Consider the following 144,179-nt stretch of genomic DNA (forward strand, 5'->3'; position numbering starts at 1 on the left):
AGAGGAAGGTGGATATATTATGTGTGCAAGAGACCAGATGGAAGGGGAGTATAGCTAGGTGTATCAGAGTCAGGTCACAATTGTGCTATCAGGGTGTGGATGGGAGGGGAAAGGGAGTAGGGGTTATCCTAATGGAACAGTATGCCAAGGGTGATTTTGGAGTAAGACATGAGTGTCTGATAGAGTGATGTTTATGAATATGGAAATGGATGGTGTAATGATGAATGTTGTTAGTGCATATGCTACACATGTTGCTTGTGCGGTGGGTGAGAAAGAGAAATGTGAAGTCACTTAGATGATGTGGTGATGACTGTACCTGAGGGTGAGAGAGTGGTGATTGCAGCAGTTTTCAATGGCCATTTTGGTGAAGGGAACAGAGGGGATGAGGAAGGGATGTGTATGTATGGTGTTAAGCAAAGGAATGCAAATGGTGAGATGGTAGTGGATTTTCCAAAAGGATGGACATGGCTGTGGTGAATACATATTATAACTAGAGGGAGGAGCATAAATTGACATACAAGACTGGAGGGAGATGCACACAGGTGAAATATATCCAATGTAGGAGGGCCAGTTTGAAGGAGATTGGAGACTGTAAAGTGGTGACAGGGTAAAATGTATTTAGGCAGCAGAGACTGTTGGTCTGTAAGATGATGTTGATGATCAAGAACAGGAGGAGTTTGAGGGCAGCACCAAGGATCACATGGTGAGAACTGAAAAAGTGTGAATGTGAGGTGGAGTTCAGGGAAGAGTTAAGACAGTCACTGGGTGGCAGCGAAGATTTACCAAATATCTGGGTAAGTACAGCAGAGCTAGTAGCTAGTAAACCAGTATGTGTTATGGATCCTTTTCTATCTGCCTGGGCATGCTGTTCCTGTTTTTCATGGTCTATCGGCTGTATTTGTTTGTAGGGGCAGACTGAGATATGTCCCATACCCCAGTCAAGCATCATAATACACTGTGAATTGGGCCAGTATATGTGGGGGTAGTGTGTGAGTGGCAAACATGATGAGATGTTTTTTTTCAGACAGTCTTTATACTGTACTGTTCCTTTGGCTTACTGGTATGTTACTGTGACTGTGGTGAAATTGGTTGTGGGTATGCACTTTCACACTGGTGTCTGTTTTTCAGTGCTGTGACATCCCTGTAGTGCCTGATATATTTGCCAAGACATGTGTAATTCCCGCTAGCAGATTTGGGTTAGTGTTGTGTTAGTCTGACTGTAGTTTGGATAATGCTTGGTGACATGCTTAGCAGCAGAGTGTAGTTTCCCTAATGTGATGTTATGTCCAGATATTTGTAGGAAGTAGTGTTGTCTAGCCCCCATAAGTGTTGTCTATTTCTGACATATCAGTGGGCTGATGTGAGGATTTCAGTCACTAACTAGTGGGAAGTTATTGAGTGTTGGATTTGTGCCATTTCAGTCAATATATGTTAGGACAGACATGAGGGTGTTACTGCAGCAAATGTGTCAGCCTATCTACTCCAGTATTTCAGATATGTCCCTATTTCCATGGCTTTCTCACCCCACTTTGTCAAGCCTGGTCCAGGTTTATTGCAGTAAGGGGTTCTTAGCCTACCTCAGGACTGTCTGGACTGCTGCAGTATATCCAGGTTTATTGCTCATATTTCTGGTCTGTTCCACAGATGCATTATTTTCATATCCCTGGTAAATCACTGTGAGGATCTGAGGATTTCTGACAGTAAATGATGACACACATTTCAGTTTCAGAACTTACATCCTTCAGAATATGTATGCTGAAACACACCCTGTCACTCTGGCAACATTCTACATTTATAAGAGAGTTATTTGAAATATGTCCCTAGTTTTGTCCCATTGTCCCTCCATTTGGACAGCCTTGGGCCAGATTTCTTGCAGTAAGGGGTTGGTAGGTATGGTTCTGAGGTATAACTCCACTACATGTGTTGAGTATATATATATATATATATATATATATATATATATATATATATATATATATGTGTGTGTGTGTGTGTGTGTGTATTTGTGACACATCAGTGGGATGATGTGGAGAATGAGGTCACTAAGTAATGAGAAGCAATTGAGTCCTGGAATTGTGATATTTCAGTCGAAATATGTCAGGACATACACTGTTACTGCATCAACGTTCTCAGCTTGTCTACTGACATATTTTGGATATGTCCCGATTTTCATGCCTTTGTCCCCCCACTTTGTCAGGCTTGGTCCAGATTCATTGCACTAAGGGGTTCTGAGCATACCTCTCCACTGCCAGGATTTTCACAGAGTGTCCGGATGCCTGGCCCATACTTTTGTTCAGTTCCACAATTTATTTGTATTTGTCTGGTAAATCATGGTAATGATCCAAGGATTTATGTCAGTAAATAATGACATGACATTTCAGTTTCCATCGTCATATCCTTCAGTAATTGTTTGCTGAAATGCTCCCTGTTGCTGTAGAAAATGTCTTCACTTGTAACAGCAATATTTGAAATATGTCCCTATATGTGGCCCATTCCCCCCTTTACAGCCTTTGTACAGGTTTCTTGCACTAACAGGTTGAGAGGGATGGTTCTGAGGTATAACTGCACTGCATGTTTCATATATATATATATATATATATATATATATATATATATATATTTTTTTTTTTTTCCTTTGTTTATATTTTTATATATCCATATCTATATTATGACTCTACTGTTTCATATATATGTTTCATCAGTCATACACACACACACACACACACACACACACACACACACACACACACACACACACACACACACACACACACACACACACACACACACACACACACACACACACACATATATATGTGTGTGTGTGTGTGTGTGTGTGTGTGTGTGTGTGTGTGTGTGTATATAGAAGCTCGAAATACAGAACTATTGAATTTCAGTATTTTGCGGCCATAAAGTCGAATCCCGTAAAGAACAAAAACTCATAAGAGCGAAATTCAAAATCTCGCATAGCGGAGATTTTGAATTTCACGGTTCTGCTACACACCTTACTCGCCACACACAAACATAAGCTCTGTCCTACATAAAAACAGGGGGGCAAGGGCTACACCTCCTATACCCCTTACTTATATATTCTAACTCCGAGGTCGCACTACATACAAAAACACACAAAACACCACCACACAAGCTACATTCCCCTCACACACACACATCACAGTAACAAAACATACTAACACACACCACAGCCCCTACCCAAAACCCTTAACACATAAGCACTTATCTGAATCCATAATCACAGCGAAAACTCAGAAGTGCGAAATTCAAAATCTCTGGTATGTGAGATTTTGAATTTCGCGCTTCTGAGTTTTCGTTCTTTCCGGGATTCGACTATATGGGTGCGAAATACTGAAATTCGATATTTCAGTATTTCGAGCTTCTAAAGTGAATCCATATATATATATATATATATATATATGTGTGTGTGTGTGTGTGTGTGTGTGTGTGTGTGTGTGTGTGTGTGTATCTATATACAACACGACTGGTTCCACAAAGCTTTCTCCCTAATATTGTATGCCTCTATTGCATGATCTGTTTGGAAAAGCAACACTAACTCCTGCAGCTTGGAAGGTGTAGTGGTACATTTCTCTGACTGTACTGCCCACGATCATGGGTTTGACACTTGGGAGTGTTGTTTTTTTTTCATTAATGTTAAATGACCAGAATGAATAATATGTTTGTTAAAGTATTGCACTTTCTCACAGCTCAGATGGTGTCGTGTCATATTGATGTGATTGTAGAGGACAGCATCCCAGGTTCAAATCTTGGCAGCGCTGATTATTTTGTTGCTGGAAAGAACAAGGTCTGATGAATACAGAGTGATTAAGGCACATTTAAGCATATTATACTTATAATTTTATATTATAAAATAATATTTATATACACATTATAATTTTACATTTACCTTCCATGACATCCCCCTATATGCTTTCATTAAATTGTATTCTTGTGTGACTATACTCTATGGGGCACTTGTGTTTATATGGGGGTTTCTCATATTTTCTACACTGACATCTCACTTTTGGAACTGTTATACTACCCTAGTTGACAAAAAATAAGTTGCTACATAATTTAAGTTTATTAAAATAATTTTAACACTACTTTCACATAGGAAAATAAATTGCCTGTGTTGAGACTTGAACTATGAACACCTGTATGTAAACCCACAGCTCTAACCACTACACTACATCAGCTTGGGAATTTCATTTGTCTATTTGCATTTAGCTCCTATGGGATGTTTAAGCTATGCTAAGCGGACGGCCATAACGTGCATGCCCACATAGCTACACTTAGACATTCCTTAGGCTGGTGGAAAAATAGTTATAATATTATTAGGTTATGTGGGTGTGTATTGTGGTGTTCCGACTACTTGGGACTGCAATCATGAAATACTGGCATTTATTTGGCTTTCAGGCTTCTATCCCTCAGGGACTCCTGCTAATACATATCCTGTTATCTATCAATTTTCTAAGTGTGTGAGGGCAATTTTTCAGGCGTGTGCCTAATGTAGTTTTATTCCCCCCATCATTTGTGCTCTTGTTAACATGAACTGTTGTGAGGGAATGCTGCCATACATTTGCTTTCAGACTTCTACCCTTATGTGATTCATGCTGCTGCATGACCTGGTCTCTATCAACTTTCTATGTTTGTGGGGCTATGCTTGTGCTTTTTCACTTTTGGGGGATTTATCCTCCGTTATGTGTACATTTGCACACATTTCCTGCTTTAGCAGGTTGCAAAAGTGCCATACAGCACTTTAGTGATGCAGGGGGTGTGTCACAGAACCTGTAACACACCCTCTGCATTGCTTTCTTATTGTCGTTTTTATTTCAGTGTCCGTAGACACTAAAATGATCATTTTATCATTTCAGTGTCTACGAACACTGAAATAATGGCATAATATTAGAGCAAAGCACTAATATTATGCCAGTTCAGCTTAGAAAGTGCCATATGGCACTTTCTGAGTGCAGGAGGCATGTTTAGTGTCAGTGCACTACTTGAACAAGCCCCCTACACTCGTTCATAGTTCATGTCCATGTAGATTAAACAACAGTGTGCCTTCATGCATATAGAAGGCACGCCGCTGTTCTAAATGGACAATAACCGCTCCATGCAAGAATAGTCTTATTCTTGCATGGACCTTCGTGAATCCCGGGGTATGTGTCTCTCTGTACTAAACAATAGAAAACTTAAGAAATGACAGTGTAAACTGATTTTTAGTTTATAGTAGCTATTTTAATACATATTATATTTTAATGTGTGATTTTATTATTTTCATGTGCATATTTGTGTGTTAGTTGTATAGCATAGAAAGTTAAATTGGTATTTAGTAAGTCATAGTAGTTGATTGGCTTGTAATTGCAAACTTAGTAATAATTAATTGATAGTTTAATAAGCAATGAAGTAATTAAATGTGTATTATTTAAATGTGCTGTAGTTTTCTAGTGGAATATGTTCTGAAGAAGCGATCTGTAAAGATTGCGAAAGTGCTCAACGTTCTTTAATAAAAGTTGTTTCTGCAATTTGGCTTGGCTTCGTCTGTGTATTTATTCCTTTGCTATGGATCTGTTCCAGGTATTTTTTTTTGTTCTTTCACTATTTTATGGTTTCCTGTGCATGGTTTGTCTTCAGGACAGCTTCTTTTTGCTTCTGAGTTATATTTCTGTGTTGTATTGACAGGCATGTAGTTGTCATGCAACAGACTGGACTGTGGGCCTGAAGTCTGGGTGTCCAGATGACAGACATGCTAGCAATGTAACAGATAGAGCTACTGAGTCATTATTATGGGAGGTGTAGTTGCAAGACATATGTGCATGCATACAGTGTGTTACACAGGATTGACATGAACATGTGTGTTTGGATGGTTATGATGTGTGAAACTGACCTGTCTGTCATGCTTTTGTAACCTCAATATGCACTGGCTTGCCAGTACTTCAACACACAGAGTAGGTTTGATGACAACCATGCCATACGTAGGTGACACAACTGTGGACATTCTGCAACACAGTCTATGCAGTTGTCAGCTGTAACTAATATCATAGGCCTCCCATCAATCCATCATCATGTCTTTGGCTGTGTACTGGTTCAGTGTCTGCATCACAGGCCCTAGAACACTGTCATTTATCACATTATATGCAGAAGTAGTGTCACTGGTAATCAGGATATCTTTGTAAAAACACCATTAATTCCCCAGACTTGATTTGGCCTACTGGTCTATTGCACTGAACTGTAGTTCAGAGTGTTCTGGTTTCAATATTTGGCAGCGGTGCATTTTTCCCTAATGTTACATCACTGTACTGCATGATATATTTACAGAAATAGCAGTAACTCACCAGAGCTGAGTTTGCCTACTAGTGTACTGTACTGAACTGTAGTTCAGAGGGTTCTGATTTCAATATTTGGCAGGGGTGTCTTTTTCCCTAAGTTACATCACTGTACTGCATGACATATTTAGAAAAAAAAGCAGTAATTCCCTAGAGCTGAGTTGGCCTAGTGGTGTGTTGCTCTGACCAATGCTTGCCAGGGCTGTCTTTTTTCCCCTAATGTTACATCACTGTGCTGCATGATATATTTAGAAAAAAAGGTGCAACTCCCCTGACTTGAGTTGGACTATTGGTCTGTTGCGCTGACTGCAGTTCTTAGGATGCTGGGTTCAATACTTGGCAGGTGTGTCTTTTTTTTCCCTAATGTTACATCACTGTACTGCATCATATATTTAGAAAAAAAGCAGCAGTTACCCACAGCTGAGCTGGCCTACTGGTGTGCTGCTCTGATTGTAGTTCAGAAGGTCCTTGTTGGCGACTTGGCAGAGCTGGTTATTTTATTGCGGGGCAGAACAGTGTCTGAATCAGATATGGTGATTAAAGCAGTTTTAAGCAGTTTTAAGTGGGTTTGCATGGGTTTGAGCGACACACCACAATGCCAAGTGGCACTTAGTCCCACTTAAACCAGCACTATTTCCAAAAAAAGAAAAGAAAAAAAGGGGTGATAGGAAAGTGGTTACATGGGGGCAAGCAGGGGGACAAAAACATTATGAAATGCAGCTACTGATGTGCAGGACAACTGTAGGAAAGGCCCATAGCTCTCCATTTCTTGTGCAGCAACAGCTGTGCATGATGTGGACATTTTGGAATTTGGAGTCTCACACCCAACAGGGAAGGGTGTGGGCGACATAACTTTGTTGATTAATGCATGGGAAAACTAATTATTGGCAAACCCGCTTAGCTCAACTGAGGAGTGCTTAAAGTGGCAAATGCTTAGCAATGCTCAAACCAGCTAAGTGGAGCTGAACATTGCTAAGTATTGCTAAGACAGGTGCTGCTTAAGCATTATTAGCTTGGCTTAGCAGTGCTTAGCAAAATTTAGCTAAGGGCAAACACATTTTTAAATAATAAAAATATATATATATTGACATTAATTACCATTATTGACACTTTATTATTATGTGCATGCATTTTACTTTACATTACCTCACCCTATGTACGTTAATTACATTACCTTGGGGTGTGACTGTATTGTATTGGACACTTGTGTTTAACTTGAGGTTTTCACCTCATATGTCCACTGACACTAGGATTCTGGACCAGTGCACTAACCTGGTTAACAAATATCAATAACTACGTCAATAAAACAAATAAAACTGTATATAGAAATGCTTTCCACTGTAAAACCTGAACGGCCTGTCCTGGTATTCAAACTGTGCACCTTACTGCACATGCAACCGTGACTATAGCCATTAAGCTAACTTGGATACAAAGATTTCAGCTACACATTTCTATATAGCTTTTCATTACGTTTAATCACTGCTGAGCAATGTACCATGCAAACGTGCTCAGCTATGCTTAAATGTGACCTTTTGTATAAAAATTAAAAGCTTCTGGTTTCTATTTTTAGGTGTCTGGCATGTGTTTATTGCTAAGCGCTGTGACACTCAAATACACACAAAAAAAAAATTAGACAAAACAAATTGAAAATCACATTTTATCATTTAATTTCAGTGCCTTACAGCACTATGACAGTACAGGGGGTGTGTTACAGACATCATAACACACCTCCTACATCTACATTCCCATACTGGCCAAGGATGCACTTTATGTAATATTTTAGTGCGGACACTGTAACACACCTCCTGTGTGAGATAAATACACATGAAGTATGAATAAGTGTCCAAGGACATGTTAATTAAATCTTTTAGAGCCACACGAAACTTTGACAGTGCAGGGGGTGTGTTACACATTTCTGAGCACTGTAACACACCCCCTAACACTGATACAGTAACTGTGTACACGGCTGTCCCTTAGTAGTACTCCTTCATGAATATGCAAGGTGCTCTGCCGAAGGGGGAGCTGCAGACATGGCCACGATACACTCCATGTAGGGCTTGCACTATTCCTACATGGAGTTTATTAAATCTGGGGGGCTGTCTCTGAAAGAAGCACTAAAAGAAATATATGTAATTTTATTTTCTGTAACCCCATAGTTTGCTGCAAGAAAACATTTTTGTCATTATTCCAATAAATAAACCTTATCTTGAAGTCAGTTATACAGACTGTTCTTTACTGGACTTATAATTTATATCTGGCATTCATTTTCTTTTGCTTACTTTTCACATATATTTTTTTTCTCTTTATAGTTCTTTTAAAGCCTTTTCTATACCCTTTTTGTTTAGAACAACGTACATCAGCTTTGAGGGACTGTATATTGACTATACCAATTTATGTCCGTTAATAGATTCCTTTAGTTGTAATTTGCAGTTATTGTTGTGCAATTGTTGATGTCTAATAATTTTATCACTTAGTGGCTTGTGTCCCAAGATGAAAATGTAGACATCATTTTATAAATGTTCAGAAACCATTTATTTAACTCACAATCATATTTAATCTCTTTTTATTTATACTTTATTCACACAGTCACTAAATATACCACTTTGATCAGCATCTTTTTTTCTCACTTTCTGCCATACAACATCCTCTTTCTACATTTTTTTGCTAATTTCTGCAGTTTAGCAAGCATAAATGGCTCTTACACACATGAAGCAGTCTTGACATTATATGTTGCATACTTTTGTAAAGTATGTACTCAAAAGTTGAACATTACTAAATAAATGGAAACTAGGGCTGCTACTCAATATGTCTTTACTCACAAAATTCTACTCCATAAATGTCCTGCCCTGTCAGTATGTGTATACACCAATGCAGATCTGTGAATTGTACTCACTCACTTCCTAGCTTATGAATAAAACAACAAAACATCAGAGTACCAATCCAGAGGGTTGTTTTATCATTCTAGAAACCACACTAGGTATGAAAACTGAGAAGTGTTGCTCTACTCATTCAATCAGATCTCTGGTAGTGAGTACTAGCAAGACAGCTAGTGACCCTCAGTGTAAGGAGACTGGTGAACAATAGATTATTCGACTGAATTCACAAATCTTTGAATGCAAAAGAACATGCAGAGCAGCAGAAGATATGATGGCAGATTTTGCCTCTCATAGTTCAACACGGATTACAGAGACTTCTTCCATCCCTGAATAACCCAGATATAGGTAGGAATATACTGCCCCTTCCCGGGTATAACCTGTACATGACATGACATGAAGTGCTAAGCATGATATATCACTGCAGAGAATACATATGTGTATGCGCTCACAAGTGCATGTGTGTGTGTGTGTGTGTGTGTGTGTGTGTGTGTGTGTGTGTGTGTGTGTGTGTGTGTGTGTGTGTGTGTGTGTGTTTGTGTGTATGTGTTTGTGTGTGAATATATATATATATATATATATATATATATATATATATATATATATATATATATATATGCATACACAGACACGCAAACACTAAAAAACTCAAGAGACTTGTACCAGAACAGCAAATTGGTACAGTACACGATTTTCATTTCTGATTTCTGTAGCACAGCCTTGATTCACAGACAGCCAGAAGGAAGGGGATGGATCACATACACCAGGACATCTTTTATTCCCCAGTCAGAGAAAACGGAACATGAAGACACCAAACATTTGTACTGGAACTGTATGTGCTCCATGTATTTTTAACCAAAATACCTACAGAATTATTGAAACACCATCTCTCATTGCAAACTCTGATTCTGTGAAAAAAATCCAAGCAATAACCACATGGACAAATCCATACCTACCTGGAGCTGCCCCGTGATACACTCTTTTGTTCATTTCACCACTGACTGCTAGCACTCTGAAAAAAACAGACAGCAACCTCATATGGGGGGCAATGATGGATCACAGATGGCTAACAATGATAAAGAATTAAAGTGTTAGTCTATTTTTCATATCTGTAAGTTAAGGAGCAGAGATGAAGATAAGTGAATAATAAAGAAATAAACAAACACACACATACATACACACACATTCACACATACTCACACAGGTACAAACACACACACATACATATACATTTAATCTCTGAGCTAAAGCCTGTTATGATCAGTGTAGCCTTTATCTTCAGCAGCCCTTTAAGATACTAGCATGATATGTCTCAAGCGTACTTCATTAGAAGGAGCAATCCTCAGTTTGAATCTTAAAATGTCCATGTTCTTAGCAGTTCTACCTTGAAAAGGTCTGTCACACATTCATAGTTAACAAAGTTTTAGTTGATATGCAGTGGTAAATGTTACTGACTCATAATAATTAATCAAAATGACTTTCTACAAGTATAATTTAACACATTCTAACCGTTGTGTGAGCTTCCTAGTTGAAGATGTTAGCTGTTAGCAAGTGTTCCACATTTTACCCATTTGCTCTACATTATGAGGGGCAGTGTTCCACATTTTGGAAATTTAAGGTTACATGTAGTAGAATTTTATTTCAGTTTATGTCCCTGACGACTCCAGTGCTGCCATTTGTTGTTCATTATTTTTCTTTCTGCTTAAAATATGTCTACATTTATCTCCCTGCAACTTATCAAGTAAATTATAATTGCTCCTTTTGGCTTACCTCCCTGTTCTGTATAAAAAAAAGAACTCTACAGAACAAACCATATCCCCTCGAGCCACATGCTCCAGGGATCTAAACCTCACCACAACAATAAATAGGATATGCTGGAGGGATAGATTCCTGTCCCAGAGACTTCCCATGCTCTGGAACAAGATTCCAATCTATATTAGGCAGAGCTCCTCGCTAACCCTCTTCAAGAGAAACCTTGACGAGTGGATGGGAAATAGAAAGTTTGCCCCAGGGATCACTTCAATGGCTCTGCTGGACAGAGGCACAGGGAACTAATCTAAGGGGGCGGCAAAAGCCAACACATTCTGGCTAGGCTTATAAATGCCTTCGGGCAGATAGCCTAGTACCTACCTATGAATGTATGTACAGGACATTACATTATATATCCACAAGAGGGCAGTAGGTACAGATGATTCAGTGAATATTTTGAAAGCACAATGCATATCAGTAAGGCTTATAAAACATGAACAGTTTTTACATTTCTATGAAATGATTTAAGCAAGTAAATGAGAAAGTCAGTGATTTGAATTTACAAATTCTCTATATAGTGATCATCTCCTTATACAAAGCCGATACTAGGCTAAAGATGTTCAGTTTGTTCATATTGCATTGTGATGTGTACATTTGTTTAGCTGTTGTAGCAAGATAACAAAGTCATTGGCAACTATAATACAGCATGAGCCATGATGACATCACCTGTATTTTACTGACAAAGAGGCTATAAATGTTTTTTGCAGATTATTTAGCATTTTACTTGGTAAATTACAACAGTCGCGGCTATTACATCAAAAAACAGAAACGTTTTTCATTTTATATTGCCACATAACTATATGATTCCTCAGCTTTTAGCTAATCATGGTCTATAAGTAATACCTACATGTCAGAAACACTCAGACATTTAACTATAGTGTCAGATAGCATCTAGAGCCAAAACCAAAATCAGACAACTTCAGAAGATCAGGACTTGATGTCTGAAGCTATCACTTTTTTGATGAGAACCATCATGCTCCATCTGTTGAATAGCATAAACGGCTGGTTCTAGCTTTAACAACAACCTTCCAGGTTCGCTTGATCATTATCTGTTACAGAGTTAACAATAAAATGACACCCCATGGGCATAGGTTTACAACATAATGAATGTGCATTTCATATCTCATGTTGCAACATATAAGTGTATCTCCCAACACTCAAAATTAGCTGAGTTCCAAGGCACTAGGATAAGGTCATATTGTGGAATGTCAGTGTACTTTTCTAAATATGCTCATTTCTTCAATAACCTTAAAAATTACAAGAATTCTTAACTCTTTTCAAAACCAGAAGGAGATTTTTTATCGTCCAGACTTTCACAAACAGCATCACCTTGCTCATCAATTCCTTAGAAGCATTCACAAGAATTTGGTGGCTTCTTACTCTGTGTCTACCCTATATCAAATGCTAAAACTACAAGCTTTATCCCTTTATGGCTAAAGACTGTTTAACAACAAAACGACTTAAGTCACATTGAAACTAATGAAGTTATTAGTGGAGGTGTCTCCTACAGCTGGCTGTTGTGGTTCACTCCACTGTTGCACTGGCATCTGACAACAGCTGGACACTCTGCCACGAGGCTCACTGATCTGGGTCACTTCAGTGGAGCCTGCTTCCAAGGTACTTACAGTGTTGGCCACTTGGACCACGTGGACTTTGTTAGTGGCTTTTTTCTGAAGAATGCAATTGAAAACCTTCTTGAAGCCCTTACGGAAATGTTTGGAAACCAGAGCATAGACAATGGGATTCAAGCAAGAATTGGCATAAGACAACAGATGTGAGAGGATCCGGAGTGAATATGTGATGTGGTTCAAGGGAAAGTAACCATACCAAAAGCACAGTATGAGCAAGTGATGAGGCAGCCAGCAGAGACAGAACAGGACAGCCACTATGATTATCATCTTGGTGACCTTTCTTTTGGCCTTCTTGGACTCTGACATATCTTCTATGGGGTCTACAGATGTCCATAAATACCGAATGGTCCTGGCATAAGTGAGACTCAAAATAAGCACTGGGATTATGTAACTGAAAACAAAGGTGCAAAGGTCCATGATCTGACGTTGCTTGTTCCCCCAAACTGGAAAGCAGACAGTTACATTTTCAGGATGTAGAATCTCCTGGTAGTAGCTCAGGTAAGGTCCAGCAAAAATGAAGGAAAGTCCCCAGATGAAACAGATGGCAGTAACAGCATTCTTCGGTGTTCGCAGTTCACGGGAACGCAGTGGGTATCTGATTGCCAAATATCTAAAATGCAAGTAAAATAAACTCTGAAATGAATTCTCTTCAGATATATACATTTTTGCAATGAACTTAATATGTGTGGCAATTTAAAGATACACTATAGCATGCGGTGGAACAGTTAAGGGACCCAGTAGCTATCAATAATGTATTATAGCTGAGGCACTAAGAAGTTATTACTTTATAATACATTCATTTTATTCAGACTAAAATTATTTTTTTCTGTCACTACCATAGTCTAAAGAAGGAGAAGGCAGACAACATTACCAACTGGACTGCTACTTGCTTCCTACTGTTGTTGCATTTTGCTTTCACAAAGTTCATATTACTGACAAGCATTTATATTCTGTCCTAGACTGTATATTTTTCAAAGATATATCAAATATAATAACAGCAGACTGTATAAACTACAAAAATGTATGAGAAAAGTACATACCACTTTAGTCATTTACAATTATAATATCCTGGATCTAATGTACATTTGGACTGATAAGACCAAAATCAATCGCGTGGAAACAGGTGTTTTCCCATGAATCATACATAACAAACTTTTAATACTGCATTTTGAGTATTGGCTTTGTGAATCCTCACTTTTGCAGCAGCCCATAAAATGCATCGTCTTTGTAGTAAGTACTTCACAGTATAAAAGGAAAAACATACATTACCCAGAAGAAGAGTACCATGTACATGTAAAAAGAGGGAAGTACCACAAACGTTTATACGTAATCACTAATACATACAGAAAATGAAAACAGAACTCAGAAGACAAGAAAAAAATGCAGATTATCCTAGCAGCTAAAGGTTTAAGAGACTCTTCCTCTCACAAAATGGTGTACAGTTAAACCTGTGATATGTTAAACTTTCATGATGGCAATTCCTGTTGGTATAAATGAATTGCAAATGCTGAGCACGATCATATTCTCTTTACTTCCGCATACAAATGCAGGACTAAAAGATGATCTCCAGTGAGAGGTACACAGATTAATTTACCCGATACAAAAACTGAGAAATTTTACATGAGTTTTACATTAGGACTATAAAACATTTCAATGCAGCCATTCTGAATAAACACAAAGTGTGCATAAATGCAAGGCTTCTATACATAGTTAGGACTGTCTCACTTCACATATACACAACACTTATTACATGCGGTTAGAACCATCTTTTCTCTTATTATATGCACAGCAGTGAACTCAAAAGACTAATCATCCTGAGTCTATACAAAATAGAAGTGAGTGATATCTGGTTGCTGCCTTTAAGGCTAGTAAGTACATCCAGTCTGAGGTTTTTACACTTTTAACTATCTAACTAGTTCTGCCCATAGCAGAGTAGCTCAGTGGCTGCAGCTTCTGCTTTCCACCTCCAAGGTCTTGCATTCATTTCCAATCTCTAGTCACTTTCTGTAAAAAGTATGCATGTTATCGCTGTATAGTTTTTTTGCAGGCACTCTAGTTTTCTCCCCCTCCTTGAAGATATGTTACCTGACCCAACATACACTAAATTGTCAATGTATACATACTGCATTTACTTTTGTCTTTGTGACCTGTGCCATCAATGAAAAGAGTCCAAGAAGGACAGCTTATATATGTTTGTTTTACCTTATATGAATGTGCTCTCAAACTTATTTTGCATTGGAATAATATTACACCTTCTGTTGTATTTTTTTTTTGTTCTGCCAATATTAGTAATCCTTCCTTTGTCATTTTAGTTCTATACATTCTTTTTATTCTAATGTTTGTAACAAGGTCATGTCTGAAAATGAGCCTGAGAGCTCTAGTTGACCTACTGTTTAAAATACCTTAACAGATACAAATGTATATATCTCTAGCTATCTATCTATCTATATATATATATATATATATATATATATATATATATATATAAAACATACAGATGCACGTTCACTCATACGTACATAAATAATTCACTTGTCAGGTTAACAAATAAATAAATAAATAAAAACAGTGGTGAAATTGCATTATGCTGTCATGGCTGTGATGTCACTAAATGAAGCCATATTTTTACCAATATTTAATAGCAGTATAAGCCTGAGAGCATGGAAATCTGGATTTTAATTTCATGTGTCTACTCATATAGTGTGTGATCTTCAGTGAGCCACTTAAACTTCTACAAAATTGTAAGTTATCCAGCAAAACATGATCTCTGATAACAACTAGCCTGTCAGATTACTAAAGGGTATATAGTTTTGCTATTACATTTATTTCGGTCCCACGCTTATTATGGAAAAATACATTGCAAATAGGTATAATTTGCATCAAATTGTGCATTAAAATTTATATTATTTTCACTAATCTGTATATAAATTATAAATAAACAATTTCTGTGTCAAAGCATGCTTAAATCTCTTTCCCTGAGACTTTAAATGCTGATGTCAAATTATTTTATTTATTTATTTATTTATTTACCAGGAAAGTCTGACTGGACAGGCTATCCTTTTTCAATGGAGACCTGGGGAGAAAGGCTCCTCATGAATACATATATAAATTATACAAGTTACATTAGTACATAGAGACAGTACATGTACAAACATGGATGGTTATGCACTATAATGTAGAGCATATAGTAGAGCTGATTATTACATTGAGACAATACAGCATGTTTACAGTTTGCAAAGGTTTAGACATAATTTTTTAACAGTAAATATTGCTAGAGCTCTACATGAGTCTGTTTAGAGATTACAGAAGCAGCAATAATAAATAGAGACAGTACAGGTATACCTACAAAAATTGGATCCTTTTGCACTATGATATAGGGCATATTGTAGAGCAGGATATTACACTGAGACAGTACAGCATTTTTACAATTTGCAGAGTGCATGGGCAGGGAGCTGACGTTTTGCTTTCTGAGTGATAGTTTAAAAGAAAATCAAGCCATCATATCTGGAATGAAATTACTGTGGACTGCAGACTGGGTTGATGAGGAAACAGCACCCTTTAGCCAGCCTCATTTCACCAAAAGTAGTAAACTGACTGCCATGTAAAATCTGAGCTGCAATAATTTTGAAAAGCACCATGTCAAACAGCAGGTTTCCCTGGATGTTGAAAACAACTACATGAGCTGAGTTTTTCTAAGTTTATCTGTTGATACTGTTAATCATCTTTGTTTTAACTCTTTCTAGAATATGTTTCAATATCTGTTAAAACTGCTTATGTTTAAGACAAACTTGATTTAAATAATGTATTATCCATGTATAAAATGATATATAGGCATAGGCAAATAATACTGAAAAATATTATTTTATAGTTTCTGTATTATGACAGTTAGTGTAGTATTTTATATCTAATATGTATTTTCAGGCTTAAAAATTAGATTTGCTTATTGCTTCCTGGTGGTAGATGGAGACAAATGAAGTCATACAATCTAAAGCAGTACGTTCTGCTCTATAATACCTAAAAGGATCCACAAAATTCTGGACGCACAGACAAGACTACATAGACAGATGAATAGGATACATTTGGAGGCTACATTTTGTGTGTGTGTGTGTGTGTGTGTGTGTGTGTGTGTGTGTGTGTGTGTGTGTGTGTGTGTGTGTGTGTGTGTGTGTGTGTGTGAGAGAGAGAGAGAGCTTCATGCAATCAGTTAAGATAATACATTTAGTAAAATAGTGTTGAGACCATTGATTAGTTTGTACTTTTGGAAAATATAGACAAGTCTCTGTGTTCAGTGGTGAATATATATGATGGCGGCAACACTGGGCATAAAATGATGCACAGTAAACTGCATTCAGCACTAGTAATGCTAATGTGCATTTTGTCTGCTTTTAGGGTCTAGCAGAACTGAAATAGATAGTTTAGATGAGAGAGAGGAGGTGTGTGTAACAGGGTTGGTAGTTTTTACCTGGGGCTAGTACAGGAGCAAGTCCATAAGTTGGATAAATGTAACTTAAGAAGTCTGTTAAGTCATGTGTGTTTTCTAGTGACCGGATGTCTAGAGGAAGTGTGCTCCATGGTTTTGTGACAGAAGTAGCACAGAGGGAGTCCCCAGAGTTATATTTGCTTTTAGTGATGTCAACCAGTGATTTGTTGGTACTTCTTAGTGAACAATTGCTGGCACAGTGGGGTTATAGTCCCCGTAGGGCTGGGTTTTGGGGGGTTATAGAGGATTTGGTGGGCTATAGTAAGTTGGTGGAAAGTTAGTAGGTTTGGTAATTCTAGCCAGGAGAGTTTTTTTAAGGGATTGGCAATGATGGGATTTATATGATGTCAGTGGTGAATTTTGCTATTTTGTTATGGCAGATAGTTTATTTAGATCACCTTTGTTTAGATTAATTAGTACTGGGGAGGCATAGAGTAGTATGGAGAATAGGTGGGTTTTTGCAATGGTGACTTTACTTTCAGAGGTTAGGTAATTTTTGCATCTATAGAGGGTGCCTAGCTTTTTGTGAACCTTTGTGATGTTTTGTGCTACATGTTTGTCGAATTTCATATTGTGATCTATAATTACTCTTAGTAGTTTAGTTTGGGTAATAGGTGCAGAGGGGGGATTGCTAGAGGATGTTATTTTGAATAATGGAATTCGGTCAGTAGTCTTAGTGGGATGGAATAACATTAGCTGGGTCTTTTAGGGTTAAGTATAAGTTGTGATTCAGAAAGCCGCTTTTCTATTGCTGAAAAGGATTCTTGAGTGATTTGTTGTAATCGTTGGAGTGATGAGGCAGAGCATATTAGGGTAGAATCATTGGAATATTGCACCAGGTTGGGATGGAGGGTAGCCTTGTGCAGGTTGTTGGTAAAATTAGTGAAGAGAAGAGGTCCAAAAATGGATCCCTGTGGAACACCTAAGCTTACAGGGAGGATAGGGTGTTTTCCCATTTTATGGCTTGCTGACGGTTTAGAGAGAGAATCCTTGAACCATGATAGTGTGGAGATGTGAAGTTTGAGTTCTGAGAGTGTGGCTAGTAGTTTGGAAAGGGAGACCATGTCAAAGGCTTTGGAGAAGTCTAAAAAGATGGAAGAAGCAAGATTCTCTTTGTTTCATTGTTGATTTACGATACTGGAGAAACTGATGAGGGCGGTAGTGGTACTATGATTTGGGCAGGATCCATGTTTTGTTTCAGCCAGGAGATTATTAGTAGGTAGTTTAGTATTTGGGAGTGAACATATTTCTCAAGGATTTTTGAAAGGGGAGATAGTATGGCAATTGGACGGTAGTTGGTTAACTCAGTAGAATTGGTGCCTTTGTGTATTGGAATTATGTGGGAGATTTTCCAGAGGGATGGTATATGCTGTTCAGCTAATGACGTGTGTATTAGTATGGATACTGGGTAAGAGAATGCTTTGGCAGCAATCTTGAGGAATTCACCTTGGAGTCTACCGGCCGCAAGGGTAGTGGGTTTTAGTTTCATCAGATATTTATATATTGTATTGGTTGGGACTGGTTGTAGGGAGTAACCATTTTGGTTAAAGATTGGTGTTTGAGAGGTACTTTGAGTTGTAGGAGAGCTATTATTAATCAGATTTTAAACGGTGTTGGTGAAGTATTCATTAAATTGTGTTATGACATTGCTAAAGGAGGTGTCAATATTAGGGGGAGGGGTAGCTGTTTCCTTGGCTTTAGTATTTTATGTCAGCCCACAATTATTGAGAGTTTGTTTTGTGTTTGGTCTGTACCTCAGAGTGGTGGTTTGGCTTGTCAATTCTTATTTGTTTTTGGACTTGTTTCTTAGCTCAAGTTAGTTTTGCCTATTTTGGTTGCGTTTGATTTGCCCAAGCCTTTTCTCTCTGTTTTAGGAGTTGCTGGGTAATTTTGGTAAGCCAGGGGGCATAGTTAGATTGTGTTCTTATTGTTCTAGTAGGGGCAAGCTGGTCAAGTATTTTTAGGAAAGTAGCGTTGAAGTAATCCACAGTTTTGTCAAGGGTGATGTTTAAGAGGGGTGACCAATTAGAATGATTTAAACCAGTTATGAAGTCCTGGGATTTGAAGTTTATTTGCATAGTGTATTTGTAGCAGAGGAGATTTTTGTGGGTTTAATGGGCTGCCTTATAGTGAAAGTAGGTTGGCATTCACTGAGACTGTCAGGTAGTGTCCCAGAGCTGTAAGGCTGAGTAGGTTGATTGGTGAGAATCCAGTCTAGGATGGATTCTTTCCTGGAGGATTTGTCAATTTTGGCAGGGGTTTGGATTAGTTGAGTAAAGCCATATAGGTTTATGTGAGTGGTGGGAAGGGGAGAGATAAGTGTGGACCAGTCGATATTAAAGTCTCCTAGTATGAGTGTTTCTAGGGGGAGGGCCTGGGATGACCAGTGGAGTATAGCTTCTAGTGTATCAGTGTTGTTGCCAAGGGGAATATACGCAATTCGTTTACTACTGAAATCTTGAAACTGCATTCACTGACCAGCCTCAATGTCAACTCAAAATGCAGAAAACCACAATATCAAACAACCAGCAAACTAGAAGCAGACTATATCGACACCCGTAGTTCAATATATGAGACATAGCAGCAGGTGAAGTCAGTCACCCATGATGGGTACCATAAAGTACCATGACACTACAGTCACTGGCACATGAATTTTACTATTTTGCAGGGGGGCTAGCCCCCCTGTGCTCCCCATGTGGAGGGCTGCACCCCCACACCCCCTGCAAATTATATATACCAACTCATTACAGTGAGGAAATGTGTTAATTCCCTGTCCTCATTGAACCACGATCTTCACTCAAAGGTTCGAACTTAAATACGCAAATTACAGTACCCCTTCAACGTTGCGTAGTCAATGTAGTTGAGTTCACAAAATTGCCTACTGGAAAACTACAATTCAACAATCTCACTCTTGACTGCCTGACATTCACTAACATGATAGTAATTGTAAGGTTGCTTTTGTATAATATGTCGATGCCACCACCCCATTTGGTTATTCTCTCTTTCCTAAGTAGATTATATCCTTGGGGAAGTAGCTCATTGTCATTAATATGTGACTTGAGCCAGGTTTCTGTGAGGAAGACTATATCAGGAGAATATAGGGACAAGGTTTCATGCAGTTCCTCTGTTTTGTTGACTATGTTTCTTATTAAGAATTAGAAGGTCTGTTGTATTCCACTTGGAGCTTACTACAATTGGAAATGGAATATGAGGGTTATGGGACTGATTGCTGGACCAGGATTTGGGTGAATATCACCACTGATTAGCAGCTGAGATGCAGTATGGACAATATCTTTTAAGTATTTAGTCATGCATAGGTGGAATTTTAGGGAGAGGCATTTTTTTGCTCTGTACTGGGGGAGGTTGAGTGGGACTAGCTGTATCTGAGGCAGTTTGGTGTTTTTTGGTGAGGCAGGTGAGAGTGTTTATTCCTGTTTTCAGAGGGTAAGATTGGTGGGTGATCAGATTCTTAAGTAGGATATAGTATTAGTATGGTATGAGATGATGCTGGTAGTAATACAGAGTATTACGATTATCAATATATGTAATGTTATTGCACTTTGCATCATTCAATTGTAGCCCTATTGTAGAAAAGTTGGTATATATGTAGTTACAATGTAGTTTTACCTCAATAAATGTATGGTTGTAGAATTGGTGGGGTTTGTTGTACTTGGTTGTAAGGTCTCCTTTAGTTTGGATTTAGGTGGAAATGTGGTTGGTGGGATAGGTATTTGCACTGATAATTGTATAGTTCGGGGTTGTAGGGGGTTGTGCTGGTTATTATAGTGGAGGAAGTGACATTGCTAGAGGAGGCTATGGAGGTGTGAATTGATTGGATGGGAGTAGGAAGGGGTGTGGCTTACTTAGGTATAAATGTAATGAAAGAGGGGTTGGGTGAGAATGGGGTTAAGGCAGGGAAGCAGAGAGAGCCCGAGTGTAGTGAGGGTGAATGGGGCAGGTAAGCGTGAGTCCCCAGCATGCACAAGAAAAATAAAACTTTCAGTTGTTTCTGATTTGAAAGCAGACAACTATATAAGGTACACTTTTACCCTCTAGTGCAGTAAGTATGTCAGTAGAATAGGGTAGTCACTCTTATCTTTACTCTAGTCACTATTACCTAAATGGAGTAAATAGTAAGTAGCTATTGACAAGGAAATTAGCTTAAAAATAGACTGGGTGAGAGAGTCTGTAAGTATACAGCTATATAGCCTTTTCTGTACAGTCTCCTGGGGAACCTTGCATATTTGCTGTGTTTATGCTCCTATTAATGGTCGATATTCCTTCTGCATCCAGTCTATTAGTCAGACAGTCACAAATGACTACTAGAAGAATGGATATTAATTCGTTAATAGACAGTGTCTCAAATAAAGGATGAGCTCCTTAGCAGTATCTGAACAATTTGGTGATGGCCAGCTGACATGCAAACATTTTGTTCTGCATTGTTCATTCTTGTTGTTTTAGATAGTTTAGTTCATTTCCATAATTTAGTCATAACCAGCATAGCAAGATTTAGAATGGATTGCTAAGGTTGCTGTAGCTTCTCCCCATCTGTGCTTAATGTTAAAATGTAATCAACAAACAAATCTTAAAACAAGATTTTCTATACTACGAACATGGAGACCATCACCCCTGTCCTGAACCTCAGGGCACTTAACCATGCTAACTACAACTAATCGGCTTCTAGTAAGATATACTATCAATTTCGCTCACTGTTTTCTCACTGGTATAAGGCAGAATGTATTCATTTTTTGAACAATAATTGTTTATAAGCAGAACTAAAATTGCAGTAAGTTAATGTATCAGCCCTCACAAAAGTTACAATTGTTAGCTCAACTTTTAATTATTTTTAATTTAAAAGGTAAAATTTCAATGTCAAACTACATTTAACTATTTACTACCTAATGTAGTAGGAGCTGATGAAGGAACGGCAGACAGGCTACCTTCCTATCTGCCCTGAAAGCGCCGGACATCTCAGAATCTTTCTCAGAACCAAGCTTGCTTTTAATGTTTTACAGATGGTAATGGCAAGTCTAAATTTAGAACTATAGTCAGTAACCCCAGAATATTGCCCAAGATCTCTGTTTTACAGTTTAATTTTAATTTTAAATTTAAATTTAATTTTAAATTTTATTTTAATTTTTATTATTTTTTTATTTTTTGGTTAAATTTAAGTTTTAGTACAGTTTTTTCAAACATAGGTATAATCGTGGCAAAGCAAAAGGCTCCAACGCATTGCTAGAGGTTAGGAATGGCACATATGAACAAGTAGCTGGATAATAAAAAAGGAACTAAATAAGAGGAATGAGATGCTTCCAACCAGGTCCTTCTTCACCTTGTAGGTCTACTAGGGCCACACCCCAACTAGTCACTTCTCATTGGACATCTCTCAACCACGCCCCCTCCACAGTAGTATAAAAGCAGCACAGCAATTCTGACCAGCGCTTGGGAGCGCACAAATAGTCCTTTTTAGGACTCACACATAGCAAAAGAACCGAAGATCTGTTCAAGAAGAAGGACAACAGAGATTGACACCACCGCGGAACACCGAAGGACACAACAGCAGCTCTTCCCAGAGCCCATTGTGTCCATACACAAAACAGCTCTTTTCAGAGCTCATGTGGATCTGCACCTTACACCAAACAGCTCTTCTCAGAGCTCACAGTACACCAAACAGCTCTTCTCAGAGCTCACAGAGATCTGTAAAAGCTCTGGTAAGAGCAACCAGAGACACATTGAAGAATAAAACTAAAAAGTTCTTATTAGATCTACCACCAACACCCGAACGGGCATTCAAAACACAAATCGGCCCTTCTCAGAGCTCACAGAAATCTGTATCAGCTTCGGTAAGACCAGCCGGAGGCACAGACACAGCTTCGGTGAACCAAACAAAACAGTTCTTTTTAGAACTACCGCATCTGCCCGAAAGGGCATTCAAAACACAAAACAGCTCTTCTCAGAGCTCATAGAGATCTGTAACAGCTCTATATAGAGCTCCAGCTGCCCACAGGGCTAAAACAGCTCTTTTTAGAGCTAGCTCCACCACCGCCTACACGTGGAAATCTGTTCACCGTTTAGGATCAAGAGTGAAAGGCTTTGTAAAATTGGTTATTCCTTCCCTCTGAGCAGACATCACTCAGGATCGAAAACCCAAGAGGCCCACACCTATTTTTCTGATTTCAGTACACTACACTTGGAATGAAGTTCTTTTGCCATTGTACACCTTTTTAATTGTGAAAGCAGTCAGTGCTGAGGTATGAAATTACACCACTATGGCGCTGTGATAATGAGCAGATAACAGACTGAAGCATTTGCAGTTTTGCTTCTGAGTAGATGGATTTGTAACAGTAAAATATGAAAATCTTCCAGAGCTGTTTTTAAAACTACTTAAATATAGTAATACATTTAACTCCAAAATATTACCATGTATATGCATGAATAAAATAAAAATAAAATTTTCACTTTAAAGAAAAAGTATACCAATGCTGTTTATTTTCACATTATTGTGTCAATGTATTATTAATTGTGCTACAGTAAAGAGGAATTACTCTCCATGATGCATAGTAGAAAGCCCAACCCAATGCCATCCTAATGTAAATAAATTAAATTATTCCCATCTGCTTGTCAAAAACAGCACACCTACACCTTACATTGCAAATGAAACCTCCAAATTAAAACTTTCATTACAAATAATAAAATACAAAAATGTACAATTTATTACCATGAAGTATCCACTCCACTGTTGTAATGTCCCTAAGGGGGGTGGTCAATTCCCTTAAACCCTGCCAATGCCATTTATGGAAATCAACATAAAGTCAGGATATAACATGATGAGAATTTGGCAGAAGTATGGGATTTATTCATTACTGACTCATTTCTGTAGCTGGTGAATCCTGTTTGTTACAGAATGAGTTCATATTCTTCGACACCTCAATGAAATAGAAGTTTGGATTACATAGAAGTTGGGGTTTAAGGGTGGCAGCAGCTCCCTTGTATGCATTCCGACACTGGTGTGGTACTATTGATGTTTTCAAAACAGTATTTATACTTATATAGCATACAATATGGTGTAACAGACTGCAGTACATTTTTTACTTAATTTTATGCAGCACACACAGCAGTTATTTCTCAGGTGGTAACATGGTGAGAATTTGTCAGGTATGGAACTGATTCCTTTGTCAGTAGACTTATTTTTATCTAGCAAATTCTTGCTGTATTACAGCCTGAGGACAGGGATTTTGTTGTGGTTAATTGTCACTGATTTTAATAATAGCAATAATAAAATGATACTGCAAGACTTCAAGTTTAGTTACAGCAGGGGGAATGCTATTGGGCATTTGAAGTCAGTCAGTCAGCAAGACCCCTCCCACCTCACAATGCTAGACTAAAAAAAACACACAAAGCTGCACAAACTAGATCAGTAGATACTATACATCAATATAACCGTTTACTCTTGTTTATGTATATGCTTAATATAATATAAGAAATTCAAAAACTATGTTATGTAATAACACTGAATAGATATTTTGTAGTTGAAACTGCTACTTGGTTGTTTACTCTTTTTCTGTTAAATCCTTGTTAATATAAAGATACCTCTGCATGAAAATAAATTTATATTTATATATTGTAATAATGGTTCAAGTAAGAAAGTGCTAGAATCCTCTAACTCATTTATGCATCTTCTATATTAAAGGTTGGTCATGTATTAAAATGATCTAGCTGTAATGGGCCCCTGCAGCTCATATGAGCTCATAACCCAGAACCGTGAGATATTAGGTCATGTTCCATTTTTGTATCCACTGTACATAGCATGAGGACAAAGGTGGGGTCTGCATTTCAATTTGCAACAAAACAATTACTCATGGAAAATGCCGCTGCTTTACAGTTATTAAAATAATGAAATTCCATTGTCATATGCTGAAATTGAGGGGTCTATATCAGTTCCGCGAAAATCCATTTCAGCGAATACCAAAAGAGTAACACATATTAATCGAACTGCGAATAGACCAAACACACTAAACAGTGAAATTTAAAACATCGAACGGTCAAAGTCTGCCAACCACGCCACCCACTACATACTACCTACTCAAACAAAATAAATAAACCACATACATACATACACTAAGCAAACCCTACTCCTAACCCTAAAGTAAAGCACCAAAACCCAACTTCTAACCCTACACTAAACCCAGATACGTAAAACTGAAAAACAAGCGAACTTAGAAAAACACAGAAGGATGCAAGGCTCCTTACGGACGCTCTTTAATGCTTTAAGTGCGGTAATTACGATACACTTTTCGTTGGTACCAAACCAACTTCTTCAGAAGATTAAAAATCAAACATCTGTTACACAGTAACTTGAGCAGTTTATACATGCTTGTGTTAAAACCTGAACACACCTACTTGATCCCATTGGGTAATTGGTGTGTTCGACAACAATTTACTAAAGACAATTGTCTAAAGCGTTAAAATCAATTTGCCTAAACAAGTTTCACAGCTAATGCCTAAAGTTACAAAAATGAGTATCTTTGTTGCAAATAGCCCACCTTAACACTTTTTAGTGTATTGTAGTGGGTGTGAAAAATAGAGTGCAAAGGGAATGAAAAAAAAAAAAAAAAAGGAGGAGTTATACATTGAGGGAAGGATTGATAGGGACACTTACATATACATGCAACAATTGGCACCCAGGACACCGAAACTATTCGGTATCCCTAAAATCCACAAGAGTATCAACAACCCACCAATGCGACCACTAGTGGATGGCAGAAACAGTATAACTTATACTTGTTCTAAAGTACTAGATAGAATTCTACAAAAACACATTAAAGGTGAGAAACAAATAACAAAAGATTCATGGTCCTTCTTAGAATCCATCAACAACGTGGGATTCCATCCAGATAGTCAATTAGTGACTATCGATGTAAAGGACCTTTACTCTTCAATTCCTCACAATATAGCCCTAGAGTGGGTGACCGGCTTGTTAAGATTACTGGGGGCACCACTTGATGAAGTACTACTGGTGGGAGAATTGATCGACACTGTCCTTTCCTACAATTACATCATGTTTCAGAATACCATATACCACCAAGATATAGGAGTAGCTATGGGCTCCCCATGTGGGGGCAGCATAGCCAACCTGGTCATGGCATCCTGAGAAAGGTCTTTTATATTTTCTAACAGGGGGTTAAACGACAAACTAATTTTTTACACGAGGTTCCTGGACGACATATTCTTGTTATTTAGTGGAACCGAGGTGGAAATTGAAAACATGATGGGGGAGTTCAACAACTCCACCAATTTTCTGGCCTTTACGTACAAATACAATACACACAGAATCGACTACCTGGACGTAGACTTGAGGAAGGATTATGAAAATGAAAAATGGGAATCTAAAATCCACAGGAAAGACACCTATTCCAACTCATTCCTACACTTTTCTAGCTGCCACCCGAAACACCAAAAGAAATCGGTGGTAAAGGGCCAAATGGTTAGGGCAGCTAGAATGGTCAGTAATGATACTGACTTTGTGGAGGAATGTGACCTGTTGACCCAATTCTTCCTAAAAAGAGGGTACCCGTTGAACTTTCTACAAGAAATTGTAGATGAAGTAAAAGACAAAAGGACCCTTAAAGTCTACGTCCCTATATTGGGTAGGAACAATGAGATATTGAATGACACGATGGGACAGAGTAGGAAGGTGGATGTCACGATAAATTTCTCATGGAGATTCTGTAGTACATTCAATATGGACTCACATGATTTATATAGAATCCTGTTAAAGAACTGGGATCTGTTGCTAAGTGACGGAAAATACCGACTGGTACTACCTGATAGGCCCTTAGTAACTTACAAACGAGGTAACAACTTAAAACAACTACTGGAAAACGACAGACAACAACATAGAAATAGGAAGGGTATGTTTAAGTGTAACATGTGCAAATACTGTCAATATGTGGATGAGGGTGGTGTTTTTCAGATAGGTGATTCGACACACAAAATAAACTTCAAGGCCAATTGTAACAGCACACAAGTGGTATACCTAGCTAAGTGTGTTCAATGCCCAGCTTTTTATATCGGTAAAACTGATAGGAAATTGAAAGAAAGGGTTTACGAACACTTATACAACATCAGGTCCAACAACTTAGTTAATGCTCTAGCCAGACACCACAACGACCACCCCGACCATGAGTTCAAATTTAAGGTAATAGATCAACAAATTAGGGACCCTAGGGGCGGCCACGATTCTTTAAAACTTGAGAGGAAGGAACTGGTTTGGCAGCTCAGAACTAATGCCAACCAGTGGCCTGGATTGAACGAATCATCCTCAATAGCCTGTATTTTGAGGTTAAAAAACCTTGAGAGATGACCCTCCAACATCCCCTTAACCCTTTAAATTGCCACAGTGCTTCACACATACACTACCCTTTTTATTTACACTTAGGTTTGACCTGACAGTACCGCACAAAACACCAAGTCTAGACATCAGGTAACATAAACACATGAAACATAGCCCACCTTAGGTCAACAGAGTTTACCATTTACCTTAAACCAGCTACAAAGGAAAATTTACTTACTAGATTACCCATTATTGGACAACAGGGGTCATTGTAGGGAATGGTAACCACTAAAGGAAGGTGGAGTTCTGAATTTAATTGGTACCGAGAGCGATATTTAACTTGAGTACCAAGGCTTCAGACAGGATATGTCACCATTGAAGGGTGGCTTCAATTTGTAAAAACGGTTTATTAAAACCTATGGTACATTTTTACTTATTATGTTTTATTCTATTTTTCATTTTTTTAATTCCCTTTGCACTCTATTTTTCACACCCACTACAATACACTAAAAAGTGTTAAGGTGGGCTATTTGCAACAAAGATACTCATTTTTGTAACTTTAGGCATTAGCTGTGAAACTTGTTTAGGTAAATTGATTTTAACGCTTTAGACAATTGTTTTTAGTAAATTGTTGTCGAACACACCAATTACCCAATGGGATCAAGTAGGTGTGTTCAGGTTTTAACACAAGCATGTATAAACTGCTCAAGTTACTGTGTAACAGATGTTTGATTTTTAATCTTCTGAAGAAGTTGGTTTGGTACCAACGAAAAGTGTATCGTAATTACCGCACTTAAAGCATTAAAGAGCGTCCGTAAGGAGCCTTGTATCCTTCTGTGTTTTCCTACACTAAACCCCACATACACAACTATCAATGCACTATCCTTAACCCTTCCCTAACCATAAGGTCCGTAACTACCACACACTTCCCCTAAGGAGATATACCAAAACAAAATAAATAATACACATAAATAAATTTAACAAAACCCTACTTCTAACACTACACTAAACCCCACATACACAACTATCTATGCACTATCCTTAACCCCTCCCTAACCCTAAGGTCTGTAACTACCGCACACTTCCCCTACGGAGATATAACCTAACAAAATAAATGATACACATAAATACATTTAACCAAACCCTACTTTTAACACTACACTAAGTCTTACATACATTACCTATTTATGCACTTACCTTAACCCGCACCCTACCCTAAGGTCCATAACTATCACACACTTACCTTACAGAGCTATACCGCAGACGGGCCAACCAAAATGCTTCGACATTTTGGATTTTGCTGTTTTGGACATTTGGCGTTTACGTAGTTCATGCAATACGTGTTAATCATTTCATATTCGCAGAAACGGCGTTTCGATTGTCTGATAGGGACCCAAAATTGAGTTATTCTGGTGATTGTTAGTTGAGTTTCCAGTCATCACAATGATTCCATTATAATATCTGTGGTTTATGAAAGAAAATCAAAGGTAGATTTTATGTGATGTTATATAAGAAGATTAAAGGCTGACTTTAAAAATAGAACTCCAAATAAAGGAAAGTGGCAGAAGAAATTAATTTTTTCAAAATGATCTTGAATTAGTTACCTAACCTGAAAAGCCAAATTCTATAAATTCCCCTGTTTGTACAAGAATTTAGCATTATTATGTTTGGCAGTTTGTTTAGAGGGTTAAGGAGCTGTTAGCAAGCTGTTTTCTATGGGCCAGTGTTACAAGGTTTGATTCCCTCAGCCTCCACTGTGCGGCTGTAAGTGAGTCACTTAATCAAGCAACACACCTGGGCCAAGTCTGAAAAAGGCCCATGGATATCAGTGCACTACCATGGAAAACTAATACTGCGGTGGTGGTGCTGCAGTAGCGTTGTCGCCTCACAGTACAACATTGTCCTGTTCGATTCTCAGCTAGAGCGTCTTCTGTGTGGAGACATGCGTGAATGGGCATACCTTCGTTGAAGGTTGTGCGTCAGAGCTGGCAACTCGGCACGTAAAAATCTACTGCCAATCATTAGCGGACCGGAGTTCTGCTGTGGCGACCCCTAACTGGGAAAAGCCAAAAGACACAACAACCATGGAAAACTAATAACATTTTAAAATTTTGCAGGAAATAGAAAAACATTGGCTCTGAACATGAATTCACCAGAATAAGACATTGCTTGAATCACCAGCCTGAGTTCATTTCCTGCACGCTGGCTGACAAAGTTCAACTTATTTTAAAGTCTGTTGTTCATTATGATTAATAAGAAGCAGAGGACATGCTGTGTACAAAACCCTCAGATAACAGTTAAACCAGAATGCTTAAGGTTAAGGTTGACTCTGCAGAAACAGCAAAAAAAAAAAAAAACAACTTATACCTGAGGCAGATTAACAAAGCCATAAATAGTACAGCCCTCCCCCAGGTGCAAGCTGTTAGGGGACACAAACAGCAGGTGCCAATAGAGCACAGCTTCTTTACAGGATATTTCAGCTTCGTGAATTAATAAATATACTGCATTCATACAACTACAGAGGTACAACATTTTTAGGGGTATCCCCAACTTTGAGTTGAGGGTGTTCCAGTCTGGGAAAGTTTCCAGAGCACTACATAACCTAGGTATGGTTCTATAAATTAATATGCCCAAGGATGTATAGATGAGCATATTCTTTGTATCAGGTCAATATATTTTCTGTGGATTTCTCAGAAACATTATGACAGACTGCGAGTGTTTAACCTAGTGTGTGCAACACATATTTTTTTTTTTTTATACCAACAACAAAAAAGTACCCAAAGGTAATAAACCAGTAAAACAAAATATCCACAAACTTATCAGACAAGTTTATGGATATTTTGTTTTACATAATTTTTTTATGTTATTTTGATTTTGTTTACCAGGTTGTCTAACTGGGTTTAGTCAAAATTTCTTTTCAGCAGAGGCCTGAGGAGACAAGCTCCAAAATACTGCAAACATTTTTAAACATACACTTAGTAATATGCATGAAGAGACATTAAAAAATATACATTAACAAGTGCAGATATATTTGCTAATTAGATTACATTCGTATGAAAGTAGAGGCAACTATGAGTCTATATCACATAGTCAAAGTTACGTAACTTCGAACACCTAATGGTCAAACCATTATGTTAGAATTTACATAACTTCGACTACCTAAAAAAAAAAAAAACACAACAGACAACAAAATAAACTGTTGTATGCAGAGGGCAAGCCCCCCTGTACCCCCCACATGAGGGGCTGTGCTCCCAACACCCTCCACTACTTAAATATACCAACTTCAAGATCACACCACATTGAAGTGAATGGAAACCTCTGCCTATGGAGATTTCCATTCACACGCTTGAAGTTTTACAAATTCGAACATATAATCTTGACCATATGTGGTTCAAACTTGTAAAAGTTCGATGATGTGATAGGAACCCGGCAACTATTATAGTATAAAAGATACTTATGTATTAGCAGAGTTGAACACTGAGAATTTGAAGAGATGTATTAGTGGGAGTGTCAGATAGATAATAGATCATGGTATGAGTGGTTAGAAATCCAAAGAATCTGAGGTGAAGGAAGGAGCTACATAGGGAAGAAAATGTTAATATTACAGTAAAGAGGTGGGGTGTAAAGCAGATTTCGAGACAATTATATATATGACTATCATAAGGTTTATATTATAAGTATAGAGGTGACTATCATAAGGTTTATAATATAAGTATAGAGGTGGTGGGTAAGCAGTAATACAAAGCAATATTTATATCTGGATGATTCTGGTAAAACTATAGAGGTATTGGTGAAGACAGATTGTTTGGTATAGGATTCTGAATGAAGAGAGATAGGTTGACAATATGGAAAGCTGAGCATAACAGTGGCATTTATCCTGGAGATATACAGGAGCAGATCCATTGATTTGATGGGTGAAGTTTTAGTTGTGTTTTAATTGAATTTGCATTCTGAATGGATTTAAGTGGTAGTGGGATGTGATTCCATAGTTTATCAACACTATTTGACTATACAGAGTCATCTGCACTATTTGATGATTTGGTGATACTGATTAGTCATTTTTGTCTAGACTGTAAAATTCTATTTGGTGAATAGTGTTGTATAAGTTTTTAAGGGCTAGGCAATCTTCTGGCATATAGAGAAGTCTATGTATTGTAGTTAGCTGAGAAATAAATAGTTCTAACCAGTTTAATTTTTCTTTTTTTTTTTATAATTTTTATTGATTTTTTTGATTAAAACAATTTTACAAACAATCATAGATATTCATCTGAAATTTGTCAAATAAAGGTTATAACATATATATGTCAAATAATTTATAAGCAAAATAAAATGGTTAGCTAAACTATTTACAAAGACATCCTGTAAATTCAATTTAACATAGCAGTTTCTACTGTTTTATGTTGTACATCAACAATAAACAAGAAATAAATCAGCATTAGATACTAAAACAAGTAATTGTTTTTCAATAAACTTTGTAAATTAACCCACATTTGAAGATCATGTGTCTTTCTAGTAGTTCTAGCGTTTATGGTATTTAATTGTAATTGGCAAACATCATTTAACAAATTAGTGAATTCAGAGAATGTAGGAGGAGATTCTAAAGTCCAATTTCTTTTTATTATTTTTCTAGCCACTGCTAGTATTGACCAGAGTAGAGAATATTTTATTTTTTGAAACAATGTGGAACAGGTGTATTAAAGATCACCAGAGATTTGGTAAGAGTAAAGTTATCTGAAAATAATATCTGTAGAAAATCATTTATGTTCTTCCAAAATAAAATAAGAGCAGGGCAATCATAGAACATGTGGACCCAGCCTATATCTGTATCTAATTTACATTTGTTGTATATGTTTCGCTTTTTGTTTATTTTATTCATTAATTGTGGAGTACAGTTTAATTTTCTGAGGGTTTGGCAGTGATGTGTTCTATTGTTATAGTTTCCTCTAAAATGGCTATTTTATTATAACATTGCTCAAGTAGGGATATTTTGAGACTTCAAGTTTTAAGAAGACTGTAGCAGCATAGAAGAGAGATGGCAATAAGAAAGTAGAGGCTATTTATCTTCTGACTTTGTCACTGAGGTAGTTTTTAGTCTGGATAATGTAACTAGTTTTTGATGAATTCTTTAACAACATGAAATATGGTGGTTGAATTTCAAGTGGTCATCTATGATGACACCCTGTAATCTTGCGTGTTCTTTTTTGTTCTATCATGGTGTTGTTGACAGATGATAGTGAATAGTGTCATTCTGGTACAGATGCATTTTGGGGTGAAGAGCAGTAATTTAGTTTTTTAGGGTTTAGCAGTAGTTTTATATTATTTAGCCATGTTTCAATCAATAAGAAGGATTATTCTGTAAAGTCTTGGAGTTTAGAGAGTGATTTGGCCAAGCAAATTGGGTCAAGTCTTCAGCAGTTTGAAGTAGGGTAGCATTTTTTGTAGCAGCGCAGAGGTCATTGATGAATACGTTGACAAGGATGAGGCCAAGTATAGATTCTTATGGGACACCAGTACTTACTGGCAAGAAGGCTGAGAAATAATGTTTCCATTCTACTGCTTGTGTGCTCTGTTTGAAAAGTAGCTATGGAACCATTGTAATGAAGAGTTGGTAAGCCCTAAGGAGGACAGTTCATGTAAAAGTGTCTGAATGAAGACAGATTCAAAAGGTTTTAATAAGTCTAGAAACATGGTGGAGACTAGGCTTCTGGCATTTCTGTGGGTGGTGACAATATTAACAAAATTCAATAAAGCAATAGTTCTGCTATGATGAGAACAGAAGCAGATTTGTGTTGAAGACCGAAGCTGGTTATCTATTTGATAGTCAATAAGTTGCCTTTGAATACAATTTTCTAATATTTCTGATAGAGGAGATAAAATTCTGATTGGCCTATAGTTTGAATCCTCTTTAGTGATTCCACCAGGGTGAAGTGGAATAATGATTTTTTTCATAGAGAGGGGACTTTATTTTCAGATATGGATTGGTATATTAGAATTGAAGCATCAGCTGCTATTTTAAGATATTCACGTGGTAGATTGTCAGGGGCACTTGCAGTAGGCTTTAATTTTTTGAGGTATTTTTTATGGTATCTGTGGGAACTAGTTGGAAGAAGAATGTTGAGGGAGGTTGTCTGATTGAGTAGAGACCCCAAGAGCTTGATTTGTCAACTGTTTGGTTAATGTCGGTGCTGTCTGTATAAAACAGGAATTTCATTTGCTGGTTATGGTTTCATTTTGTTTCCTAGTATTTCATAGCTGTTTGTGTAGCTTGTCCTGGATTTAACATTTTATTGATTTAGACACCAGAACAGTTTTGGATTAGTAATGTGTATGTCTAGATTGGTAGTAGATTTTCTTTATCTTTGGTGATACTTTGTTTTGCTAGATTTCTTAATTGTCTATAAGCTAGTAAAGACGGGGCTGTTTTATTTATTTTTATTTATTTATTTTTTGCCCAGACCTTCCATGCTTTGTCTCTTTGTGCAATGGAGAGCCATGAGGCAGGCTAGGCTTTTACTCTTTTTATTCTGAAGGGGGCCAATATGTTTAGAACACCTAGGAAGATTTTGTTGAACTCAGCGACAGCATATTCTATGGAGAGAATCTTCAGTGATTCCCAATTTAGGAGATAAAGTATATTAATAAAACTTAATTTCTTAGCAGGTTGCAATGATGTATTTTTCTCTAGTACCTTATGGCGTGGATTGGTAAGTGATTCTGCAGGCTGTCTGACAGAGGTCCACAGGACTGTAGAGGATAAGAGGATGTTAGGATCCAGTTGAGAGTTGATAGTCTGGCTGTGGCTTTGTTACAGCTAGTTGTTGCGGTTATAAGTCAGGTGAACTTGTACAGATGTATAGTATTGGTGGGATTTTCAGATGGTATGCTTTACCAATCTATAGTAACATCACACAATATTATGGTTTAATGAGGGACTTTTGAGGAGGTCTAGAAGGAAATATCTTCCAATGTTTGGCATTGTTACCTGGGGAGTATGTATATATCCACAATTATGACTGTCTTGTGAGTGTTTAGTTTTAGCTTGGTTAGTAGGATTTCTGAGTTAGAAAGACTTTGCAGGGTGTTGGAGAGGGAGATATTTAGTGTGCTTTTGTAGAAAATAGTGACACCACCCGCTTTTTGATTGGCTCTGTCTAATCTGATAATGTTATAGCTGTGGAGCAATTTCTTCATATTTTGTTTCTGTGGCAACCAAGATGTCTGGAGTGTGTAGTGCTGTCCATGCATACCCTTCAGGGATTCTGTTATAAATGCTTCATAAGTCAGTATGGTACATATGAAGGCCAGTACAGACTTGTGGGCAAAGTTTTAGAAATAAAGGAGATGATGGGGATATGCTGTTTGGTGCCTGTATATGCTGAGTCAGGCCTGGGTTTGGGTGAATGCCATTGATAAGTTTTATGGCTATGGAGGTATGATGGTTTAGTATTTTTGCTTGATTTTATGTATAATACCCAATTTGTGAGTAAATAACTGTTGCTTTGTATAATTGTATTTGTATAGTAGGATATACAGGTGATAATACAGATAGGCCGTGATTGTTAAATGCACTCTTAGAACAAGCAGAACCTTAATAACACATGACACATGCCTACATTGTGAAGGAAGATGGTAACCAAGGTGATGTAGAGACCTAAGTGAGGAAAGATTCAGAAGTACATTCCACTACAGTGACCCAGAGTGGAAGAGAGGGTGGATTTATGAAACTGCCCAGTATTCAGCTTCAGTCCTAGACTGCTTCGTATCCCACACTCAGGCCAATTATTACAGAAAGCAATCAGTTTTATAGCCAGTGCTAAGCAATTAGCAAGGAGAAAAAAAGCTGAGCAGGTTGTCTTACATTTACTAGATGCAGGTGCCAAAAAGCTATGGAGACAAAGTAACTACAGAAAGGGCAGTTGCCAACTTTGTAAGTGGTTCTTAGAGTGCAAGGATTACTCCATTGGATGAAATGTTGCAGCCACTTTCCTACACAGGGCAGGCACGTATCTGAGTAGTTAAATTCATACACAGCAAAGCTCTCCATGTTAGACTATCTTACATATTAATACACAGCAAAACTCTCCATGTTAAACTACCTTATATATTAATACACAACAAAGCTCTCCATGTTAGACTACCTTACATATTAATACACAGCAAAGCTCTCCATGTTAGACTACCTTACATATTAATACACAGCAAAGCTCTCCATGTTAGACTACCTTATATTGTACAATGGCAAAAAATCTCAGTGAAAACGTTTGCAGATGTGGGCCTTGTGGCAGAGCTCCTACTATTTAAGAGACAGGGACTACTGTAATATCCACAGATTATTGCACAATGACAAACATCTCAGTGAAAACTTTCACAGACAAGTGCCTTGTAATGAAACTCTAGCTATTTAAGGGACAGGGACTGATGTAATGTCCACAGGCTGTGCATAACTTGCTCAAAAATATGCTTGAATATTTAAGCATTTTTATAGCCACAGGGGAAAGCAGTTCAGAATGGTTAATACATTTGTAAAGAGCAGCACTTGAAGCTTTGTATAAATTCTCTAAATTCTATAAATGTGGGGTGCATGGAAAAGCAGTATTAAGGTGTGAATACAAAAGTGAAAATTCTGGCTTTAATTCTGATTGTATCAAGCAGTCTTTGAGTAGTAATAATGTGTTATGATCTCACCAGGGGATTGGGAATATGCACTAGCTAAAACAAAAATATTCTAGTACAACAGGGTGTAGGGTTTAATGTGACAGAAGTATCAGATAAGCAGATAATCAGCTTCAGAGTATATAAACAGTAGGGAAAGGGGTTAAAAATAACACAGGTGGCTGCTGCTGGTAATGGACAGAAGTACAAAGTGTTTGGGGATGGTGAAAGGGGACTGAATGAGAGAGACACTACCTTGCTTGCGCATACCTCTCAACTGTACAGATTTGTGAAGAATGTCCAGATTTGTGCCTTATATTTTTGGTCCATTTCTCATCAAATTGTGGTTTTCTGGCAAATCATTGACAACTCATTGAGGGTTAAAGTCAGACAATAATGGCACACATTCCAGTTTTAGACTTCATACCCTTCAGAAAAATTGAGGCTAATATAAAACCTGTATTTCTATTAGTTTTCTAAGTTTGTAAGAGCAATATTTAAAAAGTGCCCCTTTTCTTGGGCCTTTGTCCCCCATTACTGATGGCTTTTTCTAGATTTTTTGCTCTAAGAGGTTGAGAGGTATGCTTGCATGCTATTGATCAGAAGACATCCACACAAATCATACAAACCAGTTTGCACCCTGTGGTTGACATCCTTTCCGTGCATATAGCTGGAACGGCACTATCATTTTGTTCATAGGTTCATAGGTTGGTACTAGGCTATCGGTCCTAGGGCCTATACAAGCCTAGCCATAACAATTCCCTGGCTATTTCTTCCCACAGTACTTACTTCCCTGGACCCCTGTCTAGCAGGGTGACTGACGTGATCCCCGGAGTGAATTTCCTATCTCCCATCCAATCATCAAGGTTCCTTTTGAAGAGGTCCAAAGAGGCACTCTGCTTGACATGTATGGGCAGTCTATTCCAGAGTCTGGGGAGTCCCTGGGTCAGGAACCTATCCCTCCAGCATGTTTTGTTCATTGTGATGACAAGGTTTAAATCCCTGGAGCGTGTGTCTCTGAGGGATTGCGATTTCTTTAAGTGTAGCATGTCCAACAGCTCTGGGTTTGACATGGATTTGTATGTTAAGCAGAGTTCACCTCTGAGTAGACGATATGTGACAGAGTATAGGTGGAGTATTTTAGATGGTCAGCATAGGGCATCTGCTTAGGCCTGTGATTCTTTTAGTGAGGTATTTCTGTGGCCTTTCCAGTTGTTGCAGATGTCTTGAGAGGTACATACCAAACAGGGCATTGTATTCTATAATGGGTCTAATGAGGGATGAGTACAGTGGGACAATGACCTCATTTTTTCTGGATGAAAAGCCCTTAGTGATGAGGTATGCCACATAGAAGGATTTCCTGACTGTTGTGGCAATGTGGTTATCGAAGGTGAGACCACTGTCCACCTGTGTCCCTAAGTCTCTTATCACACTTTTGGTGTTTAGTGTACTGCCACCTATGTGGTAATTCCCAGGTGCATGTTTTTTCCCAAAGGGGATAACTATGCATTTCTTGGCATTGAGCTTGAGCCCATGGCTCTGGCACCAAGAATCTGTTTCTGTAAGGCCCTTTTGTAGAATATCCACATCATTTGAGGATTCAATAATGGCTCCCAGTTTCCAGTCATCTGCAAGCTTTGTTAGCCAGAGTCCCTTAGTGTTGGCCTGTACTTCAGAGAACTAGATGCCAAACAAGAGCAGTCCCAGGACTGAACCCTGAGGTATTCCACTTGTCACTTGTCTGGAGCTGGATTTGGAGTCAGCTACTTTTACAGTGTGGGTTCTGTCAGTAAGCCAGTTGGTAACCCATCGAGTGATGTAGGAATTAATGCCCAGCTTAATAAGTTTATCTATGATTCTAGAGTGGGGGATGGTGTCAAAGGCCTTGGTGAGTTCCAGTTAAGCTGTGTGGACCACCTTACCCTTGTCCATGGCTCTGGGCTGTGTAATCCTGGTGCATGACATAATACAATACTTTATTTTCACATCATGATTTAGTACAGTTTAACTTAGTATGGTGATGGTCACTTTATTTGGACAAAAGCAGTTAGATTCCTTAACCTACCTTTACTATTTTTAGTCTGTTTTTTTTTAAGAACAAACACAGAGTCATATCTGACTTAAGATACAAGCACTTGCTAAGCCAGAGTTTTGAAGTGTACCAGGATGAAGAACCATTTCAGATTCAGCTGTATAGTGCATGCAGGTTTGCAAAGATTTACACAGCTGCCTTCCAAAGTTGGCTACCTGATAATAATGCAAAATCTCCATAGTAAACTTACTTATCTTGGTACAATTCTAAAATGAAACAAAGACAAAGGGACTGCTATAGCTTGCGAGGAGGCATCTGTTTTTCAGTAAGAATTAGAAAAATTATAACACAATGACAGGGGCAGTACAGATAATGACACCAGCCAGCCATCTTCTGTAATAATAGCCTGCTGTTCATATGTCTTCCAGTCATTCCATTCTCTAGTCATGTACCTGAGGGGTTTGCATAGCTGGCCTTAGGCATAGGTAACTAGGCGGCTGCCTAGGCACTACTCTAGCAAGGGTGCTTTTCCAGTATTTATTTTCTTGCTTTTTGTAGTAAATAAATGGTTTCTTTAAAATGTGTTGAATGAATGTTGGAAAAAACTGAAGAGTAAGACATACTATAAGAAAAAGAAAGTAAAAAAGTAATATGGATGGTGTAGGGAGACCAGAATGGGGACATCGGGTGCTGTGGGTGGGCTGTACAGTCCTTTTGCCTAGGGCACCAGCTGACCAAAGGCTGGCCCTAGGGGTTTGTTTAATACTTTTAAGTTTTTTTTAGTATGGGAAGAGTCAGAATCTTTTTGTTTTCTTCATGAGTTAATTTACATGAGCATTTCACTATATTGGCCTATTTCTGAATGTTTTTACTGTTGCTGTGGCAGATGGGAATGGCATCTTCTGTAAGGATGTACACTTCCGAGAAATACGCCAAAGAAAGAAAGAACAATGTCATGAATGGTTTGTTCAACAGAATATGTCCACGATATCTGTAAGTCATAATAATTTGCTTTTAGAATAATTCCAAAATAGTGTGGGATGTTTATGGGTGGAAAAAGAGTTGTATTGAGGGTGAAGGTAACAGGTAGGCAATCACCTTATACAAGGGTGATAGAAACAAAAAGAGTGGAACAGGTAGCAGAATAGTCTGTAAGGCAAGGTCAAGGTGGTTTATCACCCCAGGTGGGAATGGGAAGATTTTACTAGGGAGATGGTATTCACAAAGTCAAGGAATCACTGGGTTTAGTTATCAAAGGTTGCATAAATTTGCCTGTTGACAGAGGTGCAACTAAAGTCTCCTATAAAATGGTAGTAGACTTGATGGGCAGCTTTTCCAGTTGATTTAGGCAGCCAGTATCTGTGTTGGTGACATGGTAGGGAGCATATAATTAGTAATGATGTAATAAGCAGCTTTTGACATGCGCAAGAACCTGTAATAATTCTAGGCTGGCGTTATGCACTATCTGCCACAAGATCATGGGGTGCTTAATATATACAGATACACCACCATGGTTTCCAGCTTCAAGCATTTAGCCGACCTATTCTGATATAGTTTGAATTGGAATTTGCTATGTATGTATGTTTGTATGCATGAGGTGAACATTGCTTAAAAAAGCACTTTGTAACAAACAAACAGTCTAACCAGTATGTAAAACACATAAATTGAGAGGTGCAAGGTCATCACTTGCAAAGCAGGAAGATCTCTTGACCATCCACTGTCAGACATACACACACACACACACACACACACACACACACACACACACACACACACACACACACACACACACACACACACACATATACACACAGGTCCCTCATTCCCCCTAGAATGACAACAGCTAACAAGCTAATTATTGTAGCTACTTATTTTATCTTTTCATTTAAGCATCATTTCTGGAAAGGGAAGAACAATGCTCAACAATCATGGTTTATCCTACTTAGAGATATCGGTGGCAAGATTATTTTGAGGGTGACAACAAGCTTGTACTCATATTTAGTACAGTGAATGGTTCTGAGGCCCCTTGCAACATTCTTGATGATAATGTCAGAGAAAAAACTTACAGTATTGCTCTTCTTATGCAGTCTGGTAAGTGTCTTTCAATATGTTTTATGGTGAATTCCCCTATAGCAGAGCTTGTGGGGTTAGTAGTAAGCTCATGTGACCTTAAGGGAGCAGAGTTTATAGGGTTAGTAGGAAGCTTATGTGACCTTAAGGGAGCAAAGCTTTTACGGTTAATAGTAAGCCTATGTGACCTTAAGGGAGCAGAGCTTGTAGGGTTAGTAGTGAACTTATGTGACCTTAAGGGAGCAGAGATTGCAAGGTTAGTAGTAAACCTATGTGACTTTAATGGAGCAGAGATTGTAGGGTTAGTAGTGAGCTTATGTGACCTTAAGGGAGCAGAGACTGTAAGGTTAATAGTAAGCCTCTGTGACCTTAAGGGAGCAGAGATTGTAGGGTTAGTAGTGAGTTTATGTAACCTTAAGGGAGCAGAGGTTGTAAGATTAGTAGTAAGTCTATGTGACCTTAAGGGAGCAGAGATTGTAGAGTTAGTAATAAGCGTATGTGACCTTAAGGAAGCGGAGATTGTAGGGTTAGTAGTAAGCCTATGTGACCTTAAGGGAGCAGAGCCTGTAGGGTTAATAGTAAGTCTGTGTGACCTTAAGGGAGCAGAGATTGCAGGGTTAGTAGTAAATCAATGTGACCTTAAGGGGGCAGAGATTGTAGGGCTAGTAGTAAGCCTATGTGACCTTAAGGGAGCAGAGCTTGTAGGGTTAGTAGTAAGCCTATGTGACCTTAAGGGAGCAGAGCTTGCAGGGTTACTAGTAAGCCTATGCATACCTCTCAACTTCTCAGTGTTAAGAAATCTGGACAAAGACTGACAAAATGGGGGGACAAAGCCCCCAAAATAGGGACATATTTTAAATATTACTCTTATAAGCTTTAAAAGTTGCTAGAGTAACAGGATTTGTTTTAACATACATTTTCTGAAGGATTTGAAGTCTGAAACTCAAATGTATGTCATTATTTAGTGACTTCAATTCTCAGATCATCCCAGTAATTTGTCAGAAAAACACAGATCTTATGAGGAACAGGCCAAAAATATGAGAAAGATCTGGAGATTCTATGAAAATCCGTACAGTTGAGAGGTAGGAGCCTATGTGACCTTTAGGGTTTGGCTTGCAGTCATTGTGATTCTCTGTGGTAGTATGTGAGGGTATAGACAGAGGTGTATCTCTAGATGCCTCAGTTCTTCTATGTAGATTCCTAGGAAGCTACTGCAAGGATTTCCTGATTACCTCATCACAAGTAAGTTTAATGGTGTGAGACTGTTTATGAAAGTGGTGGGAGCAGACAGGCATTTCTCCAGACCAAGTAAATAGATATATCTTTCAGAGTTGAAATAATCTAGAAGCAGTGGGTTATCAGTAGACAGACAGTTCCCAGACTATTTTAGAATAATTAGTGCCAACAGACCAGTCAGGATAGTGGGAAGATCAGCTCACAGCTCCACAATGAATGCATTTGCAGAGTTAGTTAAATTAGGGTCCTGATAAGTGCAGGGACAGGCCATGAGCATAGTATGCACATCTGTATGTCAAGCTGACATGGGCTAACAATACCGGGCTTTCATCAGTTTGTACTTAATATACAACCGATGTATCAAGAAAAGTGAGAAGAAGCAGTTCATGCTGGCATTGATTAAGGCTTGTTGCCCCAAATTGCTTTAGTAAATCCAGTCTGCATGGACTGGAATGAAGAATTTTGTTTACTTCATGTGCCTGGTTATGAGAAGGCCATGCAAGAACTCTTCAGACCCTCCTTTTTGATTAGGATTAATGACATAATTTGCTAATAATTGCAACTATTTTATAGTTGGTTGTCTTTAGTTATCTGTTTATAAAAAATGCTATAATTTCCTGCTTTTAGAGAGAAAGAGAATCAGTATACAACCTGCCTGCTTGTCATCTAGATAGAATGCTACATCTCTGCACAAATAAACTTACTGCTACTACTCAAGAATCTTCTGAATTTACGATGTTGATAAGTCCACAAAAGTGAGCCAGCCAGGAGTCAAACCTAGAATCTTCTGATTAGCACAGACCTAATCTTTTATTTGGCTACTACTGTAAACTAAAAACTGTTGGGCAATTGTTGTCATCCTAGCAATGTAACAGGTTGTCTTGGTGTACTAATTCAAAGATGAACTTTTTCCATAAATAGCAAAAATAAACATGTCCTCTGTTTTTCTCAGTTGCTGATAGCTTGCATATATAAAACTTTGATTCAGCTAAAATGTTATATTGTCTCTCAACTGATGGCAACTGTCTAGGTTTCACTGGCACCATGTCTCAGACTAATTCTCAGTCTGTCTTTGTTCTACCCAGAGGGTAGGTTTGGCACATTGTTACCGTTTATACAACACGGGAAACTAGGCATGTCTTTCAATGATTTATCTCTTTATCCTGTGAATACATTTCAAAAATAATAGTGCCTATCATTGTGCATACACAAGCAAACATGTCTTTCCACTGACTGATTTATTAAAGCTACCACTATTTCACTATTTCTAATTTAACTGGGACAATAATTCTTAGGACAGTAAGGAAAGAATCCAGATTTGTTTAACAATTACATTCTCTCTCTCTCTCTCTCTCTCTCTCTCTTGGCCCTTGAAACAAGGCTATTCCTTTTGTTTTTCCTTCAGTATGTTAGAGGTTCAAGACTGTTACAGCTTCATTTGAAGGTTGTTTACATCCAGTGTTTACATACTACTGTCTCATTATTAATAATGTTTATTTTCATCATCCTACTTCTAAATGTTCTGCTACAAAAGATTTCTCAGTGTAACCAGGGATAGAAGAGCAGGAAAATCTAATGACTTATTTTGTCAGTCAGTACCAGACTGTCCAAAAAGTGTTAGAGCTAAAATATTTCTTTTTGGCTGAAATGATGGTGCACTGGGATTTAGTTTTACTTTTATCTGTTTCAGTTTCTTTCAACTGGATTTAGTATCCGAATCAAATAAAATAATTCACTGCTTTCTTGAACTGTGTTCAAAGCAGTATGCATCACGTCTGTTCTTAGGAAATATTAGGTCTGGTTTGTAACACAGTTCTTCTCTGTACTCATAACTGCATTTTGCTATGCTTTGTTGCATTTTTCCCAGCCCAGTATTTAAACTTGGTCATATGTTCAAAGACTAATTTTGTCTTGTCTAATCCAAGGCAACTGGTTTAAGCACCTTGTCTATAACTATACAAAATAGAATATATGTATTTTCACAGTTAATTCCAAAGACTGTTGGCCTAATTTACAGAATAACCATAGTTAATGACATTGGATGTGGCTTTTGTCCACAAGACACTAGTCTTCTGAGTCAGCAATTGCAGTACCTGAATAATATTGAATTCCTCTGTGTCAGTTTTTGCTATTAATGGACATGCAATGGTTAATTCCAAAAATAATGTCTATTTTGTAAACATATGGGCTCTTAAATGCACACATACACACAAATGCATTAATTTATTTTATTACAGTTCCCATTAAACCAAAATAGCCAAAATAAATACTTGTATCAGTATCATATACATTTTCAAAGTACTGAAATATGTATGCTGAACTAATTTTATTTGTTCACCACATAAACCATCAGGTCAAATTTTCCCTTCTCTACAGAAACCCAGGAGCACTGCCTGATTAGATGACTTGTACACAGTCATATAACTGGTAAACAAAGGCAGAAGGAAACAAACCCTGCAGTTTGAAATACATGAAAAAATTATTAACATTTTTGAGCATTAATTCTCCTCACTAACTGCAGGTAAAATTGCTTTTTCTTTTAAATTATAAAATGTATAAGCCTTTTTTCTTTAGAATACTGAGCTTATAACCCATGAAAAGTTATGAAATCCATGTGCAACTTACTGGTACCGTTGGACATCTGAAGCATTAATATCTATTCATGTGGTCAATGTAAACAAGAGAAATTGATTCCTACACAAGCTTCACATATTCAAATTCTATTATTATTCATACCATGTAGTATATAATGACTGATGCAGTTCTATAACTCTGTTTTACTATCTGTTAGCCATTCTAAATGAGTGGGGTACCCTGAATCATGTCAATAACTATCTTCAAGTGTGAGACAGTCAAAATCAAATTCCCAAATTCATATGCATGGAAATACAATTTTCTGTCAATATGTTACAATACTATTCTGTAGAATCTATGTTGGACCATATACACATATTATGCATACTGTGGAGGCTTTCTGTTAATGTTCATAACAAAATATAAATATGACCTCTATAACTGCTTCATATTTTCTAGGTGACAATCTCTTTGGATGTGGAGGCATACAAATGTCATTTATATCACCCTAACTTTAAGTGATATATTCAATTTTTTAAGTAGTCATTTTTTCTTCTTGATTTAGTATCTCTTAATGGTAGTAGAAAAGTAACTCCACAATTCCCTTCATGCTTAAATCTACTTGTAACTAAGCCTGATCTGTGGCTAAACCATTCAAGTAATAGACATGTGATTTCTTTAATTATGATCTCAGTTTCCTTCTCCCTATAGGCAGGTGGCTCGAATTTTGTGTATTTTCTTAGTTCCTTTCAGTTTGACTCTCTTTGTTCTGTAACTGGATGAACATTTTACATCAACGTCCTTCTCATGTCACTAAACTAGTATCTAGAAACTTCTATTGTGGCATTCCCTCTCACTAGGATTTGGAAAAGTCATTATAAAATACATGTCTGCAAAGATAAGTGATTGAAGTGGTAGAGGTAAGATTTAGTCAGGCACTGAACATAATAATTAATTAAGGCTGATATGCTGATTGCTAGCGAAAAGGGTTAAGCTACACATATGTGTTAGCGATAGTGAGAAGGTTTGGTTTGTAAATAATGGTAATGAAATATGTTGCATATTAAGTTAATAATTTCAAAGGGATGATGAAGTTAGCTAATGCTAAATGTGAGTAATCTGTAAAAATGTAGCTATATATAACAATAGGTTGACACTGGGGAATTAAACAGAAACACACACTGTATATACTGGGCACACTGTGTCAACTGCATACACTGAATGCAGACTGTGCACATTGTACATGCTGCACACACTGTAAACACTGTACACACTGTAAACACTGTGCAGTTGCACAGACTGTACATACTGCACATATTTTACACACTGTACACACTGCACACTGTACACACTCTGCATGCTGCACAGACTGCACAGACTGCACAGTGACCACTGCACAGACTGTACACGCTGTACACACTGCACACACTGCATACACTGTGCATGCTGCACAGACTGTACACACTGTACACAATCCTACCTTGACTGGTCAATGCTTTTCACACAATCCCCCCTATGGCATAGTAGAAAAGCTTAAAAATAGGAGTAAACCTCTTAATCACCTGCTGAATTGCCAGTGGGCTCAGAGATAGGATGCAGGAGATTAAGACAGTGGAAGCTACTTCCACAAAAAAAAAAAAAAAACAGTCAACAGAGTAGTCCCTCAAGGCCTGTTCTGTTCCGCAGCTACTTCTCATAGTAAACGCCAATCCTAAAAGGTTCGGATAACTAAGTCTGCAGATGACTGCAAGCTAGGAATAGTGATTTATCCCATCCATCCTACAGGAAGGCCTATCCCAAATAAATAACTGGTGCCAGACTCATGGTCTAAAGCTAAATGCCAAACGATGGATTGTCATCTCCTTTAGAATGTTGACTCCCCTGAGGAATTATCTCATTGTCAACACGACCCTAAGAGTTGACCCAGTAGTACAGAATTTGGGAAATTATGTGGACAGTAACCTTTTTACCAGCATGGGTCCACTCGGCTAAGAAAGAGTTTCTACATATCATAGCTCATATACAAGGGGATTGCTTCTAGAGCCATTGATGTTGCTATCCCCCTTTACTGAACCTTCATTAGGCCAGTCATTGAGTATAATGCCCCTTTTGGCAAGTATCTGCCAGGAACATGCAGCAAGTGGAAAACCTTACAAAATGGAAACAAGGCCTAAACAGCTAGTCCTGCATGGATCACCTCAAAGCCCTATTATTATATTCAGTCTCTTACAGACTGCTAAGAGGTGAGCTGTTTGTAGCATACAAGGCATCCTCCAACCTAGTACTGATGGACTTACTTCACATCCACAAGTCAAGTTGTATCCATCCAGGGATCTAAACCTCACAGAACAGTTCATAGGTTCATAGGTTCATACTAGGCTATCTGCCCGAGGGCATTTACAAGCCTAGCCCATCGTTTTGTGGCTTACGCCACCCCTTTAGTATGGGGAACTATACCCATTATTTTGCTGTGCCTCTGTCGAGCAGTGACACTGAGGTAATCCCTGGGGTATATCTGCGATCTCCCATCCATTGGTCAAGATTTCTCTTGAACAAGGCCAGCGAGGTGCTCTGCCTCACATGTACCGGGATTTTGTTCCACAGCATAGGGAGTCTTTGGGTGATGAATCTATCCCTCCAGCACATCCTATTAATAGCCGTGTCGAGGTTTAAGTCTCCCGCCCTTGTGGCTCTGATGGATCTAGAGAAGCATATTCATCAAATCTGGGTTTGACATGGCCTTGTATGTTAGGCAAAGGTCACCTCTGAGCAAGCGGTAAGCGACTGAATAGAGCTGGAGTTCTTTCAGTCGGGCAGCATAGGACAGATTTTGAGACCCTTTATCCTTTTGGTGAGGAACTTTGTGGCCTCTCCAGCTGCTGCAAGTGTCGGGTCAGATACATCCCGAATGGGGCATTGTACTCAATCATTGGTCTGATGAGTGATGAGTAAAGGGAGACTATGACCTCCCTTGATCTAGATGAGAATCCCTTCATGATAAGGTGGGCAATGTAGAAGGTCTTCCTAACTACTTTAGCTACATGGGTGTCGAATGACAGACTACTATCAACCTGGGTCCCCAGGTCCCTGATAACTTCTTCTGTGCTCAGTGGATTGCCACCTATTTGGTAGCTAGGGGTAACCTTGTTTTTCCCAAAGGGTATGACTATGCATTTTTGGCATTTAACTTCAGGCCGTGGCTCTGGCACCAGTTATCCGTTTCTGTGAGACCCTTCTGAAGGATATCTGTGTCAGATGTGTTTTCTACTATGGCGCCCAGTTTGCAGTCATCTGCAAACTTTGTCAGCCATAACCCTCCTGTGTTTGCTTGTACTTGGAAAAGTAGATGCCAAACAAGAGTGGGCCCAGGACTGAGCCCTGTGGGACACCACTTGTGACAGGCTTTGAGTCTGACATGACGCCAGCAACTCTGACCCTGTGGGTTCTGTCACTCAGCCAGTTTGCAACCCATCTTGTGATGTATGGGTTAACATTTAAGCTGATGAGTTTTTCAATGATACCCGAGTGGGGTATTGTATCGAAGGCCTTAGCCAGATCGAGGTAGGCTGTATGGACTGCCTTTCCCTCGCCAATGGCTTTGGTGACTGTTTGAAGAAGTCAACCAAGTTTAAAAGGCATGATCTGCCTTTGACAAAGCCAAACTGGGTTGGATCCAAAGTCTGCAAATTTCCTATGTCTTTATTTATGAGGTCCATTATGATCCTCTCCATGGCTTTGCAGATAAGGCTTGTCAAGCTAATGGGCGGTAATTTCCAGGGTCGGTGGAGGCACCGCCTTTGTGAAGTGGGACCACAGTTGCAGTGCGCCACTCCTGGGTAGTATCCAGAGGTAAGACTTTGATTAAACAGCTGTCCTAGCTGTGGGTTTAATTCCTCATTGAGTTCGTGGAGCACACAGCCGGGGACACCATCAGGTCCCATGGATGCTGTGTTTTTGCTTTGGAGAGAGCAGTTCTCACTTGGGCGCTGGAGATGTTTGGGGGCTGCAATTGTTTGGTATAGATATCTCTCCTTTTGGGGGGAGAAGTTTGCACTGAACCTGTCAGCCAGTATGTTGGCAATGTCTGTAGGATCAGTAATCTTCACATCATTTTGAACTAGTTCTGAGCATATCTGGGAGTTTCCTCCTAGGTTTCTAACATAGCTAAAGAAGGCCTTATGATTGTCTTTTGAGTCTTTAGCTATTTTTCTCTCGAAATTTGCTTTGGATGATTTTATGAGAGCTCTTAGTTTTTACTTATAGTGATCAAGGGTGTCTTACCTTTTAAGGATTTTGCTCTATCTTGTAGTAGCTTCCTCCTTTTATTGTAGAGTTTGTTTATGGCTGGGGTCCACCAGACTGGACGCTTGCCTTTGGTACTAAGAGTCTTTGTTTTGTTTGGGATTGCCTTATCCATGCAGTCCTGCAGGTGCTGGTAGAAGGTGTTTGTAAGTGATTCAGCGGCTTGAGTACTGTTTTCCGCCCTGGGGCCTTAAAGGAGACCACACTAGTCTTTAGAAGTGTGAAGTCGGCTTTTGAGAAGTTCTTTACTGTGGTCTTTTTATTTCAGGTGGGGTGGGATGAGGACCTCCAGCGAGATTAGTTTGTGATCTGATCTCACCAGTGAGGGGTATACTTCCGGTGTTGAACATTGTGCTCCCATGTTCGTGATGATGAGATCAAGTATGTTATCTCCTCTTGTGGGGATGGTGACTAGTTGTTCCATGGCATTTGAGTTTATGAATTCCAGGAACTTTTGGGCTAGGGTGTTTGGGCTTGAGTAGTGTTCCCAGTCTATATTAGGGTAATTGAAGTCACCTAGTATGATGGTGTTTGGTGATACATTTATCCCCTCTATAAATATATCCCGCAGAGAAAAGCACTGCTCTGCAACAGACTCTCCATCCACGTAAAACAAAGCTCATCCCTGACCACATTCAATAGATGGGAAATGGGAAATGTAGCTCAGGACTCCACTCCCCATACTAGTAATGAACACAGGTAGGTCCTAAATGCTTTATCTCAGTGCATGGGTCCCCTTCAAAAATGTTTTGATTTTGTCATTATCAGATTTTGGAAAGGGTTGGGTGAATCAAAACTCCAAAGGGATATGTTAATTTTAAGCACCAAATGTGATAACTGGCTAGGCTTAAATGACACACAAGGTCAGTTGGCCTAATATTAACCCATGAACATATAAACCTATACATAGCAAAAATCTCAGCAGGATCAGAAAAGTAGAAAAAATAGTAAAGTATGCAAAAAGTACAACCATGTAAGCTGAACATACAATAACAGTAGATGTGTGAATGATGCAGTAGAATTAAATATATGAGTTATACCCTGGCAGGATGTATCAGCCAAAAGAAACATGTCCAAGAATAGAAACGCTTGGTTTATTAACACAGACAAAGCTTTCAGGAATCATCCTTCATCAATGTGTAACAATCGTTAAAATAATTTAATTTATACTAAAATAAACAAAAGCATGTGATACAGCCATCCAATGACATTCATCAACCAATCACACATTAAAATGATGCATGTTAAAATATTTTACAACACTTTTGTAAAAAGTATAATGAGAAAAAAAAACATTTAAAATTAACCGACAGGTATATCAATATTGCATTTGTTCCCTAGCTAGTATTGGTTTTATAGTCACAGCATTATTTAATCCAATCCATTTATATGATACTATCTCGAGTCTATTGTTAACATCGCCACCTCTAGGGTTCTTATGCATTATTCTATCACTTTAAATTTAAACTCATGGGTTGAATCTGTATCCATAATATGTTTAGCTAAGGCATTTGTCATTATGCTCCTATGAATATCTAATGTATGTTCTATGATTCGGTCTCTTAACATACGACTGCATTTTCCCACATAAAAACATTTTCATTTTGAACAAGTCCCTAGATAAACTATTGATGTTGTATTACATGTTGCCTGTTAACTGTAATTGAAATTTAAATAATTTCTTAGTTACTGGGTGTAAGAAGTCTACTATGTCACCAATGTCCCTGCAACAACTGCATCTGTGACAGGGGAAAGTTCCACACTTACCTGTGTTATTAATTTTGAAATCTTTGTAACACAGCTTCCTTTTCAGAGTCAAACAATTTCTGTATGTAAATCTAGGCTTCTTACCTACTGTAAGTATTAATTCTGGCATAGATGTCAGAATTCTCCAGTTCTTTATTATGACCCTTTCTACTTCTTTAGTTCTAAGATTGTATGTGGTAACATACCGAACATTGGTGCCATTTTGTGAGCCTGTGTTAGTTAACAAATTTGTATCATTCTGTTCACAAAAATAAGGGCAAACTACCTGCATCCTTTTACCCATTACATACCTCATAGCTTCCATAATAATCTCATAACTGTAACCTCTATCCTTAAATTCTTGGTCCATCTCTTCCAGTTGTTCCATGCACCTAACTTCACCAGTGTTTAATCTACTGACTCTTATAAATTGTCCCTTTACTATACCCTTAAAAACATGGCAAGCATGCATGCCCTTCATATGAATGTATCTATTAACCTGAGCCTCCTTGTTGTGCACACTTGTTTTTAATGAAGTCATACATTTATCTATCTGTTCCTCTAAGTTGATGATTGTATTATTCGAATAATTCATTTTAAATTTCAAGAATTCAGTTGTACCATTCAAATAATCAGCAAAACTCAGTAGAGTCTGTTCATCTCCCTTCTATATATATATATATATATATATATATATATATATATATATATATATATATATATTCACTTTTTCACTCTTCTCTGAGTCTAGCTGCTATGACAGGTGTGATTTTTCACATTCAGTGTTCCAGTGTTGGTCATCTAACCAGTGACAATAGGTCTCACAGCTTGCTATTCCAACCGAGCAGGGTAACAACCATAAGCTCGGTGTGAAAAATTCTGCAATGGGCAGACCACTAACTTGTTCTCTTTGCTTTGAACCTCCCCATTTATATCACTATCTGATCTTTGGATGGAGGTGGAATGCAACATTGTAAGTCATTCTAAGCAAGATTTTGTCTCTGGCTCGTTGCAATCTGCTGTGTGAGACAAATATGCTTGATTTTGAGTGGATGGTCCAGGCTTGTAAACAGGTTTTGATCTACACTCTTGATAACCTCATACCTCTTCTGGTTCAAATAATTTCCAATAGGCACTATATACTATTGTATATCAACCTCTGTACCTTATAGAATGATGTGCAAGGGTTGGAATTCCTGTGAAGAAACTTTCAATTTCTGAAAGAACTTCATGCCCCTTACTGTTCAAATGGCTCTCACAAAATGGCAATGCTTTGTTTTTATTCAATCTTCTGCACACTTTTGTGTGGTGAACAGATTGTAAAGACTAGCAATACTACTCAAAACAGACAAAGCCACGCACCAGGTATAAAAAGAGCAAAACTGAAATTCAAACAATGGGCTTAGATACAATGGACTATAATAACTAATATATATAATAACCATAAATAAATAACTATATATATATATATATATATATATATATATATATATATATATATATAATAACTATATTTATTATCACGTTACTTACCAACTCACTGCCGCCTACTCCCCACTGCCCATCTATACCCACTACATCTCCCCTAGACTAAGTTGAAAAGCTTTCCCTTAAAATATCATGAACCTCATATGAACTTGTCTATAGTCTCCTCCTTTGACAAACTGGCTAGTATTTTTAGTTTGTCCTTTCTTCTCTTATCTTCATTACATCTTCGAGATTACCTCTGCTAAACATACTGTATGAACAACAATCATATGTTACTACCTGCGATACTTTTAATTGTATGTCTAAACCACTATGATTATGTAAATATCTTATGCAATCATATGTTATTATCTGCTATATTTTATAGCTGTATGTGTAAACCACAATGCTCATGTAAATATCTTGTGTATAGTACGTTAATAATTGTTCTGGATCTTTTCTCCCGGGGCCATTTCACTGAAAATGGACAGCTCTGTCCAGTTGGACCTCCCGGTAAACAAATGTAAAAGAAAAGAAAATAAAATAATGGAGAGACTTTATTAGCTAAACAAGGGCAATTTACAGTATATCTTGGATCAGTAAATACCTGGTCAAAGACCAACACCTGGGCTCAACTCCTAATACTAATATTTCTTTATCTCAGTTGGATGCCTTGCCAATGTGTGTGCAGCATGGCTGTCCATTAAACAAAGTTAACTTTTTACTAACCAAGGTCCTAGCATACCATCACCTAGCATATCATAAAGAGATGACTGTCACATGGACAATCAGCATTGCTGGTTGGTTCATGCACACTGTATCAAGTCCATAACTTGACCTAGGCTATGGTTACATTTCTCAGTCAGTAAGTAAAAATTGCTATGTTGGTTAACCTGCAGATGTAATGATCCCATACAAGACTGCAGTAGCAAGGACAAGCTGCAAGCTCAGTATGCTAAATTCACTACTACATTGTACCTGGGATATACAGAGTCCTACAGTATAAAAATAAAAAATGAAACAAATACAGCAATCACACATTAATGAGAGATTATAATTATCTATACTGAAAATAGAATCTCAAAAACAATGCAGCTGTATTTATCCAACTATATGTTTATATATATAGTATATAGTTTATGCACTGGTTGGCTGGCTGATAGTATAATTCAGTAGTTAATAAACCATCCTTAACTTACATTGTATTAACTATAAAATACCACATAGTCTATATACATGCTGCCTGACATTGAGCAAGTTCATTAACCAGACCTAAGCTCTCAAGTCATCACTGAAAAAAAGGATTTGTATAGTGGCATACTTCAAATACCTCAGTAGTTTTACTGCAGCCCATGAAAATTGATTGAGGGATGGTTTCTGTTCACAAACCACCACTAACTTGGTTTTAGTGGACTATAGGGATACAGTATAACAGTATACAGTATACTTCTTTTGCTATAGGGATACAGTATACATCTTTTCTACTCTTTCGTACATACATATATATATATCTTTTCTTTATTATAAGGATACAGTATAACAAGATACATCTTTCGCTATATTATAGTAGTATACATTTATACATCTTTTGATACAGTGCAACATAATATATCTTATATCTTTTATAGGCTACAGTTTAACAGTATACATCTTTCGCTACAGGGATATGGTATAACACTATACATCTTTCAGCAGTCTTTCCCATTTACTCATTGCGCACTCCCCAAAATACATACCACTGAACAGTGATACTGGAGGTGCTCAGTGTCCCAGAGTCCAAATGTTCTACTGCCTCCTTTACAAATGCCAAATGCTCTGATGCCGTGTAGTATATTGTCCACTCCCACCCAAGACCAGACTTTTTCTCAGTGTCTTTTATAGTGACATTTTAGGATACTTGATCTCAGTCCAAGAGACAGTGAACACATTGGAGCTGCCCCTTTCTTCACTGCCAAGTACTCTTGAAAGTTCAGGTTTGCTTTCTAGAAAGAAATGAGCTCTCAACAGCTAGAATGGGCAGTGTTCCACTTTCATCTAAATTCCTTTACGATGCCACTAGGGACTGCAAGTATCTAACTTAGTAGTTCTATTAGGTATTCCCACATTCCAAAATTTCTTCAGTTACAAGAGTTAGAAAACATCCTGAGTTGCATCCAGATACTCACAAACACACTGCACATACATGCATGCACACACATGATTACACATGTAAACACTATGCATGCATGTACTCACATACATGCATACATGGGCATGCATATACAACACATATATAAACACAGCACATGCATGTATATACACAAAAAACACATAAATACTTAAAGTACATCCACTCGCATACATTGTATGCATACATTCACACACATCTACACACACGTATGGACAAATACAAATGCAGATACACACATACAAAAACACATGCGTGCGTGCACACACACACACACACACACACACACACACACACACACGCACACAAATACTGCTTGTGCATATAGTCATGTACGTTGTGTGAACACTCACACATGCATACACATATATACGCAAAAACACACATGCAGACTCACACATATGCCCAAATACATAAACAGACCCAAACACCCACACATACACACATATGCAAAAATGCACACACAGATACATAAAAAAACACTACACATGAATGCAGTCACATGCATGCATGAATACACTTACATACATACACATGCAAATAAAGTAAACAGCGCACATATATACATACATCTACTTAAATCCATACATGCTCACTCATATATACATATACAAATGCATGCAAAAAATACACAAATGCAAAAATAAACACACACATGCATAATCACTGCATGTGTATGAACCCATATACTTGCGTGTATAAACATAATACATTTATATATACATATGTACATAAACACGTACAAGAACACAGATGCAATACACACACAGATAAACATTGTACGTGCATGAATTTCAATATATGTATACACATACACAAACACATACTGTACAAACATATGAACAAAAACATGCATGTGCACACATACATATACAAACATACGCATAGATACACAAACTGCAAAAAAATCCATTGTCATATACGTGTGCTCATACACACACACACACACACACACACACACACACACACACACACACACACACGCACACACACACACAGTATTTCATAGTATTTTGTATTTATTTAGAAATTACTATGTTTGTGTCCTTTGCTTACTGCCTCTAGTTTTCTCACTTTATTAAGCACCCAGTTTCAACCACTATAACTGCACTAGAACTCTAGTACAAGTCAGTCTTTACAATTTGTTTATTTCATTTTGTTAACCAAGTAGATCCCACTAGCTCAGTTGTGTTTTAAAAGAAGAGAACAGGAATTAAAGCTCAAAGATAATAGAGTTGTACATTATGAAATTACTTGGTACAGCAGTAGTTCATTACTTCAGTTAGGATGGTACTAATTACGTAATAAGCTAGGCATTCAGCTGTACAAAGGTATGTTTATATAATCTTACACGCTGAAAAATCATATAGCCATTCTATATTCATACATAGCAAGAGGGGCACTAGTAACTGTTTCATTTTTCTAGCATGCCAGAAAGTTGCTTTGTCCCATTGATTTAGTGAATGCTATTTACAACTCAGATCCAACATTTTCTTATTGTCAGTTTCCTTAGTTTTGTTGTCTGTATTCAAGCTTCCCCGTCCTCTTGCTCCATTTTTTGACATTCACTTAATTATTACAATGTGTTCCTCTAACCCACTGTCTCTCTTGACATGCATAAAGACTAAAGACTCCTGTTTGTTGAATCATTCAGATCCTGTAACATGATGTTCTGTAAGCTATTGTCTCCCTCAGATTTAATAGCTTCTCAGATAATCCTACCTCCCTTTCTGCTGTCTTTAGCATACCCTTTCCCCTTCCTCATGTTGCCTATTCTTATTCAAATGATATCCTTTTGGTAGTAAATGCCAGGCTGACAGTTCTTTATCTGCTTGCTTGTTAATTGATTACATGGTAAATGCAGACAATAAGCTTAAACGAGAACCATACCCACAGACTGAAAAAAACATTTAGTTCTTCAAGTCTTGATGTTTCCTACATTTTAACACAACTTTTGGACTCTATACACTTTATATATATATATATATGGATCTAGGACTATTGAACGAAAGTTCAATAGTCCAAATCCACAATCACTGAACACACTTTAACAAAAGCGCTTTCACTGAAAAAGAGCTTTTGTTAAAGTGTGTTTAAAAAAAATATAAAACATTACTTTTACGTAATGCCCCCCTGCACCCCCCACACCCCCCACTTAAATATTCTCACTACGAGGTTGCACTACAGTGGGGAAAAGGGAATCTTCCCTTATCTCCACTGTAATGCAATCTCCGCAACAGGCATAGTTATGCGAAAGTGCCTTTCGGTAAAAAGCACTTGCGCACAAGTATGCCGGGCTGAATCTGTTTTGGTTATGTTGCCATTCGGTGATCCGTACGGATCTCATATTATATATATATATATATATATATATATATATATATATATATATATATATATATATATATATATGGTTCCCCTTCAGAAGATCGAATTACTGAAAGCTCGAAATTCACAAGCTCGAAGCCAGAATCTCAAGTTTTCAGTAACTCGAAATTCTACAGAGGAACACAAACAACCTAAACATAGTTTTCTTATGTTTTTGCAGGGCACCCCCCACATTCCCTACTTAAATATACCAACTCCGAGATCGCACTTCAGCAAAGAAAAGGGAATTCTCCTATTCCGCGCTATATGCATAAGCGCACAACGGGAGAACGTCCATTCCTCCGCTGAAGTCCGGTCACACAACTCGCATATTACACCAGGAATGATGCAGGGGGACCTAGCTCACTGTATACACATAAGTACATTTTTTTTTTTACTTTTACAGCTTCCCTTTACAATTTCAAGTTACTGAAAACTCAAGATTCTGAGCTCGAGCTTCTGAATTTCGAGCTTTCAGTAATTCGATCTTGTAAAGGGGAACTATATATATATATATATATATATATATATATATATATATATATATATATATGGATCCCCTTTAGTATATCGAACATTTATAAGTTTGAACCACATATGGCTGAGACCGTATTGTTCGAACTTGTAAAAGTCCGATCTGACTGAATGGAGATCTCCGTACAGAGCAGAAAGGGAAGATTTCCCATTTCCGCAATGTAGTGCGATCTCAGAGTCGGTATAGTTAAGTAAGGAGGGTGTGGGGGGTGCAGGAGGGGTGTAGCCCCCCCTGCTATAGATGTTTAGTTTTGTGTTTTTTGGTTTTATGTGGTTTTACGTCAGTGTTCGAACTTTTACGAGTTTGAGCATATGGTCTCAGCCATATGTGGATCGAACTAGTAAAAGTTCAATCTACTGAAGTAGATCCATATATATATATATATATATATATATATATATATATATATATATATATATATATATATATATATATATATATATATCTGTATATGGATCTAAACTCTATGCACGAATTTACATTTCAGCGAAACGTAAATCCGCGAATGCATTTACATGAAAGTGCATTTTAACGAAAACGCACTTTCATGTAAATCCATTCAAAAAAAAGAAACAAAAAATACTGAAAACACTTTTATGCAGGGGGGCAAGCCCCCCCTGCACTCCCCCACTTAAATATTCTCAATCCAAGATCGCACTACAGTGGGGAAAAGGGAATGTTCCCTCATCCCCACTGTACTACGAGCTCAGTAAAAGTCCCATTAGTTGTACATCAACACTAAATGTTGATGTACAACTAATATAACATGCAAACCACATGTTTTCAATCAGCAACCCCCTTACTACTCTATTTTGTAACCTTTATTACGCGAAAGTGTGTTTTCGATTAAACGCACTTTCGCGTAATTATATTAGCAGATTTACATTTCGGTAAAACGTAAATTTGCTAATATACTCTAGATCCATATATATATATATATATATATATATATATATATATATATATATATATATATTATATATAGTTTTTATGTAATTCCAGAGTCTGCCCACATGGGTCCTGCATCTTGATTTTTTAGTCTATCTCCAGGTATCCCCCAATGCAGTGTTTGGCTTTAAAATATTACATCATAGCCCATATTCTCCTGTCAATGCATTGATTTTTCATGTGTTTGCACATATACCCTGTTTTCTTTTAGCCAGTCCTGTTTAATTACAGTTTCTTGCTTTTTAATGACTACCTAAAAGACAAACAGAGATGATCACACAGAACAGTATTCTCAGCGCATGATCTTTGTCTCCTGTTATGATCTATCAGTCTCAGCAGCAAACAACTCAAATTTGCCACTTTGATAGATATGAAGGGGATGTATTTAGGAGGAAGGGATTATCTGTATATTTTTCTCTGCCCCATCTCTCCCGTATGTTTAAAGTCTGCTGATTTCATTTTTTTGTTAATTAATAACAAACAAAAAAAAAGCAATGGAGATCTTCTTTTCTCCGTTGCTTCCTTTACACAGCACTGATATATGGCATAAGCATGGGAATGTAAATCCTGTACGCATACGCAGTACATCAGGAAAGCCCCGGGATATTGGGGGAAAACCACAGAAGAGCCGCATGACGCCCTTATGCAAGGACATTATTTAAGAAAATGAAGTAACTTTTATCAAATAATGTCATTGTATAATAGCAATAACCCATGGCTGGGTTTGGTAATGCTGATTTACCCACGATTGGTTTTGTTTGGTCACTCGACCTTCACCCTCATGACCAAACCATGGTTAAATCCAGCATTACCCACACCCAGCCATGGGTTATTGGTATAATAAATAAAATAATATAATATCCTGCTCATCCTGTTTATGTGCAGTTTTTATTTTATTTAAGCAGCTGGAGATCTCATTTAGCTATTACTCTAGGTATCTAGTTATGAATTTCTTACTTATTGGCTTACTACCCCATTACTGAATTAACCCTATTCTAATCAATGCATTTGTCACACCTCCAGTGTTCTCTGTATTCTGTTTAATTCCTTACTATATTAGCCTTCTTTTGTAACTTTGCCTTTGGCTTGAGTTGTGATTGAAAATGGTCATGAATGGATCAGTTTTACCCTGTTAATAAATGTTGTGTCTTTCGGCTTTTCCCGGTTAGGGGTCGCCACAGCAGAACTCCGGTCCGCTAATGATTGGTAGTTGATTTTTACGTGCCAAGTTACCAGCCCTGATGCACAACCTTCAACGAAGGCACGCCCATTCACGCATGTCTCCACGCAGAAGACGCTCTAGCTGAGAATCGAACCGGACAGCATCTTACTGTGTTACCCTGTTAATAAATAAATGCATAAAAATAACAAAAAATTTTATCACTCCCATTGCTAGTACTGACATAACAGATCAATTTATATAATTTCTTATTGCATGTTAGGCATTGAAGGTTGCTTTTTTTTTGTAGTAATAAGGATGGACATATAAATTGCCCATGGTTTGATGATTTGCTACATGTTCTGTATTTCTGGGTTAAGGATTTCATCTCACCACTCCTGCTAAGCCAGCAAAATTCCTTCTGTCACTTATTCTGCTAACATTCTAAGATTTATTTTATGTAACAATAATAAAGCAATAAAAACATATTCTGAAAACTCAAATGTGATTATACTGAAATACAAGCAGCCTGCACATTTTTATTAAACATTTCTTTTTATAACCCCCCCCCCCCCCAGCATGATTCCCAACAGCAAATTACTCTAGATTTGCTTTCTGATCTCACAACTGAAAAATAAGAAAATGAGAAAAGATACACAGCTGCATATGGTTCTTATCATGTGCCAGAGACAGAATTTCTGCTGTTTCATGTGCTTGCAGGAGAAAAATGGAACATGTTCAGGAATTTAGAAGGGGTCAAATCTAAGTTTCAGCTACATTTTGAAGTAAATTATAATAATACTTATAGAGAAAAAAACTTTAATTTGATGGCAAACATCATAAACTGGCCAGATTAAGACTTGACTTTTAATTCTGAAAATGAAGAGAAAAGATATTGTACTGGTCAAAATGACTTACTGTCTTGCAGTACTTTGTAACAGATTTTGTCACTGCTCCTCATCTGGGACATAGCCCTCTTAACACCCTTCATTGGCCTTTCTTATACCTTCCTTTAAAGAATTAATTCCCTTAACCTGCTTATCCCCTTCTAATACCTCACATTATTTTACTTTTAAAACTACTATACCTACCTCTGATTAGCACAATCAAATTACTATTCCATCACTTCTTCTCTGTTAACACTCAGACTTGGTTATATCCTGTAATACCTCACTCTATTTTATTTCTTAAATTAGTCCTACCTATCTTATACACCACTCTTCTATCTGTAAAGTCTTAGTGCAAGGCTTGTAAACCTTAATGTTTGTGAATATCAATACAAATTTTATTAAACTGACTATTATGCCATGTATCCACTGAAACTGTTTTATAAAATTTGTTATTGTGAATACTGATTGCATTCAATAGGATACCTTGCAGCATTTCTCTCTAGGCATCTGCTGAAAAAGGACACCTGTGTCCAGCTGGACTTTTCCGGTAGACAAATGTCATAGAATACTTACATTAATTTTAATACACAAATGACATGAGCAGAACATTTCTCTTTGGCTTTACATTTGTATGATATTAGCTTACTGGTACAGCAAAAGAACAGAAAGCTCTTAGAAGAAAACGTGATAATATTTTAAAACTATTGTTTCATTTATGAAAAAACTCTGCATTCTTTAGACAGCTACCATTCTCTAGAGAATGTGACTCTTAGCTATGTCACATGCACCTGTGAAAGGCTATTAACAGGCAATTAAAACATCTGATGGCAATTTTATTTTTAAATATTACTCAAGAGTTCACAGTCTCAACCCTTTCTTGATTTTCTTTGGGGTGCATATATAACAAAGAACTCTGTTAAAAACACTTTTTGGTGGTATGTTCAGTCCCTTAGCAGCAAAGTTACAAAAATCACATGATCAGAATGCACACAGGGACACATTATTAATATACATACCCCACAATAAATCCACTTAAGCTTTGCTAAAGGTTCTTCCAGCACAATTTTCACTAAAGCTGAACTTTCCAAATGTTTGTTGTCATAAGAACACCCAATAAATGCAACACCCAAAGTAAGTTATCTGTCACTTCAGATAATGAGTATTAGTAATATCTAAACTATTTTATAAAAAATAATGGGTACAGCTTGTAGGAACCTCTAAAAGCAGTTATTGACAGACTATTGTAGCAATGATCACTAAATCAAGCAATGCATGAGGAAATAAAAAGAGGAGATAGGTGTCTCATATCTATGTAGTTTCCAAATGAAAGGACCTACACTGTAGGAATATATGAAAGAGACACTGAAATATCAGAGTAGCTCAAAAAATGCTAGACTGCATATCATCTCCCCTTCAGAGTGGTGACTATAACGGCAAAAAATGAAGTATGATCAACTTCAAAAAGAGTGAATTCTGACATTTCCTGTAATAAAATATATGCATTTTTGCAGGAAGGCTTCACCCTCTATACTGCCTGCTGTGGGCGAGGCTGTGCTCCCCCCACCACACACACACACACACACACACACACACACACACACACACACACACACACACACACACACACACACAAACACACACACACACTTGCTAAAGTAATGTACGAACGTAGGAACCATATCATCAGTCTTAGTACACAGCTGGGGATAAGATTTATGGTCCTCAAATTTACAGCAGGTTCCAGCTACAAAGAAAGGCATTTTCAATTCTTATAATCTCAGCATTTTTGCCATGGGTTGCACTGATGTCATGTGCTTTAATAGTACTGACTACATCTGATGGAAGGAATTAAGCAAATAGCCTAGCACAATGCAGTTGTGTACATTCTGCCATCCCACTTGTGACTTTATTCTTATCATTGTTGGAAAAGACAGATAAAAAGCACACTTCTTATTGGCGAGCTCTATCTTCTAGAAATAAAAAGGAGTCTTTAATGGGATCCTAACTTTACAAAAGTGAAGACAGTGTTTATCTACACCCTATAGCACTGCGATAGAAGCTCTTACACCTTAAAAGCAAAGCTTTATAATTTTTTGGTAAATGATGTTTAACATTATGTTAAATATCATGGTGTCATGGTATCAGTGGGAAATATTTTTGCTAGCCTTTTGTCAGTCAGGAATTTTCAAACTGTTTATTTTCTTTAGGAGTTTGCAGACTCATCTTGGAAATTGCTCTCCCAGGACACTTGAACTGATAGACAAAGTTTCATTTTCATTAAGGTCCTGCTAAACATAATCAAGTGAGAATTATAACACATCTAGGTAGGGAAATTATAAAATAAAGTCACGTGTAAGTAAAAAAAAAAGAAAGAAAAAGAAAACATGACGTATCATGGATCAAATGATTTTAATATTCAACTCAAGGGCAAACTAAGGTATCAAGCCAATGCTCAAGTGTACATATAATCCTGAGAAGTGCATGAAGTACATTATAATATTTAATACTTACCTTGGTGTAGTTTGTTACACATAAACAATGGTTATATTCTTTTTTTTTTCTTTTTTTAACAACAAAATGAAGCCTGACCATGTATGTGTAGCAATTTACTTCACTGTCTTGTACTGCCTTCAGCCAGGATGATCATTTGATTTATTTTTTGTCTGTCATTCAATAAACTGGGTTAGTAGCTGTAGTATGATTTAGTCTGAATCAGGCTGTTTCAAAGAAAGGACCCTAGTGAGAAAAATAAACTGCATATTTAAGTAATTTGCAATGTTACTTCACTTCTATGTCTTACCTGTCAAGGGAGACAGCTGCCAGAGTAAAACTGCTTGCATACATTGTAAGGTAAATAAAAAAATGCACTGCTTTACACATGAACGGACCAAACACCCACCCCTCCAAAGTGTAGATGGTGGCTTGGAAGGGGACACAGAAGATGATAAAGCAGAGGTCAGCAACACCCAGGTTCAGGATAAACAGATTGGTTGTGTTGTTGTTCATCTGCCCATTTCGCAGGAGAACAGCTAAGACCAGGCTGTTCCCTATCGTCCCAACAAGGAAAATAAGAGAGAAGATAAGAGGGATTAACACTGATTCAGGTTTCCAGTTTGTTGTCAGGTTCAGCTGAGCAGACTGATTCATGGTTCTCAGCTAGGCAGAATGTGAAATAAACAATAAGGACTTTTATCTACTGTTTGCAAAAACTGGTTTCCTTTCAGAAACGTGCTTGAGTTCTCTGCTTTCTGGTTAAAGTACTCTTCATCATCGTCATCATCAATCTTGAATTTAAGTTTTAATGAGTTTTTGGTTTCTTCTGGCTAGTATAACTACTTTCATCAGTCATTTATACCATGTCACTCAACCAGCTCCTCTCTCTAACCTAATTATTATAATCTGGCATCCTCAAAAATGTAAGCTAATATATATTTGAGACATATGGTGTAAACTTGATTTATTTTAGCTAGTGAATGTCAGTTCAAACTTTCAATCTACCCATTTGCAACATGCCCACTTGGTAGTTCCAGCTTGTAACCTGGTGAATAGAATTGTACCCTTAATCATTTCAGAATGTATAAACAAAGTGCCTGCACTGATTCCAGTGTTTTTCTTTTTGTGGTTTAATAAAATTCAGTCTGATATCCCAGATCTGTCTTATTCCATGATATCCCAAATTTGTTTTATTCCATATACAGTCTCAGGAGATGCATGACACTTCTTCAGATTTGTATTATTTCTAGATTTATCCAGATCACCTTCATGTCTCTAGTTAGATGACAGGCATAATAAATATTCATATGCAAATACTACTGAAATTGTAATGGTCTCCTAAACGATAGAGAAAAAAATATAATCCTTTTTCTTTCAGTGAAGTAAACTGTTAAATATTGCAGTTCGTAATTCCTTTCTCTCTTTTCCTGTCTTTTTCTGTCTGTTTCTTTCTCTCTGGAAGAGCCAGTAGTTCAAAACTTACATAAAGGTGCACTAAGCTCATAATGCTTCTCTATTGGTCTTGATGTGATTTGTTGAATGTGTAATACTAGGTGAAATGCATCATCTGAACAGCTTCTCGTTTCTAGGGAGACAAAAAGCTCAAATAAAAAAATAATGGTATCCATAGTAACCAAGCCCCTGATCTGTCCATTCTTTTGCCAGCGTCATTTTAATTTCATAGAATGAAAATATGCCACAGAGTTTTATGCTTGAAAATGAAAATAAACCAATGCATTACAGTCATATGTACATTACAAAGCATTCCATCATAGACAAGTCATAAATACTTATTAACCTTTAGTCAATAACCAGGTTACATTTATTTTACTGAAAAAGATACAAAACACAAAACTTTTTGTTTCTGCATAGCAGAGAAGACATAGCTTCTGTACAGATACGGAAAGTAATGCTGCCAAAAAAGTCTCTGATCTAGAAAATATCCTTGACAGTTTGCATCCTAAATGATTTTACAAAGGAACGTTTTAGACTTCTGCAGTATAAGTGCGGTGACCATAAATTAAGACATTTTATTCTGTATTTCTATGCATTACATAACATGGCACATCTGCAACAGAAGAAAAACACAAGTTGTCTATTTAGTCTGCCCTGTTTGTACAGCTAGCATCTTTCTGCTGCCCCTTTTACACCCCTTAACCTAGTTCACCATCCATCTGTCCATCTTCAAGGACTCTGGGTTCCACTACCATGTTACTTAACTTGAAGTTGCCTTTCTTATCCTGAAACTGACAAACCTGGAACTCAAAAGTGCATAGTCACCATATCAAATTAGTCAAAAATGAAAAAGAAGTGCACTGAAAACATTTGGTCTTCTGCTCTGAATTAGAAAAAAGAAAGCAAAGTTCCTGTTCATGCATATCTATTTCTTCTTCTTCAAGTCTGTTTTGGACAGGAACAGAGAACTACAGTAATATAAATGTGTAAGTCTTTCTGATGGGGGGGCAAGTCCTCCTGCTCTCCTGATGAGGGAGGATTTGCCCAATGCACCAGACCAACTTTAATACTGCAGATTCTAGGTTGCACAGCCTTGAGGTGGACAAAACAAAGCTGTGTTACAAGAACATCCTATTACCAGGTACCAGCTTTGTTGGAAAACTGGGATAAAGCCCTAACTTTGGCTTAGGTGACCCAAGATCAAGTAGGGAGACTGAGTGCTGGAAAAGCTAGCTTGAGTGTGGGAAATAAACTAATTATCAGTATGCCCACATCGGGGGGGGTCAATAGTCAGCTCCATCACTGGACTGGACAACCATAATTGCATGGTAGATTGCCCACAGACCAAGAATAGCAGATGTGGTAGCACACATGCTTTCAGGCCTATGAGCAAACAATAGTGGAAGTTATGATTATTGCAAAAGGAGGAATGTAGGTACATGGGGTCCTGCACTCCTGTGTCCATGCTTTCAATACTTTATTTTGACTAAGAACAAGTTTCCTGCTTGCCAGGATTTTATTAAAGCCTTGCATATTGTAAATTTCAATCATTTCAGTCTGGTCATTTTCAGAATTATAGGTTTCAGATTTAAACAATAAACCCAGTTACCTTCTCCATTTAAACATTGCCGCTTTGAATGTAAAGAGGTATTTTCTAAAGTTTAGGTTAACATTTTCACCACATATCTGATGGGTAGGCCTCATTAGCCCTCCTGTGCCTTTCCCTTTAGGCTATATCCATTCACATGGTCACAATGTGCTTTGTGGGAATATATCACACCTCTACTTTTCCATCTGTTCACAAATAAGAATAGATTTCTGGTCCCCTAACCTCTACCCATACTGCTCCATTTACTACGGCAGCCGGATATGTAGCTTACCAACTAGCTTGATGTCCTATTTCTTGACCTGGTAACAGAACTGAGCTCTGAATGCCAGCTGTGACTAGACATAATGTATTCTAAAATGCCTCACAAAACACTGCCTGAATCGCTCATAATCCACTGCTTGCAGTGTTGAACAATATACTTATGCAACATTTTCATGCCCACTGAATATAAAAAGTGTGCTCTGCTCAGCAGTGAGTTACATATTTGCCATGCAGTGCATTTAGTATGATATCAAATCCACTGTCACCTCAGTTATAATCAGTTCAACAAAGCCTGTTCAGTCAGCTTTTGAGTTAGTTATGATAAAGGAAATGTGCAGGGGGGGTGCCTTCCTTCATAAAGGGTATGGAGGAGGAATTCTGTTGTTGCAAAAAAAAAGAGGTTTAAAAACTCATTTTGGCCTGTTGACTGTGACTGAACAGGATTCACAGAGATGTTCATAAGTATCATGTTGATGGAAAAGACCAACAGTAATGATATCCTTCACTCAGTCTACAGTACAATAAATTGTAAGTCACATGCTACCATATTTCTTTCTAAATAAGACCTAACCAGAGAGTAAAGCCTAGCATGGTTTTTCCAGGGTGTTCATGATGTAAGCCCTACCCCAAAAATAAGCCCCACTTAATATCGTCAACAACACACGACAGATGTGTTGAATTATAAAATAATATTATTAACACCCGTTGACTGAGGTTATCATACTCTGCTCACCTTTTTCGGACCATTCGGACACCCAACTTCTTCTCTTTGGAGAAAGTCGTAAGACTCTTTCACTGGGAGTCCTCCACGATAGTTACTGTAACCATAATTATCACCCACACTCGATGGTTGAGATCCTTGGCCCATAAACCTACGCAGGTGTACTTTGATCAGTCAAAGTACAGACAACATGTGTAAAGCGCGCACTCAAGATAACGAGCAGGTGTGGTAGTGTCTTCTCTTCATAACCGGCGCTATTTTGTGTTGCCACTCTGGTCGCATAAGTCTTCAGTTAACCCCCTACAGACAAGATGAGTGCAAAAAGAAAGAGCTATTCCATCGAGTACAAGAAAGGAATCATGGAGGACTCCTGGGGAAAGAATCTGACGACTTTCTGTAAAGAGAAGAAGTTAAATCTCCGAATGGTCCGAAAATAACGAGCAGCGTACATTAACCTCAGTCAACAGGCCGACAAGGGAAATGCTAAGAAGTGTAATTGTGGATCAGGTTGGCAACCATTATTTCCTGAGCTTGAAGACATCATCTGTGAGTGGATTGCTAACAGGAGAGCAAAGGCTTTGGTTGTGCGCAGGGCTGATATTCAAGCATTTGCCCTTGCAATGGCACCACAGTTAGAAATATCCCCAGAAGACTTCAAAGCATCACAACATTGGCTGGATGGCTTCCTTCAGCGATATGAACTGTCTCTAAGAAGATCAACAACACTATTCAAGCTGGAAGATACTGAAGTTATTAAACGTGCACTTGCATTCAAGTCCTTTGTTGATGGCATTGACTTTTCTAAATACCAACTCTCCAACATGATTGCTATGGATGAAACTGCAATATTTATGGACCAGGAATCTCAAACAACAATTGATCAGAGGGGTGCCTTGTCAATCTACATTCCATCCTCTGGTTACAAGAGTGCACGTGTTACCTGTATTTTGGCACTTCATCTAGATGGAAAGAAAAAAACCACCTCTAATCATTATTAAGGGAAAGAAAGATAAGATTGAGCGTGCTTCAGGCATTTAAATTCTTGAAACCGAAAAAGCCTGGTGCACGCAAGCAGTTATAAGGAAGTGGGTCGATGTAATGCTGCCACTTGTTTTGTGAGGTGGCAAAAGATGTCTGCTATTCTGGGATTCAGCCAGAACTCACCTCGCTAAAGAAATGAAGAAATTCCTAGCACGGAGGAGAACAGATCAAATAATGATTCCCGCAGGAATGACTGCCTATCTCCAAACTCTTGATATTGAAATAAACAAGCCATTCAAGGACCATTTGCGCATGGAACTCAATGACTACATTGAAAATAGAATGAAGAGAAATCATCATGTAAACTTTGTGAAGCCTAGCCTGAAAGACGTCGTGACTTGGGTGAAAAATTCATGGGATAAAATCACTGACAGCTGTGTTGCCAATGCAGTATGAGCAGGCTACTTGGACAAGCAGTGCTCATTTAAGGAGAGCTCTATTGCTACGCATGACAGACTGGGGCCAATGGTGCTACAGAAAATGGAGTCACAAGAAATTCAGGCCAAAATTTGGGGGTTGGACACTTATGACAATGTTTCAGAAGAAGATGACATGACTGTATTTGAATAACTGTGAAAGCCAAGATGCAGATATTCTAAAGTTGAAATGTTTGTTGCACTGTTTATGTAGAATTCTCACACAACTCTCAACCCATTATTAGAACTGTTGTCCAATAATAGAAAAGTACGAAATAAATGTCAATTTGTGTACATGAATAAATGAATAAAGGTAGATTGTTGTACGGTGCGGGTAAATAAGGCATCCCCTGATAATAAGCCCTAATGCGCATTCCGCCGGAAGAAAGAATATAAGACCCGGTCTTATTTTCGGGGAACTACAGTAGTAATTTAAAAACTAATAGTTAAGGGATATTCAGCATGCAGTGAGTGATTATGGGTTTGTGAGTACTACAGAAAAACTGATAATTAATTAAGAGTGTATGTCCATTGGGTTACTGGTTTTAGATGTTCACTTACTGTAGGGTACCACTGTAATCCAGTGTAGTTAGGACAGCCAACATAACAGCGGGAGGACAGAAGTGACAACATTTCAAAATACTGAATTTTAAGCCATAGACATGCACACTTACAACACCAACAACTAGCTCTTTCCAAAACTTAAAAACTATTTACTTGCCCTCTTAAAAGAAACCAGATGATATAAAACCAAACTGGGCTGCCCCCCAACTATATATACTAACTCCAGGATTGCACTACAGTGGATTAAGGACATATATACCTTTTACTTACCGTATAGCACTGTCCACATTGCCACTACTGCAGGGAGCACAGAAAATGTCTGCCATATAAGTTCATAGGTGTGTACAAGGCTAATGACCCTGGAGCCTTTAAAAGCCTAGCCCATAGAAGTGCACTGGCATCATGCTGCCTGACCTTAGTTCCCAGTGCCTCTATCAAGTACAGCCATTGGAGTGATCTCCGGGGTGAACTTTCTATTGCCCATCCACACATCAAGACTTCTCTTGAAGAAGGAAAGCTAGGTGCTCTACTTGATATGTATGGGAACTCTATTCCAGAGCATGGGCAGTCTCTGGGTGAGGAACCTGTACCTCCAGCATGTTCTGTTGATTGTGGTAATGAGGTTGAGGTATTAGTTTATATACTTCCCATAAAAATGTAAAGAGACATACCCACATTTAGAAGCACTACAACACTACTTTCTACTATCGGTATTCTGACAGCTGGCATTTTAAGTTACAGTAATGTTTTTTATCACAAGCAAGTTACAGGTGAAGGGAAGCACACATCACGTCTATGGCTTAAAATTCAGCATTTTGAAATTCAGCATTGTAAGCTTTCAATATAATGAGACTCAGTCAAATGAGTTTTCAGTATTTTGAAAATTAAGTATTGTGGTCTCAGTCAAATGAAATTATATATATATATATATATATATATATATATATGTGTGTGTGTGTGTGTGTGTGTGTGTGTGTGTAGGGTCTATATCAGTTCATCGAAACAGCTGAAGTTTGAACACCATATGTTCGAACTTCTAACCATGAAGTACAAAAACATCGAAGTCTTACAACAGCGATTTTTTTTCACAGGGAAAAAAAATCACTGTTCCAAGAAACACACACACAACACAAGTACACCAATAAAACAGCAATCCTCACACAAACACTTAAAATCCTACATCTAACCCTACACTAAACTGGACATACACTACTATCTATCCACTTACCTTAACCCAAACCCTAACCCTAAGGTCCATCACTATCGCACACTCACCTGACCTGCGCCCTAACCCTAACTCACCTATCCCACCCTAACCCTAAAGTCTGTCATTATCGCACACCCACCTCACCCATGCCCTAACCCTAACTCACCTAACCTGCGCCCTAACCCTAACGTCCACACAATCGCACACTTACCTGAACCCGACCCGTAACTTCCCACCACAGTCCTGATAATCATAAAGCTGCAGAAACGGCCCACCAAATTCTTTCCCTGGGAAAGAATTCGGTGTTCTGCAGCTTTGCGATAATCAGTGTTCGAACTTCACAGTTCGAACATCTGGTGTTCGATCGTCAGCTGTTTCGATGGACTGATATAGACCCATATATATATATATATATATATATATATATAGATATATTTGTGTATATGTATATATATATATATATATATATATATATATATATATATATATATACAGTGAATATGCAGAGTGTGTGTAATGGTGACATGGTGACAGCTGTCTAGCTGACTGCATATGGTTGATTAGGCAGTTGATCAACAAGTGTGCAAGATCAATAATCCCTGGGTAGAGGAATATTCCCTCTCCCAATGGATTGTGCAATCTCAGAGTTAGTATCTAGACAGATAGATTAGATAGACAGATAGATAGATAGATAGATAGATAGATAGATAGATAGATAGATAGATAGATAGATATAATTAGCAGAGGGTGTGGTGGGTGCAGAGGACTTGCTCCTCTGACAAAAAATGATGTTTTACTTTATGCTTTTTAAAGTTGGAAATTGCATGCGCCAATGATGTTTCTTGGTACATGTGTAGTTCATTGTTGACTTTCATGTTTTTAACCCTGTGCAGCCGATATTTAGGCAGTTGACTTTGCTAATGTGTAGTACACCCATATATATATATATATATATATATATATATATATATATATATATATATATATATATATATATATATAAAATGTACTTATATATCTAGCTCCTTATTTCCTTCTCAATGTAACCTGGCAGTCTGTCAACCTAGCTTGATGTCTAGCTTGAATCAGAGGTGCTGCAGCCATCTGGCGCAAAGTGCTGTGACTATAAGGGCAATAAACCAGCATGCTTTTTGGAAGGTGAAGGAAGCTGCAAAAGGTGGAAAAAACCCAAGCAAATTACAAGAACATGCACCCTCCACATAGTGATTCTATATCAAGCCTGAACCTTAGAATTGTGAGTAAGGAATCTTAGCCATTAAGTTGACTTGCTGCCTTAATACTAGGCATAGAAAACAAACCTTGGAATAGTGCAGTCATGTTTTTAAGTGTTCTTCATCATCATCATCAATCCAGTTTCTTATTTTCTGCACGTGGTCAGGGAGTTATGTAAAATCTCACCACATCTTCTGTTTCAGAGTCAGATTTCTACCTTCTTTGATGGTCATACCTCACTATCGCAGGTCTTATCTCACACAATTCATCCATTTCTTTGACATTCTCATCTCCTGTTGCCATATTCCTGTTTCTCTTGAATCTTCTTTATCAAATCATTTTCTGCTATCCCCTCACATGTAACCAAAACAATAGTGTTTATGTTTGCCTTGTCCTTCTCTGCAATTGGTGCTTCTTTTCTGATGCCCTCATTTTTTTCGTCTCTCACATAATATGCATGCTACAACTTATATCAGGCATTTTTCTCCATCGCTTCAAGCTTTCTCAGCTGCTGTGCCTTCACTGACGTTATTTCTGTGTCATACAGCAATACTGGTCACACCATTTTTGTACACGTTTCTTTTAGCTTCTCTGACATTCTTCTGCTATACAGGACTCGACACTTTCTACCAGTTGTCTGCAGCCCCTCTGATTCTAGCTTTGACCTCTTCATTCAAACTTCCCCTGTCCTCATCCACCTCTCCCAGATACTTGAAGCTGTTAACCTGTTCCACTATCTTTCTTCTTTCTCAATTTGCATCTTTTTCTAATGCTCTCCATTGGCTGCTATGCCAAGTTTTAATGCTATTTCAAAGATTCTGAAGATGGTGTTATGAGCATATCAGAGCCAGTGTCTCATGACTTGCCCACTGTATACCTTCTGGATAACATTTATTTGTGAACAGCAATGAGCTTAGCAGGGCTTTCTAAAACCATCATAAAAATGCATGAAGTATATAGCATTTCAATTAAAATATTTAAAATATATATGCTTTGTGACATCACTCCATTGCTTAATAAAGGGATATTTTATTGTTAGCTAAATGAAGAAAAACAACTCATCTGAAAGGCTAGTACAAACTATTGAATAATTTACTATTCACTGCACATACTTTACAAAGTTATTTTACCAATCTAATTTGCTATATCTGCCTCTCATTAAACGTTGATTCTGGTTCTTCATTAAATATTCAACAATACATTGCATTTTTCTGAATAATATGCTCTGTCATTTGTAGTTTAATTCTTTTAAAGAAGGCTAATACTCATTTCTTTTCTTGGATACAGAATGCAAGGTGTTCACAGCTGCTTTTCTTTGTGCCAGGGATGTCATGAGTTAGCATGTCAAACCACCATGCTGATATTGCAGAGGATGAACAGTACAGGGTTGTCCTGACGTTTTTGTGTATACTTCTATACCAAGGAAGCTAGTACTACAACAAATCGTCTGTGTAGAATGTAGGTCCCAGTGGTAGTGAACAAACAGTTCTTGCTTGCAGCCGTTAGTGGTCATACTCTAGTAAGATGGCAGTCTATTTTTAATGAGCAATTAGCTGGAAGTTACCCACAGGGAGCTCGGAAAGTATGTCAAAAAAGGTCTGATTATATATTTTTTGGAAGATTCGCGGAAGGTTATAAAAAGTTTAAAAATCATCGATTGCTTCTGATGTGTGATTCCCTAATTCTTTGCCCGTGGCTTGAACAACTTTGATTAGGTACATATATGGGTACAACTAATAAAAATAGTGAGCTGTGTTTCGTTCAGTATTAAAATAAGCTCTCATGTACTTTAACATTTAGTTCCTGCAGTTTCATCTTTCATGTATTTTTTTATCATTATTATTTGTTAAGAGCACAGCTGCATCAAAACAGATTACTCTCTTACTAAAATATAATAAAACAATACAAATCTCTTGTACGGAGCACTCTAAAATCACTGTTTTGTTACTTTGTCAGGCTGGATCACAAATAACCCCCATACACAAAACGCTAAAGATTGGCAAATGTAAACAATAGGGGTATAACATCATAAGGCTTAAATAACAAATAAAACTTCCTAAACCTAAAATGTAGCTGGATTAAAAGGGGGTCTAACTTAGTAAGAACAGCCGCACAGATGCAAGGCTGACAGCACTAGTGCTAAAAGCCAAAATGATAACATTTGAAACTTTCATTTTACACTTCTTAAGTCTGAGTCACAAAATATAGAAAGAGAAATATGTTGATGACTGACAGTATATTACTGTCACACCTATTCACTGACATTTCTGAAAAAGTCTACTTCCTGGATTTTGGACAGATCAATCAGCAGCTCATGCTTGATACATCTGACGAATCATTGTATTGCAAGTTGATCATGTGGACAAAACCAGACTTCTAACAGCAGTAATGAGCTGCCTTATGAACAGCAGTCGCAGTAAGGTGCAGGGCTTGTGGGCAGCAATCACACCTATAAACTGACAGATCACTGAAACCATATGTTCATGTCTATTTTTGTGCAAGTCAGCTTAACATTAAAAAAAAGTGTATTAGAGAAAGATACCAGTCATTAATTACAAATACACTGATATATTTCAAGAACTTCATTCTCATGAAACTTTAAAAATTGGCAACATTTCAAAGAGGTGCCTCTCTGTTTATTTTCTCAAGCATTGTGCTTAAATATTACAAACAACTTTTTCAACCATTTTTCAACTTTAAACCAAATTGAAATTGTCCATTGCATTCCAAATGTTTAAAACAATGTACATTTATAGTTATGAACAGTTATTTACAGTATTCATATATTTTTGAATTTCATATTGCACAGTGTTTTCAAGCAATCAAAGTGCTGGATTTCTGTACACAGACACGTAATATTTTTAATTAGACTGGGCCTGCTACAAGTGCTCATGTGCTAGTAGCCCACAATATACGTAATCTAAACAGCAAGTTCCCTAACTACCACAAGCCCATTCCTACTTAATAAACCAGTCCTCAAACCATCCTAGCTTGGTGAACTAAATAGCCCTAACTCTGACCCTAAAACTCCCATCTGATCCATAATCCAACAGTACCACTTTCCTCCTGCTCCAAAACTCTAAAGTCCTCGATTGCACCCTAAATATAAAACTCACTGTCTCTATCCATAAACCTAAAGTCCCTGATTGTTCCCTAAATCTAGAATTCTTCTCCTGTTTCCAAACCCTAAATCCCTTTCCAGCTCCCTAAACCCAAAGTTTCTGATTGCTCTCTGACCCTAAATTTCTCTCCCACTCCTTAAACCTAAACTCCCCTCCCACACCCTAAACCTGAATCTCGATCCTGTTTGCTGCCTGAAACCCTAACCTGTATTCCTACCTCATTCCACTTTCTCCCAGTTTCTGACTCATTTACTTGCTCAAACTCTGCAACTGTGTTCGGGTGAAGGTCAAGAGTCAAGCTGCCACATCTAGCTCAAAAATGTAGACAAGTTCAAGTTTGAACAGCAAGCTATAAACTGCTCAAGTCCCTGGCTTCAAGACAATGATCTTTGAGTACCTGGGATCTGGCCGCTTGTAATTCCTCCTTTGCTGACATGTATAATGGGACCCTTAATGCCTTGTACAAATATGGTTAAGCTTACTGTGCTTCACAGTCTATACTAAAAGCTTCTGTTCCTTCTTGTTTGTGTGTTCCCACACTTGTGGGTTCAAATCACCATTTCTTTTCATGTTAGATTTTTGTTCATAGTTGCTTTTTCATGCAGTGATTAGTCATGAACCTAGGCTCATTCACTAATGAAATTTTATTTCAAAATTCATGTCTAAACATCAGACTGTCTGGTGCTCCCTCTGATAGGGTACGTGGAGCTTCTATACTTTCTCAGCATAAACTATTACTCTGCCTTCATGGTATGTTTACCATATCAGCAATTCTTAGGGTTTTTTTCTATGATGACCATACGTTTCTGTACCATGGCATTTGTCTGTGCTATATTGAAGTCACCCTTCTGTGTGTTTTTCTTTGCTTTTCACAAAACTGCATGACTGTGGGCTGGTACAGAGGGAGGAATCTTATCAGATTGTATGGTTTCTTATGTGTTTGATAGTTTCTAATATTCAGACATTGCGGTTAAATAACTGCACACTAGAAATTTGGAATTTTTAAAAAGTTGGTAAGGACCATATATATTATCTACAAATAAATTTTGTGATATAGTAGCTTTGAATGTATGTATTTGATATAAAAGAGGTAGTGGTTTAAATGACTAAGTCAGAAATGATTACAAAAAGCAGAAAAGGGAAGTTTCTTTGCAGTTATATAACAACAAAGGTAGTTTTCTTGAAGGAAGCTGCCCATGTCCTTTTATTGTTATATTATTTATTTATTTATTTATTTATTTATTTATTTCACATTTGTTAACTGGCTTAGTCCAACTGAGTTTGAAAACAAGCCTATTTTCAGTGGGGACCTGAGGGGAAAAACCCCAGCAAGCTTAAGTAAAGATAAAGTGACAATATACAAATATTAAATAACAATCACAATACAAAAATAATTGTAAAAAGAAAACGTTATTAGCTATTTGCATTGCACTGATAGTAAGCAACCCATTTTCTGTGGAGACCCAAGGGGAAAGAGCCCCAGCAAACATAAACAAAGGTAAACATACAAGACAAAAACTGTTAAAAACAACAATGCAAATACGAAATTAATTATAAAGAGAAAAACAAAAATAAAAATTATGAACATTAAGGGTTGCACTGATAGCAGTGGTTAAAATGTACTACATATGAGAGTAAAAACAAAACGTAATCGTTCAAAAGAAGGACAATGTATATACATTGATAGGAAGTGGGGGGATAAATAGTATGGAGAATGGGAGAGGGGAGAGAAAGGAGGGGCTACAATAGGGTTATAGTAGTAGAGCTGAGAGTTTAGGAGGTTAGTTTAAGTAGAAGTTACTAACAGAGAAAGAAAGGAGATGCAACAGGTTATACAGTAGGTCAGACTAAGACCATGTGTGGTCAAGCCAATGGCATAATTTCAAGTTTCCAAATACAAAATACACCTCACAGCCAAAGTCCTCCAATACGAAATACAGTTTATTCACAGAAAAAATAGTTAAGCGCTTTCATCAATAGACTTCATCAGAATCATACTTACATGCAAAACCCTCACTTAAATATAAAAACCTTAATCATAATTAGATAAACAGATGACCAATAATTGAAATAATCTGTCCTTAAAGTGGAAATTCCAAATGCAGAAAGTAGTAAAATGAATGATAACGATGATATACTGTATACATTACTTTACAAATACTGTCACGTAGATGCAATACAAAAAATATATAAAACCCTATGTTATACTAAGGATTTTTGTAATATCATTGAAACACATAAAAACATGACACATAAAAACATAAATAGGCTGAAATGAATGTAAATGGTACAACTACTATCCCACAATTCGAATGTTATTAATTGTAAGGGTGTTAGTATATAAACAAATGAATACAAATTCATTATAATTTATAAGCCCTAAATTTGAGCTCTGATTTAATGCTAACATGATCATTGAGCCCAGGTGGAACAGTGGCATTTAACTCTAACTGCCATCTAGCTTCAGCCCTAAGGAGTTGATTAGTCCAATTACCCCCTCTGATATCTTTACCTACTACTTCCAAGATACCAAACTGAAAAAAATGTTCAGGGAAAGATTTAATATGTTTAAATAATGCATTCTTTTCATCATGTTTAGAAATGTTATATAGGTGCTCATAAATTCTCCTACATAACTTCCTTTCCTACATAATTTCAAGTTTAGTAGGTGGGATTTAAGCTCCTTTTTAAAACAGGGAAAGAAAAGGTAATTTAACTGTATTAACGGCAAAAAGATGGATGTGTATATGTGTATCTGTTTTGCTGAGAGTTATTTATGTTCTGAGGTGTTCCTGTGACTTAGGATGGTATGCATTATCCCACACTTCACAGATGTGTAATTGAAAGCTGCAAAGGATGCCATTACCTTACATGAGCAAAACATGAAGATGCAGCACTGAGTTTTGAACTCCTGAGCCTTACAATGGAATGCCCACTGCAGTTTTGCACATCTGAAACAACATAAACTAACAAGAAACAAGTACTTCTGTAAAATCACAAATACTATCATTCATTTTCAGCATGAGGCTGCAAGCAAGAGGCTGTGAAGCTCTCTCGTGAATTTCCATGAGAACATGCTCTGAAATGAAGGATAAAGCAGCAAAATGGAGGAGCGGAACACAGCGGACTGGAACGAGATGTCCTCGTAATAAAAGTAAAACAGCTCAGTTTATGATAAAACGATGTCCAGCTACTCCAAGGATGGTTAAAAGATTTTATTTATAATAAAGACGAGCTAGCGCTTTCACCTATGCAGGCTTCTTCAGACTCAACATAGCTATACTAAACAGTCAATAGATATACACTCTAAACAGGCGGGAAAAAACAATGATGGATAATGACTAATTAGTTAATTAATCAATTAAACACAACTATCAACAAACATAATTCGCTAAGATGCACAGCCAATTGAAGCACAATAAATGACATATAAAACTGTATAAAAAGCTTGATAAAAGTTGATAAAAACTACATATATCAATTTATAAATATATAAAAATGTATATAAATATGTACTCTTGTGCTAAAAAGCAAAATATATGTAAATATAGAAATGGTAACAACAATAATACATAACTCTATATATTGCAACGCCATAACTAAAGTGTGGCATATATAGAGGAGTAAACTATGCACAATCTATATTATGTATAAACTTTTAATCTCCTCACTTTTAGAAATGGTTTGACTGATAGCTTAACATTCAAACTCGGTGGATTATCAGATCTAAATCTCATGATCCAAAAATTCTCTCTTCCCTCTGTATGTGTCCTTATGTCCCCTCCCCTACTGCTGAAGTGGACTGTCTCTAAAATCCTAAAACTAAAGACATGGAGGGGGCCGCATTCAAGTACATGTCTGGCTAAAGCATTACTTTTATGTGCCATCCTTATACTGTAAAGGTGTTCTCGTATGCGGTCTCTAAAGGTCCTATTGGTCTTCCCAACATAAAAGGAACAACAGATGGAACAATTAGCAAGATAGATGATGTGACTAGTCATGCAGTCCCCATATGCCTGCTCCACTTTGCGGGACACATAGTTGTGGACATTGCAATTTCTGCAATTACATTAATACCAGTACCACCTTCACACATCCTGTTACGAATCGCTCTTATTTTTTAAAGGCATATGGGGAGAATTTTTGTATCATGAGATTTAGATCTGATAATCCACCGGGTTTGAATGTTAAGCTATCAGTCAAACCATTTCTAAAAATGAGGAGATTAAAAGTTTATACATAATATAGATTGTGCATAGTTTACTCCTCTATACATGCCACACTTTAGTTATGGCGTTGCAATATATAGAGTTATGTATTATTGTTGTTACCATTTCTATATTTGCATATATTTTGCTTTTTAGCACAAGAGTACATATTTATATACATTTTTATATATTTATAAATTGATATATGTAGTTTTTATCAACTTTTATCAAGCTTTTTATACAGTTTTATATGTCATTTATTGTGCTTCAATTGGCTGTGCATCTTAGCGAATTATGTTTGTTGATAGTTGTGTTTAATTGATTAATTAACTAATTAGTCATTATCTATCATTGTTTTTTCCCGCCTGTTTAGAGTGTATATCTATTGACTGTTTAGTATAGCTATGTTGAGTCTGAAGAAGCCTGCATAGGTGAAAGCGCTAGCTCGTCTTTATTATAAATAAAATCTTTTAACCATCCTTGGAGTATCTGGACATCGTTTTATCATAAACTGAGCTGTTTTACTTTTATTACGAGGACATCTCGTTCCAGTCCGCTGTGTTCCGCTCCTCCATTTTGCTGCTTTATCCTTTATTTCACGTACTTTGTTTGGGGGAGTGGTTTACTCCACGTTCTCTTGTTTATCCTGTGATGCTCTGAAATGAGCTGAACTGAATGCTGCTGGCCCACAGCCAAACCAAACTATTTCAAGATTTATTTTAGTCACTGTAAACGATGTCCCTATAAGTATAACCTGGTTTGGCTTTTATATGTCTGAAAAGTGAGAAGATAGGAAAGCTGGAAATAGAGGAGAGAGAAGACAAGGTAAATACAAAACAAACACATTTGAAGATGGTGCTGCAGGAGCTGGGAGAGGATGAGCATTATGTTTCTTATGGGGACAGAACTTCATTTTTCAAGTTTTTTAATAAGGGAAATTGGAGAATGAAGAAGGGCTGTGTGTGTAAAGGACAACATTAGAGAAGAGTTAAGGAATATTTGGAGCAAAAACAATGAATGCAGACAAGACAGATAGGAACATTCTAGTTGTCTGACAGTGGGAGGGGCTACAAGGAATACATATTGCAGACAGACACAAAGGGTGGATGAGAAAATCCAGGAAGCAGCCCCCACTTTGTTCTGGAGGACTTCAAATATTACCCTTCCCTGCTCTAATGGACCTGGCCAGGTTGACCCTGATGCTGTGGGGATGGAGACCTGCAGTGGTTTGATGGTCACAGCTAACTGTGTCAGTTAGTCATTTACACACTACAGAAGAGATTTATGCAGGTGTCAGTGCCTCACTGAGCCCTGTCAAGCAACAACTTCTGAAGTCTAAAGACCTGGCTTACTAACCTGCCTCGTGCCGGAGGGGGCAGGAACGGGGCTCAGTGGGGTACAGCCATTTCCCTCACTCTGTGAAGCTGTCACTGAGCAGGCAGGCGGAGGTAGTGAGCAAGTGAGCAATCCATTACCTGGAAAGCTGCTGAGCTGTCCAAGGTAGTGCTGAAGCTGCAGAAAAAAAGGCCATAAAAGAAAAAAGAAAAAAAAAAAAGAAGAGAAGAAAGAGAGAGATGGTGAGAACAAACGGACTCATAGTTAAGTTAGAAATACCTGTACCTGAACCTGTACCTTTACTTCAATGGCATCAAATAAATATTTCCTTAATCTGAAAGTGCCATTAAGTAATGCAGCATATTTTGCAAATACTTACGCAATGAGTGAAATCTGACAAGCACATGTTGAGGGTCATTGCTAAAACTTTTTCTTGTGTAACAGAAATAAAAAAAATGCATTACGTTCCGCAACAAAACATCCTAAAGAATGTACAGTGAAGTTAACAGGCAGCACTGACCATCCCTGTGATGAAACATTCAGAGGTACCAAGTGTCTGTACTGGCAGGAGTAGTTATGATGTATTAATTTATCTATTGGTGAATGTTTTGCTGCCATAGCAAATTCAACAGTCAATTTCACGAAGGCCAGAGTCATGCAGGTGCTGTTTTGCCTGCAAAGAACTTTCAAATGTTCACTCTAAGCAACAAGGAATTATTGCCTTTAACATACCTCTCAACTGCTATGATTTCAGCATAGTGCTATGATTTTGGCCTCAGATTTAGCCTTGCTCCTCCTAGATTTAGGACGTTCTTCATAAAGTCAGACCTATTTATGAGAACATACGTTATTAAATACATACACTAACCATATACAACGATTCAGTGCCACTAACTATATAGGATCTGGTAATGTAATAAGATTCTAATGTAAAAAATGGGAAACTGCTCCATTTTCTGAACCATTGCTATGATTTTTAATGGCCAGTGCTATGATTTTTAATACTTGAAGGTTGAGAGGTATGGCCATTAATGTACTTCTGTTTTACAGAAAGGATATATTCATATGCTAAAAATGGGCTAACACTCATATCGGACTATCCCAGTTAACAAAAGTAAGTAAATAAAAAAAATAAATAAATAAGAAATATTATTTATTCAAGTCATTCATTATGGCATAGGGCATTGCAGTTTACAGGAATGCATGGTTAATCAGCATTATGTACTTCAACGGCTTTCTGCATAATCCTTACCCTCCCACCATGCTGGATATGGTGCTTGTGTAAGTAGCCATTGCTGAAGCTGAAGAAACACATGGAAACTCACAAATACATCATCAATAGCCATTTAAATGATGGTGCAACACAACAGTAATAAAGTTAACAACACATTTCTGCATAACAACTTGAAGATTACTGATACTCAATGAGCATAATACATCACTAGTAATATCATTAATGCAGCAGTCAAATTCAACTGTAACACATAACAAACACAGCAAGTGAGTATTTCATAACAAAGCAATTTAAATGTGAATGTGATAGATATGACAACAATATCATTTGTTTTACAACACCTATGACCCACTTCAGTTTTACTGCCTCATCTAACTTATACTGCATTAAACATGTAAGTGTGTGTGTGTGTGTGTCTGGGTTTGCATATGTATTTTATATATATATATATATATATATATATATATAGAGAGAGAGAGAGATTATATATATTCTATGTATTTATATACTTGCATATGTATGTGCATATATCTATCTATATATATATATATAAATATATATATATATATATATATATCTATATATAGATACACACATATAGCTTAGTATGTATATAGATATTACTATATATTAGTATAATATATAAGAAATACAGTACAATATTTACTACAGAACTCTGCCTTCAGTCACATAACTCCAAAACCAGCCCAATCCCTCCTCCGCCACTACAATTCATCATACTTATGATTACACAGCTCACCAGAGCAGTGGATGTTTGATAATGAAGACAGGTAATCTCTCAAATCTTCCAAGATATAATTTTTTGCAGCCCCCCCCCAAGGCAGCCTGCTCCAACTTGTGCAGATATAATACCTACAGCAGGTAGAATTTTGGTCTCTTTTTCAAATGAACTTGAGGAATGACCCTGGGGTTAACCAAGTGCATGACCTTGACTAACCAGTTTCAGAATGAGATATACAAGACTGAAGAAAGGAGTAATAGAGTGTGAACTGCAGCCACTGGGATGTGACATTGGTCTGCACATATAGTGTGGCTACCTATTCAACTCCTCAAAGTGCAAAGGTTTTCCATAATTACCAGGACAGGCCATACCCACAGCCACTGCAAAGGACTTAACCTTTTTTGACAGAAATAAATGGTAACCTTTGAAGAATTTGATATGCTTGTTCTGCTTCACATGTTTTTAAAGGTGTTCACATGCACAGAAATTATCTGTAGCAGTAACCCGGAGGTCACAGAACAACATCTCATGAAATCTAAGGGAATGTAACATTCTTCAGCTTGTGTAACATGATGCCACATCTCTTTGGCAGGGATCGTGCAGTGTGAACAAGGGAAGGTGGTAACTCTACAACCTAAGATGGTGAGGTCTGGGCACAGGTAGGCATAAGAATGCATACACTACATATACAAGGTATAGAAAGATTCAAATGGTGCATACACGAGTGCATGAGCAAAGTGCAGCCCGTCCATGGCAATACAAATGTAGCTACATCAATAAAAGCATTAACACATGTGTGTTCTTATGCACTCTACAGAGATAAGCATAGCTTTACTTCATTGGCATTAGAACTTCTTGAATCTCACTAAATTTATGCCAGCCTTTAGCAGTCCACCATTTTAATTACTACTGGGTACTGCATCTATGTGACAGTTGAGGAAAAGTGCAAACTACCTCAAGAGAGATAGAAATCGTAATACTACTATTATACTAATGTCTTTCAGTTTTTAGGTTAGGGGTCACCATAGCAGAACTCCGGTCCACTAATGATTGGCAGTGGATTTTTATGGTGCCGAGGTGCCAGACTGACGCCCAACCTTCAAAGAAGGCACGCCCATTCACGCACCTACCTGCATGTCTTTTAAATGTCACTCGACCACGGGGAGGACATGCAGACTCCACACAGAAGGCGCTCCAACCGAGAATCGAACCGGAGAACCTCTTGCTGTGAGGCAACAATGCTAACCGCTGTACCACCGTGGCAAAGGAAGCTAATGGTGCATTTCACCATGGCATCTTCAGGATTAGCATCTGATTTACTAATTAGACAGGAAATATTGCACCACTTGTGTACTTCTACCTGAAAGGCTTTGGAATGTGGAAGGAACCATTTTCAGTACTGTCTACATCTGACAAGTGGCTTACTGTAGACACTACTGGCTACCTTCATTTAACTAAGGAATGACATACATGGCAAATTAATCAATTAGCACTGAACCACACCCTTATAGCAAGTATTTATAGCCATACATTTTTGCTACTGCTGCACAGGAATGAATGACAGACACTTTTAGAAAGAAAATTCATACTCACAATTCATAATTAATGCTTTACTGTACCAGTGATACATGTTTTTTTTTAATTATGCAGTCACATGTATGATTTATAATTGCTTAATGTTACATACATGTCATGTCAGTGTAATTTTTGATTTATCAAATGTGCATTTAATACTTAAGTTTGTTACATTGTTTTACTTCGTATTTGTTTATGAAATAAGTAACCTATTTACATTCTTTTATCTGGTATTTATCTCTTTAATAAACAATTGCTGGGAAATCCATTTGATGAGCAGTTTTTTCGGTTTCAAGATTGTTCATGTGCATGCTTTTGCTGGAATGAGTTTGGCTTTATCTGCTACGTTAGTTTCCATCCATTCCCAGTTCAGTTTACCCCCCTAATTGCTGCCTGCATAAATCTATCATTGTGTGAATTTATTATTATTCCTAATGGCATTATCCCCCCACCCCCATTATAGCTTATTTAATTGTTTATGATACTTTTTAACTCCACCCATAATATACTAAATCACTTGGCATCTTATCCAATCCCCATCACCATGGAACGGTAGCCTGCTGTAACCCCTACCTTGGCTAGCACTTGGAGCATTGAGACAGCGTAGCAAAAGCCTTATGTTTACTGACAATACCTTGTACTTATCATGTATTTATACTGTCAATGACAAATGTAAACTTGTACTTTCAAACTAGAGCCAGATCTCTCTCTCCCTACTAATTACAGTCAGTAAACAGCTTTCCAATATTGCACCCAAGCATGCTGTGGTGGTAGTCAAATGAACGCTACTCAAGCCCTCAGGCAGCTACATAACAAACCTCAGTCACTTAATGATGTTAATAAAACTGTCTCTGTACCTACACCTTCCATTATATCCATCTCCAAGTTCCCCAAAGGCTGCAGCTGCCACTAATAAAGTCTTAGTTATAGGCAACTGCATAATTTAAGTATCTCTGTATAATGCCAAAATACTTAAATCCTCTCTCAAAATCAACACCCTGTGCACAATAGGTGTCAACATACCCCTGGTAAACATTAACACTGCTGAAGAATTTCTTTCCTGGACATCAACCAATATCTCTCAAGAAACCATAATATTAGGAGACCATAGATAATGAAAACCCTACAAATGCCCTTAACTTATATGGGTTTACTCAGCTCATCTCTGCTTCTGCAAGATACAACAAATCCACTAATGGGAATTTCACCTTAGACTGGATCCTTACAAATAAATCAGATAAATTAAACTATTGCAATACAATTCCCAATACTCTTACAGACCACATGCATTTTCTTGTAATAAGAGATCACATCCATAAAAAAAAACCAACTTTGCTATAACTTTACTGACAATCTCTTCACCTTCACAAAGACACCGTCATTACAAACTTATAAACAGTGAAGTGCTAAACACAATCAACTTTCACAAGGCAGTAACCCTATTTAACACAACCTCTCTAAAAATACTACACAGTGATAAATCATGGAGAACCTGGAAAGAATCCAGTACTGACGCCAACAAACAAAAATAGGATTAACTTAGAAATATTACTAAAACTAAAATCAAGTCTGACAAAAAAAAACTTATTATAAAAAATTTCAAACAGCAAATCAGAAAAACCCTACAATATTCTGGTCCACCACTATCAACAAACTCCTACATCTAGCTCACATGACTCAACCTAGCCCTAAAAAGATGCACCAGGAGAGTTCTTTGCTAACCAATTTAGCTCGTACTTTGTAAATTTTGTTGCCTCTCTCTCTCTTAAACCCACAATCTTCTACAGTTAGTGTAACACCTCCAGACCCTGAAGCTCATTCCCAAGCTTTCAATCTTCAGCCCATCCAAACCTCCACTATCAAAAACTACATAAAACTAGCCACCACCTTTACCCCAAACAAATTACTAGCTGAGCACATCAAAATAGCTTCAAATGCTCTGGCATACCCTATGTCCATCTTAATAAACCGGTCTGTAAAGGAAAGCTATGTTCCTCCTCCATGGAAAAATCCTACATACTTCCACTACATAGAGGAGAAAACTCCACTAACATGTACAATTACAGGTCCATAGCCATCCTATCCCCCCATCTAAACTACATTACTAAAAATGCATTACTTTCTCCTACTCTGCACGGTTTCTGTCCATATCACAGCACCACTATTACACTACTAAGCTTTGTTGCATCAGTAAATCAAAGCAGAAACAACAATAACTTGGTCTCTTCTATATTCCTTGATCTGTCCAAAGCCTTCAACATGGTATCACACCAAAAAATTGCTATGCAAGATATATTCTTTAGGCTTTGATAAAGTCTCACTATCCTTGTCTAACAGTTACCTCTCTCAAATAGACAATAAGCTGTAAAGTATCGAAACAACATCTCTTCTTTTCTGCAAGGAACCATAGGAGACCCAATGACCTGCCTTTAGCAGCCATCATCCAATATGTAGATTATTTGAGAATCATCTGCTCTGCCGAAATCATGGTTAAACTACAACAGTAGACCCAAGAAGCTCTCTCACATACTGAGACTTGGCTAACTGACTCAGAGCTCTTTCAAACCCCCCAAAAATCCAAACTTTTCTTATTCATCCCTAAATGACTATCTGACCAAAAACATTTCTTCTCAATTCTATCATCAAGCAATACCAAGGTAGAAATGATAATACTTGCCAATGTACTAGGGGTTATCGTTGATGAAAAAGTAAAATTTGGCCATCACATAAAACATGCTTTAAAGAATACCCATCAAAAACTTGAAGGCCTCACTAGAGTCAAACTGTACCTAACAGAGCAGGCTAGGATAAGCATTGCCTCATTTCTCCTCATCAAAAAACTTCCACATGAAACCCCCATATACGTCAATTTACAATTCAAATAACTCTCCTCACTTTGCCAGTGCTATGATAAAATTGCAAAATTTGCTGCCTGTCACCATCATTATATAACATATCACTATCTCACAGTAAAGCAACTTCAGTGGTTGGAATTAAGTCACTATTTAACCTGCTCACAGCTTGCCATGGCACATAAGCTCATATATGACCCAGATAAATACCCAAGTCTAAACAATATTCTCCATCTCTACAGTCCCAAAAGATCACTACGCTCTTCTAACAAAATGTTGAAAATGTAACAAAATAAAGAAATACTCCTGGAGACTCCCTATACTCCTCTCTCTTTCTCTCTGTCTCTCTCTAAAACCTGGAATTCCATAACTACACTTGCATGATCATCTTAAAAATACTTGGCTATGCTCTTGCACCTCTCCTGTGTTAACATAAACTGGGTCTCTCTCTCTCAACCTCTCTACTCTCAGTAGAGCCTCGCTAACCTCTCTACTCACTACTCCTAGTATGACCACAGTCTGGCCTGCTCTTTGTACTTCAAAGAAGCTCCGATATTGTTAACCTCATAATTTACAAAAAAATAATTGCTCCAACAAAGCTTAGTAATGCATTACATTATATGTCATTCATAAACAATCTGTTTGCATTTTTTGTCCTCATATGTAACAATGAATGGCACTTTTATTCTACTGTGTACCATTTTCTATATATTCCATAAAAAATCTTTACCAAACTGTGACTAAAGTATATTGACCCAAAATGTAGTTCTACTTAATATCTAAAGTATATTAACTTATTTTTCACTGTTTACTCATTTTATTGTGAAGCTTTTCTCCCTGGACCTCCATTGAAAATGGGCAGCTTGTCTATCCAGTTGGACCATCCAGGTAAACAAATGTAATAAATAAATAAATGAATAAATAACTAATTAAATACATACATACATACATACCTGCATGCATACATACAGAAATAGTCAGGCATACTCATTCTTTACTCTCTAGGCCTGATGAGGCTGGATAAGGGTATAGTAACAATAAGCAGTCTCTCTGATGCCAGGATTCACAATGTCTCCTCTGGTGTAAATATGATTATGTCCATTACTCAGGTGGAAATGTAGAAAGATATGACTGAGTTCTCCATAATCCATGCCTTTGTCTGTGACAGGTAAGATCCTAGTTTTAAACAGCTTTATACCATCTTTCAGAATGATGCTTAAATCCAGGAACAAAGTAGCAGGCTTCAGCAACTGGCTGGCTAATTTGTGTCATTCCTAGGTTGTCCACTATGTGACAGCAGGAGAGACATAAGTGATTGACAGGACCACCTGTTAGCTAGTAGCAGTCTATACTTCTCCTATCGTGGCTTCTACTGTCACATACTGTCTTTTTTAGACAATGTTCAACTTCTGGACATTCCTATATAACAAATTCTAACTTGTCCAACATGAAGGTAGCTTGACCAATACAATGCCAGAAACTGAAGCCTTTCTAATTCTTAAAACTAATTCAGATTTTTGTAATACAGTTCAAAGCAGTACTTCCATATGAAGTTCACAAGCTATCATGGGTTTAGCTCTTTCAGGAGCTATGTGAGGAACAGCTATATTGATCTGTAATTTCATCACCTTGCATCAGATTCCACATGAGAAAAATCTGGAACTTCCTGAGGTGACACTAAATAAAACTGGCTATCAAACAACTGCTAATCACTAGACCCCTTACATGTCCCTTAGTCCCATACTATGCATGAATAATACTTAACCAGGCCAAATAAATAAATAAATAAATATCAAACCTAACACAATATGCATGGATGACATTAACTACCCATTCATTAACTAGTAGCTTTATAGAATTAATGACAAATATGCACAATGAATATGCACAGCAACTTCTACAATTAATTACTTGTTGATTTTGTAAATGCCAGCTCCCTGAAGCAAATGGTTGCCCACCCCAGTAGAGGTACACTTCTTGAACTTGTCTTTACCAATAAAGTCCCTACATATACCCCACTAAGTGTATCTGCTTCTTGTGAAGTCTGTCCATCAGGCTGTTATCTTTTCCCCTTACAACTGACACTTTAGCCCCCTACCCAATAATTCAACTGTATTTGAGGACTACTGTAAACTCACTTGCATATCATTTACTCACATTATATATAAGAGACTAGAAATGGCAATATGCACAACATGACACTTCATTCCATTGCCACTGTATATACTTGCAAAGTCTACTCCTGTCTGTATAGCTGCATTCAAGCATCCATTTCCATCCATTATAAGTGCAATGATAAAGTCAAAAACAAGCCATACGGAGGAATTCTCAAATCAACAAACTTTATAAGAAGAAGATTGATCTACTAAGTACTTATGATAGATCCTGTGGTCTCCCCAACACACACACACACACACACACACACACACACACACACACACACACACACACACACACACACACACACACACACACACACACACACACACACACACACACACACACACACACACACACACACACACACACACACACACACACACACACATAAAAGACTTCAACTTGGCCTTGGCAAATTAAAGCCTTAATTAAGTATGCTATCAAAAAGGGAGAGCTACCTTTGGACTTAAAGTTACCTCTACTGTCAAAGACAATAACAAGGCATTCTTTAGTTCTGCTAGGAGACTCAGATATAATATCCTGCACTATTCCAAGGTGATATCAAAGGGTGCCGCATATTCGGATCCTAAAGCCATTGTTAATATTCCCACTGAAAATTCAGCTCTGATATCTGTTCACCTACTCCTCCACCATCCTTGCTATCCCCCTCCCCATTTAGCTGTTCTACCATTATCACCCAGGAATGGGTCCTATCTACACTGCCCAAAACTAAGAACTCTGGATCCATTTCTCATAATAATATCTCAGACTGCCACCTGATAAGTACAAAATATAGCTCAGTCCCTTTCAAATCTTTTCATCCTAAGCTTCTCCATTAGTTATATTCCAGATGCTGTAAGAGCTGCCATAGCAGTACCAATATATAAGGTAAGGCCTGCCTCAACCACAGGTTCTAGTAATTATAGACCTATAATCCAGCATCAGCTGTAAGGGCAAGCACAGCATTTTTGTTGAACTCTTTAGCAACATATGTGACCTATAATCTCCTGATCCAAATAAGTATGGTTTTCTGAAAGACAGATCATGTCTGTTTAAGTTAATCGATTTCTTTGAAAGGGTTAATGAGGCTTTGGACAAAAGTCATTCCATCCTCACAGCTTATCTTTCGCAGACCAGTACCACTGAAATCTTTCCTCATAACAGGTACTATTGATAATCTCAGTCAACTAAGCATTAACCCCAGTGCTGTCCACCAGAAAGCTAACAGACTTACAGATAGAGCTCATAGAGTAAAGGATAGAGAGGTACTACCTTTATATAAAAAACTTCACAAGTGATGTCCCACAAAGCTCAGTCCTAGCCCCCTTCCTCTTTGGCAACAGCTTCTCCATTGTGAAAACAGAAGTCAAGGAGCTATGCTTAACTAAATTTGCTATTGCAAACGGTCCTACAAATACGCATATATACTTCAGCAAGGGCTTGACCATAGTAGTGCCTGGTGCATTGACTGTGGGCTTAAATGCAATGTAAAAATGGGTAATGCAGTTATATTCAGTAAGTCAGACCTCCCAAATCATACTATATTTATTTTATTTTATTTTGTTTTATTTAAATTTGTATAGTATGGATAGGCATTGTTCAACAGTTGACCAAGTTCTGGCTCAGCTTGAGTTAGAGGATACATCAATCAACAAGTAGAGAAAAAAAATCATCATTAGCAAATCCAAGCAGTAATATTTAAGAATTAACCCGATTACAGAATAATGACTAAAGATGGAAAACAGAGAGGTTTAGAGTGACAACATAGAGATAACAATTAGAGGTAAGAGCCATGAACATGTGCAGTATTAGGTGTCAGGGTTTAGAGATGTTTTATATGAGTGAGTAGAATTACTCCATAGAAGTAAAAGTTAGATGAAGAGTTATGTGAATGTCTATAGGTTTTAGCCACCAAACGGGAGGCGGACAGTTGTAAAGTGATCGGCAGGGTTTTAAAAGATCACTTATGTAATGGGGTTGGAGTTGGGACCTTTGCACTGACTCTTATTCTGTAGGAATGTTTTAAGACATGATCTGAAGATTTTGGAGGCTCCCCCACAAAGCCAAGACAGTCATTAGAGAATGGGTTCATATGACAATGGGTTGACCTTTGATCATCACATATTAATTGTAGCTTGGAAATCATTCTACCTAGCATAGCTAATTTCCAAGGGCATCTCCTCTAGGACCAGGGAAGTTTTAGCTCCTGTCTATGTATCCTTCTTTAGACATATCATTTAATACAATATCACCCTCAATGTATATCTCTCCAAACACCTTGCTCAACTAGAGAGACCTCAGAGATTGCTAACTCAGAAAATTACTGGACTAGATTCCTTAAGTTACCCATGTTCATAGGATCATAGGAGGTTACTAGGCTAATAACCCTAGTGCCTTTATAAGCCTAGCCAAGTTTTACCCTTATTTCCACAATCAGAACCTTTCACCCTTGTCCAAAAGGGACATAACTGGAATTCCTGTGATGAATTCATGGTTACCCATCCAATCGTCCAGATTGCAATTTTTCTTTTATGGTCATTGATCACATCAAGGACCCATGTTCTACATGATAAGCTCACTTATAAAGAGAAAATGTGGATCATCAGACTAGGGGCTTTATCTTCCCCTGGCTTGAATGATCATTTTGAGGCATCCAATTCATATAGTTGTTGTTATATTTTTGTTGTTATATTTGGGTTTATATACTCATTTAAATAATTGGGACAACTGGGTTCATTTGTAACACATTTCATGTATTTGTGAACTAGTGCACTATTTTATTGATGCACTAGAGGGTGCTCCATGCTTCCTATATGAAGTTTATATACATTGCAAGACAGGAAGCTAGTGTTTGTCTTTATTTTGTACATCATGTTTGGTTGCTGATGAAGGATTTACCGAAACCGGTACAACCATGTTGGTGTACGGTTATGTTATGTTGCTGTCTTGAATTTGGACATTAAATGAAGATTGCCTGATTCCAGGAGTTTAGTGCTGGCTTTTCGTTTTCAAGTAGAGAGACCTCAGAGATTGCTAACTCAGAAAATTACTGGACTAGATTCCTTAAGTTACCCATGTTCATAGAATCATAGGAGGTTACTAGGCTAATAACCCTAGTGCCTTTATAAGCCTAGCCAAGTTTTACCGTTATTTCCACAATCAGAACCTTTCACCCTTTTCCAAAAGGGACATAACTGGAATTCCTGTGATGAATTCATGGTTACCCATCCAATCGTCCAGATTGCATAAGAAGAGGACCAATGAGGTGCTCTGCTTGACATGAAGCAGGAGTCTGTTCCAAAGGTGTCTCTGGGAGACAAATCTGTCCCTCCAGCAGGTTCTATTAATGTCACATACCAGGTTAAGGCCTTTAGAGCGAGTAACCTGTGTACCATTTGACTTGTGGACATGCATCATTTCCAATAAAGCAGGGTCAAAGATCGCCTCATATGCAAGGCAGAGATCACCTCTGAGTAGTCTGTATGAAACAGAATGAAGTGACAGTGATTTCAGGTGATCCACATAGGACAGATGCTGAAGACCTTGAATTTTCCTTGTGAGGAACTTTTGTGGTCTCTCCAATTGCTGCAGGTGCTTGGAAAGGTGCATACCAAAAGGGGTCTTGTACTCAGTTATTGGCCTGATGAGGGAAGAGTACAGGGAGGTTATAACTTATTTTTTTCTGGAGGCAATGCCTTTACTTATGAGATGAGCAATATAGAATGCCCTTCTTATCATTGTGGAGACATGGTGATCAAAGATAAAGTTTCTATCAACCCGTGTGCCCAGGTCTTTCACCATTGAGTATGTACTTGGGTGTTGTTATTGATGTGGTAGTTAGCAGGAACATCACTCTCACTGAAAGGGATGATAATACATGTTTTTGCATTGCGTTTAAGGCCATGACTTTGGCACTAGTCATTTGTTTGTGTAAGACCCACTTGTAGGATGTTGACATCATTTGGAGATTCTAAGACTGCTCCCAGTTTGCAGTCATCAGCAAACTTTGTCAGCCACAGATCTTTAGTTTTAGTTTGTACTTCTGAGAAATAGATTCCAAACAGTAGAGGTCCCAGGACTGATCCCTGTGGAACATTGCTGGTTACAGGTCTACTGTTTGAGGTGGATTCCCCTATTTTAACTATATGGGTTCTATCTGTGAGCCAGTTAGTGACCCATCTAATGATATACGTGCTGATACCTGGCTGGGTGAGTTTGTCAATTATGCCTGAATGGGAGATAGTGTCAAAGGCCTTGGCTAAGTCTGGGTAGGCTGTATGCACAGATTTCCCCTCATCAAAATATCTCATTATCCTTCATGTTGTATACTGCATGGTGATGTTTGCCTGATACTTTGCACTATAAAGTACTTCATTCTTTTGGATCTCCTCCACCTCAACAAAGGCAGTGGCACCATGAATACCAACAACAAACAAAAACCTCAGCCTTCATCAGCACATAAACAAGAGCTTTATAGATCTCTAACCCAATATCTTCCCGTACTTTGCAGCAAACTTCCGGTACATAGATAGCAAAGTAGTCTGAGCTACCTTTAAATACAGACTCAATGACTAGTAGAGAAATCTCAAAAAGTATTTATTAGCTACTTTTAAATACAGACTATGAGTGGAAGGGAGCTCTCCCAGTGCATGTGGGGTAACTCCTCCTTGATCAGAGTAGTTAATACATCACAATTCAATTTGTTTGTATGGCTAGACATCTCGCTGTAAGCCTGGTATCTTCCAGTGACCCTGCCAGAGAGACAAGGCTGAAATGAGCACTGATGTTTTTTGGTAACCTTCATACAGAATCTCAGGTTATGCACCCAATAATAGCAGCGACATCAATGCTGATCTTAGCAACTGCTCATAAAGTTGTGATAACCATAGTAACCAACAAAAGAATGTAGATTTTTAGGTCACAGACATGAAAGCAAGTAGTGCCACAGTTCTAATAGTGCATAATTTTACATTTTTAGTTAATGCTCATTCATCACAGTTACCCCATCAGCCACTTATTAAGTGCATCTCTGCCCTCCAGTACAACGACTCAAGAAATTACGTGACAGGAGGCCAGCCTAGCAGGCTCTGCTTTTTCTAGGTTGGAATACTGGCAGGTGCCTAGCTCACCAGAGTCTAGTCTTTGCAACAAAGAAAACTGATCTCCTGACCAAGCTGTGAGGGTGGTTTGAACTACTCGGCAGAAACCATTTTGTATCCTCTCACTGCGATGCAGTGATGCTACCTGAAATAAATAAGACGGACTATGTGAGGGTCCTGCAAGTAAAGACTGAAATTCTAATTTTTAAAAAAAAGTATCGCCACCTCCACTGTGTTGTTTTGTATCCTTATTGCAGTAGATTATGTCATCTGCATCAATTCCAGATCAGCTCTATCACTATGACGAAGACGATAAGCACATGCAGGCATCAGGGGATGTGGATGGTCCGAATATTACACTTTAAAAATTATATAAAAAGGTCAAAAGCTCAAATTAATGCCTGGAAAATTTCTCATTCCTTGACCACAGAAGGTAGAACAGTAGTTAGAAAAGGGGCCCTACAGGCACAGCTTGAGTACAGCCTTTCCCTTCTGCTGCCTCACAGAAAAAAATCCTTCCTGCAGATAACTTTTAACAAAATGTTTTGGTTCTTAACTCTTTCATGTCATCAAAACCACCACTGCCAGGTTTTTAAAAAAAGCCAAATGGCTTATTAACCAGCATAAAGGTAGGTGTATGAAGGATCCAGGTAATAAGTCTCACTTCAATTTCTGGCAATATCATTGAAAAATCCTAAAGGGCAGAATGAATATAAAATTTCTAGCTGGAGGTAAACAGTAAGACATCACAGTAAAAGTCTTGCAGTCTGCCTAGATTCAGCTGTAAGACTGAGTCTCCAGATGACTAAGGGTAGAGGGCACAGTCTAGATTTTTGGAACTTAATACCAGCTTGTAACCCAGTCTCCAGAACGTAGTCTTCCAAAAGCGTAGCCTCCTCCCACCATGGTCAGTAGATGTAGAAAACATCCTGAAGTTATAGTCTTAAGCAAGAAAGTATATAGTTAACCACATATTCTAAAAAAAACTATAATTTAAAACTATGGCAAATGTATCTAGATTTTTTTAAATTTAAATTCTACCACACTCATTGTAAAAAATAAATTATATTAAAAGCACATTCCCTGACTACATGCATGACAAAAGGCATCTGACAGTGTGCTATAAAATGGGCAGTGGAATAAAAAAAACTAAAGTGGATTGAAATATGGCTGATAGAGGAGAGCTATCATGAGAAGAATCACTGTACAACAGACTGCCATTTGGTTCAGGGCTAGGATCAATCCAGTTTTTCTGTACTTGTGTCAGATACCACACTGGGTTTGAAGAAAAAGACCAATTTGTATGTTGATGATACAAGGGCTGGTACAGTAAGTACAGAGTGGGGAAGGTGCTGGTCTTCATCAAGATCCATAGCAACTCGCATTACAGGCAGATGACTGGCTATGGGATTTAATGTAAAGATGCATAAAGTTATGCTCATTGAAGGGGGGCCCACAGAACATAAAGTCTTGGTGGGGGTCACCTTAAGCTAAACAGAAAAGAAAAACAAAATCATTTAAAGTTAGGAAGTAGCCCTAAGCTAAATCACACTACACAGTTTGAAAAAGCATCAGCAAAGGCCAGTATGTAACTAGGGTGAAGAATGCACACATTGGGGTGGAGAGATGCTGAGGTCATCTTTCCATTGTAAATGGCACTACTTAGACCATATCTGGGGCAGGAGTGGTTGGAATAAGAGGAGACACATAAAAAGCTATGCATATGTACATTAAAAGAGAGAAGAGAAAGAGAGCACTATGATAGCAACATGCCGCATTGTTTGGACACTAGCAAGAGTGTGAAATTAAAAAAAAACAAAGGAGAATGTGGAGTGGGGGGCAGCTGGAAGAGGCACTTCAATACAGAACTGGGAAAGTACAGTTTCAAAGAGAGGGTGGTAGGGTCCTGAAATATACTGCCTGAGGCTTTGACAGTATAACTTAGTACAAAGGTTCACAGTTGCTTTGGGCAAAGCAAGGACTAGCTACACAACAGTATGGAGTATACCATTGTAGACGTTCACTGCAATTCTCAGGTAGACTCAGCAAAGCATGGATGGTTTCAGACAGAGTCAGTAAAACATAAATGGTGTTCCTTCATAATCTTCATACAGAAAAAGTTGCAGTTTAGTATTCAAATTACTACATCAAACTCCATCAAACCTGACAGCTCTGTTTCAGTCTTTGGCTGATATTGTAGCTGATTTTTGAAGTTTTAGTGTGGAAAATGTCTCATTTTGGACAGCATCTGTATTTTCAGCCATAAAGATCCTTGCTCCTAGTGAAATGATCCCTCTCTATAACTAGTAATGTACTACAGCACGTAATGTTCTTGTTCTTATTGTTATTTAATAAACTGGAGAAAAAGAGCAAAGTAAGATCATGTGACACACCTAGGTATTATTCACTTTGAAAAAAAAAACAGGATAGTAAGAAAATGTATTTTTTGAAAAATAGTACTAAAAGTAATTCCTCTGTCACTGTTTTGTCAAAGTACAACAACAGGCAACTGCACTGGCAGACATTTCAAAGAAAAAATGGATGCCAGACATTCAGTAATCAAAGTTAGTGACAAAATAATTATACTTACCATATGTAGGGCAGTTTGCTGACAGGATAACAACTAGCTATCTGAGTGACAAATGAACCTTATAAAATTGAATTATGTATAATCAAATCCACAGTATTAAAATAAAACAAAACCAAATATTCAAAGTAAGTTATGAAACATAATAATTGACTGTCTTATAAGTATTTAAGTGTATTTACTGAAATCTTCATCCTCTTTTATCCTCACTGCTGAGAAAGGATTGTATCCACCCAACTCTCATACCAAATACAGTGACTCTGAGGTCACTCTAGTTCAGATATAAAGGGCATATTTAATTTTTTTAAGGGAAAACTAGAAGTTATGCACTTACCATAACATTCCATGTTTGTAGTCCATCTCACCTATATTCTTGCTGGTTGGGTTTGGAGCCGACTCGGCCGAATACTAAAGCTTGAGAGATAGGGATTAGGTGCTAGGGACGCTGTCCCAACCAGCAAGAATTACGGCGAGATAGGACTACATAACATGTAGAAGTTATGTACTTACCATAACGTTCCATGTTTGTAGTCCATCTCGCCTATATTCTTGCATCCCACCCTCCTTCCCCCTCCCATTCCTGGAGGAACTGGTGGACAAAATTATCTGCCTGCAGAGATACGATGACTTTCAGTCTCTTCCTTGACTGAATTATAGTGATTTGTAAATATGTATATATATTTTATGTATATATGTTTATATACATATAGCAGATAAGGTGCTTCTTGTTTGCTTGCAAACAAGATCTGGGGATGTAGCCTGGGGCATCATGGGATAGGGATTAGCCTCGAGCCACAGAAAGCTCTCAAGCTTTAGTATTCGGCCGAGTCCGAGCCGAGGATTGGCTCCGAACCCAACCAGCAAGAATTACAGTGAGATAGGACTACATAACATCCAATGATTTCCTTCACTCTGACGTAGACCAGCTCTGGGGTTAATATATTTTGTATTTAGGGTACTGGGACTTTGCATCAACATGAAGGGTACAGGAAAAACAGCTCCCTTCCAAAAAAGCATTGAACATTTTTTTGTTTTACTTCACAACTTTCTTTCATTCTATACCTTGTTCTATTCACTATGTATTTTGATCATTGCCATAATTAAATGAAATTGTGTTTATTTTGAAACAGACTTTTCTGCACTACAAATATTAAAATCCAGTTTAGTTTTAAATCAATCTTTTCATTAGATTTGGTTGATTTGACCTACAGTCCTTATTTCTGCTTCACATACACTTACATTAGAAGTCAACAAGCTGTTTCAGGAGTGGCTCATATAAAAACAAGTGGTATGCAAGTTTCTTGCCATAATTGTTTGTACACTGCAGAATAAGAAATTTACTGCAGCAAAATTATCTATGCATCATCTGTTATTCATCTGTAGGTTAACAACACAGAGCCATCAGGATCAGCTGTTGCTGTCTTTCCTCCATCATTAATAACTTTGCTGTGCTGAATTGTGACATAGTTAATTTGTATGGGTTTAAAAATGTTCATGGCTGCAGACAGAGTTGTTAACATTTTGGAGTTTAGCAAATTCACTGCAACATGATGTCCTTAAAACACCTTAGCAATCCTTCTTTCCACCTTTTTATATTTTATAATTACTTTTTTAGTATATTTAGAGTCCTTTTCAAAATGTTGTATGGTAGTCATTCAGTGGGCAATCTTAGTAACTGAATAATTAATAATACTTATAATGAGAAGTGCAGGCTTCTAAGAGGACAGGGGTATCTGAGTGAAAAAAAAATGCACCTTGTAAATTCAAATGACTTACAGTCAAATTCAAACTAATAAAAATATTTTTTTCTTTTTCGTGGTACTTTTTGGCCCATGCCATGGGACCACCAATATTCCTCCAATCAGATTCAGCCCAGTCCTCATGGTAAAAGGGGCTTGCCCAGTACATTGCAAGGTCAGCCTTCCAGTGAGGCCATTATCCAGGCAGCCATGAAGGTTTTTTGTGTCCCTATTTGCATCCCTGTTTTCCAGTCAGTATCTTCATCCCCTGTCCTGAGCCAGGTAAATCTTGCTTCCCCCAGACTGAGCCCTACGACAACCATCCTGGCTTGTCCTTGAACCAGGAGCTACTGAATGTATGCCCGTCAAATAGCTTCTTTTCATCTAGAATGTGAGCTATGCTGGTATTTCTAGTATTGTTCTAACCACCTCCCTCGACAGTGATGTGAACACCCATATCACCACAGGGACGACCTATGTCCCTCAATCCTACATATGTGTGCTCCTTCACATATGCAGACATGGGTTACCATCACCAGCTTGGGTGACAACAGTACCTGTTCTTCCCTCTGTTGAAAATGTTTTCCATGCAAAGGCCTCCTCCTAGCAATTGTAGCAGCAGGTGAGCCAGTATGGAACATAGCATCCTCCTCTTTGGATAGGTGAGCCAATAGGGAACCATAGCACCCTCCTCCTTTCTCATCTGCCTGTGCTTGCATCTTCCTCTGCATGAGCCAATATTTGAACACGGATCATCAGAGATACAATCAGAGCTTTATTCCTGTATGACACAGAGCCAGGTTCAAGCTACATGCAATCTTTGATTATGCATTCTTATCTATGGGGAACTCAGTGTCACTTTAATTATATGCTTTGGAGGTAAGTACCCCTTTTAAGAAATAGACAACATATTAGTGCATAAATGATTCATTGACCATCTCCAAGCAGACAGGTGTAATGCATAATCAAATACTCAAAACAGCAGCAAATATAGTAAAGATAATTAAAAAAGGCACTTATATACATTTCAACAGATAATTAACATATTACATACTTCTAGACTAGAAATTGCAACAGATGAATATTTAAATACAAAGAAGTAACTGTACATCTTATTACTGTTTTGAGTAAATGTTTTTCTTAGAAAAAAGAACTGTGGAAGTATGTAACATATATACTGGTTTAGAAACAACCGATTGACTTTATCATAGTCTGCTAAATAATGTACATTTGTTAGAAAATGTTCTGTCTGTATCACAGGGGCGGCCCATGCTATTGGACTGCCGGACTGCAGCCCCCTCAACTTCAAACAAAAAAAAATAAAAATAAATAAACAGAAAAAAATAGAAAAAAAATATTTTAAAATTTCGCACATGCGCACTGCTGCTGAGACAGTCTGGAGCATGCGCAGATTGTCTCAGCAGCAGTCCTGATTGAGAAACATGGACAGGAGCGCTCCCACAAGTCCATGCAGTTTTAAACTGCATAGACTGCCTGGGAACTCACTGGGGAAACACATCGGGGTCGGACTGCAACATCAGCAGTTCGTCAGGGGAAGGATCTCGGGTCTGGATTGGAGTTTACTGCAGGGGAAGATCTCACGACGGGCAGGGTCGGATTTGCACGGGTTTTCAGCTGCAGTCTCATCAGGGGAAGATGTGTTTAGGATTTATGGTGGTTTTGCAGACAGGGATTTGGATTTACTACAGGACCAGGTAAGTGGATGTACAAGGGGGGGTGAAAATGCCCCAGGTGCAATATACTGGTGGTTAGACTCATGGTGGTGTGGTAGGGAATACCTCAGGCTTGAACCCTGTACCTTGTATGCAGGTGTTAAAGACCTGAATTCCCTACCCACCACCATTTGTAAAAAATTGCAGATTTTTGCCTCATATTTGATCTGATCTATTCCTCATAATATCTGTGGTTTGTAAATATCGCAATGCTTGATATTTGATGGTGCAGTGGTAGCATTGTTGCCTCCCAGCTGCAGGTTTTTGGGTTTGATTCTTGGCTGGGGTGCCTTCTTTGTGGGGGTCTGTATCTTCTCCCTGTGTTTGTGTGGGTTTGCTTTTGTGTCCTCCCATGTTACAAAGACATGTCTGCATTATTTCTTCCTGGGCCTCTGCTGAGAATTGTTTTTTTTGTTCCAAGTCAGACTGTCCTGATTAACAAATGTTAAATAAAATTGACAGGCATTTGAATTTCAGACTTCAGGTTTCTGAATGTTTACTTCCTTACATATTTGATGGTGCAGTGGCAGTATTGTTGCCTCACAGCTGTAGGTTTTCTGGTTTGATTCTTGGCTGGGGTGCCTTCTGTGTGGAGTCTGCATCTTATCCCTGTGTTTGTGTGGATTTGCTCTGGTGTCCTGCCATTTTACAAAGACATGTGTCTACAGTATTTCTCCCTGGGCCTCTGCTAAAAATTGTTTTTGTTCCGTCAGAAGTAAAATTGACAGGCATTTGAATTTCAGACTTCATATTCTTCAGAAAATACATAGTAAAACAACTTTGTATTCTAGCAATAAATATGTAGCAACACAACCTTTTATTATAGCAATTTTTTTAAGTTTATAAGATGGCTATTTGAAATTTGTCCTTATTTTTGGGACTGTAATACCCTGTTAGTGGCTTTGTCCAGGTTTTTTGTGCTAAGGTTGACAGCTATGGCAAGAACTGAATTCACTGAATATGTTTGAGGGCTGTATTCCCTCATTACTGGGTTTGTCCAGGTGTTTTGTGCTAAGAGGTTGACAGCTATGGTGAGAAATTAATTCATTAAATGATAGCCATTTAAGTTTCAGTCTTCCTCTCTTTCACAAAGCAGCTGATTTGGCGTAGTGGTATGTTGCTCTTGACTGTTTTGCACAGGGACCTTGGCAGTAAAATGTACAGTGGTAACACAGCATTTTTCTTTCACAAAGCAGGTGATTTGGCATAGTGGTATGTTGTTCTGACTCTTTTGCACAGGGATCTTGGCAGTAAAATGTATGGTGGTAGCACAGCATTTTATTCTAGCAGCTTTCCAAGATTATACAAGCAATGTTTAATGTGTCCCTGGTTTTTGCCCTTTTGACCCGCCCCAATAAATTTGGCTTTTTCCAGACTTCTTGTGCTGTGAAGTTGAGATGCAGTTGAGTATTGAGTAGATTTTACAAGGAGCTGAGAGCTGCAGGGGAAGAGAAGTTTAGTGCTGATTATGCTAAGTCAGCTCACATTGCTAATAGCACAACAGGTTGTGTACTTGCTTTTGATGCAGAAGGTTGTTGGTTCTACTCCCATAAGGGGTGAATGCTGCCGTACTGAAAGTTAAGATACTAACTATGAGCCTGTTATCAGTTTGCCATCCATTTCCTATTGCAATATTACTAGCTTATTTTAATGTAATTTAAGCAATTTATTCCTCAGGGGCATCAGACACTTTATTTTTCGATGAAACCATGAAATATAAAGGTGATTGCTAGCAGCAACCTCTTCATTACAGATTTATTTAACGTGGAATTATTTAGATTACTTTTTTACTTCTTCAGAGATTGTGCATATTTACTGATAATGGTGGACTGTAGAATTGTGCATATTTACTGATAATAGTGGACTGTAGAAGTTTGAGTAGACTTTTATGATGGAAATGTTCTGAATTGGGCAGTTTTGTTTCATTGTTTACTGGAAAAATGTTCAAAGCAATAGGAAGGTGTATCAAAGAGCACATGTATGTTTCATATGCAAGGGGCCTATGATTTGAAAACAGCCCAGAATAAATTTTTATCTGCCACGGGTAAAATGTATTTTCTTTGAATGTGGGTTTTAATGTTGTTTCAATGAATGCGAGTTTCAAGGGCAGAGAAGTTTTAATGCCAAGTTTGTTTAGCAGATGTCTTAGTGTTTGTGCTGTAAAATGCAAAATAAAACTTTCAAATAAAGTTCAAATCATCATAGAAGTAAATCAGTATGCACATTAGTGTTTATGGTAAATGGAGTGAAATAGCAAAGTAATGGATCATTGGAATGGCTGCAGGGGGAGGCTCCATTCGACCATGGTTTTGTGAGGGGGAAGGGTGGCAAACTTAGACAGCCCCAGCTGAACTATACCTCCCAACTGTCCAGATTTTCAAAGAATGAATAGATTTTTTGCTTCTTATTTTTGGTTTGTTCCTCATAAAATTTGTGGTTTTCTGGCAAATCATTTAAGAATTAAGTCACTAAATAATGACACACTAGTTTCAGACTTCATAACCTTCAGAAAAATGCATGCTAAAGTAAGACCTGTTCTATCAACTGTCCCAATTTATACAAGAGCAATTTTTAGTACTGTTTATATGTTCCCCCAATATATTTGGCCTTGTCCAGATTTATGTCCCAGTTTATACAAGAGCAATTTTTAGTACTGTTTATATGTTCCCCCAATATATTTGGCCTTGTCCAGATTTATTGCATTAACAGGTTGAGAGTTACATGCAAATAAATTGCTTTATAGAATTAGGCATAGCCAAACCTCTGAACTGTCCCTGATTTTGGCTAAAAATGTTGCTCTTCCCCTAATGATCCCTCCGCAAAATAGCAATTTTGGAAGAAAACATGGAGGGTTTATAATTAAGAAATAACTGTAATAATCAGATTACTTTTATTTCAGAAATGCATGTAGATTATTTTATTTTGTCAACTGCTCAAGTTAGCAGTACTAATATTAAAGTGTCCCTTCTTTGACAGGTTCCCAGCTGTATTGTGTTGCTATTTTATATTTTTACATCACATTTTTGGTCCATTTTTCATAAAATTGTGTTTTTTTGGCAAATTAGTGACAAATAATCAAAGACTGAAGTTAGAAAATAATGACAGACATTTGAGTTTCAGATTTCATACGATTCAGAATATTCATACTAATGCAAGACCTCTATTAGCTTTCTAAGTTTATAAGAGCAATATTTTAAAAATTGTCCTTATTTTTGGGCCTTTGTCCCATTTCTTTGTATGGCTTTGTCCAGATTTCTTGCTCTGAGGTTGAGAGGTATGACAAGTGTGTCAGGGCCATCACAAGTCAGCCAGAGACATTTCAAACTGTGACATACTTGTTACACCCCACTCCACCATGTAGTGACTCTGGATGTGTCCAAGCAAGGCAAGGAGTAGTTATGCAGTGTAAATGTGCAGTGTGTCCCCCCCATCCAAGTTAGACACAAGTACTACAGTGGCTTTTCATCTGTCCTTGATTTTGCAGAACAGTCTGGTTTCTGTCATATTTTTGTACTGTTGATTTATGCTTATTACTCAAAGTGCCTGTTGCTCTGTGTTTAAGTAGCAATGCTTTAATGACCATAAGCTAAGCTTGTCTGAGATTGTAAGATGCAAGTAAGCTTTAATAAGCATACTGTTAAAGAATTGCCAACATTGAAAGCCTTTCTGTTGTTGCCATGCAGAGAATACTTGACTAGATAATGTATAAGCCTTGGGTATTAAAGGACAGGATTCCATTATTTTAAAAAGCGCATTACACTTGTTGAAGACTTCTAGTCATCTCTACAGACTTTACCTGTAAACTAAACAGAATTCCAATCATGTGTGGTCCATAACCTGTACAGTAATCCTTTAAGCAATGTATCTTGAGCTTGTTTCTTGTTTGCTTTTCATTTTTTACTTTCATGTTTTCCCCATGAAACAAGTAGATAGTTGTCAGGCAGCAGGTCTTTTTTGGATAAGAAACATTTTTACAAGTGGGGGCATCACAGAGATTTCTACTTTCAGCATGTTAGTTGGTACTTTAATAAAGCTGAATATAAATTATAATTAGAACTGCAGTGCAAGGAGAAGTGGTTTGAGTTGAGTGCTTCTGGTTTTTCTTATACTTGATTTTGACTGGCATTCCAGTAATGTATTTAAAAAGTAATTTCTTTTTTCATGCCTCACAACCTTTTGTTTCCATCTAGATATTAAGTAAGCTGTCATGCAGCCAATGCATTGAAATATTTTTATTCTTCTGCACTTATTTTTGTCTTGATTGGACTCTCATAATGATGGTTTGCCACCCAGGGCAGCGTATTTAATTAAAGTTAGTTTTTGTGGTTTTGAGCATAGCTCCTCCCCTTTCTAGTTGACCACACCCCTTCCCCTTGACCCCACCCATTCAGCTGTCTCCTGCAGCCCCCCTTTGATTTGAAGTCACCAGCCGCCACTGCTGTATCATATGCAATACACCTTAAACTTCAAGACAAACACTTTTAATCCTTTAGCTGTTCAATTTAACCTGTTTAAAACTTGTAGATGTCTTCATAGATGCCAGTGCTTATTCTAGTACAGACATTTTTTTAAAATCAATATCTTTGTAAAGAAAACAACATTTGAATATATGCACCTAGCTCATAATGTAAGAGCAATCTTCTACCATTTAGTCAATACAATTTAATTTTCTCAAGTAAGACATAGCTTTCCTAATGAAATCAGATTCCTAGAATGATGATTTCCTACTTTGCAGCCACATCAATTACTCATTAACATGCATGATTGAACAACAAACTAGAAGCATTTATTCTAGAGAAGCTAAATCTGTGATTGGCACTGATTCAGATTTTGCACAAATGGTGTTTAGGCTTGATAGGAGTTGACCTTCTTTGATCTATCTTAGACTAAGTAGATAGACAAGACCAAATAATTCATGTCTTTATTACTGAACATTTTCCAGACATCTGACAATATTATTGAGAATTTGAGGCTATATTACCGTATTTCCCTGAAAATAAGACCAGGTCTTATACTTTTTCCCCTGCCGAAATGCACATTAGGGCTTATTATCAGGGGATGCCTTATTTACCCCCCCCCCCGCCATACAACAATCTACATTCACTCATTTATTCATGTACAAAAATCGACATTTATTCATGTACACAAATTTACATTTATTTGGTACTTTTCCATTATTGGGCAACAGTTCTAGGTAATGCGTTAACAGTTGTGTGAGAATCCTACATAAACAGTGCAACAAACATTTCACCTTCAGAATATCTGCACCTTGACTTTCACATTGCAATATTTCATGCTTAACAGAAAGTGCAGAAAAATCTCATGTGTATTGGAGGAGAGGAATAAAACAGGTGAATGCCACTTTATTCCTTACCCAAGCTGTAAGAGAAGAATGATGGAAAGTCATAAAAATGAAGTCTGGGAACTAGTGGCCTTACTTTGTAATTACCCCTTGATAATGAAACACTACCTTAATACAATAAAGTCAAAAAACTGACAAGAGCTTGCTGGCAGCTGAAAGCAGAAGCAATCTATTCTGCTGCCCCGATAATGGAAAAATTATTCAAATACAGTCATGTCATCTTCTTCTGGAACATTGTCATAAGTCTCCAACCCCTGAATTCCGGCCTGGATTTCTTGCAACTTCATTTCCTGTAGAACCATTGGCCCCAATCTGTCATGCCTAGCAATAGAGCTCTCCTTAAATGAATACTGCTTGTCCATGTAGCCTGCTCATAGTGCATTGGCAATACAGCTGTCAGTGATTTTATCCCATGAATTCTTCACCCAAGTCACGACGTCTTGCAGGCTAGGCTTCACAAAGTTTCCATGCTGATTTTTCTCCATTCTATTTTCAATATAGTCATTGAGTTCCATGTGCAAATAGTCCTTGAATGGCTTGTTTATTGCAACATCAAGAGTCTGGAGATAGGTAGTCATTCCTGCGGGAATCATTATTTGATCTATTCCTCTCTGTGCAAGGAATTTCTTCATGTCTTTAGCTCGGTGAGTGCTGGCTGAATCCCAGACTAGCAAACCTCTTTCGCCACCTTGCAAAATAAGTGGCAGCATTACATCGACCCACTTCCTTATAACTACTTGTCTGCACCAGACCTTTTTGGTTTCAGGAATGTAAATGCCTGAAACACATTCAATCTTATCTTTCTTGCCCTTACTAATGATTAGAGGTGGGGTTTTCTTTCCATCTAGATGAATTGCCAAAATACAGTTAACACGTGCACTTTCGTAACCAGTGGAGGGAATGTAGATTGACAAGGCACCCCTCTGATCAATTGGTGTTTGAGATCCTTGGCCCATAAACACTGCAGTTTCATCCATAGCAATCATGTTGGAGAAGTTGGTATTTAGAAAAGTCGATGCCATCAACAAAGGACTTGAATGCAAGTGCACGTTTAATAACTTCAGTATCTTCCAGCTTGAACAGCGTTGTTGATCTTCTTAGAGACAGTTCATATCACTGAAAGAAGCCATCCAGCCAATATTGTGATGCTTTGAATTCTTCTTGGGATATTTCTAACTGTGGTGCCATTGCAAGGGCAAATGCTTGAATATGAGCCCTGCGCACAACCAAAGCCTTTGCTCTCCTGTTAGCAATCCATTCACAGATGATGTCTTCCAGCTAAGGAAATAATGGTTGCCAACCTGATCCACACTTGCACTTCTTAGCATTTCCCTCGTCGGCCTGTTGACTGTGGTTATTATACCCTGCTCACAATTTTCAGACCATTCGGAGATCCAACTTCTTCTCTTTGCAGAAAGCCATCAGATTCTTTCCCCAGGAGTCCTCCATGATTCCTTTCTTATACTCGACAGAATAGCTCTTTCTTTTTGCACTCATCTTGTCTGGGGGAGCAGTTAATTGAAGACTTACAAGACAGGAATGGCAACACAAAATGGCAACAGTTAGGAAGACACAACCACACCTGTTTGTTATCAAGTGCACACGTTCTATGTACGTTGTCTGTACTTTGACCAATCAAAGTACACTTGCCAGTTTTTATGGGCCAAGGATCTCAACCAAGTGTGAGTGAGGATTAGGGTTACATTAAGAATCGTGGAGGACTCCTGGGGAAAGAGTCTTACAACTTTCTGCAAAGAGAAGAAATTGGGTGTCCGAATGGTGTGAAAATGGCAAGCAGAGTACGATAACCTCAGTCAACAGATGTCAATAATATTATTATTTTATAATTCAACATGTCCGTTGTGTGTTGTTGACGATCTTAACTGAGGCTTATTTTTGGGGTAGGACTTATATCATGACCACCCTGGAAAACCATGCTAGGCCTTGTTCTCTGGTTAGGTCTTATTTAGGGAGAAATACGGTAGCTTTCTGTATATAAAAGGTTATATCTTCAAAAGGATATAACCTATACTAATGAAATGTTCATGGAATGTTACTAGGAGACAGCTATAAAATATTCTTAGACTGCTGTCATTGTCTAAAATCAGTGGAGTAGATGCATCTATGATTTTAATGGGATTTTTCATATTTTTTAATTTTCTGCCATGGCATTTAAACAGATTGAAAACGTCACTTCTATGCCAAAAAATATTGTGTTTTAAATCAGGTGTTGCAACACCACAATGCATGTATGTTTCTATAACTTTTATTTTTTCCACTTAGAGTAAAACTGATACCTCTGTTTTTGATCTGTACTGAATCCTGTAGAAATGTTGCAGTCTGGGATGCGTAATGTGCAAAAGAATCTTCACGTCCTCCCTTTGTCTATGTGAGTTTTTGATGGGTAGTCCAGTTTCCTTCCACATTCCAAAGATGTGCAATAGGGTGAATTGTCAGTCTTCTACATTTTTGGGAGGTGCACATGCTGTGTGTGACACAGAAAGCAGGTGTGTGTATTATGTAATGGTTTGGCATCCCATTCTTAATGAGATTCAATGCCTTATGCCCAAAGAGTACTGTAACAGGTTCCCCTACCGCAAACCTGTATTGGAATCTGTGAGTAACTGGCGAATGAATGTGGCAGTTTGTGAAATTTAAATGGCACTTCTGAACTGGATCTGGCCAGACAAACATGAGGATGCAGTTCTTTAATGGTATGAGGTTTTCTTTTATCCACTTTCAAACTGGACACTTGGATAATCAATACCACACACAACAAATATTACAAATTTTAAATTTAAAGAAATGCATGCATCCTACATTTGTATATGTAATTTGCTCTTGTCACAACGGTATTTTGCTCTAAGAATCAAAAATAGGAGAAAAATATCTCTATTTTGACAAATAAATATTTTTATTCTCATGCCATAGCAACATAATACTGATATTTGTTCATATTCACTACATGAGCCAAAATATATCATAGGCGAAATTGAGTCGAAAACACTTGCCTTGTTAGCTTTATGGCAATATAGGCCTACTGTTTGCCCCTGCCAGTATATTGATGTATCTCTGAAACAGACTGACTTTTTGATATTTGTGAGGCCAGGGGTAATGCCAGGCTAAATGACCAGGTAACTTTTTCTTTTCTCTGGTTCATCTACAACCAGACTGTTGTTCTCATTGCTAGAGAAATGTGTTGCCTTTTGTCTTTATGAATACTAAAGAACAGGGAATGTATTTTGAAGTTGGATCTTGTTGAATCTCCAGCAGTGCTGTCTCCTCTTGTTGAACTAATGAACAAAGATGAAAGATCAGGAACTGTCCTTCTGCCTGGATGTAATTGCTATAACCTCTAATATGCTTAATGCTTTCATATCATTATGACATCAGGGTGAACTCAAAGCAAAGAAATGTGTGCAGATGTGGATGTATATTAGCAATTGCTGCTATGATGAGTATAATAACTGGTTTTATTACTTGTTTTTCCAGTGACAACATGATAATATCATGGACATTGAGGGAACTGGGGAATAAGCATTTGTATGTAACTATGTATGCTATCAAAATATGCTACATACTAATGCTGTCTTGTTTGTGTGGAACCATTTGTGAGTACTAATTATTAATTTACAGTTAAGACATGTATTTCTATAGTACAGTCTAGACATGGAACTTAGATATCTGGAGTGTTTCTTTTTGTCTGTATGCATCCTATATATTTTATTACCTTTTCTTTTATTTCTATGTGTGTACCAACCTGTGTATATTTTACTCTGTCAGGCATTGTGGTTGGCATTTATTTATTTATAAGAATATTTATACACTGTTATTTATCAGAGAAGAGGGTATTCATTATTTACATTAGTGGCTAACAAGCTACGTGGCACACATCTCTCATTTGGCTACTTATTTGTATTCTTTTAACACCAGCAGGTAACAGGAAGTCTCTGGGTTTTCGAGGGCAGTGGCAGTGCTGCAATGTCAGGAAGAAAACTTTGGAGAATTGAAGAATTCTTCCAGCCTTCCAAGGGAGGTTTGTGTGTGTGTGTGTGTGTGTGTGTGTGTGTGTGTGTGTGTGTGTGTGTGTGTGTGTGTGTGTGTGTGTGTGTGTGTGCGTGTGTGTGTGCGCGCGCTCGCAAGTAACACCTTCTGTGAAGGGCAGTTACTATGGATAACAATTGATGGGAAGACACTGGTTCAAAGACATGTTAGTGAGACAAGGACTTGGGAAGGTCTTGCCCAAGACTCAGCTCTATATGTAAATTGTTTGCAGTCCAAACTGTGTGTGGTGGTTTGCCACTCATATCCAGGACAGCAGTGCATATTCCTTTTATGTTCCTAGGGCCAGGTTGTATTTTGCAAATTAGTTGTTGAAACAGATTTGTGTACTTTCTTGCTATTACTTCATCCTTGGCTGGCAGTGGTGGGATTCAAGCCCCAACTGTGCCAGCCATCTTGATGTCGGTGGGTGGTATCCTTCCATCTGGGTATCAAATTTCTGGCAGTGGTGCATCTGTACCATCATATTTAGAGGCAGGGGTGCCAGTCCACACATACGTTTGATGGCAGGGTTGGAATACTGGAACTGTAGTTATTCAGCCTAAAATTTTTTTTTTTTTTTTTTACCAAGGGTGTGTCTGTTAATCCTCATAGCCACAAGATAAAATATACAGGGGCCTGTTTGTGCACAGGTATTGTTTTTCTTCAAATGTCTTAATTTAGGGTCTGATGGAAAATGAGCTCTTCTGACAAGTATGCTAAAATGTCAGTGGCACAGCTGACAAAGTTATGCCACATAAGTGGAATCCAGCAGGCTAATATATCCAGAGAGGAGAAGGTGGCAGCTTTGTGCACAATGGAGCACGAAGAATATGTCAAAGGACAAACAAGGACAGTCATTTCCATCGAAAAAGGATTTTTGCAGCCCAGTTAGAACTGCAGAGACTGGCCCTTAAAGTGAAGTGCATGTAACTTAAAGTAGCTGAGTGGCTGCAGCAGCTTGAGGCAAGTGGAGAGAGTGAGTACATGTAAATAAGAGAAAAAAGGTATGCTAGCATGAAAGGGAGATGATCATCCTATGCCAGAGGTGTGTGAATCATGGAAATGGGGGAATCATACCCAGGAAACCCAGAACAGTACAAAATATTTTCCTCACCATAAGGAGGAGGTGATTTGGATTGTTTATATAGGCTTTGAGAGGATTTGTATTCAAGATGACCACTGGCATTCGGTGAGCTTTTTGACTCTTGCTCATCGATAAAGCAATGCATGCAGTTTCTGATCTCAGCGGTGTTGACTGTTTATATTATGCTAATGTTAAAGAATGTTTGTTTCCTTGTTTCAAACCAATGTCAGAGGTGTATATAAAAAGAAGATAAGGGAAATAAAGGAGAAAGGCAGATGAAAGTATGACTGAGTATATCGCAGAAATTAGCACTTATTTTCACAGATGGGTGAGTGGATGTGATCTCACCCCATTTGACATATTTACAGATATTTAGTCAGGAAACAAGCCCTTAGCCTTATGCCTGAGAACATGACAATTTGATTAGCATATGAGGACTGTAACACTGTTGCACAGATGGGGAGAAAATGGGACCTTTGCCTAACTAGCAACCTACCAATGGATAGGGGGACTCAACATTGAAAATGGGTAGAGGAAAAACCATGGGACAGTCTACATCATCCCAAACAGTTACATAGGACAAGGAGGAAGCCATGGGTTTGGGTACATACTCAGGTTTTGGGGGGTTAGTTATTTCAAATGTAACCAAATGGGGGCATGTATGATTTTGTTATCCACCGAGACAGAAAAATTTTCAGGAAGCATCAAGCAACTGGCACTATGACAGTGGTAGATTATTTAGAGTAAACAGCTATCCCTAACTATCACAAATGTCTCTGTCCTATCCATCTAGAAGGGAAGGAGGCCATTGGCAAAAGGACATGGTTTCAGATATACTCATAGTCAAACCTGCAGTGATCAGACAAGATCACTACTTGCCTGGCCAGTCCAGTCCATTTATGGCCTTAGATAGGAAACCTTTCCAACAACCTTTGCTTAGGTCTATATGGATTCAGACTGAGAGGCAAGACAGCAAGCAGCTGACTGTGTTTGAAGAAATTCTTGCTGATGTCCTAATAGGGAATGACTTTGACAGTATAGTACTTTGTGTGCATGTTGTTATACACAACCAGAAATAGAGGCAAACATGTGGGGAAGATAGCAGTGGATGAGACCCAGCTTGAGCCTAAACCTCCACCTGAGACTGGTGATCTGGCTACTTTAGAGGGGTAGATGATCAATAGCAATGAATGAAGGCTTGAGCCACAGCAGGGTAAAGATAGTGTGCTTCCCTTAGAAGGTGACACTTCTAGACGAGAGGTAAGTTTTAGTAGTCTGCCAGATCTTGAGGCACCACTGGCAGGTGGTATCACATTTTCTTTGGAAGGGGAGTTGGGGAGGGCCAGTAAGGAGGAGGTGAGGTAGGCTCAAATCTCAGACACTTTCAGCATTTGTGGGAGGTAGGCAAGGAGGCTCTGTATATTCAAGGCAAAACTGAGACAAAGGATTGTTACACTGGGAATGGACCTCTGAAAGAAAGCTACAGGGAAAAGTAATATAGCAGCTGATAGCACCCATCCCTACTGACTGGCACTTCTGGTCAAAGCCCATGCTATGCCATTTGAAGCCATATGGAAATAAAAAATACTAAAAGATAGCTTATGCAGAATTTTTTATTGGCCTATGACTGTAAGGATGAAACAAGGTACTAGAAGACCTGTGAGCAGTGTCAGAAGTTTGGCAAGGGTCGACACAAAACCAAGGCTGTCTTGATGTCGTTGTCTGTTACTGAGGAGTCATTTCAGAGGATAGCTATATATTTTTCTGAAGCAGGTTTTTGTTACAACGCTACTTGTTAATGATGTTTAATTTTCTGCAATTCCCACTGGAGCTTTTCTTTCTAGGCCTCTGCTGAAAAGGGACTCTTACTCAGTCAGACTATCAAGGTAAATAAAAGCAATAAATATATAAATAAAATAGTTATGGTTATCATGGGACCTTCCACAGGTAAGAAATATAACTTGGTGAAAGTGGATTATGATGTTACAATGTGCTCATAAATGGTGGCTCTGTCTTACATTGATACATAAAAGGCAGCAAATGCTTTGCTAAACATTTTCAGTAGGGTAGGTTTTCCTAAGGAAAATACTGATAGACCGAGATGCCAACTTTATGTCAGACCTACTGGCATGTTTCTTGAAGCACGCTGGGTTAAAGTACCTAAACACTATCCCTTACCATCTAAATGGTCTGGTACAGAGATTTAACTCTATCCTGAAGATCATATTGAGGGTACTGCAGGCCAGTTTAAGAAGGAGTAGGCAAGTATCTTCCCTATCTTCTGTTTTCATTCAGGGAAGTGCCCCAGGAATGTACTGATCTTTACCCTTTCAGGTACTGTATGGTCACAGGGTAAGGGGGGGTTCCCTGGATTTAATTCATGATAAGTGAGAGGATGAGTGTGATTCCCAAAAGGAGTCTGCTATAGAGTATGTCCTCAATTTCAGGACTCGACTTATGGAGCTTCATGGATGGCCAAGGAGTACCCTGTATTGACACAATAGCAACAAAAGCCGTAGAATGACAGAACAACCAGAGTCAGAGAGCATTCTGTATTGCAACAGGTGATGGTACTTATTCCTGTAAGGCAGAAAAAGCTGCAGGCAGCATTGGAGGGTCCTTTCATCATTGTAAAAAGATGGGTGATGTCAACTAAATGACAAATTTTCCAAGTAGGAGGTCACAGTACAAAATCTACCATGTTAACATGATAAAGCCCTATCATGGCAAAAATGCCCTGGTACTTAGTATCTGCAGTGAGTTGCAGGAGGAGTCAGAGGGGGAAATGGAGTTAGACCTCCTCAGTAATGCTTAATCTAACACCTCATGGATGGAGTGGCCCTGTCCCCACAAATAATCACAAGCAAATTCAGGAAATCTGAGCACTATTGCAGGAGTTTGAGGATATGTTTACTGGTAGGCCAGGGTGCACCTACCTGGTGCAGCATCATGTAGAAACTAAGCCCCAGGGACCCATCAGACAAGATCCTTAGAGAGTACCTGAAAGAATTAGACAAACTCTGAAATAGGATCTGAATGACATGTTGGAACTTGGGATAGTGCAGGAGTCCAGCAGTCAGAGAGCTTCAACAGTGGATTCTGAACCAAAAGAAGAATGGCAGCACCCGGTTCTATGTAGAGTACAGGAAATGGAACACTCAGTCAGTTGCCAAGGTCAGATGAAGGCTCACAGCAGGTAGGTGGAGATTGACCAAGGGTTTCCAACAGATATCTTTGACACCTACAGCCAGAGAGAGGTCAGCATTTGTGACCCCACTTGTGTTGCATAACTTTATAAAAATGCTCTTTAGTATGAAGTATGGACTCGTAGATCACATTCTAGTATGGGGTGGGGATTATGACCTATCATATGACTATTACAGATGGTCTGGGCAGAACGTATGCCACATGTCAGGGCAGATTGCAAAGGGTGAGGCTGAATACTAATACATGTCAAGGTGAGTATATGACAGACATCTTATCTGGGTCACAAAATAGGGTGTAAAAATAATTAAGCCAGAACCTGCCAAGGTTGAGGCTATTCAGGCATGGCCTACCCCTACTACCAAAAGTTGCTAGGAACAGCTGGGTACTACAGGAAATTTGTTCCCCAGTATAGTACAATAGCTACCAGCATAGATAGACCTGATAAGGTTGTCTGGCCAATATCCTGTCAGCAGGTATTCCAAAAGCACAAGGATGCTCTTAGTGGACCCCCCTGTTCTAGCCAGTCCTGATTATAGTCAAGAATTAATTTTACAGATATATGCTTTTAACAATGGGGTAGGGGCTGTACATAGCCAGGTTTCCACAGAGTATAAAAAACCCTATTTTGTACTTGAGCAAGAGTGGTCTGCAACCATAAAGAAGAAATGCGTAGGTATAGGCTAGGCTTTGCATAAACTACAACCCTACTTGTACGGGAGAAAGCTCACTATGGTTACAAACCATACACTTTTAAAATGGCTACACAGAGCTAGTGGATAGAATAGGACACTTCAACGATGGAGTTTAGCCTTACAATCCAAAAACATGGCTATCTAGCATTGGCATTGTAGTACCAATAGAAATGAAGATGGTTAGTCCTGAAAAGGTATAGGGTAATGTACCAGAATACTGCACCTTTATCTCAAGCCTCATTTCTTCAGGTATGCCTTCAGAAGACTAATTTAAGGCAATAGGAGACAAATTGTGAAGTCAGGGGTAATACCAGGCTAAAAGAAAAACAATTGTGATGTCATGGGTAATGCCTAGCTAAACAAACAAATTAAAATATATTTTTCTTCTTCATTTGGTTCATCTGTAACAAGAGTATTGTGTCATTACTAGAGGAATGTGTGACTTTTTTAACTTTCTGAATATCGTAGAACAGGGGAATGTCTTTTGAAGTGTGTTGGCTCTCCAGACTGGCTGTTTTCTCTTGCTAATTGAACAAACAAAGATGAAAGACCAAGAACTGACCTTTTGCTGGGATGTAATTGCTATAATCCCAAATGAACTTAATGCTTACATATTATTAAGACACCAGGGTGTGCTCAAAGGAAAGGAAGCAGACATGGATGTATATTGACAATGGTTGCTTTAATAAGTAAAATAAATGGTTTTACTACTAGCCTCTCTGGCAACAGTATGATGACATCAAGGACATTGAGGCTGGGAAATAGAAATTGTATATAACTGTGTATGCTATGAGAACAAGATAGATGTTGATGCTGTATTGTTTGTGTGGAACTATCTGTGGGTACTAATCATTAACTTATAGTTAGCACAGTAATGCTGCTTACTCTAACCCTAATGCTGTCCCTTTCCTCATCCCTAACCCTATACCTTAATGTCATTAAAACCTTCGAGTAACACTATTACAGACAGACTCAGACAGACAAACATTCATAAACACACACAAACAACACTACATCTGTCCCCTAATTTAACCTTTATTCTTACCCTAAAATACACAAACTCATACACAGATACACAACACCTATCCTTCACTCAGTCTCAACCTAAACCTAACTCACATAATGATACACACACGCTCTCACCCCAAACCCACTAACCTGTATCGACATTCCATACCATCAACATATACACCATTTGGCCATCCACACCGTCAACATTAAATCACACCCCTGTGTTTATCGAACAAACATATATTCAATCAAATGTAGGGGAACCATATATCTATATATCTCTTTGTGCAAATGTATGTGCATGTGTTTTATATCTACTTGCATATACAGATATATATATATATATATATATATATATATATATATATATATAGTTACACTTCAGAAGACCGAACGGCTGAAATATTGAAGACCATATGGTGGAGACCATATGATCGATATTTCAGAAGATAGATCTTTTGAAATTGTAACAAAAACTAAAAAAACAGTTAAAGAACATGGTAATGCAGGGGGGCAAGCCCCCTGTGGCCCCCACACCCCCCCTACTTAAATATACCAACTCTGAGATCGCACTACAGCAGGGAATAGGAAAAGCTCCCATTCCACGCTGTATTGACAGTGTAGCATGATCTTGGAGTTGGTAAATTTAAGTAGGGGGTGGGGGGCACAGCCCCCCACATGGGGGTGAGGGGGGCTTGCCCCCCTGCATTACAATCTTCTTTAACTGTTTTTTTTTTTTAATTTTTGTTACAATTTCAAAAGATCGATCTTCTGAAATATCAATCATATGGTCTTGACCATAGGGTCGTCGATATTTCAGCCGTTTGATCTTCTGAAGTATAACCATATCTACATACATATATATATATATATATATATATATATCTATATATATATATATATATATATATATATATATATATATATATATACATCAATCCAGTACATATGTGTGTGTGTCTATACATATATATATATATATATATATATATATATATATATATATACATATGCATATACATATATGCACACACACAAAAATGCACACACACAAACACAGACATACCTAGATAGATAGACAGAAATATAGCTATGTGGTCACAGCTAGAAGATAAAGGGCACAGCTTATAGAACCTTATCATCTGTGTCCCATACTATAAAATATGCAGTAGATAAAAATGCCTACCTTCACATCAAAAGATTCAGTTAAGTGTTGCCAGCTTTCGATAGACAGGTGCCACCCTTTATGTGAGATCACAGTACAGTGGAGCTAGAGAAAATGCCCTTTTCCCATTATTGTACAATTCTAGTTTTGATATTTGACAACTGGATATATATCTATATATATATATATATATATATATATATATATAGGTCTAGAACTATTCACTGAAAGCACATTTCACTGAAAGTTATATATGGCCTTTTCCCCACTGTAGTTTGACCCTGGGGTTAGAATATATAGTAAGGAGGACTGTTGTGGGGGGCGTAGCGCCCACCTATTTTAAATATTTTGAACTATACACATGGATACTTGCAATTTCAATAAATTACTCTTTTCTTAGCTTAATATATCCAAACTGTGTGGGGGCTATGCCCCCACACCCCACACCCCCTTACTATATACTTGTTGAATAGATGTACCTAATAACCACTTCAATGTAAGTACTTTTTTAATCAACAACAAACTTCTTCAGAAAAATAATTACACATTTTCACCAAGCTTTTTTTAAAACTTCTACTAAAACTCTGCTCAAAGTCAAATGATAAAAATAAGCCAGTCATAATCATGTAAAGTTTCATAATGCTAAAATACTTTTTATGTAGACAGTATCTATTAAACCAGGGTAGAAAATAGCTCCAAATAAAATTGCCAAAATAATTGACTTTGCTCTAGGTAAGTGTTGAAATTTACTTCTCATATATCTAAAATTACCTGTTCAACCATTAAAAATAGATTTTTTTTAATTATCACATTTAATGCTGCTCCCAGTAAGCCCATTTTAAACCATTTCGTAATAGCATAACAATGCTTCCAATAGCTTTTCCTATGTAAAAGACTGAACAGAAAGTGCAAGAAGCTAAATAAACAAATCCTTTTAAATTACATTTATAATAATCTTTAACTCCAAGCACCTTATTATTATTAACCACATTGAAGAATGGAGAATTATTAATAAAACTACATTTAGAACAGTGTCTACAAGAAAAGTACCCTTTTTATAGTATTCCCTAGTACTCCATACTCAGAGTTAAATTATTTTTCTATAATACCATTTTCAAAGCAATACTCACCTTGTAAAACATTTTAGTCATACCCTCAAGAGTCTTACTTAAACTGGTGTTTCTTAAAATAACTTTCCAGGTTTCAAATAATACCTTAAAATATCTTTCACACCAAAGAATAAGTAAAACAGAAAAAAATGCCACCTTGATTGGTAACATTCCTAACAAAAAATCTTTACCAGTCAACTTGTCTGAATTAATTAACTAAATTAGGAACAAACTTTGTCTCTCTATTTATTAATATTTCATCATTAACTTAATCAAGGTTAACAAATAATCTCTGTTTGGGAAAAACTCACTCAACTACTCACATTCATCTAATAAAATAAATTCTTCAGAAATTAGTTTGTATGCCCTTACAAACTGACCTTTAGTAATATTATTTTTGATGTGCACAGGATTGGCACTACTAAAATGTGAATATCTATTTACAAAAATCTGTTTCTGAAAAACTTTAGAACTTAAGGCCATATTCATTCCTGTACATAGTGATGTCCGAATACTTTATTGATGTTTTACCCATATTCACAGTAAAAGATGAAAATATAATTTGTTAATTCTAAACTTTTAAGAAATCCCATAAATACTTCTCAAGTGCCTTTCACTAAAAATATTTTTCAATAAATCACGTATAAAAACACACTATTCTGAAAATAAGTATTAGTAGACAAATAAATATCTTCCCACTAACCTAAAACCCAATTTGTTTATATCAGGGCCATGGCAGCTCCCATCACAGCTCCCTTAATTTAAAATCTTACCAAATATGAAAAAGTTATCGTACAGTATTAATTCCAATATTGTACACAATTAATTCCTTTATTTGTAATACTGGACTGATCATTTTCACACCTTCTTTGTTAGGTATACTAAAACATAATGCTACCACATCTACTGTTACCATTAAATCAAATTCATTCTTTTTACATAAAAATATTTAGTCTTCCTAGAAAGTCCCAAGAATCTTTAATGCATGATAGAACCTTCTTCAAATATCTTTCAAGATTTTCATCCAAAGATATGCCCAATGGCTCCATATTACTTTGTCTAGCAGCTACTATAGGCCAGAACAGAGGAGGAGTACTATTTTTATCACTCTTGTACTTACCAAAAATACCCAATCCTAGGGTTACCAACTTTCAAAAAGTTGTAAATATCTGCTGATATTAATTGATTCTCCAATAACTATAGAAGTAGTAAGTCATAATTATAATAAGCCTTATTGAGCTCTTTTTTTACTTATTATTGTGTAACTATTTTCATCTCATAATTCACAAATATATTCTATAACTATTTTTCTGATGAAGTTCATCATTAATTAAAGAATAAAAACATTTAAACTGAAGTGGATATTCAATGAATATATCCATCAAACAGTGTGTTTTGGTTTCTGGAGTTTGGTTGCATTCTGCATTATTTATTTGTATAGAATGATGTTACTGTAAACTTATTACCAGCTTGATAATCCTTTGAGCAAACTACTGGACTGAGGGCTGGATTCACGAAGGCTTGCACGGAGTTTAAGAGCAGTGTAAGCCGGCAGTCAGCCAATATGTCTGCCGAGCGATCCAGCAACAGCCGGCAGGGGCGTGCATAAGAGCTCCTAAAACTACTCTTGCATGGACAGCGTCATGTTATGCAAATTACCTAATTTGCTGCTGAAAGCTATGCAAATTAGATAATTTTGCGATCCAGGAAACACTAACCTGTCCGTGGAAGAGTAGAGTTATTTGCAGAAATGTACTCCTTTGGTAACGGAGTACCGTTCTGCAAATAGCAAAACAGAGCTATGACAGCTCCAAATAAAGAATGCATCCAGTTGAGGAAGCATGCCAATGGCCAAATATAAGGCCATTGGCATTTTGATCAGTTGAAAATTAATAAAAATAATTTTTTCCCCCGATCTCTGATGTTTAAACATAGCGCAGCGCCGCGCAAACGTGCGGCGCTTTAAAAAAACGGAAAAAAAGCCAAAAATAGGCATTCTTATTAAAAATATTCTTCTGCCATGCAGGCAAATGGCAGGCTGAAGACAACATGGCTACTGAGTAGCGGTTGCTAAGGGGGGAAGCTCATTTCGAGAGATGTAACCAAGCATTAGTAGGCAATCCTATGCAAATGAGGATAAGGATAGTGAATCCCAATTTTCCCTGGCATGTGAGCCATGTCCCTGGAGTGTAAGTGTAGGAGTAGGGGAGTAGTAGAGTAGAAGATAGGTGACATCATGAGGGGGTATGTATGAAAGACTGTAAGCTCATTGGAGCAGAGTGGCTTGTGTTTGCTGTGAGTTACTCAGGATTGGAAGAGGTGTGTCTACAGTAGTTTTAACTGAAACCCAGAAACCGAAGGTGTACACTGTGGCTATCACTGAATTTTCTTGCAAACCTGCTTACACCGTGTGCACGCGTTTGTGCATCTGTAAACCTGTCTAAGCCTGTGTGCACGCGTGTGCACCCGTCTAAGCCTGTGTAAACCCGTCTAAGCCTGTGTGCACGTGTGTGCACCCGTCTAAGCCTGTGTAAGCCTGTCTAAGCCTGTGTGCATGCGTGTGCACCCACCTAAGCCTGTGTAAGCCTGTGTGCGCACGTGTGCACTCGTATGTGCGTGTTTGCGCTTGTTTGCACGGCACTGCCTCCTGTGGAAACAGAAAGGGAAAAGGAAGGAAAAAAAGTAGTAGGAAGTTAACCAAGGAGAACTAGCAGAGCTGCCAGGTGAAATCAATCAGAATCAGCCAATTACACAGGCAGTACACTAGCCCAGCCCAGCACTTAAAACTCTGCAAACAACAGTCCCCCATGTTTTTCTCAGAAACACTGCAACACTGCAGTATACAAAGAGAGTAAAAACTTAAAAATCTTAACTCAGACAAAAAATGTTAGGGGCTGCCATTGCTATTATAAGGCAACATGTGCAAGATGCTGAGGGTGGTGCCATTGCGAATGCTGCTGAGCAACACAGTGAGGAGATGGAGAAGAGTGTACAGACCCAGGGTAACCTACCAGGGGCTACATGAGCTGGAGATAGTGGAGCGCTATAGAGTGGACAGTGACCTCCTGCAGCAAATTGTTGAGCTGTGCAGGCCTCGCCTCACACACAGAACCAACAGAGGGGAACCCATCCCAGTGGAAAGCAAGGTATGTGTCAGCCTAAGAATACTAGCAACAGGTACCTTCCAGAGACCAACTGGTGATATAATGGGGATTTCACAGGCATCAGCATCCAGGGTACTGCACCAGTTCCTGAATGCCATGTCAGCACATGTCGGTGATCATGTATATTTCCCCAATTCATGTGAGGCATTGGCCAGCAATATGCGTCTCTTCCAGCAAATAGCGGAATACCCTGAGGTAGTGGGTGCAATTGACTGCACACACTTACACATCAAAGCACCAGCCGATGAGCGGGGTAGGGCCTACATCAACCACAAGGGCTTCCCCTCCATCAACTGCCAGGTCGTGTGTGATGCCCAGGGCATAATACTGAATGTGTGTGCTGGCTGCCCTGGAAGCTACCACGATTCCCATATCTGGCATCTGACGCAGCTGTACCAGACATTTGCCAATGGGGACATCCCTGATGGTCACCTAGTGGGGGATGCTGGATACGCACTGGAGCCGTGGCTGATGACACCCATCAGAAATGCACACACACCTGAACAAGAACACCATAATGAGGTACACGCACAAACACGAAATGTAATCGAGTGTGTGTTTGGGATGTTCAAGTCATGGTTCCTGTGCCTGGACACATCTGGTGGAGCCTTGCAGTACTCACCAACTACATGTACCCAAATAGTCATGGTATGTGCTATGCTACGCAATATGATCCTGCGAAAACAGCTGCAGCAGGTACAGCATGGGGCAGGACCAAACAGCCCACCACCATTGCCAAGGCCATCACAGGCACAGCGTGACTCAGAGGAGGAACAACCTGAGCCTGCCCCAGTAGGCAAAAGGAGGCATGCCCAGTATGCCTTGGCCTTGGCAAAGAGACAACGCATAGCACATACACTGGCTCAGTAGGAACCCTGGAAATTATACCTCTCTCTGACTCACACATAAAATAAAAGAGATGCCTAACTTGACACTACCTGTTTTCAAACATGTATAGGGAGTGTGTACCATGTGCATCTGACATAGGCATCCCTGCAGCACCACCTGAGGCATGATTGCCATGTTTTAAGCAATGTAAAGCAGTGCTAAGCAGCTTTTACCACTATTTTGTATATGTAAACAAAATTGCACGTGCTAACTAGCGCAACGTCGGGCAACGTTGAGCAATGTTGGGCAAGGCCGGGCAAAGTTGAGCAAAGTCAGGTAAACATGCTCATATTTGCAGTACTGTTCCTTAAGCAGTCTGGTCTGCCCAGCATGAAAATAAAAAGCAGTGACAGGGCTCGAACCCAGGATACTGTGCACTATAGTCACACTACTGAACCACTAAGCCATAACAGCATTACACTGGCACAGACACAGCAGGACAATTGTACACTAATGCAAACAGAAAGAAATGCTGTATCATGATCCTAAAGAGGCATATGGGTAACCTCCCCCACAGGCCTATGCAGACAGAGAACAGCAGGCCAGGTGGTGTGATGTAGGTTGGGTAGGCTATGAAGTCGCAATCTAATATACGTGACATTGAATGCTAAGACCCGTAGCACAGTAGTATGCCTCAAGCCAGTACGATAAGCAACAGTACAGACTGAAATGGTGTACCTTACATAGCAGTGCAGGCCTAACAAATGTGTATAAGTGTCAGGTGAACCCCTCATCCTATGTGCACCCACAGTAACAATCAGGTGTGCCCCCGGGTAGAAATGTACAAAGAATAGCTGTCCCCCCTGTATGTAGAAATGTTGATAAGTCTATGCAAAGTGCCTCATGGAAGCCCTGCAGGCACAGCATGATCCCTGTTGAGTTATGACACAAAGGTGAACCCTGCAGTAAAAATACAACTTGATTTTCCACACACATATAGTATAAATGCATATACTGGGCGTGCTCACACACTTCAACAAATGTAATGGATTTCATTCAGCAACATACTGAAAGGTCATACTGGGCATGCTCACACACTTCAATAAACGAAGAAAATGTCAGGCAACAACATACTGAAAGGTCATACTGGGCGTGTTCACACACTTAGGTCATGTCTGAGTACAGCAGTGGGCCACACCTATCTGGCAGTTGCATGTTTCACCCCAGGAACCTGTCACTATTCACCAATCCTGCCTTGTGCACACAGTTATATGAAAACAGACACATATAATATATTGGAACCCTGTCATAATCAAACTATGTACCACAAGTACTTAAGTTGTTCACAGAAAGTGAAAAAGCAAAGAAGATCAATAAACCTGCAATCAGTATCATCAACAAACAATGTGCACTCCAAATATTATCCAATCCATGTTCTGGCAAAAGAATCTGTGAAGGCGTCCATAGAGAACCATGATGCTTCCTTCCGCAGTTCCGCTATGTCATAAATAGCAATGTACACTCATATATGTCCTGAGTCAGTGCAAACTGTAAATGACTGACACTGCCAACATCCTGTCAGACAGGCCCATACATACATACCATCCTCTCACTGACAAAAGGCCCTATCATCATACCTGGAGACTGTGAAAGCACAGATATCACATATAGAATGGGTAAACAGCTCCTTCCAAACCTGAAAACACGGCGTCCATGGGATTACATTGTTTCCCTAGCTGTGTCATAAGTGAACTCCAGAACAAACAGAGCCTGCACCTGAACAGTCTGTTGAGACTCACCCTCTGTACAGGATATGAAACTGTTGAATGTGTTACAGCAACGTTTGACACACTCCACAGTTGTTGGTGCACAACAGAACATGGGAACTATTGTCTTATAAGCCTATTAAGCCTGATCTGCAAGGCCATGGAATCCATCATGATGGAACTCATAAACAGAGCTATTGGGAGCCTGCAAACACCCAACCCTACCAATTACGGCTTGGTCATGGGCAGATCATGGTTCCCAAATCTGCTAGACTGTTTACAAGGCAGTCACCTAGAATATACATCAATGAAATGAGCTACACACATCCCACATAGACCTTGAAAAGCCCTTTGCCAACATTCCAGACACATGTCGTATCCACAAAATCAACAACCTGTGCATAAATATGTCTGTCATTTGATGGATTGCCAGCTGGGGCACAGATAGATCACACAAGGTAAGAACTGTGGTCTCCTGTACAAGCTGGTAACAACTGCTGTCCCCCATGGCTCAGTCCTGGGACCCCTCCTGTCTGGTGTATACTTTTCAGAAATACAGACAAACACACGAGGGCTATGTTTAGCAAAGTTTGTGGATGACTGCCAAAATGTTGTCATAATCGATGTTTAGGACAACAGAGATATCCTTAAAAAGGGTCTCAGTCAGACAGATATGGTGTCAAACGTATGTCCTCGAGCTACAGTCATACAAATACCACATAGGTGCCAACACCCTAAATATGGAGGTGATAATAAGGGATCTATGGACAAATGTGGATAGTCATCTGTACTTCCAGAAACACATTCACAAAGTGGTCAGAAAATTATGCTATGTATTCCCACAAACTGCCAAGGTCTTTGCATGTAAGTCAAAGAAGGTTCCCTCTACTCATCAGTCATCAGACCCGTCAGAGAGTACCACAACACACCTGTGATGAATCTGACTAGGCACCTTCAGCAGCTGGAAAGACCAATGAAGTACCTCAAAAGGAGGATTACTGGCCTCAAACAGTTGCCCCATGCAACAAGACTGAATTTAACTCAATCTGTACTCTGTTGCATACTGTCTACTCAGGAGATCTCTGCCCAACAGACAGGTCCATGTCATGGCAACACTCAGATCTGCTCTGAGTTACAGCTCAATGGCACTAAATATACAGACCCAACTGATATTGCCAACATCCTGGCAGATAGGATCAGTGTTAACCTTACCCCCCTCTCACCCATGAAAGAGCACATCACTATAATGGAAGACTGCAAAGTTGCTGTTATCACGGCTGCACAGGTAAAAAACACTCTCCAAAGCCAGTATCACAGCATCCATGGGACCAGATAACTTCCCAGGCTGTGTTCTACACAAACTACAGAATGAACAGGCACCACACCGACATACCATGCTCAGTCATAGCCGCACCTCAGGCTTTGTGCCTGCTGAATGGTGCACAGTGACGGTTATCCCACTACACAAGGGTGGAGACACCACAGACCCCAGGAACTAGCGCCCCATTAGCCTAATGAGCCTGCTCTACAAGGCCATGGACTTGGATCATCATACAACTTATAAAAAAAGACATTGGTAATCTCCAAACTCTGGACCACAACCATGTTGGGTTTGTAAAATGCAGATCATGTCTCCTAAACCTGATAGATGACATTGAAGCAGTCACCAGAACCGTAGACAAGGTTAAGGTGTTTCGCACAGCCTATGTAGATCTTGCCACGGCTTGCAACACCATCCCACACTCTGGAATTATAGATAAACCCATAAACTAGGTATAAATTGCTATGTCACAAGATGGGTTGCCAACAGGCTTACTGACAGAACACACACTGTGAACGTAGCAGACTCCAAGTATGACTTTGGACCAGTGACGAGTGCAGTACCACAGGGTCCAGTCCTGGGTCCTGTCCTGTTTTGTATCTACTTCCCTGAAGTAAACTTTAACATGGAAGGTCTGTGGCTAATGAAGTTTCCAGATGACTGCAAGCTAGGAGCCATAATTGTAAATACTAAAGATGTGGACATCCTACAAAAGGGCCTCACTGAGACAGATGGCTGGTGTCAAAGCCATGGGCTCAAGGTCAATGCCAAAAAGTGCATTGTCATCCCCTTTGTTAAAATCTCTGTAGCCATGAACTATAACATAGGCGGTAATATACTTAACACTGAAAGTGTGATAAGAGAGCTTGGGTCGCAGGTGGACAGTGGATACACCTGTGATAATCACATCCCCACAGTAGTCAGGAAATCCTTCTATGTGGCACACCTCATCACAAAAGGTGTCTCATGCAGAAAAGAAGAGAACACTGTTCCCCTCTACTCATCACTCACTAGATCCATAATGGAGTACAATGCCCCTTTTGCTATGTACCTCACAAGACATGTACAACAACTGGAAAGCCTGCAGCAATACCTCACAAAGAGCATTAGTGGCCTGAAATACATGCCATACACAGACCATCTCAAAATGCTCCAGCTGTACTCTCTCGCATATCGCCTACTCAGAGGTGATCTCTGCCTAACATACAAAGCTATGTCAAACACAGAGCTGTTGGACATGCTCCACATAAAACACTCACAAATCCTCTGATCTTCGGACCCAAAACCACGAGTGAAATACAAAAGGAAGGGGTGTATCCATTTACCTTATGGATACCCACACCTTCAGGTTAGTGGCACAGCATGAGGCCTTGGAGACCATGCAAGTGCAACTAACATTGGGCAAAGCTGCTTATCAGATTGTAGCCTGCTACAGATCACCTACCTTGTCTCAGGAACCTCACTCAGTATTCCTGAGAACAGTGGAAAATATAAAGGTCCTATGAAACACCATTATATGAGGAGATTACAACTACCCAAACATTGAGTGGGAGAATTACTTATGTGCAACGTCCTTTGCCCAATTGTTTCCTAGAGTTTAAAAACTCAAACGCCCTGGAACAGCTGGTCACCATGCCCACTAGAGGTGACAACATACTGGACCTGATCATCACCAACATGGGGTACCAGTGTTCCACGACAGAGGACAGAGATAAACCCCTCGCTGGTAATATCAGATCATAAAGTAATCACACTGGACATCCACCCCAGTCAAGGAAACCACTGTGAAGACATTTTCAAAAGCAAACTGCACACTTCCCAAGACCAAAGTGGAAAGTTCCAAAGCCCCCTTGCTATAGGATAATGCTATACAATCTGCCAAATCATTTACAAGTGCATTCTATGAGCATCTACAGGGATGCAGGGATCGAGACATGCCAAATAAAACCAAGATGCACTCCTCCAAAAACAAGAAACCATTCTGGTGGTCGTCGCCCATAAAAAGCTATACAACAGAAGGAGGAAACAAACACGATAGAGCAAACTTCACAAAAGGAAAGGCATCACTGATCATTATTAGGAAGACACAATGATTGCTAATAAAAGAATCCAAGGCCAGTTTCTAAAGACAAATTGCCAAGGAATGTAAGAATAACAACCACAAATCCTTCGTTAGCTATACCAAACATTTAGGTGGCAACTTCCAAATATGCTGTCAGCTACTGACAAATGGCAAGAAATACACTGAACCAACTTACATTGGCCACATCCTGGGGGACAGGTTCAGTGCAAACTCCACCGCCATCACCCCCAAAAGGGCCTGTGTCCATCCCAGAAGAATGCAGAGCCCCAGACTTCATGGACATGCAGGTAAAGACAGCCCTCTCCAAAGCTACAAACACAGCATCAATGGGACAGGATGGTGCTCCAGGCTGTGTCTTACACCAGCCCCAAAAGGAACTACACCCTCACCTACATTCACTGTCCAGACTCATCCTTACCACAGGCTATGTACCCAAAGAATGACATACGCCAACAGTCATCCAGCTCCACAAAGGGGGTGCCACAACAGAACCTGGAAACCATTGCCCTATAGGTCTACGCAGCCTGGTCTGCAAAGCTATGGAGTACATTATTATGGAACCCATAAACAGAGACATTGGGGACCTGCAGACACTCGACTATACCCAACTTGGCTTTGTTAAAGGCAGATCCTGCCTCCTAAACCTAGTTGACTCATTTGAAACAGTTACCAAGGACATAGATAGAGTTGAAAGTAGTCCACACAGCCCACCTGGACCTCACTAAGGACTTTCAACACCATTCCCCACTCTGTCATCATGGACAAGCTTATCAGCTTGAACATTAACAGCTATGTCACAGGATGGGTAGGCAACTGGCTCACAGATCAAACAAACATGTTCAGAGTTGCGGGTTCCATGTCCGACTATAAACCAGTCACAAATGGCATCCCACAGGTCTTGGTCCTGGGGCACCACCTGTTCAGTAGATACTGCTCAGAGGTACAGGCAAGCATGGGAGGAGTATGGCTGAACAGGTTTGCAGATGACTGCTAACTGTGGTCCATAATTGACTCTACGGCTGACACAGACATCCTCCAGAAGGGTCTTACAGAGACAGATACCTGGTGTCAAAATAATGCCCTCAAGCAGAATGCCAAAGAATGCATAGTCATCCCCTTTGGATAAAACAAAGTGCATACAAATTACCACATAGGTGGTAATCCAGTATGTACAGAGAAAGTAATTATGGCCCTGGGGACCCAGGGAGATAGTAAACTCTCCTTTGATGATCACATGGCCAAAGTGTTTAGGAATTCCGTCTATGATATGTTAGGCAGAGGTCACCTCTGGGTAGGCGGTATGCGACACAGTCTAGCTGTGGTTTTGTGGGACGGTCTGCATAGGGCATCTGTTTGAGGCCGGTATTACTCTTTGTGAGGTATGTCTGTGGCCTTTCCAGTTGCTGTAGATGTCTTGTGAGGTACATGCCAAATGGGGCATTGTACTCTATAATGGGTTTTATGAGTGATGAGTAGAGGGGAATACTGACCTATATTTCCCTGGATGACACACCTTATATGATGAGGTGTGCCACGCAGGCAGATTACATGACTAGTGTGGCACTGTGATTATCACAGGGGAGACTACTGTCCACCTGTGTCCCATGGTCTCTTATCACACTTTCGGTGTTAGGTACCCTACCACCTATGTGGTAGTTCATTGGTACAGAGTTTTTGCCAGAAGGGATGCCAATGCAGTTTCAACATTGAGCTTGAGTCCATGGCTGTGTCACCGGGCATCTGTCGCAGTAACTATGACCCTGTCTATCTATCTCTCTCTCTATATGTATATATATATATATATATATATATGCACATACATATATACATTGGTGTACATATAGATATACATATGGGCACATATACAGTCCACCTTTCATGGTGGGAATATCAATTATGCAAAGGTTGTGAGGTATACAGTTATGTAATAATATTGCACAGTCTTGTGCGGAATGCATTGAAGGTGTTCTCAGCCCATGTAGCTTTAGCAGGCCTCACGGGCTGCAACACTGCAAACCTGACAAATCATACCCACAGCATTTAACCACCACATGTCATATACCAGCACTGTATGCTGACTTGTTTGCCACACACTACAACCTACATAGAAATATGCACATAACAACCTTCAACAACATATATATGTCCATCCTTCACAAACGGTTGCAGTATGTCCCTTGCTCTATGCACATGTACAGATGCTAATATATCTGACACAGAAAGATCTCTCCATATGTGTGTGCCATACACACACAAGGTCCACACTGTTGTAAGTCCGTGGACCTCACGGCTGACCTGTTGGGCCTTGCTGCAACATGAACAGGTGTCACATGTGAGCACACAGTAATATTAGAGGGTGTATATATAGCTGCAAATGCTAGATTAGCATACTAGCCTGGTACAGCAGTTGTCAATGCTAAGCTACACGTTAATATGGCTATCATGCATTTGTTACTCTGTCACATCCATGTTTATATAACTGTATGCGCTACTCCCCCAAACAGCCATTGTACACACTACTGTACAGAACACAGATAACATGGATCAGATGTTTGACATTTAATGCGGAGCTACATATGTCACAGTTATATCCCACTGCACAGAGCTACACACTGATTTGTCCATGGCAGTAGTTATGCAGGGCATCTGTGCATAGATACGTACTGCTGCCACATATGGATGATTCAAAGTATGTAGAGTACTCTTCAAAAACATCTACAACATGCCAGTAAATACATATCTGTTACATACCTTTCCTTTGTATGTGTTTGTAAATTTCAGTTCCGTGTGTCTTTTTTTTTTTTTTTTTTGTTTAATTATATATATATTTTTTTTTGTTTATTATTTCTTTTCCTGTTGCTGTTGCTGTTGATGTGGATGTCGGTGTCTGTCTGTCTCTGTCTCTCTCTCTCTCTCTCTATACCTCTCCGTACCAGCAATGGAATGATTGCATGTGTTGACAGCAAGTACAGCCTGCTTTTATAGGTATTTGCACATGTACATGTGATGGCCTCTGCACAAATTGGTGGCCACAATTTGGTAATTGCATGCAGCCAGCTGTGTGGTGATTGCAGTACTCACTGTCATAGCAACCCAGTGCTATAAATTTCTAAGTCAGGTAGGCATAGCCCTTTCAGCTTTCCAAAGTGGGGCCCATGCTTGTCTGCTGTGGACACCGTTGTGTAAGTCAGAAGGTTGGTATACTTCTTATATCTGAAGCTAGGGTTGTAGCCAGTGATTTGAATGTTGTACTCAGACCTGAATGTTGCCACTTCCAGTACACAGTTGTCAGTGTAGAATTGTACTCACCCCTACAAATGCTAACACAAGATACGTGGGAGTATGTAGTTTCTTTTCTACTTATACAATTAGCTGCCATACATAAGTAGTTATTGAGATTTATTCATTTGGCACATGTACTGTTTGTGAACTGCTATACTGTGAATATTAATGTACTCACTTCTGCACAGTTTCTGCTTTTTTATTGTTGACATTAGCGCAGGATGCTCAAGAAAACTAGACAATTCCAGTACTGAGTATGCCTACCTACATCCTTGGTGGACCCTGAACACACAGGTATTTCGTACATTTGGGTAGGGATTGTCCTGCTATGATACTGTGTGGGGGTTGTAAAGTGCTGCTGTAACATTATTTACTGCTAGAATGGCTGGTTCTGTTTACCACAACAACTGCTGGTAAAGTTCCACAGAACAGGTTTTGTGTTATGGCATTCCTATCTTTCCTTTACAGTCACTCATTATGATGCATGATATATCTATTTCAGCAACAACCTGCTGTATATCTGTTGTGGCTTAGTGGTGTTTTATTTTGCTGCTGAGCAGAACAAGGGCCCTCACATGCAGGGTGACTAAGGCACTTTTAAGCAGTTGTAAGCGGGTTTGCGTGGGTTTGTGCGAAGCTTAGCAATACTTAGCTAAGCGCACACAAGCACACACTCGCACAAACCCGCTAACTACTGGTTAAAATTGCTTACTCCCGCGCTCATTTCTTTGAAAGAAAAGAAAATGGGGAGATAGGAAAGTGGTGAAAAAGGGGCACGAAGAGGGAAAGACAGTAGGGAAATCAGCTCGGGATGTGCAGGACTGGTGTAGGGAAGGTCCATAGCTGCCCATTTCTTTAACAGCAACAGCTGTGCATATGCTAGAAATTTGGAGGGAAATATGAAACCTTCCACCCCTGAAAGAGGGGTGAGGACAACAAAGTATGTTGTACTGCCAATCAAATATCAGTTTATGTGTCCAGCGGACATGTGTGCAAAATGGGCAGCTATGTATGGGGCGTAATTTTTTTTTTTTGGGAGCAGATTGCCCTTTTTTTTTCAGGTGAGAGTGGAATGTGTGGTAGGGGAAGTGGGTATACATGGGGAGGTAGGTTGGGGAGGTAAACAGACAAGACAAACAAGATGCATACAGGGGCGGAATATGACACATGTGGTGGGTGAACACCATTGATGGGGAAGGATGTTTTGAAATCACAAGCCCATGAGCCCACAGATGGCAACAGTGGAACTGAGATCCCCACCCATGGGCAGTCACCACTGCACCTTCACAGCCCAGAAGGTGGCTGTGCTGGAGGCTGTGTAGGAGGGGCAGGCTCACCCGTGAGTTGCTCCACACATGCCACAAGCTGGTGTAGAGGATCAGCGACTGAACGCTCAATCTCCCTAAGCACCACAGCCCGGACCATTCGGAGGGTGATAGGTGGCCCTCCTCCAGCCACACTTGCATGGGGGGGGTGAGCCCCATCATCTGCAGCGCTTCCACCTGAAGGTGGCACAGGACCAACGGAGGAGGAGGTCCTGGGCTGGTCACTGGACCTGCTGGTGCCAGGTGCCATCGCCAGCTGAGGTGGGACAGGTGGGTCCGCTGGGACCGGCCTTCCCATACGTTCTAGGTTTAGGAGGATTTAATGACAATATGGGTTGTTAACAGCCAACAGCATTCCAAATTAGTTGTAACAGCATGCAGTAGTATTCCCATTAAACCAACACACCAGAGTTCCAACAGTTGAACAGCAAGCATAACACATGCACATATAGAACAACAGTGAACATTCCAACAGCATGCAGGATTGATTGGTGGCAACAGGCCACCAAGATTGTGGTATTTGAACAGGGTACATGCATCAAAGTAAATGCAGATATTTTTGAACCAATAGGACATATTTCCCAACAAATGTTTTGAGATTAGACATAGCCACTTGACGTGTGGAATTGAATTGTTTATGCACATACAGTAGGATGTAAAAAGATACCTCCATTAACAACTTATATGTACTTATAGTTTACACTACATTCCTATTGACTGCAGGTATATCCCCCACATGTATTATTACACTTGGCAATGTCTGTTAAATTGTGAAATGGGTTTTGCTAGTTCTTTATATACCTGACCTGTATCTGACATACAGACTGTCCAGGATGCAGATGTTACTGCTACTTATTTATATATTTTGTTTATATTTACATATCTACATATCTGGATGTGTTCAGGTGACATTATCAATTATATTTTAACAGCTCCCTACATTTCTAGCTGCACACTGACATTTCTGGAGAACACAATAACACGCTACTCATGTGCCAGATTAACCTATACATGCCGGCCATTAACCAACTGTTGAGGACTGTATATATGCTTAACAGCTACTGGCACTCCCTTCTTCCACTTTATATGAGCCTACCCAAGTGTGGGTTGACAGTGGTTAATACAACAGTAATATTTCTATAATGCAAGAGTACAACAACATATCGAAGAAAGTGACATGGACACACTCCAGGAATTATACCTTTATTAATTACATTACACACTTTTATAGAGGCTCTCTCATTTATTTGATATTACAGTGCATGCAGAAGACTTATTCAAGATGTATTATACCTTTATTAATGGGTTACAACTGTCTTTTTCATGCTCTCTCACTTATTTTATATAACAATACATGCAGAATAATTACAAACCTGCCTGGTGGTGCAGCCTTAGCAGCCTATCTGCACAGGCTTGCTGATTTGCAGCACGGACACCTGCAGCTGTGAGGTAAATGAAGTGATATTGAGACATATACCTATCCATAATATAAACTACAATAGTAATTCTTACATACTTCATTCCATGGCTACCTACTCAGTAGTGGGGCATTTTCCATCCCACGGGCCTTCTGTATCTACTGGTTCAGTTGGTCCTACTTCCGTCTCTTCAGGTCTGAGTAGTGGTGTCTGACCTGCTCACCAGTCTGAGGGATGCCTGTGGCACTGGTGAGATCATGTGCTAGATGGTTCCAGGCTTCCGCTTTGTATTCAGTGCCCTGGAACTGGCCCTGCAGGAGTCTGTCATCATGATTATGGACGAGGAGCCAAACCATCACTTTTGACTCCTCAATGCCCCACCATTGTGCTCGAAAACGAGAGCCCTCTCCAACACCAGTCATGCTGCCTACAGATGGGAGCTACAACCAGTTATGGCAAGTATTCCCACCTATGGGGCTTAAATATGCCTCATTTCCCGCACTTATTTGTGATTGGCCGGTTTTGAAAATCTCAGCTGAAAGCACACCTGCTTAGCACTGGGTAAACTTTCATTAATATGTATGTGTGTGTTGAAAGTGCATGCATATCAAAAGTTGTCATGGCTTAGTGGTTCAGTACAGTGATTATGGTGCACAGTATCCTGGGTTTGAGGCCTGTCATTGCTTTTTATTTTACTACTGGCCAGATCGGCTAGGAGGTGTGGCTGTGTTTAGCTGACTTTGCTCAACTTTGCCCAGCGTTGCTCTACGGTGCTCTACGTTGCCTGACATTGCCCGACGTTGCCCGACGTTGCGCTAGTTAGCACTGTGCGCAGCTACATGCAAACATGTTTTGTTTGCGCTAGTTGGCACGATCCACAGCTCAGCGCAAAGCCATTGCGCTAGTTAAAGCAGTGCTAAGCTATGAGCAATTATCCTTAAATGTGCTTAATACTGGTAAACTTTGTTTAGCAGTGCTTCACATTGCTTAAGATACATTACTTATGCATTCATCAGTATGCATAACCATTTCACCTTCTTTTATATATATATAAAATATCGTTCACTACTACATAGGCCATTTCAATGCTTTCTACTAATATTTAAAAGATAAATGTCAGGAATTATTTTTCTATATAGATTACCTACAGAAAATAGAAAGGGGAGTGGTGGGACTCGAACCGAGAATGCATTCTCTTTGTGTGAAGGCTCTACCACTACGCTATTGCTATTTGGCTTAATTTGCATATAAGTTTCTTATTATGCTCTTTGATATCTAAACTGCTAACTGTAGCTAAGCAATGGGCAAACCCGTGCAAACACGTGCAAATACGGGCAGCTATATCGGGAATAATAAAAAAAAAGGAAAGTTTTACATTTTAGAATTGTACAGGGATTTAGAATGTGGGGGAGTGTAGTGTTGGGTATGTACACATTTGAGCGGACTCGCTCATTTCAGTTGACATTTGCAGATTGAGGGACTTGCAGGGGCGTGGATTTTTGGACTGCTCGGCAGTCCGACACACCCCCTGCACTTGTACATGCTCCGTGTTAGCCTTAGAGTTGAGTCAGCGCACCCTCATGAATATGCATGGTGCTCTGATGTCTTCGTCTTAGGCTGCAATTCCCGTGTAAGACTTATTTAGCCTTACACGGAGGATTAGTGAATCCCGACCTGAATCTTTTGAAACTTTGAACTGCAATAGTTTTATAGCTATAATGTCATACAGTGTAGCAGCTTCTTAGACATATTACTTTATTTAGCAGCTGTCAAAAAATACCAGTCAGTAGCATTGTGTTAAAACATAATCCAGTTCTTATACCTGCAAATTAATTTGATCAGCTGTCAAAATCAATGTCAAACCATCATTAGTTTACTCTGAACAATCATTTGTGCAAACAGCTAATGTTAGTTTGACATCTGTTCTGGCAGTTCTTAAAGAAATAAGTAATTTGATCATTTTTTTTAAATTTCAACCACACAGACACACATGCACACACCCACGCACGCACAGAGTCTGACACAGACTTAAACATAACGAGAGTTATATGCCTATATGAACCAGGCTAGGAGAGTCATCACTTTTCTAAATTCAAGCAACAGTTAAATGAAATCAATGATAACTGAGGAAAAACAAAGGGTTATAATAGGATAAAAAATATGTTGTTTTTGTTATTGATTAGCTAAAGTTTAGATCGAAGTGAGTAAACAAACTTTATAAGCACTTACACGAGTGCATGGATCGTGCTATCCCTAACAGAACCAAGTTGCTAGCCTCCAAAAAAAGGAAGCCAATCTCGTGGTCTTCTGCCATAAACAAACTCTACAACAGAAGAAAGAAACTGTTGCAAAAAAGAGTAAAATCCCATGATTGCAGGAACTCCCTGGTCAGCCTCAGTAAGAAGCCGAGATCCCTCATAAAATCCTCCAAAGCTAGTTATGAAAACAAAATTGCTACTGATTCTGAAGGCAACCACAAAGCATTCTATAGCTATGTCAAGAATCTCAATGGTAACACTCAGATCTGCTCTGAGTTACAGCACAATGGCATTAAATATACAGAACCAACTGATATTGCCAACATCCTGGCAGATAGGTTCAGTGCTAACTTTACCCCCCTCTCACCCCCTAAAGGGCCCATCTCTATACCGGAAGAATGCAAAGTTCCTGTAATCACAGCTGCACAGGTAAAAACCTCACTCTCCAAAGCCAAGAACACAGCATCCATGGGACCTGACAACATCCCAGGCTGCATTCTACACAAACTACAGAATGAACTGGCACCCCACCTAAGTACCATGCAAAATCATAGCCTCATCTCAGGCTTTGTGCCCAATGAATGGTGCACTGTGACTGTTATCCCACTCCACAAAGGGGGAGCCATGACAGACCCCGGTAACTACCACCCCATTAGCCTGATGAGCCTGGTCTGCAAGGGCATGGAACATAAACAAAGACATTGGTAATCTCCAAACTCTGGACCCAGTGGCGGCTGGTGACTTCAAATCACAGGGGGGCTGCAGGAGACAGCTGAATGGGTGGGGTCAAGGGGGTGTGGTCAACCAGAAAGGGGAGGAGCTATGCACAAAACCACAAAAAACTAACTTTAATTAAATACGCTGCCCTGGGTGGCAAACCATCATTATGAAAGTCCAATCAAGACAAAAATAAGTGTAGAAGAATAAAAATATTTCAATGCATTGGCTGCATGACAGCTTACTTAATATCTAGATGGAAACAAAAGGTTGTGAGGCATGAAAAATAAATTACTTTTAAATACATTACTGGAATGCCAGTCAAAATCAAGTATAAGAAAAACCAGAAGCACTCAACTCAAACCACTTCTCCTTGCACTGCAGTCCTAATTATAATATATTCAGCTTTATTAAAGTACCAAGTAACATGCTGAAAGTAGAAATCTATGTGATGCCCCCACTTGTAAAAATGTTTCTTATCCAAAAAAGACCTGCTGCCTGACAACTTGTTTCATGGGGAAAACATGATAAAAGTAAAAAATGAAAAGCAAACAAGAAACAAGCTCAAGATACATTGCTTAAAGGATTACTGTACAGGTTATGGACCACACATGATTGGCATTCTGATTAGTTTACGGGTAAAGTCTGTAGAGATGACGAAGTCTCCAACAAGTGTAATGAGCTTTTTAAAATAATGGAATCCTGTCCTTTAATACCCAAGGCTTATACATTATCTAGTCAAGTATTCTCTGTATGGCAACAACAGAAAGGTTTTCAGTGTTGGCAATTCTTTAACAGTATGCTTATTAAAGCTTACTTGCATCTTACGATCTCAGACAAGCTTACCTTATGGTCATTAAAGCATTGCTACTTAAAAACACAGAGCAACAGGCACTTTGAGTAATAAGCATAAATCAACAGTACAAAAATATGACAGAAACCAGACCATTCTGCAAAATCAAGGACAGATGAAAAGCCACTGTAGTACTTATGCAGTGTGTCCTCCCCATCCAAGGTAGATACAACTACTCCTTGCCTTGCTTGGACACATCCAGAGTCACTACATGGAGGAGTGGGGTGCAACAAGCATGTCACAATTTGAAATCTCTCTGGCTGACTGTGATGGCCCTGACACATTTGTCATACTTCTCATCCTCAAGAGCAAGAAATCTGGACAAAGCCATACACAGAAGTGGGACAAAGGCCCAACAATAAGGACAATTTTAAATATTGCTCTAATAAACTTAGAAAGATAATAGAATAGGTCTTGCATTAGTATGAATTTTCTGAAGGGTATAAAATCTGAAACTCAAATGTCTGTCATTTTCTAACTTCAGTCTTTAGTGATTTGTCACTAATTTGCCAAAAAACACAATTTTATGAAAAATGGACAAATATGTGATGCAAAAATATAAAATAGACACACAATACAGCTGCTACCTGCCAAAGAAGGGACACTTTAATATTAGTACTGCTACCTTGAGCAGCTGACAAAATATAAAATAATCTACATGCATTTCAAGTAATCTATAACTTTGATTATTACAGTTATTTCTTAATTGTAAACCCTCCATGTTTTCTTCCAAAATTGCTATTTTATGGAGGGATTATAAGGGGAAGAGCAACATTTTGAGCCAAAATTGGAGACAGTTGAGAGGTTGGCTATGCCTAATTCTATAAAGCAATTTATTTGCATGTACCTCTCAACCTGTTAATGCAGTAAATCTGAACAAGGCCAAATATATTGGGGCACATATAAACAGTACTAAAATTGCTCTTGTATAAATTGAGACAGTTGATAGAACAGCTCTTACTTTAACATGCATTTTTCTGAAGGTTATGAAGTCTGAAACTTATTGAGTGACTTCTGGCAAATCATTTAGGAATTAAAACTACAAATTTTATGAACAACAAACCAAAAATAAGAAGCAAAAATCTATTCATTCTTTGAAAATCTGGACAGTTGGGAGGTATAGTTCAGCTGGGCCTGTCTGAGTTTGCTGCCCTTCCCCCCTGACAAAATAATGGTTGAATGGAGCCTCTGCAGCCATTCCAATGAACCATTATACTTGGCTATTTCACTCCATTTACCATAAACACTAATGTGCATACTGCTTTACTTATATGATGAGTTGGACTTCATTTGAAAGTTTTATTTTGTATTTTACAGCACAAACACTAAGTCATCTGTTAAACAAAGCAATGCAGTCTCACAATGAAAACTTAGCATTAAAACTTCTCTGCCCTTGAAACTCACATTCATTGAAACAGCATTGAAACCCACATTCAAAGAAAATACATTTTGCCAGTGGCAGATAAAGATTAATTTTGGGCTGTTTTCGAATCATAGGCTCCTTGCATATGAAACATACATGTGCTCTTTGATACACCTTCCTCATTGTACTAAAATTATATTCCTTGTACAATACAGTACACTTGTTACAGGGTGTTTTAAATTTGTTTTGAACATTTTTTCCAGTAAGCAATTAAACAAACCATATGTACCCATAATGGCAAAACTGCCCAGTTGAGAACATTTATCATAAAAAAGTCTACTCAGACTTCCACAGTCCACCATTATTAGTAAATATACACAATTCTACAGTCCACCATTATTAGTAAATATGCACAATTCCACAGTCCACCATTATCAGTAAATATGCACAATTCTACAGTCCACCTTTATCAGTAAATATGCACAATTCTACAGTCCATTATCAGTAAATATGCACAATCTCTGAAGTCAGTCATCTAAATAATTCCACATTAAAGAAATCTGTAACTAATGAAGCGGTTGCTGCTAGCAATCACCTTTATATTTCATGGTTTCATCGAAAAATAAAGTGTCTGTTGCCCCTCAGGAATAAATTGCCTATATTACATTAAAAAAATGATAAGCTAGTAATAATATTGCAAGAGGAAATAGATGGCAAACTGATAACGAACTCATAGTTAGTATCTTCACCAAGGAGAACATTCTCAGTATGGCAGCATCCGCCCCTTGTGGGAGTAGAACCCACAACCTTCTGCATCAAAAGCAAGTACATAACCTGTTGTGCTATAGTATTAACTTGGCAAAGCACTAAACCTCTATTCCCCTGCAGCTCTCAGTTCCTTGTAAAATCTACTCAATACTCAACTGCATCTCAACTTCGCAGCTCAAGAAAACTGGAAAAAGCCAAAATGTATTGGGGGGGGGTCAAAAGCCCCAAAACAGGGACACATTAAACATTGCTTGTATAATCTTGGAAAGTTGCTAGAATAAAATGTTGTGTTGCCACCATATATTTTACTGCCAAGGTCCCTGAGCAAAAAACAGTCAGAGTAACATACCACTACGCCACATCAGCTGCTTTGTAAAAGAGAGGAAGACTGAAACTTAAATGGCTATCATTTAGTGAATTCAGTTCTCACCATAGCTGTCAACCTCTTAGTACAAAACACCTGGACAAACCCAGTAATGACGGAATACAGCCCTCAAACGTATTCAGTGAATTCAGTTCTTGCCATAGCTGTCAACCTTAGCACAAAAACCTGGACGAAGCCAATAATGGGGGAATACAGTCCCAAAAATAGGGACAAATTTAAAATATTCATCTTATAAACTTAGAAAATTGCTAAAAAAAAAGGTTGTGCTACTATGTATTCTGAAGAACATGAAGTTGGAAATTCAAATGCCGGTCAATTTTACTGCGGACAGAACAAAAACTATTTTCAGCAGAGACGCAGGGATTAATACTGCAGACACGTCTTTGTAAAATGGCAGGGCACCAGAGCAAATCCACACAAACACAGGGAGGAGATACAGACTCCACACAGAAGCCACCCCAACCAAGAAAACCTATAGCTGTGAGGCAACAATACTACCACTGCACCATCAATTATGCAAGGAATTAAACATTCAGAAACCTGAAGTCTGAAATTCAAATGCCTGTCAATTTTACTGTGGACAGAACAAAAACAATTTTCAGCAGAGACGCAGGGATTAACACTGCAGACACGTCTTTGTAAAATGGCAGGGCACCAGAGCAAATCCACACAAATACAGACAGAAGCCACCCCAACCAAGAATCAAACCAGAAAACCTATAGCTGTGAGGCAACAATACTACCACTGCACCATCAATTATGCAAGGAATTAAACATTCAGAAACCTGAAGTCTGAAATTCAAATGCCTGTCAATTTTACTGCGGACAGAACAAAAACAATTTTCAGCAGAGACGCAGGGATTAAAACTGCAGACACGTCTTTGTAAAATGGCAGGGCACCAGAGCAAATCCACACAAACACAGGGAGGAGATGCAGACTCCACACAGAAGCCACCCCAACCAAGAATCAAACCAGAAAACCTATAGCTGTGAGGCAACAATACTACCACTGCACCATCACTTATGCAAGGAATTAAACATTCAGAAACCTGAAGTCTGAAATTCAAATGCCTGTCAATTTTACTGCGGACAGAACAAAAACAATTTTCAGCAGAGACGCAGGGATTAATACTGAAGACACATTTTTGTAAAATGGCAGGGCACCAGAGCAAATCCACACAAATACAGGGAGAAGATGCAGACAGCAGCCACCCCAACCAAGAATCAAACCAGAAAACCTATAGCTGTGAGGCAACAATACTACCACTGCACCATCAATTATGCAAGGAATTAAATATTCAGAAACCTGAAGTCTGAAATTCAAATGCCTGTCAATTTTACTGCGGACAGAACAAAACCAATTTTCAGCAGGGATTAAAACTGCAGACACGTCTTTGTAAAATGGCAGGGCACCAGAGCAAATCCACACAAACACATGGAGAAGATGCAGACTCCACACAGAAGCCACCCCAACCAAGAATCAAACCAGAAAACCTATAGCTGTGAGGCCACAATACTACTACTGCACCATCAAATATGCAAAGAATTAAACATTCAGAAACCCTTAAGTCTGAAATTCAAATGCCTGTCAATTTTATTTAACATTTTTTAATCAGGACAGTCTGACTTGGAACAAATAAACAATTTTCAGCAGAGGCCCAGGAAGAAATAATGCAGACATGTCTTTGTAACATGGGAGGACACAAAAGCAAACCCACACAAACACAGGGAGAAGATACAGACCCCACAAAGAAGGAACCCCAGCCAAGAATCAAACCCAAGAACCTGCAGCTGTGAGGCAACAATGCTACACTACACCATCAAATATCAAGCATTGCAACTTTTACAAACCACAGATATTATGAGGAACAGATCAGATCGAATATGAGGCAAAAATCTGCAATTTTTTTACAAATGGTGGTGGTTAGGGAACTCAAGTCTTTAACACCAGGGTACAGGGTTCAAGCCTGAGGTATTCCCTACCACACCACCATAAGCACCTGGGGCATTTTCACACACACACACACACACACACACACACACACACACACACACACACACAAAGTAAAGCATAAGCACCATACACACACACACACAAAGTAAAGCATAAGCACCATACACACACACACAAAGTAAAGCATAAGCACCATACACACACACACAAAGTAAAGCATAAGCACCATACACACACACACACACACACAAGTAAAGCATAAGCACCATAGACACACACAAGTAAAGCATAAGCACCATAGACACACACAAGTAAAGCATAAGCACCATAGACACACACAAGTAAAGCATAAGCACCATACACACACACAAGTAAAGCACAAGCACCATACACACACACAAGTAAAGCACAAGCACCATACACACACACAAGTAAAGCACAAGCACCATACACACACACAAGTAAAGCACAAGCACCATACACACACAAACTCTCTCTCCAGTAAAGCATAAGCACCATACACACACAAACTCTCTCTCCAGTAAAGCATAAGCACCATACACACACAAACTCTCTCTCCAGTAAAGCATAAGCACCATACACACACAAACTCTCTCTCCAGTAAAGCATAAGCACCATACACACACAAACTCTCTCCAGTAAAGCATAAGCACCATACACACACAAACTCTCTCCAGTAAAGCATAAGCACCATACACACACAAACTCTCTCCAGTAAAGCATAAGCACCATACACACACAAACTCTCTCCAGTAAAGCATAAGCACCATACACATACAAACTCTCTCCAGTAAAGCATAAGCACCATACACACACAAACTCTCTCTCCAGTAAAGCATAAGCACCATACACACACAAACTCTCTCTCCAGTAAAGCATAAGCACCATACACACACAAACTCTCTCCAGTAAAGCATAAGCACCATACACACACAGACTCTCTCCAGTAAAGCATAAGCACCATACACACACAAACTCTCTCTCCAGTAAAGCATAAGCACCATACACACACAAACTCTCTCTCCAGTAAAGCATAAGCACCATACACACACAAACTCTCTCTCCAGTAAAGCATAAGCACCATACACACAAATAAACATTGTAAAATAAAGGTAAAAAGCACCATACACTTACCTGAATATATCCAGCTAACGTACATCTTTCTCGCGCAATACTCAAAGACCCGCGAGATCCCAAGGAAAGCCCGACGAGATCCCAATGCTCCTTCCCGAGTCCTGCTGCTGCTCTTGCAGTCCAGACGCGACCCATAATCCTAGCGAGTCTGTGCACTTTAAAAGTGCACAGATGTCTCCTTGTGTCCCCCTATGGGGACTGCCGGACTGCCTTGAGCATGCTCATAGACCGACAGAAGTCGGGACTACTGCGCATGCGCGAAGTCCGCGAAATTTTAAAAAAATTATTTTTTTTTTTTTTATTTTCTATTTTTTATGTTGAGGGGGCTGCAGTCCGGCAGCCCGATGCCACGAGCCGCCCCTGTCTGGACCCCACACAGTTCGGGTTTGTAAAAGGCAGATCATGTCTCCTAAACCTGACAGACTTCTTTGAAGCAGTCACCAAAGCCATAGATGAGGGTAAGGTGGTTCACACAGCCTATCTAGAGCTCGCCAAGGCTTTTGACACCATCCCGCACTCTGGAATTATAGACAAATTCACTAAATTAGGTATAAATCCTTAAGTCACAAGATGGGTTGCCAACTGGCTTACTGACAGAACCCACACTGTGAAATTAGTAGACTCCAAATTCGACTTCAGACCAGTGACAAGTGGAGTACCACAGGGTTCAGTCCTGGGTCCTCTCCTGTTTGGTATCTACTTCTCTGAAGTACAGGCTAACACAGAAGGTCTTTGGCTAACTAACTTTGCAGATGACTGCAAACTAGGAGCCATAATCGAAACTCCTAACAATGTGGACATCCTACAAAAGGGCCTTACTGAGACAGATGCTGGTGTCAAAGCCATGGCCTCAAGCTCAATGCCAAAAAGTGCATTGTCATCCCGTTTGGTAAAAACTCTGTACCCATGAACTACCACATAGGCGGTAGTCTACTTAACACGGAAAGTGTGATAAGAGACCTTGGGACACAGGTGGACAGTAGTCTCTCCTTTGATAATCACATCGCCACAGTGGTCAGGAAATCCTTCTACATGGCACACCTCATCACAAAAGGTTTCTCATCCAGAAAAAAAGAGATCATTGTTCCCCTCTACTCATCACTCATTAGAACCATTATAGAGTACAACACCCCTTTTGGTATGTACCTCACAAGACATCTACAACAACTGGAAAGGTCGCAGAAATAACTCACAAAGAGGATTACTGGCCTGAAACAGATGCCCTATGCAGACCGTCTCAAAAAACTCCAGCTTTACTCCGTCGTATATCGCCTACTCAGAGGTGATCTCTGCCTAACATACAAAGCTATGTCAAACCCAGAGCTGTTGGACATGCTTCACTTAAAGAAGTCCCAATTCCTCCGAGCTACATGCTCTAGGGACCTAAACCTTGTCATCACAATAAACAGAACATGCTGGAGGGATAGATTCCTGTCCCAGAGACTTCCTATACTCTGGAACAGACTACCTATCTATGTCAAACAGAGCTCCTCATTAGCACTCTTCAAGAAAAACCTTGATGATTGGATGGGAAATAGGAAATTCACCCCGGGGATCACTTCTGTGGCTCTGCTTGACAGGGGCACAGGAGAATAATTTTCTTGGGTGGCGAAAGCCAGGGTACCTTTTTGGCTAGATTTATATAGGCCTTAGGGCCAATAGCCTAATATCTACCTATGAACCTATGAACCTATAAGCTGTTATATGGCTAAAATATTTAAAGCTAGATAGTTTTTTTTCTGTTTACAGTATAAACCAAGTAAAAAATTCAGGTTAGGTAAATCAAAAGATTCAGGGTTCAATTCCTTCTAACTAGTGACTACTAATCATACACATACAAGACCAATTGTTTTGTAGTGTATACTAAGTTCTAGTAAAAGTATTTATTTTGTGTCAGAAAACCACAAAAAATGTTTTCCTGCTTATTCCACAGTTTGCAGAGGAGCTGGACTTGTGTTTTGCAAAAGAATTTTAACATTTGTAAAATTGTGGGTAGACATCTGGAAACATTCATTCATGTAGAGGGTGATAACCAAAAATAGGTGATTGTTCATAGGTTCATAGGAGGTTACTAGGATAATGACCCCAGGGCCTTTACAAGCCTAGCCATGCACTACCCATGTTCCCTAATTGACCATTGTGAGATGGTTTGATTGTTTGCAGAGTGAATCTATGATAAGCACCAGCCACCCCTGTCCATAAGGGACATTGGTGTCACCCCATGGGTGACTCTACGGTGTCCCATCTAGTTGTCCAGGTTGCACTTAAATAGGGTCATTGAGAGCCCTGCTTAATGTGAATTGGGAGTTTATTCCACAGTAGTGGCAGTCTCTGGGAAACATATCTCTCTCTCCAGCATGTTTTTTTAAGTCACAAGCTAGGTTGAGATCCCTGAAGTGAATGCCTCTTGTACCATTTGATTTGTGGATGTGCAGCATTTCTGTTAGGGCAGGGTCAGAAACTGCCCTGTAGGCCAGGCACAGGTCGCCTCTCAGCAGCCTGTAGGACACAGAGTACAGCAACAGGGCTTTCAGTCTTTCCATATAGGTCATGTTTTGGGAGTCCCCAAATGATCTTGTTCATAGGTTCATAGATAAGTACTAGGCTATCAGCCCTGGGGCCTATATAAGCCTAGCCAAAAATGTTCCCTGGTTTTTGCCACCCAAGCAGTGCCGCAGAAGTGATCCCTGGGGTGAATTTTCTATTTCCCATCCAATCATCAAGATTTTTCTTAAAGAGGGCCAATAAGGAGCTTTGCTTGACATGAATGGGTAATTTGTTCCAGAGTATGGGAAGTCTCTGGGACAGGAATCGATCCCTCCAGCATGTTCTGTTTATTGTGATGACAAGGTTTAGGTCCCTGGAGCTTGT

General features: G+C 38.6%; 1 protein-coding gene across 1 annotated transcript; it reads right to left on the minus strand.

The window, feature by feature from the left end:
- Positions 1 to 11,715: 11,715 nt before the first annotated feature.
- On the minus strand, positions 11,716 to 63,617 carry GALR2 (galanin receptor 2). The gene is made up of 2 exons (XM_044090498.1): positions 62,410 to 63,617; positions 11,716 to 13,261 (listed from the first exon to the last, which is right to left on the minus strand). The coding sequence occupies exons 1-2, from the start codon at positions 62,754 to 62,756 to the stop codon at positions 12,481 to 12,483; spliced, it is 1,128 nt and encodes a 375-aa protein (XP_043946433.1). The 5' UTR covers positions 62,757 to 63,617; the 3' UTR covers positions 11,716 to 12,480.
- Positions 63,618 to 144,179: the final 80,562 nt, after the last annotated feature.

Source organism: Protopterus annectens, chromosome 12.part0 (assembly GCF_019279795.1).
Source record: "Protopterus annectens isolate FY-2018-M chromosome 12.part0, PAN1.0, whole genome shotgun sequence".
Taxonomy (NCBI): Eukaryota; Metazoa; Chordata; order Ceratodontiformes; family Protopteridae; genus Protopterus; species Protopterus annectens.

What these genes read in the sequence shown, in the direction of transcription:
- GALR2 (XM_044090498.1), bottom strand. Translation starts at nt 62,756, where the DNA reads ATGAATCAGTCTGCTCAGCTGAACCTGACAACAAACTGGAAACCTGAA. An exon ending in GCAGCTGTCTCCCTTGACAG is followed by an intron (nt 13,262 to 62,409) that starts GTAAGACATAGA and finishes CTTGCATTTTAG; the next exon opens with ATATTTGGCAATCAGATACC.